The sequence below is a fragment of the Trifolium pratense genome, linkage group LG7 (assembly GCF_020283565.1).
Source record: "Trifolium pratense cultivar HEN17-A07 linkage group LG7, ARS_RC_1.1, whole genome shotgun sequence".
NCBI lineage: Eukaryota > Viridiplantae > Streptophyta > Magnoliopsida > Fabales > Fabaceae > Trifolium > Trifolium pratense.
This window is the reverse complement of record NC_060065.1, coordinates 52,139,418-52,264,270: the sequence shown is the minus strand read 5'-3', so window position 1 is coordinate 52,264,270 and position 124,853 is coordinate 52,139,418. Positions and strand designations below refer to the sequence as shown.

The following is a 124,853-nucleotide window of genomic DNA, read 5'->3' as shown; positions in this document are numbered from 1 at the left end:
GTTGCAATTGTAATATCAACATATTATAACACAAGTGGTAGATCTTAGATTTCTTAACCATTTGATCTAGGATTCAAACTCTGGCATGTGTGTATTGAAAATTATTTGTTAGGAGAGATCGAGCTTTTAAATAGATCAAATTCGCAATAAATAATCGTATTTTTCTTCGAAATGAATACTCCATCACAAACTTGTTCCTTTACCAAAGCGTATCTTATATAACTAGCACAAGTTTTTTTTTTTTTTAAATAGATTTATGTTTCAATTTTTTTATAAGTGAAAATTTTGAAATCCCCTATTTTTTTTATTGAAATTTCTGGAATATATATTTTTGTCAAAATAGTGAGCATCGAAATTAGGATATATGAATTATAAATTTTTTTTGTAAATAATCATTTTTTTAAAACAATGTAAATAATCATTTACCCCCTGCAAAATAAGCGAATTTTCGTTTACCCCTACACAGACTATTTTTTTTATTTACCCCTTGCAAAAGATAGATTCCCTTATTTATCCCCCTAAGTGTACAACATGACATTAGGACATTTGACTATGCAAATTTGCTGACGTGGCTTGTACACGTAGAAAAAAATCCTTTATATTTAATTTTAAAATTCCATGTCATCTATTAAAAAAAATTGAAAAAAATAATTAAACTTTTTTTTAATTAAAATTTCATAAAACCGATAATTTTGCTTCTTAAAAATTCATAATAAGCTTGCTGTATAATTTTGCTTATTGTGCACACCCAAAGCTATTGCATAATTTGCTGCATAATATAGTTCAAATTTTGCTGCATAATTTAATTTGCTTCTTAAAAAATTCCTAATTTTTTTTTTATTAAAACTTATTTTTAAAAAAAAAACTTGATTTTTTTTTATTCTACAAACTTTACTCCCAGAAGTTTATTAAACATTTATAAATCTTTATTAAATTTTTATTTTTTTAAATCTTAAACATTTATAAATCTTTATTAAATTTTTATTTTTTTTAAAACAAAACTTTTTTTTTATGGGTCTCAATAGTACATCATATGATTTTTGATTTCTTTTAAAAAATTATGGATGATCTATATGGTATAAACTTTCAACCCAACGATCGATTTTGCAAAATTGTTATTTGTTATAATAATATTCGCAACTTATACATGATACAAAACTTAAGTCACTTGTGCACGTTAAAATTGCCCTATATAAACACCAACTTGCTCAGATTCTTACAGTACCGTTGTGGCAATCCATTTCAAGCTAAACAAAATGAGAAATCAAAATATCATTTTTCTCTCTATTCTTTCTCTCTTCATAATGTTGTTATGGTACGTAAGCAATTTTCGCTTTCATTTTACTATAATATGTTGTCATTAATCTTATTTACAAGGTTTTTGTCTTTTGTTTATCTATGGATTTTACTTGATGCAGTGCAAATGGTGAGGTAATAACTGAGCATAAAGTTTTTAATTATGCGGAACAAACCGTGGTAAGTGATACTTCATCCGTCCCAACATATAAGCAAAAATGAGTTAAATAAATATGATGTATTTGGTTAAGGATTTGGACCAAATACATTTACTTTTATTGACCAACTTTTGTTTATATTTTGGGACGATACGAATGATTTATAATTTAAATAGAGAATGATTTTATTTTAAAAAAATTATTTTTATTTTTATTTTACTAATGATCATTTTTATATTCAAACAGGGCTTACAAAGGATTAGGATTGGCCCTGGATGCGACCTTCTTAAATGTGTTTATACATGTGATAGGGAATATCAGATGCCTGGAATTTGCATTAATGGAGATTGCTGGTGCGATGGAAATACTCCACCATAGTTTTATTTTTATGTAAAAATCCATGATGAAAAATAAATTTTAAAGGTGATCATCTTGAAAATAATAAATGTTTTCTTATGATAATTTCCATATGGTTTGTTTAATGATTCTTTTTTATATAATTTTTTTTATAAATATATAATTTTGACCAAAACAATTAATAAATAATTTTCATACTTCTGATTAAAATTTGTTTAATAAACAATTAATAAAAAAAAATTAATTCATTTTAGGTTTGGCCAAATGAATTAAAAAATTGAATTAATATTATACATAAGTTTTATACAAACATGATATGATTTGGTTTTCTAATTAACCATTTATTAATTCCATTAAAAAGTATAGAATGTGAGTTCGATTCCAAGCATTGTAGTTATGTGTGCAAGTTTCAGACGGTTTTTGTCACTTTATTTATCAACCAAAAAAATATTATTACAATATACTCTATCTATTTCACAATATATTCTTAGATGTATGACCGTGATCTAGGGAGAGTGAATTAAAATTTAAGAATTTTAATTACTGGTTTTTGTCAAAAAAAAAAAGAATTGGATTTAATTGATATGCACCGATGGTGTAAAATAGTTTTACACAATCGTCCAATAAACAACCATTATTTTGCCATGTCATGTCAAGAAAATCCAGAAAACTGTGTTTCAACGATTTATCAAATATCTAGTTTTATTAATAAAAAAAAAACCACAGTAATACAATAGAATGAATAAAAAAATTATTTTGAAAAGTAAGAATATGAAACACTGGGTCTTTTTATAAGTCGAAAAATACTAAACAAATTTTCACATATGCTAATCATCGAAAGATTTTTTGGAGCCTAATGGGATCATTATAACTAACTAAGAGGCTTCCGTCTGGATGTACTTTTACCTCAAGAAAGACTTTTTAATGTACCTTTTTTTTAATGTAATTTTGTTTTTTGTTGTAATGCAATCCATAAAAAATATCCTTATTGAAATTTAAAGTTGCAATGTAAATCTACTTTTTCTTTGTTTATATGTATCAGAGTCGCTTGCTACTTAAGTAGCGGATGACAAAAAAATTTCAAATTTATTATAAGGTGTTTTTGGGAGGCGCAAAATTTTAAAACGTTGAGTTTGAATATTTATTTCATCCACTACGAATTTAGCGGATTGAGTTCGGTGCCTAAGTAGCGGTCAGAAAACTTATAGGTGCTAAAAGAAAATCGCATTAAACAAAGAGCTAGGTTCTCAGTTTTGTTTGCATCTTAGCTTGTTTACCATTATCCATTACTCACTTTGAGTTTTCTGCCATAATTTGGTTTTACTTCAAAGTAAAATACTAGTACTATTTAGCTGTTACAAGACTAATCATACAAATTTTAAATTAACTCTTGGAAAAATTATTATACAAACAATTCAACCTCATAATCCATATCATTTGTACCAACCAGCAAGGAAATACCTCAGCAGGAAACAGAAACAGCATGCAATTGCAATAGCCTGTCCAACAACTTAGAAATTAGTCAAATTACAAACCAAAAAGGTTAAAAAAATAAACAAAAGAGAATCACCTGGAAAACAAGAAGATATATACATAGTAACTTTTCGGATTTCCGGCCTAAATTTCTTAGAAAGAAGTTAACGAGTGTTCCATCATTTGTTCCAGTTAATAGACCGGTTTGAGGGTCAAACCTGAAACATTAAATGACACACAAGGTTTCAACCAAACAAGTATACACTAGGTTAAATCCATGTGAAGCCTACCTTGGCAGACGATGTCGCGGACATGGAATGTAGCCAGAAAGCTGGAGAAAAATGCATTCTTTGTCAGAAAATGTAATCAGAAGAGTTTTAATTTGTAGATATAGTAAATGGAAAATGATAGATTCTGCTTAAGAGTCAAACCTGGGGTAGTGACAACAGAAAGTTCAAAACTTGAGGTAGGAAGAAAATCAAGAGTGTTTCACTGAAGCGAAAAATTCAAAGAGAAATTATTACAAGGCAACCAATAATCATAGGAATACAAGCTCATAAATCCCAGTGGAATGGTGTATCAATCTTTAGATCTCTTCCAGACCCTCTTAGATGGCTAATTAGCTATGAAACATGAACACAAACACGGACACGTTGGCACCGATAATAATTTAAGAAAATGACATGATTCAATGTAATCATAAGTGGTGGTGTCGGACACCGACGCATGTCCGACACCGAGACACGCCTAATCCGAGGAGTGTTTGTGCTTCATAGCTAATTATGTCATTTGTTAAAGACTTACATTGCAATGTTCAAAACAAAGCTCGGAAAGTCATATTATTCCAAAGAAGCATTCTTCGTTTTTATACATTATTCAATAACCATATTTATAAATATTTTAAGGAAGAAATTGAAATATTTATAAATTGTAAACTTTGAAGGTTATTATTACAAGTTCATGGTTGAGATGAAAAATCCAACCGTCCATTTTCTAAACAGTAAGGTATCTTTTCTATCATACATAGAGAAAAATCGCAAGTTTTCGCATAAAATGCTGCAAAATCACTTATCAAAGAAAAAATGGAAAAATTCATGTGAGACCAGAAATTAGAAAATTGATTCACAATTTTTAACTCGATAGGCACTGAAAACACACAAAATTGGTTAGCCAAATTAATATTTTTGTCAGATAAAGCAAGGGTATACCTAAAATGGCCTAAAATACCAACCACAGCCATAGTCATCCCTGCAAAGTATGTATATGTATCACCGACAAAAACTGAAGAAGGATACCTAGAACGATAACAACAGACTGTCAGTGAACTAATCTCGGTCATGTGAAAATAAGATTTCAAACAAAATGAGATAGATACACTATTAAATACCAATTGTATGAAAGTAAAGCCAAAGAGGTAGCTAGCAGTGGCTGCGCTAAGTAAATCGAGAACGTGTGTGCTAGCTTATATTCAGGATCTGTTGATGCTCCAATTTACATAATATTGTGTATCAGAATCTGCAAAAACGCAAAGCATGAATCAATGTCTATGATTAAAGTATATTGAACTTACTTTTACAAGCTTTTCAACTTACAGCATATGCGATAACCACCGTCTGTCCAACTTCAAGGCCATTTAATCCAGCATGTATATTGATCGAATTTGTGCAGAAAACGGCCAATAGCCCCATATATAGTTTATACATCCATCTTGCCTCATACCAAATAGTCAAGATAGTGAGATTTTATGATAATTAGTATCTCTTCCAAGTGTCATTTGCATAATGGAGTTGAACGCTCGCCAAGATCCAAAATCTCTATGCCAATATGTGGGACAAGTGGTTTTGGTATAAGTATAGTTGTGTGTCCAGCATATGCCATTAACAAAGGTAGTGCAGCAATTGATGGTAGTAGTAATTTTCTGTTTTTTTTTTTTACATTGGCATACAATCAAAAAAGAAACTATTCTAACATTAGTTGACATTAACAGTAATCATCGTGGAAGAAAATATTGTATACTCACACTCTCCAAGGGACATCAAGGACATCGTCGACAAATCCAAGCAATGCCATGAAAATGATGCAATGTAAAGCAGCACTGTACTCATCAAGCCACTGCAAAATCACGATTGCTGATATTTTTAAATGCTCCATTATTCTATTGATGTCATTCCCAAGATATTAGTACTGTACTGATCATGGTTTTGAATTGTGATGTGTAACTGCAATTGCGGTCGCAATATAAAGAATTTTGAGGTCTCTGAAACGACAACGCAACCGCAATTTCAATGGCATCAGCTGCATTTTGCCGCCATGTAAAAGTTCGCGGCATAATGGCAACCACAATTTAAAACCGTGGTGCTGAATAGTCAGATTACCATAGTTGTATCTTACAACACACACACACTTACACTGGAATCTGCTGTGAAATTGAAATACTGAAATAAGATTGCCACAACGTAGAAGACAACAGCAACAACTATACCCAATGACTCAGGCCTGCATAGGAAAATCTAGCTTAGTAAGAACTTAGTACTTATAGGTTTGTTCTCTAATTGAACATTTTACGTGTAATTTCGTAACTTTAACTAATGAGGATTAATAATATTACTCTTACACTCTATTAAAGTCAAAAATAGAAGAACTAGCAAATTACTTGTAAATGAAGTAACAGCTGGCTATAACTGTTTTCTACTTTCTGTTAGCAGTTGTAACTACCGCCTTTCCTTATTCTTCCTACATGTAACAATGGTTATATATAGCTTGTATCTAGAATGATCAATGCAACAAGAATTTATTTCACTCTTAGCATAAACTTGTTCTCTCTTTTCTCATGCATTTTTCACTTTCTTAACATGGTATCAGAGCCGTGGTCCGTGGATTGGGGGATTATGAACAATTCATGGGCGAGAAAAGCAACTACCAAAACTTACGTGAGTCTAAAGTCTAAACTAAACAAATATGCGAATATTAGAGTAGAGAAAATATGTATAAATATCAAACTGAAATTTTGATCCTAAAATGAACCTAACTCCAACCAAATGCTGAATTTTCAAATTTCAATACATTGGAATGAAAAGGAAAAACAAACCAGATAGCTTATAACCTCATTTGGATAAAAAAAGACCTATTTGGTAACATTTATTCAAAAAGAACTTATAGCTTATTTTACTAGTTTATAGTTTATTTTTCAACCGCTATTTCAAGTAGTTTATAGCTTATCATTTTTTTTCTTCCAACTTTACTCGTGCCATCTTACTTGTAAAAAATTAAATATGAATTAAATATATATTTTTTATGTCATTTCATACTATATAAGTTAATTTAACAACTAATTTTACCAAACACTCAATCAGCTAGCTTATTCACTATAAGCTAAAAGCTAGCTTATAAGTTATTCGCTATAAGATCATCTGCTATAAGCTAGCTTATCAACTTTATATTCACTTTAGAGGATACAAAAAAATTGAAGAAAACAAAATTAGAAATTGTAGAAAGACTTACACTTTAACATTTCCACTCGGAGTACCCTTCTTGTTAATATCATATCCAGAGATATCTCGTTTAAGAATGTATCTAGTGGCAACAGGGATCATTCTAACGGTAACAAAGAAACCTGCAAGACTCAATCCAGCATTGATGATGATCGATCTTCCAAGCTCTGAATCGATAGAGAAATGGAAGAAAATGAGGTAAAAGTAAGGAATGAAAAAGAGAGAAAGCTTCAAAAGAAAACCCCATTTGGGAGGTGCAATTGGTGTGTCTGAGGATTGTTCTTGAGGCTTATTGTGTTGTGTGGTTTGTTGAGAATCGGAAGAAGAAGAAGGTTCTGAGGTTGAAGAAGAAACGAGTCTCTTTCGTGTTCCCATTGTTGTGCTGTTGAAATGAAACGTTAATAGATTATTTGCGCACAAAAGCACGTTTTCACCATTTTCATCCATTTGAACATTGCCACAGTAAGGATTTTGCTATTCCTAATTTTTTTGCTTCTCTCTTTTTCTCTAGGTTAGAGATGAAGTTGGAATGGGCTCCAAAAGCCCATTAATGTTCCCTTCTTACACAAGCCCATATATGTTCAAACCCCCGACTTCTGCACATATAGTGCGATGTTCTGTCAACTGAGTTAAACTCATTGCAACATATTGATAGTTTTTCTATATTACCATTTTTTTACAAATCATTTAAAAAAACCGTTAAAGAGAATTTTTTTTTTTGCTGCAAGATGTAATGAAGAAAGGAAAAGACAACAAAAAAATTATTTAGAAAAAATAATTTCACTAACATCGGCTAGCTAGTATAGGAGGAGACACATTCTCACATAAGGAGAATTTTTTATTTATTTAATATATGTGCGTGACAAAAAAATTAATATATTTGATTCAAATTAATCCCCACAACTGTGATCGGGAGGGGACTGTAACCACTTGATGTCAGAACTGACCTCCGAACCAGATTAAACTGGTGGTGAAAAAATTACATAGTATAATTGTATGATTTCTTTTTCTGACCTAACGTAATTAGGATATTTGATCCCATTACGCACCCATTGACCCCTCAAGTCAGGGATTCGGATTGCATTCAGTCAAAATTGCATGCAATTATGCAGTTAAGGAAGATTTGACTGTCCAATTAAGATCAAACGGTCCAAATAAAAAGAAAATATAATCAAATTGTATGACTACTTTATATTTGGACCGTCTGATCTTAATCGGATTGTCATATATTCCCTAACTGCATGCAGTTTGTCAAAACTGCCTGCAATCCAAATCCTCGAGTTAGTAGCAAAACGTTTTTTTTTTATCATATCTAAGCTACCTTCTAAGAATCCTGAGTTTTTTTTTGTTTATGTTGTCAACTTTCCTGATACTATTTTGATATAAATTTTAATTTCTAATATGTGGTTCCCTCTTTTACCTCAAAAGTTTATATTATTATGATTGCATATTTTAATGTTGTTAGGTGTTTAAATTTATGTTTGGCTTTTCTCTATTGACTGTCCAGCAACGAACACAGATCTTATATTCAAAAAATTACTCATGTTAACAATCATCATGTTTTTTTAATTTCATAGTCGTTGAACATGTCAATTATGAGGAAATATCAATGAGCCTAGACATCATTTGGTCATAAAAAAAAAAGGGAAAAGATCAATTTGCTTGCTACATATGCTAACAATCTAATTACTTGTAAATTTTAGCGTATCGAGTTTGATTCCTCGTAATAAAAATATATTTATCCAGAATTTCTTGAATTTTAGATATCTATTTTCGAATGTTGCTAGCATTTTTGAATTTGGATCTTCTCGAACTTTTTATGTGTAACCCTTTCCTTTCTCTAATTCAATAGTTGATCATATGTTAATAAAAGGGAAGGATAAATAAGTGGTGCATCCATTCTGCATGAACACATTTATTGTTTCCTTAACTTCACTGACATTATCATTGGATTCCTTGTCTCAGTTGATGAAAAATTTCTGAACTGTAACAGGACTTTGTGGGTGAAGGACCATTCAATTTCAAGTAGTGAGGTCCTATAATTATTAGTCCAACTTTTCTAGATATACGATGTAATCATGCAGACCCCAACAGAGACAGGGTAATCTTGTAATTCTTGGTGCATTCTTTGTATATAAGCAAAAGTTAAATTTTAAGATTTATTCAATAAATAGTGTATTTAGATCAGGGACGGAGTTAGAAGTAGGGGTGTGCAAAAAATTTGGTTATCCTTAACCAAATTACTAACCAATCCATATCCAATTTTAGTTTGCAAAATCCATTTAAAAAAAAAACCACATCACTCCAATAAAAAAACACCAATTATAAACCATAACCACATTTTGTAATTTGGTTTGGAATTGGTTTGAAAATTTAGGCCCAATAGCTAATTCAGGCCAAATCTTCAATTTTTTAAAATTCTTTATTATATAATAAAATAATTAATTAAAAGAGGGGTGGAGGACCGGTGGTCAACGCCGAACCACCGGCGGCCGGTGCGGCGGCGCTCCGGCGGCGGACGACGGCGGACGGTGGTTTCCGGTGGACCTCCAGCAACTTTCATGGCGGCCGGCGGTGGTGCTCCGGCGGCCGGCCACCACCAACCACCCATACTATTTTAATATTATTTTATTTTAAAAATCAGATTTTTAATAATTATTTTAAAAATAATTAAAAAAATCAGTTTTTAATGTTTTTAATTTTTAAAAATAATTAAAAAATTCAGTTTTTTTTTAAAATAATTAAAAAATCAGTTTTTAATGTTTTTAGTTTTTCAAAAATTTAGTATTTTAATTTTTTTCCTATTTATTAGTTTTTTTTGTATTTAAAAATCAGATTTTTTAATTTTAAAAATTACTCTTTTTTTAAATAATAAAAAATATTTTTAAAACAATATAAAAAATAAGTTTTCGGCTAAGTAAAAAATAATTTGGGTTTAAAAAAAATATTTTGTGGGTTGATTATAAACCAATTCAATCATAAAATTAATGAAAAATTATGTTTTTAAAATAATTAATAAATCTATTTTTTTTAATCAACTAATAAAAAAAATTAGTTTAAGTAAAAAACCTATTTAAAATTGGATCATGTGAATAACTTAAATTTTATTACAAACCGGTTATAAATTGGTTCGATCCGGTTAATAACCAAATCCAAATTAGTTTTAAAAAATAACCGGTTTGTTATTGAAATGGTTTTGGTTTAGAACCAAAACCATCAATTAGGTGTGGTGTGGTGTGGTTTCCAAACCATGCACACCCCTAGTTAGAAGGGGTCTAGCAAAGCCCATGGTCTGTTTAAACATTTTAAAAAAAATTATATACTAATATGCTACTTATTCTTTTTAGTTTGTATAATTTATTTTTGTGAACTTTAAATGTTCTTAGAGGACGTGATGAATGAGTGAGATAAAAATTGAGGAAATTTTCTTCAAATAATAATGATTTTGGCTTTTTACAATAAGAAAGTAGACAAAGTAACCCACTTGGGGTTGGTCTAGTGGTGTTAGCTTGAGTTCTTGGAGTATTTCCCTCTCAAGGTCTCAGGTTCGAAATTTCGGTGGGCCAAGTCCATACAGAGGAAAAAAAACTCTGGCTTTAAATGGGACCTCCGCAAGTGAGCGGTGTGGTCCCCTTGGATTAGTCGGTCTTAAAGCCGGATATCATGTATTCAAAAAAAAATAAAAATAGACAAAGTATTCATGAAAAAATGTCTCTCAAAATGCAAAGTACATTTCTCCAACTATTCAAAAAGAAATTTTAAATGTATTTGCTATACAATATGTGGATGTATCTACGTATTCGAACTCCGATCTCGATATATTACATACAATATATGTGGACTGATAGTTCAAATTCTATGTTGGCCATTTCGTTGTTGTATTACTTGTTCGAAAAATTAGCATTTGTACTTGCACATAAAGAATATCCAAATAATAATATATAAGAAAAATCCAAATATTAATTTTGACCATAGTCAAAAGTCAAATGTTGGCCATTTCGTAGCCGAAAAATTTACCTTAAAGATGGATAAGTGGAGTGTTTGAAGTTCGAACCCCGGCTCCTACACATATAGTGTGATACCCCTACCAACTGAGTTAAGCTCAATGGAACATGTTGTTTAAGTATTTATTTATATATAAAAATAAATAAAAAAGTTGTTTAAATATTATGTTTATACGAGATTTTGCCACTCATTTGGGTCCCACAAGGCTCGATGAATTAGTCTCTGCAGTTGCGCGTAGAGGATACCCGATTTACACCAAAATGTGATGTTTATATATACGCTACATTTCTTAATTACATGATTTCATTTAGTTACTCAAGCATTTTTTTTTCTTACTAAATTGATTTTTTTTTCAAATATTCTAATGACTAGAAATTTCACATTTAAGGGCTTCGGCCCTCATTATCATAAAAAAAAAAAATCATCTTCAAGGTGAATAATTGTAGTGTTTGGGGATTTTACCAAAAAAAAAATTGTTGTGTCTGGGGGTTCGAACTCCATCTCTTGCATATATAATGTGATGTTTCGAACATCGACTTCTACATATATAATGCGATGTTTTTGTCGGCTGAATTAAATCCATCGAGACTTAAAAACATTTCTTTTAACAAACTTATAACATTTTATACTAATAGCCAATTATCTATACTATTTAAATAGAGGTCCACAACCGCGATATAAATTAGTATAAAATAACCTTTTTATATTGCCGAATCGGCAAACTGAATGTGATCGATCAAGATCACATAAGTCACATTTGACTACAATTCTTCACGATATCAAATATCTCGATGCAATCGCGATTGCGATTGCTAGAGCAATTTAAAACACTTTGTCAAAGGTACACAACATTAGGTAATTCTTATAATTTCGGTTGGTTAAAAATTAAAATGAATTAGTTGAAATAACTTACTCTATCCCTCTACTACCACCCTATATTGAGTAATGAGGTTCAGATTTCAAAGTAATTTAAAGACACTGCTTTTACTTTATAAAAAATAAATAAATATCGAACCACTTATTACATGTCTTTATTGTTGCTACTATTCAGAATTTGAAAATACTATATTGTGTTTCCGTTACATTTACATTACATATTCTGATTTCAGAAAAATTTCATCTAAAGTGCCTCTAACTCAAAGGGTGTGCCATCATCTCAAGCCTTCTTCACTAGACACCACCGGCACCGGAGGTATAGAGTTTTTTTTTTGTTTTTTTTTTCCAACTTTCTATCTATTTTATATTTTTCTTTATATTATTTAGGAGTATATACTTCACATGAAACATGAGAAAATCATTTTTATCTATTATCTATGTTAATCTAGTTTAACCAAGTTAAATTTGATCGAGAATTATTTCAATCGGTATTGATATACTTATTAGTACTTCTGAATGATTCGTCTTTAATTGAATTTTGTTAACTATATGTGATAATCAAATAGATGTTTTCCCTCACTAGTTGGGTAACCAAGTTTCTTCTAATTACATTTTAGAACTAATGAGGTAGAAAAATACTTGAATTATATGATTCATGGATTTGGATTGGAGTTAACTCAATCTTAAAAATAGATAGCTAGGAATGTCTCCCATTATTTTATTCATTTTCAAACTATATCCCATTTAATTTGGGATTCTTAACACACACTTATCTATATAACACAAGTGTTTATCATGATAAGGGCTTATCTATAAGCTTACATAAGTTGTTTCTATAGTAAAAGAGAAAATGAAGTTAAATTGTTTTTGTTTATGTTGTTTTCATAAGCTATATTAGAAAACTTATGAAAATAAGCTGAACAAAGCTTATGAAAATTTTCATAAGTTGTTCCAAACACTCTCACAAAACTTATGTCAATAGATAGGTTTAAATAAGTCAACACAAACAGGCCTTAAAATCTCATTAAGTGGACATTAGCAGTTAGATATCAAAAGGTTTTTGCAAAGGATTCTGTTATCAAATATTTTCATGTATAATCAATTATCAACATTGGTTCTACATTTTCATGTATAATCAATTTATCAACACTGGTTCTATATACTACCTCTAGCTTAATCGGCTTGTGAAATCTTAGGTTAATTGGCTTCTAAGCCTTTCTTGTAATCCAGATTGAAATTTGGAAACAATACATAATGTGGTGCATTGTTTTTTTACAATGCCCTATAACAATTATCGAAGACTTCTATTTTGTCATTCAGAAATGGTTAGCGGCGCAGCTTTTTGCCTGTTTGCCTTTCATTCGTGTGTAATCTTGAATATAATCTTGTATCTTGTGTTGCAGAATACATGAACTAGAAACTCAAAATTTTCAACTTAAAGAGGACTTGAAGAAGGTTCAGGACCAACTGAATGTGTCCGATTCATGCAAGAAACTATCTCAGCAAGAAGCCAAGGCTCAACTTGAATTGATAGCTAATTATGAAAAAGCACATTCCCGAATAGAAGAATCATCAGACGAAGAATTACAAAACTTGAAGCACAAGTTATTAGAATCACTTTCTCTAGTGAACAACATGAAAAATCAGCTTGAAGATCGCAAAGAGTCGGTTCAAGCTCAACCTTTAGTGAATGAGACTTTGCGACAACTCGAGGCAGCAAAAAGAGCTGTAGAGTTGTTAAGAGCCAATGCTGCAAAATCTGTGCATGTAAGCAAGCACGAGTCAAGCCTTGGACATGACGGAAATTTGGAAATGGAATCTAAAAGATTGGAAAAGAGCGATAGTACTAATAACATTGAAATCGAGGTTTGGTCTTTGAGGTCTGAGGTTGAACTACTGAGGTCTGCTATTGAGATTGCCGAGACTAAATTCCAGGAAGAACAGATTCAGAACACGGTGAAGATTAGGAGCGCCTACGAGTTTATCGAACAGATAAAGTTAGAATTGAGTCAAAGAGAATCTGAATTGGAAAGAAAGAAAGCTGAAGTTAAGAAATTGAAGGAGAAATTGATGGATAAGGAAAATGAGTTGCAAGGTGTTTTGGATGAGAATGAGAGATTGAATTTTACGCTTCAAAAGATCACGTCGTTGTCATCAAAAAAAGAACAAGAACTTCAGAAGGAACTTAACATGTTAGCAGAATGTGTCGCGGCATTGAAGGGTGAAATGATGGATAAGGAAACAACATTGCAAAGCATATCAGAAGAAAACGAAATACTAAAGATGGAAATCAACAAGAGGTTCACATTCACACATGTTGGCGTAGCGAGGGAGGATGTTGCGGTCGAAATAGGCGCAGCTAAGGCTGCAGAACGCGATGCTTTTGCAAAACTTAAGATAATGATGGAGGAGGCAGAAAGGAGTAATCGTAAGGCGATGATGGTAGCTGAGATGCTTGAAGCAGCACAAGCTGCCAATACTGAAAAAGAAACTGAATTGAAGAGAATCAAAGTGCAATGTGATCAGTGGAGGAAGGCAGCAGAGGCAGCTGCTGCTATATTTTCGACCAGGGACGAAGGACAGATCGCTGAGAGATCGATGTCAATGGACAACTACAATAACAATGTGATGAAGACTAAGTACTTGAGTTTTTGTGATGATATAGATGATGATTGGAGTGATTTGCAAAGAAAGAAAAATGGGAATGTGTTGAAGAAGATTGGTGTCTTATGGAAGAAGCCTCAGAAAACAGTGATTGATTCATGAAGTGGTTTGAATTAACAATCCAATAATTGTGTTGTTGCTGGAATTTTTCAGTTGTGCGCGCAATTCCTTTTTGCAATGTAAGTGGTGTTTGATAAGTTGGTATTAAACTTTCGAGCTTATAACAGATAACTTATAAGTTCATATGATCAAAATAAACATTCGTAACAATTTTTTCTCACGAGCTTATAGCATTTTTTTATTACTTTGAAATGTAAACTTTTATGCAATGTGGCTATTTCATGCTTTCTTATGGTCATCAATGGACATATAAGGCACAAATTACTCAACCTGTGACTAAAATGTGATATGAGCATGGTTTTTAGTAGATGAAAAGTGTGATCAGTGACAGTGATGATAGAATACATTTTACCAGAATATGGCTTCATCAATATGAACATAAGCAATCTTATCTTATAATATTATTAGTAGAGATAGAAGACTTGTTTTACTATATTGCTATCTGTGTAAGTTTCACAATTTAAAACTAATGTGATGTGATTAATTAGCAGAACTTATAAACCAAATCATTAGAACTATTTTTGTAATGTTGAATTGCTTTCTTTTTAGCCTAATGCGGACAAGGTACTGAGGTAGGTATATCCTATAATAAAAGAACATTGAATTCTGTAGACTAACTCAATATGGGTGCGTAATTATTACTCCATCCTCCAGACTTTAATATAAGAGAAAATTTATTTTAATCTATATATATTTATCATTCAATATATTCAAAACGTATTTTCTTTTATATTAAAGACTAAAAGTAATATAAAACTTTGTCCTAAACTGTTTAAGAATGCTAAAGTTTAGTTGGGGGATATAGTGTTATGGAAGTCAATATGAACTTGGATTTTTCATTTTTCACGGTACTATACTATACACATGATTAATTTAGAAGAAAATTTAAATTAAATTATTAATATTACATTAAAAAAATGTTATGTAAAACTAGAGATCTATTTGACAATGTTTTATAGAATCACGGACTAATTTTGTGATTTATTCAATTTCACGAGAATAAGGAAAAGTAAATCTTGAAAATGATAAAAGTTATTCGCTCCGTTACTTTTTTACACGTGTGTAAATGCACAACTTTGATCATTAACATCTTTAAAATTATGCTCAAAGTAAATTATGTGAGTAGTACACATGAGTAAATTACGACACTTAAAAATGAACTGAATGAGTAGTATTTTTTGCTTATAATTTAGGAAAAAAAATATAACTTCTTTTTGTTTATAAATTGGGACTATATATAACTTCATGAAAATTTCTTTTTACACACCATGTTTTTCCTGATGTCTTAAAATTCTCTTATTACCCTTTAAAAATAGAGCTGTCAAAATTGGGTCGGGTTAATAGACAGACTCATTAGTCCATGCACTTGGACTGATCGGGCCTAAAAAACCTAGTCCATATGCAACCGGAGCTTTTTGACCCGATCCAATTATTATTGAGCTACACATCAATGAGCTCAACTTGGCCCCATAAGGCCATGTGGGCTTAATGGGTCAACTAGGTCCATTTCATTTTATTTTTTCGTTTTTATGTCACTTTAATGTATTAGTTCCTCGTAACCATCAATTTTATTGAGATATAATTGTATGCAAGTGTAAATCATTTTTACATCAAGACTAAATATCAATTAAACTCTAGTTTGATTCTTATAAAAACAATTAAATCAAATTAATAAATTATAAACTTAATTTTTTTTAAAGTTTTAGGTAATTAAATATAACCCTTTTAATGATATATCATTTTTTTCTCCTAAATAGAATGTTACTTGTTAGTAGTATTTTTTTTTATTTAGAATTTTACTTCATCTGGTCTTATATATACGGAGTATAAGAAAAATTTTACTTTTTAAATTCATGGAATGATTGATGTATTTGGTTCATACTTTGATCCATAAATTTTTTTTTTTTGTTTTTCACCACCAGTTGAATCTGGTTCGGAGGTCAGTTCTGTCATCAAGTGGTTTCAATCCCTCCTGATCGCAGTTGCGGGGGATCGAACCGCGGTCCTCCCTACCAAATTCAACGTCAATCTCCACTAAACCAACTAACGATTAGAATTCATACCATAAATTTAAAAAGCAAAATTTTTCAATAATTTTGTTTGTAATTGTGACGAAAATAAGGAGAATGTTAACTTGTGCCCTTAAGGCACATGTTAAGAAAGCAAAAATAGAAATTATTAAATGCTAATTTGTGCATTTTGACTTTTGAAGCATTAAATTTCTTGTATCATTAAATGATAAATTTCTATTTTGGTATATCTTAACATGTGCCCTTAGGGCACATGTTAACAAGACCCCGAAAATAATTAGCCAGGTGTCGCTTGGGACAAGGTCTGACAATTTCCATAATTTTCAAAGTGATTACTGAGAAATTTGTCACGCTCGAATCTTCCGTTGGATTCTGGTCTGGCAAAAGCAGGGACAAATTCTTCCCCGAAGTTGGCGCTCACGCTTCACTGAAATTTCTAATTCATTGGGACTCCACAAATTCTCATATCACCTCCCTCCTCTGTCATATCATACTCACCAGTTACTTTACTTTCAAATATTACTAGTATTAAACAAACAAATAAATAAATAATCTTGATTCTTGACCATAAAAGATCACTACTAGTAATCTAGAACACCAAATAGTAGGAGGACAATTTTACTAGGACATAGTAGGATAAGGATTATCTAACTCTTTGGTGGGAAAGGTAGGGTAACTTTCGATAACTCTCGTTTATTTGATTAATCCGACGGAGAAAAATGCAGATATAAATAGACATTTACGATAGTTTATCAAAATCTTGTGTACGATTCATATTTTGAGCATATATAAGTGTTAAAACTCTTAAGAAGAGTTTGACATTCATTTGAATTCTATAAAATCTGAGATATTAGTCTCTGTAGTTGTGCACAGAGAATTACGCCAAAAAAGTGCACCAACTATTATTCATTCTCATATTTTAAGACTTGAGTCAATGGACACCAATTTGGAAGAAATAAAAAATAGACCAATGTTAATTCGCAAAATTTAACTTATATTTGTTTTTGTTTATTAGCTTTTTATTTAAGTTTTATTTGTTAGAGATAATTTTATTCGAAACACCATTTGATAATATATTTTATGGCACTCGAACTTTAGCTCATAACATTATTAGAGTATACATAGTCTTTTCATTAGACTCAATATTTGCAAGAGTTTGTTTTCGTTTATTTATTGTCAAATAAACACCAGTTAGTCACCTAAATGTTTTAGCTATAAGCTCAGTTTGAAAAAATTAAGCTATTAGCTAAATTATAAAAGATAAAAAATTATAAGCTTGAAAGAAAAATTTTTGTCGAATACATTTCATTTTATCAAACAAGTTTATAAGCTAACTTAATAAACTATAAACTAAATTTATTTTTGTTAGCAAAGAGACACTTAAGAACAAGAAAAATTTAAAACTTCTACTTATAAAAAATGACATTCTCAAACGAATTTGTTTAATTAGTAAGAGATTTAAATCCCTTAAACACAAATCCCTCAATTCTTGACTTTTGCGTATGAAAAAAACTTGTGAAAATTTAGTAGTAGATAATAGCTAAATAAAAAATGACATTGTTCAACATTTAAAACATTTTTAATAAACAATATAGTTTTATGGCAGTAGACAACCGACCATACAAAACATTTTGTCACTTAGCAATGGTCTTATGTAATGGCTGAACTGAATATATGTTGGAAAAACAACCACGAATATTATTTCAAAACTGAAAGTTCCTGAAATAGCGATTCCTTCTGTTCATTCAGACATGAGAAAACTCATAAGTCATGTTGCACAAAATAATCTATGATACGTCACTCTCATTCTCTCTATTGTCTATCATCAATCAAGGAAACCATGCTTTATGTACATAAATTAAATAGTTCATTCCATATTCATTGATTTTGGTAGCAATCAAACATATCTCAAATTTAATTATAATCTATTCATTAATATTACAATAAGACAGTCGTACAAAAAAATGTGACATCTTAGATAAACTAAAACAAAGGGAGAAAAAAAAATACAAGCAAACAAGGTAGAATAGAGATTTGATTCAATTTTCATAATCAAAATCTCTATTAACTTAAAACTACTCAAGAGGATTAATGAAAGTTTAATTAACCAAGACCAATATATTTTAGTTAAACATTAGACGAAATTAAATAAATAAATTCTAAATTGCTGTCAGAGTCGCAATTTCGGCTGCAATATTAAGATTTCGGTGCTTCCTCCAACATTGTAATCTCAATTTCAGCCGCATTAACGGCCTTTGTCATGATTTGCAGTGTAACCGCAACCGCAACCACAATCGCAAACACAATTTAGAACCATATGATATATTTTGATTCTACATTAGGGGACTATGAAGAAGTCCTTGCCAAGGAGATGTGAAACCATTATTCCAACTTGCTCTTGTTGATTCAAGTTCAACCATGTTTGTCCCTCCATTTAGTTGCCATGGAAACCCACCAAAAACCTTACTTTCACTTTGTTCTTGCTTCATGTTAGTTGTTGCAATGCAATTGTTCATTTCTTGATCATAAGGAAACATCATTTCTTCACTAACCCCACAAGCATTGTTGCTATTGTTGTTGCAACTATTCACTTCACCATTATCTCCTCCATTTCCATACCCACCATACATGTTTTGAACATTATTATTATAATGTAATCCATTTCCAAGAAATAATCCACTTCTAATTGCATCCATAAATCCATGATTTTGAGGATTACCCAAAATTGAAAGATCATTATCATCATAACCCATTTGTCCACATGATTGTTTTTGAAGCCTAGCAAATGCTAATGCAAAATCATTGGAATTATGATCATAAGATGAAAGAGGAAGATTATTAAAAGGGTTAAGATTAGGTGTGAATGTTTGGTTTTGATCTTGGACCCTCTTTGAAGACGAAGACGATGATGATCGTTTGTTTTTTCGACATCCACCACCAACCGGAACATTCCTTAATGTTCCACCTTTTGTCCAATATCTTCTACAAGATTTGCAAAAGTATCTTGGTTGAGTAAGACTATAATTGTTGTAGTAACAAAATTTGGTATTGGTTGAGTTACATCTTGGACAATTCAAAGCATGTTCTGGCTGAGGTTTTGGTTTTCTTTCTTGTTCTTCTTTTGAGCAACCTAACATGTTTTCCATTGATGATTGGCTTGACATTTGCTGCAAAATAATCAAATCCTCAACATTAGTACATATCAAATATGACACTAAATTCTATTATCTAAAGAAATTAAAACATAAAAAAATAAAATTGGATTCTAATTTTAGTACTTGAATACTTGCTTTAACATTTAGTAACATAATTAGAGACGAATAATTTTGCATAGATCGCCGATCCAATTTATAGGCGATCTATGCAACATTCATACACATATGCATTACACGTACAAAATATACAATTAAATATAGAGAATTAATGTTGGAAAGTGAGAAATAAAAAATAAAAATGAAGTAATAAAAAAAATTAACAACTTTACTAGTATTAAAAAATAAAAAAGAAATTTAATTCATCACTCTTAAAAACATGTATATACTACAAGCACTTAGCACATGTAAAATTAGCAATTTATGTAATTTGTCATAAGTAATCAAACAATTAATTAAAAGATGAAGATGGTAAAGTTAATTAACTTGCCCTAACTTCAAATTTCCAACTTGAAGAGAGAAGACATGAATAACATAACATGTATTTACATATATAAGAAAACAAAGAACAAAACTCTCAAAATTTGTAGAAAGCATATAGATTTGGTGTAAATCACTAATTTTCCCAATACTTAAAAACTACTCACATGAGAAGGAATTAAAACACAAAATTAGGAATACCCTCAAACATAATAATTAATCACATGAAATAAACATAATATTAACATTTATCATTTAACATAAAAACTACATGAAGCATAAAGGAAAAACCATGAAGAAAATGATGTTGAAATTAGGTAGGTAGCTAGCTATGCATAATGATGAATCCTACCTGAGTTTGTCCACAAGAAGGATCCATTATATCCATACACAATAAGAATGAGTTAGAATGTTTTTTTGTGTGTTTGGAGTGATACTGAATGAGGAAAAAGAAGAAGAAAAAGGAAAGGAAGAGAGAAGAAAGTAAGCAATGGAGCAATAAAGAGAGAGAATGAAAGAAAGATAGATAGATGTAAGTGAAAAATCCAAAATGAGGTTGGTAATGGAAGCACAGGTGTTGTGTAGGTAGGTATATATAATAGGTAATCCTAATCCCAAGAGAGAGAGAATGTTATTGCCGTACATAAGATCATGATAGATCTATCCAAGATTTTAAATTGCAGTTGCGGTCGCGGATGCGGTTGCGGTCGCGGATGTTGCGATTGCGTTTATTCCGGATGCTGCAGCGCGCAATGTGGCTGCTGTTGCGACGTGAAATCATTTTGAAAATTCACAAGCTATATATAATGAAACTACTATGTAACTACACTATTTATCCACCATTGTATAGTCTTAGTCTATTCGATAAACACTAATTTGAATGTTCTTAAAATACACTGTCGAGAGATCATTAAATTAAGATTTTTCATTAGATTTGACACAAATTATGATTTGAAGTTCATAAATTAAATTTTTTGGTGAGAAAATTTGAACGAACATCGTCGAAAACATCTGATGCGGCTTCTGATGTGGTCGTACACGTGAATTAAGATCACACTGCAATTGCGGTGCGATGCGATTGCAGAAGCTACCGCATCAATAATACTGCGGCCACAATTGCGGATGCGGACTGCAAATTTAAAATCTTGGATCTATGAGGTTGCCTTGCACAAGGAGATAAATTGCTAATTAATTAACAAAAATACTAACCGGCGTTTCTAAGATATTAGCTAAAGAAGCAAATATAATATTAACCGTTAATTAGTTTAGTGGTGATTGAAGCTGAATTTGGTGGGGGACCATGGTTCGATCCCCGCAAATGGGATTGGGATGAGGCTGGAACCACTTGATGATAGAACTAACCTCCGAACCATATTAAACTTGTGGTGAAAATTAAAATATAATAAAATAATTTTAAAACTTATATAACCTATCTTTTTAAAATATTGAGAATGTTTTTATTTTAGTTTTATTAATTAATGTTAATGAGGTATTAGTTAGCAAGACTCGTTAATTAAATAAGAAATTCAAATATGTTTATGTAAGATTTAACTGAACTTATAATATCGATATTGTTAGATTGAATATCTTTATTTGTGTTTGAACTCGTGATCTACAATTATGTATGACTTTCCTTGAAGTTTGTCATTTTTTTTATTTTTAAGTATTTAAAATTCTTTTGATGTCAATTTATGTAGATTGCATACCTCAAAGTATGTTTCTCTTCGAATCTCTATTTTAAATTCTTTCAATGTAAATTTTGTTCCGACATCATTAAACCATACTGTGAACTTGTATAGATTATTTGTCTTTGAGTCCGAAATAAAATTTCAAAAAAAAATAACCACTCTCTTCTTTTTAAAAATTGTGAATACTATTCTTATTTAAATATGTATCGGTACACTATTGATGAATAAAATTATGATACATTTATAAATAATATAGAAAAATTGAATTAGCTCTAGTTGTGAAGAACGGTTTCATACGAAGCAACTCTATAGTTGAAAGAAAAACCTCTGCTTTGTTAGTTGTCTTGTCTCCAATGGGTCAGTGGATGGAAGCAACTGTTAGTGGAGGGATGGGTCCTACACTTGCATGACTAGCCAGCCAGCTAGGTCCCCACACATCCACCACTTGCTGTCTCACCCTCATCTTATGGACCGCTGCCCCATTTTCTCACCCCCAAAAATTAGTACTACTGCATCGTAAACTCATTGCTTAATTCACATTTTTGTTACTACCTTGGGATGCAAATCTCCTATTCAGATCTAGATCAGCTGCTGTTAAATATGTGCACAGTTCCACGTTATTTTTAATCTCGACTAAGGCAACTCACTATTGCCACCGGGCGCTTTCACCAACTCAGGACAGGAGCTCAACATCGTGCGGTTCATCCAAAATGTGCATGTGCCTTATCTCTCTCCCCAAACGACTGTAACGGAGCCACCTTCTACTTACTCGGGGTTGGAATGGTATATTGATGAATATTCCGGTCATTTTGAATTTGTTACATTATCATTTTTATGTTAATAATACTCGAATTGTATGAGTTCGTTCGTAAATTTAACCTTAATAAAATGCTTTGGTTGGACACGAAGAAAAACAAAGATTTGGTCTAAGAAGGAGTGAGAATATTGTTTAGTTAAGGATAGGCATGATGATGGGTGGGGTCCAAGTAATGAACAATGACAATTTAATTAATCTCAGTCGTTTGTTGAATGTCTGGATGATGTGGATTGGTAATGATGGTTGGTGACAAGGAAAGTGACACCTACGACTGACGAATAACAGCAGATCTTAAATCTTAATCTTGGTCTTCTTCATATCTTTCATCTATTTTGGTGCATTCATTCATCTATTCACACACTCCCCTAAATGAATTCACATACTAAATTGCCAATGCTAATCTATTTATAATCTCTTTATATATTTTGTGACATGCTTCATTCTACGTAATATCCTAATAATATGATTAAGTTAAGGAATAGTTACCAGAAACATTATTAAATGCATTAAGATTTAAACACTAAATTTTTTACTTTTTCACACTTAAAATACGTGAGTTTTGTCACTATTAATTTATCAAAATTGTGTTACTTATACTGAATTGTGTTAACTCAATAAGCAAGAGTTTAGTATGACCTCAAAATAGTACCGACTATTAAGTCTAAATTTTCTCAAAAATAATTATAAAATTAATCTTCAATACACTATTTACTAAAATAGAATTTTTTTTTACAGTCACATGAGTTTACCTCACTTGCCAGAAATATTGAATTATTATATATGCAAGGAGAGCCGGATTCAAACCCAACATGAAACAGCATAATTCTTAAGAATTCCCTCTTAACACCAAACACACACTTAACTTATTACATGAAACACGTTGTGGCTCATGCACACACATGTACAATTATTCATTCATAGTGATACTAGCCACCTCACCAATTAATCAACCAATTATACTCACTCAATGACTCAAATTCATGATCAATTAATTTTGCTTTACTTGGGTTGGGGTTTTCTGGTCCTTCAATTTGGGTGACTGTGGTCCCTTTATACCCAAAACTGATCATGATCAATAATAATCTGTATACAGTACACTCATCAGTGACTTGTCTTAACTTCCACTTTATTCAATCCAACTCTTGTGCTTTTTTTTCATTCAACAGACATAATTTCCTACTGTAGTCAGTTCACACCAAAATCAATGTCATTCTAAAAAAACTCATAAATTAATGGATCATATTGTTTTAGTATTTCAAAGAATCTAGCAACGGCATTCATACACATACTAGGTAGTATAGAGAAGTAGTAGAAAATTGCATATCTTAATACAGTATGTGTATCAAATATCTCTATATTCTTTTACCTTTTAAATACTAGTAATTAAGAGACAAATTACATCATCTTAATACTATCTAAATATTCATGATGCGATCTACTCGTGAGTTTAACTCAGTTGTTAGGAATATCGCACTATATATACAAGAGCTGAAGTTCGAACTCTGAACACTCAATTTATTCACCTTTAAAGTGAAATTTCTAGTCACTAGTTAGGCTACTTGATCAAAAACAAAATATTCATGATGCGGTATGAATTGTGTGTAGCGAGATTGCGAACATCTTGTTCGTTTGATCAAAATTTAAAATATAAATCATGTGATTTTAATTTGAGATCCAAAATCTCATGTATAGATGACTATGTGCAGTGATACAATATAACCCAGATCATCAGATTGTTCAAAATATAATTTCAACATGATGAAAGATTAGAGAATACAAATTAGTCGTGAGTACCACATAAAAAAATACTTATATGACTTATTTTTATTGGTTGCTGGATGAATATTGCTAAATTATGAAGGGTATAGTAGACCTTACATTAAATTTGTCATGTATTCTCCTATTAAAAGGTGTGAGAGCACATTTTATTCTCTCCGATCATCTGCAACTTGCCTCAGAAACATTCTTCGTTTAATCTACATTGATTGGATGATTTTCTTTTGAAAAAATTAATTAATAAATTGATTAGATGATTATAATTCCTCATAGTACATGACGCTTCATTTGTCGTTTAGCTGTTTGAAAAAAGTACCATCTCTTCTTTTTTTTATACATAAACAATTACTAGTACTAGTACAATTGTATCCAGGACTCATTATTTAATCAAAATACTTAGAGAAAAGTTAATAGCCATCATTTCATTTAATTTTTTAAGCCAAATTTAAATGCATATGGCATTTTTTAAGTCCTTGTTACGAAGAATAGATGAACATGCAATCCACCCAAAATATGATCCCTGACCTAACATATCTTAGCTATGATTTTGTTCAAATCCCGTAAATTGGATTAAAAATGTATACTGCATGTGATCATAGATAAGTCACCAATTCAACAAAATAAGAAATCATAGGGACTTTTATAGGTTTTGTGTGTTTTTTTACCCCTCAAAAAAAGATAAAGTAATCTATAGTTTATGTATATATAAACAATAACATAGTACAATATACCTTTAATATTTTTTTTCCTAAATTAGGTGTAATGACTCCACTGGTATTTTCAGGGTAGGAATCTTGGAATGGATGGCGGGAAAAACTATGCTAACAAAAGTATTTTCATGTTTAATTAATTAATTTTACTATTTTTAATTTGGAGTACTTTGTGGAAATTAATTAGCAAACAATGATTGATTCCACTATATGATGTCCTTTGGATCCTATGAAAATTTAGCTTTTGGTCTAGATCACTCTTTGTTGTTTTATGCTGATTGAAAATAAAAGTGTTTGAAAATGCATGGATGAATGATTATGATTTAAATTTGAAGATAATTACACTAATAGAAAAGGTTAAAGTTAAAATAAAATAAAAGTGATCATCAAATTGAACGTTAAGCAATAAAATTATAAACATACTCCTGATTTATAATGAACCCTAATTCCTTAATGAGACCACTACTTTGGGTTTTAGTTGGAGCACAAACGCAAACACAATTGCATATAATTCGAATTAGAAGCTTATTCAAAATTGAATTTTGATATATTAGTGGATTTTAACCACTAACAAATTGGTGGACTCATCACAAATTAGGTCATAACAATTAATCCCATATTTTCGCTTCTAAATTTCTATAACTATTTTTTTTTAATTAGTATATTGGTTAAAATTTTTACCTTAAAGATGAATAAATAGAGTGTCTGGAACTTAAATTTCAACTACTGCATATATAATAGGATGTCCCTACCATCTGAGTTAAGGTTAAAATTTTTTTTTTTGCCACATTTTAATTTTGTATAATAATGTGTTAATTAAACCAAATGTTGAAGAACATATACTAAAGTAAGTTGTGACTTGTGGGGCATGGATATATTTTGGGTGGGGTAACATGTTGGAAATTGACTGGTCAAATTCAGATGAGTCAAAGAAAACAAAGAAAAAACAAAAAGCAAATAAGAACTTATCACAATGCAATATCAAACATCCTAAGGCAAAACAACATCCACAGTAGTATTTGTTGTTTGTATTGGCATTTATGTTAAGAAAAGAGCATGGCATTCCCACTTCTTACTTCCACATAATCTTTGTCTCTATATTATATGGCTCTAAATAATTTTAGTTACTTCCATGACACTTTTATATATTCTTTTGATGAAAATTCCATGACACTTTTTCTAACTAACAACACAATGAATTATATATGATGTAATGTAACACAAATAAAGTTTTAACGTTTTTATAATGTGTTTTGTTTGGTGGTGGTGAGTGTGAACGATGAATTAGAATAGTGTATGATATATTTGAAACCAAAATCGGGGGACGAGGAAAAACCGAAAAAGACGGTGGAAAACAATTGAAGCATGCTTCTGAAAATATATTTTATTTTATCCAACAACCACTACTACATGTTGATATTATGAAAATGAAATGGATTAATAGAAAAATATAAAATTAACTATGGGGTTAGGAAGAAGTAATTTGGAATTTAAATACTCTAAAAGAATTTTCCTAAACTTATTATATTTACGTAAAATTTTAGAGTATTTTTATTTTTATGGAGTAATATTTTTTTTCTTAATTAACTTTTGTTTAAATGTAACATAATTTTTTTTTTTGAAAAAAAATGTAAGAGAATTTAGAAATTATCTTGTTTTTCCGATAACATAGTGGACGTTGAGCAACTGATAGATATGATTCAATTTTTCTTTTGGAAATGGTTTTATGTTAAGAGTTCTGGTAACATTTGCTCTGATTATGAGTGGGTTGTGCAACCCATCTTCTGATGGTGCCGGTAGTGGAATGTGTGGTTGCCTCGCTTGTGGATGTTTGTTCGCCTGAGGCCCGGTTCAGTGGTGTGATGCATATCGTTTCTCTTTTTCTGGTTGGTTTCACTATCATTATGAAGCGGCCGTCTTGTCACTATTTCAAATTTTTCTTTATTGTTGTGTTTAACTGATTTTATATTTTTGTTTTTAGTTTGCTCTTTTTGTATATCTCTGGTGTTCTTTGTACTTTGATCGTTTTGATATTTTCTTTATATTATATTTGTCATTAAAAATAAAAAAACTACTTTCACGTCATCCAAACATGTCATCAATATTTCTTAAATGTAATTTTTTTTTAATAGGCAAATGTTAGTTGTTACTCCTTTCGGTACATATTGCTAGAAGGGTGGAGAAAATGTTAGTTAGTAGGCAGAAATCGAATCCTAGACTTTTTTTTTCTTAAACTCCTTCAACATTGTTATAATTAGTACATAATTTTTTAAATGTAATTAAATAATAGTTACACAGTCTTTTTAACTATTATTACATGGAATAGTCAAATATATACTCCCTCTGTCTCAAATTATAAGGGAAAATTTGTCAAAGAAAGTTGATGTATTTGGTTAAGAATTTGGGCTAATTAAATACATCATTTTTTGTTAATTAACCAATTTTCCCTTATATTTTTTTGGGACGGAGGGAATATATATAGTATGTTATTTAAAATACTCTCTCCAATCATTAATATAATAGAAGATGCTTTTTAGATTAATTGAGAATAGTCTGTATCTAGCATGTAATATAGACTAAACACATTAAATTTTCAATGAATCTAAAATATAATTTTTCTCTTATATTAAGGATCGAAACGTGTATAACGGAGGGATTAGATAACTATATAGCAATCCTTAGTTACCTATTGATTCGGTGGGACCCCTAACTTCTCCTCCCTTCTCAAGCAAAGTATCTTGTCACATTCATATTGCAATACTATAGTTCAATTGTTCAATTGGCATATTCGAATAGGTAATCGCACCGACTTAATTAACACTACGCTATTCGATCAATTTTATTTTTGGTATTGGACAATAATGTTTGTTATTTGAATCCAACTAGCACGAAAATTAATTTTGGAAGAATATCGTTTTGATGGGCCCCTAATCTCTCCTCCCTTCTCAAGCAAAGTATCTTACATGCATATTTCAGTCATTTTCTTCTAGATTTTTAGATTGATCAAATTCAATGTCATATTCACCGGTTAAATATCACAATATTAACTTATTTGTGCACAACACTTTAATTTCATACTTTAAAATGTATGTCTTAAATTTATACTGATTTTGGCATTAAAGTGTTTTATGTAAGTATATACTTTTTTTTCATTGTGAGTCATCTCTATTTCAAATTCTGTTTGTTAATTTAAAGCATTTTTTTCACCGATCTATCATTGTGAATTCTTTATCCTATCTTTTATCTGACAGATTCAGAACAAATATAGAGTTAAATTGCAATAACATTTTTTATATTTTAAATCTCACTTTAATTTTGTTAGGTAAATATTACTAGTAGGTTATTGGTTCTCAATGGCTAATTGTACTAGCTACTTCCCAAATAGTATATACTCCTTCTATATTGAGTTGTCTCCTTAATTAGAACAACTCATTTTTTCAAAGTATTTTCCGTCAAATATTCCTATGTGATAATTATCACGAATCAAGAGATTACACGTCATGGTTTAAGTTTGGTAGAGAAATAATGAGTGAACATTACATTATTCATCAAGATAGAGAAGAACAAAACAATTGTTTGTTACGTACTATGACCTTATCCGTTCGTTATTTCATTATGGCTAAGTTGTTAACTTAACTTCCAATTCCAAACTCCATTCTTTTGGGTACTCATCATGTTGCAAATGGAAGCCCATGGCCAAAATGAACATGCTCCATCACCATGCATGCATTCTTAAATTTCTATATTGAGTTATATATATTTTTATAAAATTTAATCTATAAAATAAAAATTATCTCTATTTAAAAATTCATATTATAAGATACTTCGCGCTTGTGACGTTACAAAATTATCTCTATAAACTTTTCGGTATAAAGCTAATATTTTTATTTAAAATTAAAATTTTACCTAGACTTTATAAATTTTCTAACACCGCCACTATGTGTATTTTTGTGGCATCTCGATCCGTCAGACTCAGAGTCGTATCCTATGTACATCGCATTATGCAAAGGAACAAATGTTAAGGAATGATTGAAAAAAGGTTCTATTCTTCATCAGTAAGGTTTCCCTTCCTTATCTACGTGGTCATACACAAATCTAACACATGGACCAATACACTTTATTGTTTATTGTTGAATTAAAAATATGCAATATGATCATAGAAAAATGGATATTGTATAGACCTGCACTGGTCCAAGTTGTTGTTCCCATCATTATTTTCTTATTGGGTTGGTTTGATGCGCCAGTTCAAATTTCGTGAGCCAATTATGCATGCTTATTGTTGTCCATTTCATAAATGTTTTATATATCTACTAGAGGAATTTTACAAGATTCATGGAATGTTAATTAAGTGCATGCAAAATATACACGCATTGTGTATTGTATTGTTTTCAAAATATTCATTCCAATATTTTAATGCTAAGCTTTGGTTGTTGTTGTGGCCTTTACTAATATAATATATAGTATGTACTCAAGCAGCCAACATATTAAAAAATGAGGAGCTATTGAAAATTCATACAAACGAATAATTGCACAAATATCACAATCAATTTTTTTTGAAATGGCCCAGGATAATCCTAATATAAATGGTTAGAAATATGGAATAATTGAGGATGCTATGGTTATATTTTGCTGCAAAATATATGCTATTGTTGAGAGGGCCAAATGCCGCTAGAAAAATTTCTCCTTAATAATATTTGGGATGGCATCCCAAAAAAATATAAAATTGACCCAATTTTTCTGATGTAGGAGGGTTTCTTCTGTATTTTATTATTTTAGTTAGATTTAGTTTTATTATATTTTAGGTTGATTCCTTATTTTTATATTTCACCTAGGTTAGTTATTTTTATATTTTAGGTAGATTTGTTATTTTTATTTAGTTAGGTTAGTTATTTTTATTTTTACAATCTTTTAGGAGATTTGTTATTTTTATTTTTCACTACTATTTAAGCTAAATTATTGTAGCCTTGAAGGCAACCTTTTGATTCAATAAAAATTCAGAGATTTTTGTCAAATTTGGTGGATTCCAAATTACTCTTTCGGTGGACTCCGAAACCCTATTTTGACAAGTTTGTGTTTGCGGCTTGTCTTTATCCATTAGGTTTAGCGTTTTGCTAACCAGGCTCTGATACCAACTGACGCAGTACGGAAGCGCTAGGTTAGCAAAACGCTAAACCTAATGGATAAAGACAAGCCGCAAACACAAACTTGTCAAAATAGGGTTTCGGAGTCCACCGAAAGAGTAATTTGGAATCCACCAAATTTGACAAAAATCTCTGAATTTTTATTGAATCAAAAGGTTGCCTTCAAGGCTACAATAATTTAGCTTAAATAGTAGTGAAAAATAAAAATAACAAATCTCCTAAAAGATTGTAAAAATAAAAATAACTAACCTAACTAAATAAAAATAACAAATCTACCTAAAATATAAAAATAACTAACCTAGGTGAAATATAAAAATAAGGAATCAACCTAAAATATAATAAAACTAAATGTAACTAAAATAATAAAATACAGAAGAAACCCTCCTACATCATTTTGTCTTCCCAACCTTGTGTTTCTTTTCTATCTTTCAATTTTTTATTTTGCCCTTTTTTTTTTACAAACATTTTTTTGCCCTTGGTTAAAAACTTCGGAATGTGTTTTTCGAAGTTTTTTTTGTTTAAATTCCAAAAAAATTCAGAAAATACATTCTGAAGTTTTTTCCATGGCAAAAAATAATTCGGAAACCGCGTTCCGAAGTTTTTAACCAATGGCAAAAATGGAAAAATAGGGGATAGAAAAGAAACACGGGGTGTAAGAAGAGAAAAATTCAAATTGACATAACATCTTCAAATATATAAAATAAAATAAATAAAAACTGTTCATCGTAAGCAGCCCATGTTCTTACTTAATTCCATTTAGGCCCATAGTATATATAGATTGACTTTAGGGCCTTTTCAATTTTAGACTCTTTTTGAAAATTTCTCTTTAGACCTACCAAGTTTCTTTCAAGCCCCCAAAAATTTTGTTTTTACCTTTAAAACTCCGTTTGAAATTTACGTTCCGAATTTGGTATTGATTCAAAATGTATTTTCCAAACTAATTTTACAGTGGCAAATTTTGGAAGTTAGATCCCGAACCACCTCCACTACCATTGCATCTTCATCAACCATTTTTTAGGTAACCTCTGGTAGGTCGCATTGTAGCGTTTAGATATGTACTTGATCTCAATGGTAGCTTCTTCAGATAGTTGAATTGATGGTGGTACACAATGATTTGAAACTTTTGGTTAGTTGCCTGGAAAAATGACATACATCAATGGAGAGGCGTTAATCAACCTTCCAATTTTCGACGACAACAGACATTACTCATATTCGTTCAGAATCCATGGTTGATGAAGATGAATGATGAAGAGGTGGTGGTGGTGGTCATTGTCCGGATTCTAGAATCCGAATTTAAAAAAAAAAAAAAGGGGTTCTAGAATTCAATTTTTTACTTGAATTTGGAAAATACTATCAAATCAAATTTGAACACCAACACATCTCCTCAAGTCCGAATCATTACTTGTTCGCAACAAGCTTTTCTATTTTTCTAGAGTTTGATCTTAGACTAGTGCACAAGAAAAATTATCTATTAAATTAATCTCGCTTACCCAAATAAATTAGTCTCCACAAAAAAAAAAAAACTTAAGGTACAAAAACATATCATGGTTTACATACTTATTTCAAATAATACACTAATCATTTATAAATTTTTCAAATAATGTGTATGCGTGCTTGACTATTTATGTGTTTAGTTATATATATTAGAGAAACACTTATATGAACACAATTTTAAATCATCAAAATAATTTGGACGTACACAAATGAAAAAAAAAATTAAAACATATGAGAGCTAACTACTGTATTGTTATATACACTGTTAAAAAGTTTTTCATCAAGCTAATTACCTTCTACGTATGAGATTTAATGGAGGGTTTTATCATTCTTTTGACAATCAAGATACATGGTTTTTGAGTCAAATAAAGTTAGGGGTTAAATACAATTATGTGAATGCATATTGCTCCTAGGTGCAAATTTACAATCACTCGTTATGTTTTATTTTGTGACTACTACAGTGGACCAGCATTTGAAAACTACATATACATGTATAATGGAGTTCATGGAGTACAATGCTAATAGCAACTTCTCTTTTTTAGGGGAAAAAAGAAGAGTCAATAAACCAATATCACTTGCTTAATTAAGTGGGGTGGTGAAGCATATCACTAAGTCACTAAAGAATGATGTCACCCATAAAGGAGTGGCATAGAAGCATTGAAGATAAATGCGACATTGACAAAATAAGGGTTATTGAATTGTCAAATACACTAGATTAAATTCTAGTGGTACTACTCCCTCTACTCATCTAGATTAAATTCTTTGTATTTTAGGAGGGATGAATTAAATATGAATTTTTAAGTGTTTAGGCTTTAGGGCTTAAAATTTTATTTAATTTGTCTTTTGTTAAAAAATTCTATTTTTTTTGTGAGAGATTATTACAATATTATAGACATAAGTATAAAACTCATTAAAAAATTATGAGAGTATACATCAATTAACTTAAAAGCATGGATTAAAAGTTGCGGCAAATAATATTTGAAGGACCAAAACTTACTAATTTTTTTTTACGGAAATGTTTTTAATCACGAATAAAAATGTTACCACCACCACTATTGATGGAAACATAAGCAGATGAATGTGACGAAAAAAATTTGTTTGCTGTAAAAAATTGTAATGAATCAAGAGTTTGTACAAAAGATGTAGAATTTGTTAAAATATTTTTTGCAAAAAAACATATTTGATAGGTAAATAAGAAGAAAATGATGATGAAAGTAAAAAGTCTTAGAGAGTTTGAAAAAGTCTCAAGGCTTTTGGTGAGATTGTTGAAAAATTGAACAAAGAAAAGAAGAAAAAAAAATCGGGTGCAATGATAATGAACTAATAAAGAAGAAGAAGAAATTTGATACAGTGATGATGAAAGTAAAAAGTCTTAGAGAGTTCAAAAATGTCTCAAGGCTTTTAGCGATATTGTTGAAAAAGTCTATCAAATATATTTTCAACTAAAAAGTCTTTCAAAATCTATTGCAAAGAAGAATACATCAAAATCGGTAGACTTTTGAATACTAATAGACATTTTAAAAGTAGTAACAAATCTCAATTGAATACTAACAAATTTTGTTGCCCTGAAAAGAAAAAAAAACATGTTTGTCTTAATTGAATACTACAAGATATATTTAACTTTTGTAAAAGTCTTAATTGAATACCTTAAGATTTTTTTGTCATAAAAAAAAAGTCTTTTAAAATCCCATGAAATCTCAATTCAACACACCCCCTAAATTTAAAAATTGCGATATTTATATGGATAAAAAACTTATTTAACTATATCTTTTGTTTAATTCTTTATTTAAATTTCATCCACCAAAGCTATTCAATTTCATTCATAATTTAATATTAAGAATTGATATTCGAACTCTAATATATTCACTTATTTATCTTAAAAAGTAAAATTATAGTCGTTAGATTACCTAACAAAATAAATAACGATTAATGTACGGAACAAAAGAAATTAGGTAATTATATGATATATTCTTTAGTCATAGTGAGTCATTGAAACTCGATTCTCTTTGAGTTATTAAGAAATATATATATTATCGTAATTATTTTATATAGCATCATCTCTATAATAAGTAGGGTTTTTTTGTTTTTTTTATTCAAATTAAGAAAGTTTTTTTTTTTAGAAACTAAAAATGTTAAAAATATACATGTGATGATAAAAGGACAAAGGTGTATTTCTTGTTTTTATTTTTTATGGAAAAGGCCAAATACTATAATTTCCAAATTTGTTATTATAATAATAAAAAGTGCATTTTAAGTATAAAAAATTAAGAATTAAACTTATATAAATCGAAGACTCTTTTATTCATGCATGCAATTAAACTACTATATGATTTGACTTTTTAGGCTAATCTTAAAATATTTGTACAAAAATACTATATTTGACATGTTTGGAAGCATGTGCAAAAAAGAAATGCATCACCGGCGCAAATTTCTATTTTATTTTTTATAGAACATAAAAAAAGTAACTGTGTTTTTGTAAGAAAAAAAATAAGTAACTGTGTTTGAGAGTGATTTTCAAATTTTAGTAGATTCTATTCATTCTCATTTAATAGGTGATTAGTTTAGCTGTATTATTTCTAATATTATTATTAGCTTATCTCAACATTCCAAATTTGAAGTAAATTTTGTTAAGTGGTAAACAAATATCCTTTTAAGGGCGGCTATTTCATAAACTAATCACCTATTTTTGAGACCTTAACTTTTTGTGTTGAACTTTTTTTTTTGTTTAATGATAAGTTAATTTTGTTTTGGTAAAAAATATACATATAGTAGTAAAATTGTGTTCTTAATGTTTTCGCGAGCTTAATTTAGTTGGTATAAATACTACATTATATCCTTGTAAGGTGACATTTTAGCTACCAAACAACTTAACCAAAAAAAATAAATTATGTTACCTGTTCATCGAAAGTAATTAAACTCATATAACGTTGCGAACCAATGTTCAATTATTGATATATATGCATTTATATTTAGTGTCTAACACATCTCAAATGTTATTTTGTATAATTTTTTTTATTAGTCTTTACAGTCTTGTGCGATTCAAATGAGCGACAAACTCTACCCAAAACAAACTCTACAAAAATTTTAACATAATTCACACTTCAAATCGAAGATCTATATTTAACTAGAAGAAACACGCTTTGTAAGATCCAAACAAGTGACATACCAAGTTGACAAACGTTTTAATGTTGCTCCAAATCTAAGATTTCGATTAAACTCAAAGAGATACTAGTATATGTTATACTCCTTCCGATCCTTAATATAAAAGAAGTTTTACTTTTTAGATTCATTACGAATATAATGTATGTGATCCATAACATAGACTAGATACATTAAATTCTCTATGAATCTAAAAAAAAAGTAAAAAAAATAAAATCGAAGTACTCCCTCCGTCCCAAAAAGAATGACCCAGTTGACCGAAACACGCATGCCAATGCATAACTTTGGCGACTAATATCTTTAATTGTATAATAGTAAAAATTATAAAAAATTGATATTTTGAAAATACTCATCGAGACGAATCTAACAACATCTTATATGTTAATATTTATTTTTATTTATTAGTAGAAAAATATGGTCAAAACAATATATATGAATAGTGCATATATTCAAAATGGGTCATTCTTTTTGGGACGGAGGGAGTATCATCATCTGAAGGGGGTCTTTGAATACACCTCAAATCCTTGGTATGATTACATTTACACACCTAACATGTCCCTATGAAAATTTTAGGAAACCAAAATAAAATCATGTGCAAAATGCAAAATAGATCGAACAGTTGACGGATAAAATTACAGGCTGTTAGAGTAAGAAATATGACCGCACCGTCACCATAACCATCATGTGTTAAAAGAATTTTCACTCAAACAAAAGCAACACCAATAGCGTGTTTTTGTATAGCGTCATTTCTAAAAAATACTCCCACTTTTTTCCTTTTCAATAAGACTCTACTACGCACACCGAATTTCTTCAATTCTATTTACAACTGTTAATGCCAAATTGAATACACAGAGAAAGAGTTTTCAACTTCTCTCGAAACACTCACACGCTCACTTTCAGATCTATCAACAGATCCATTTTCTCGATGTTTCCCGGGAAAATGGAACAGTTCATTGATAACTTACCGCCGATGGATCTGATGCGATCGGAGAAGATGACGTTTGTTCAACTAATTATTCCGGCTGAATCTGCTCACCGTGCAATTTCATATTTAGGTGAACTCGGTCTTCTTCAATTCCGAGACGTAAGTTTTATTCCAGATCCAAATTCACTTTTCAATGCTTTTATCTGATTCTCAGCTTAATTTCGATTCTCTTCGTGTTTTGAGGTGTTGTTCAAGTTCGTTATGCAGTTTTCGCGGTTCATGTATTGATAATTGTATAAGTTGCGTTAGACTGTTATTTATTTATTTATTTTTGGATTGAATGTTAGTTGAATTGAGTGCTTGAGTTAAGAAATGATGAAAATGTAGTACTGCATGATTCAATGCTGAATGTTAATTTGTTAGGATTTTAGTGATAAGTTAGTGTGATTGATTTGGATGTTGGATCTTTCTTGCTGAACAACTGATCCAAAGTTTGAGCATAGTTTTGTGAAAAATTTGTTGAATCTAGTTATAGTTCTAGACTTGTGAGGTGTGGATTTTGGTGCACGATTGCATTATGAGTCGTGGAGCAGTATTGAGTTGTTACTTTCATTTTCTAGTTGAAGGTGGTTAATAATATTTTCTCAATTGTTCACAGTTTGGGTTCCAACTTGCGGCAAACTCTAGATCACTGCACTCTGTTGAGATTTGTTTGATTGGTTTACTTTTGAAGTTAGACTGTATGGATGTGTAATTGTGTATTCAAATGCTGTTGATAATGGTCATTTCCACTTGTAACTTTGCACATTATGGTTGTGCTGACTATGTTCATCAGGCATGTGGTATCATGTTAGAGGACTATTTTGTGATTAGGATTGTTATTTATTTTTATTCTATCATTAGCTTCTGTTTTAGAATTTTAGAATGTTATAAGAGGACATACTCAGCAGTTGCTAAAAAACTGGCGGAGATCCATCTACATGTAAGAATTGCTATACCACTTGGGAGTGGTAGTTTTTGATCCCAGGATCCAGTCTGACCTTATCTGGATGTTTGATTTACAATCAAAGATACGTTAATTTTCTGATTATTGTCTATTTTGTCACACAATTGCGCTTGAAGGGACTTTAACACGTTAATGTTTTTTGACTTTCAACGTTGTATCTTTGTAATAATACACAATGCTGTCCAACTGTACCTATTTGTGGAAGGTAATTTGGGTGGCAGTTTTGCTGGTGCATTATGAAATATTCAAATTTTGTTCAGATTATTTTGAGTATTTTCTTTCCCTCCATATGCAGGAGAAGTACTTTTTGGCCTTCTAAATTTTATTTCATTGTTGCAACTTGCAATTCTTATAAGCAGTGTTTTCTTGTGCAGTTAAATGCTGACAAAAGCCCTTTCCAGAGAACGTTTGTTAATCAGGTACTCTTTTTCATGCACTAATGAGAAATCCTGTAACATTCTGAATTCCTAACTGTAGTGTTTGGATGGGGGGAATTTGGGAAGAAATAAATAGGGAGAACAGGGATTGGAGAGAAATACTCAATCTCTCTTGTCTGGATACTGTATGGAAAAAGGTAGAAATAAGTTTTTTATGTGTAGGTCCCACCAAAAAGATCTCTACTCCACTGGAAAGACCAAAAGACTTGTGTACGGAGCGGAGGAAGAGTGTGTATTTTCCACATATTATCCTTCATTAATCAATTACCATAATATTTTAGTCAATTGCCATATTTGTGTCGATAATAAAATGTTTCTAATCAATTAGTAATGTCAACTTACCGAACTCGTGTAAGGGTAAAAACATGTCTATGTTTATTCTTTTTATTCCTTCCTACTTACTCTTCTATTCATCCTAATTCCTAACAACTGGAGGGAAACTTTCCCATTTCTTTCTTTCTTATTTCTACCAACCAAACAATACATGTTTTTCACTTAACTTCTCTTCATTTTCTCTTCTCTCCAATTTCTTCCTCTTTATATCTTTCCTCCCTATATCTTTGGCTAGCCATACAATGCATAAATCTTGACACCTTTTTGACAAGGAACCTCATTTGTATAACCTGTGAATAGTCTACATTTGGGATTTTAGACCTCTCTATACGGCCAGTGGTCATGACACTGTTTCCTTCTATGCTAGCATTTACAACTTCATTTACTTTTGTAAAGAAACTTAAAATGGAATGATGTAAGTTGGAATTAGATTGTAGTTATCCTACTCCTAAAAATTGATTTCAAAATGCCGAAGAAGAAGGTTCAACCTTTGGGCAAGCGTTTTATTTTCTCTTAGAGTTAACCAGTTTGGTCTGACGGTCTTAAATATAAGTAAAAAAAGATTTATGTTTGGCAGTCTAATATATTAGTAAATATTAACTAATTACACCATTTTTAATGATATCATTTGTATAATACCCATCAATTAATTTGCATTTTATTTTCAGAAACAGCAAATGGAATAAATTCCTATGAAGGGAAGTTTGCAGGATGCAATTACTTTTTAGATTATATTAATAAAATTGAAGAGATTAACTAATATTCTTAGTTAGCGACTTAGAGAGTTTGAACTTTTTTTCATATTCAAGACCAGAGGGAGTATATTTTCTAGAATTTGTCTCCATTGAGTTTGTTGTCTTTTTTAGTTTATTTTTAGACTGAATACACTGTTATGGTTTATTCTCAGAAGTCATGATTGTGATAATGGTTTTTTTTCTTTTTATTTCTTGTTACTGATATGATATTAACTGCATTTCGATTTGGGCAGGTAAAGCGATGTGCGGAAATGTCAAGAAAGCTACGATTTTTCAAGGATCAAGTCAATAAAGCGGGTCTAATGTCGTCTTCTCGCACTCTATTGCAACCGGACATTGACTTGGAGGATTTAGAGGTCACTTTCTATTTTTTTTCCTTCTCCGGCATATATGATTGTTGCCTAAGGGTTAATATTCAAGTTACATGTTGTCTTGCTGTTATCAACTATGTGATGCCATAACTGAAGTTGGCAGTCATTACTTGGCAATTTTAGTTTGTTCGAGCATTTTCAGTTTTGGATCTGACTATACATCTTCTGTTGGGTTTGTCTTATAACAGGTACATCTTGCTGAGCATGAACATGAGCTAATTGAAATGAACTCCAATAGTGACAAACTTCGGCAATCATATAATGAACTTTTGGAATTCAAGATTGTACTACAAAAGGTATTTTTTTTAACGGAAATCTATATGTTCCCTTTGAATTTGGTAGTTGGTATTTATTTTTTCTGTTTTAATTTCACTTAACAATTAATGGTCTTTTCAATGATAATTTGGCATTAGTTATTGAATGTTTTATTTTTAAATTTTTTTAAATCACTAAACTACGGTTATGGTATTTTTCTGAACTCTGAATGCAATCCTGTTATTTTATTTATTTTATTTAATGAATAAAAATTTTCCTCTATGCTTTCCGCTTCTCACGTGGTATAATATTGTTGGTAAATTTCAGGCATCTGGTTTTCTTATTTCGAGTCATGGCCGTGCTGTTTCAGGTGAGATAGAACTACAAGATAATGGATACTCAAATGATGACTATGGCGATACAGCATCTTTGCTTGAACAGGTTCCTTGTAACATCCCATCCTTGATATTTTGTTTTTTTAGTGTCAGAAGTGAGAATACTGTTATTAGTGTTTTAAATTTATTTTATCCATTAAGTGGACTATACTAAATTGTTTATTTTACAGGAAATGAGACCCCAACCATCAAATACATCTGGTTTAAGATTTATCAGTGGGATAATTTGTAAATCCAAGGCTCTTAGATTTGAAAGGATGTTATTTCGTGCTACAAGAGGCAATATGTTTTTCAATCAGGCCCCAGCTGGAGAGCAAATCATGGATCCTGTTTCAACTGAGATGGTTTTCTTCTTTCTTACAACTTATGAAGATTGATAATTTGGTTCTTTTTCCGTCATGTCAATCTGTATTTATCATTTTGCCCTATTGCATTCACAGCTGGTGTATATTCCCATGCTGTACCCTGTCTACACAGTGATTCAGACTCCTGTAATTTTCTTTTCAGATCGAGAAAACAGTATTCGTTGTGTTTTTCTCCGGGGAACAGGCAAGAACGAAGATTCTGAAAATTTGTGAGGCATTTGGTGCAAATTGTTATCCTGTTCCTGAAGATATAAGTAAGCATGGGCAAATAACTAGGGAGGTAAGTGAGCTCAGCTTTGGAAAATGTTACTTTTCAACCTCTTCTATTGTATTATTATCACAACATAGGGGCAAAGTGTGCTCTAGATACAGTTTTGATATTTGTAGCTAAAGTTTGAGCGAGAGAATATTTATATAGTCTTTTGACCTAAATACTGGGGAACTTTACATACACTTACCAAGATATTCAGGTTTTGCAATCCAATAGGTTTTGTTTAGATGCTCTTTAGTTTATTAGCATGCATTGTCATAATTTTTGTGTGGTCTTTCATAGAAATACTACCATTCATAATTATAAGTAGTATGCATGGGGAAAATTAGTTTTTCACTGAATTGAAATCAACTATACCCGATGCCTTTTCTTTTATATGCCTTTGATGCTGATTTATATAGTTTATCTTTGGTAATTACACATTTGCAAAGTTCTGTGTGGTTTATGGTTGAAAACTTCATATCTGGGTACAGGTTACGTCACGTCTTACTGACTTAGAGGCAACTTTGGATGCTGGGATTAGGCACCGGAACAAGGCGCTAACTTCTATTGCAGACCATCTAGCAAAGTGGATGGACCTGGTAAGAGTTTGCTTCTGTACGCTTTATTGTCTGACATAATTATGTTCTTTATATTTTAAATGCAAATTAATCCTAATATCTGATAGATGTTTGCAATAAATGAGTATCTATCCTGAACCAATAGATTTTATCCTTGTTGCCTTGTCCTAGGTAAGAAGAGAGAAGGCCGTGTATGATACATTGAATATGTTAAATTTTGATGTCACAAAAAAATGTCTTGTTGCAGAGGGATGGTGCCCTATGATTGCAAAAGCACAGGTATTTTTTATGTCCTAAATTTTTGAGGAACTGAACATCATTGGTATATATTTTCTAAAAAAATAACTTACAATCAATAATTTTCCAGATGCAGGAGGTACTGCATCGCGCAACTTTTGATAGCAATTCTCAAGTTGGCATAATCTTCCATCAAATGGATGCAGTGGAAGCCCCACCTACATATTTTAAGACCAACACTTTCACAAATCCGTATCAGGAAATTGTTGATGCATATGGGTGAGCTTAATTTTATTGACTGTGTTTAGTAGCAGCAACATGAATATTTTAATGTAATGAAGTTAGTTTTTGTTTGGTGTTATAAAGTGCATTTGTTTCTTGAATTTAGAACATTGGACGGAAATATGCAATTCCTCTGCTAAAAGGTGGATAGATGTCTGAGTAGTGCATTAGATTTGAATAAATTGAATTTATGTTGTCACTTGCAACTTGCACACACAACTTTCTGATAAGTGTATATTCTACATCTATAACGTGCAGACCTTGAAGAAATATTTTTGAATGAGTGAAGGAGGATAAGAAACTTTGTATACTGGGGATGAAGAGGAAAAATTTTCAAATTTTAAAAGTGATCAGTACTTCACAAGTTTAAACCTTTGCAAACAGAAAAAGTGGGAGAGTTGTCTCTTTCCCACTCCTTTTCTATTTCTAAACTTGTTTGTTGATCTGGATGTATCAAGAGGTTGTAAAACTTCATTAGAAGTTAAACCATATGATATTACTAAAATATGACATGTTTAAGATTTGTCTTTCTGGATTGAGTTGAGGGATGTGTTGTTACATATACAAATTGTCTAGCTTACTAGCTATTATGTTCCAAGTTTATATTGCATGATCTAATTGGCCCTTTTTCTTGGCAGTGTTGCAAGATACCAAGAAGCAAATCCTGCAGTTTACACAACTGTTATATTCCCCTTCCTATTTGCTATGATGTTTGGGGACTGGGGTCATGGAATTTGCCTGTTGCTGGGAGCATTGGTTCTTATAGCACGTGAAAACAAGCTCAGTACACAGGTAAAAAAATCATCCCGTGTTATAAATAAGGAAACAATGGAAGTATCTGCCAAAATATGTACGGGTCATGTGACATATGTCATGCTCCATCCTTGAATAATAAAAACATTATTCGAGATCTGTCAACCTTGAACATTTTTCCTTTTTTTTTTTTGAACGGCAAATATATTATTAACCAGGTCTATGCACAAGACGAACAAAGACCGGTAAAAAGTACTCCCTCCAGTCCTATATATAAGGAAAATTTTGCTTCTTAGGTTCATTGTGAAATAGATGTATATAGACTATAATATAGTCTAAATACATTCATATTACAATGAACCTAAAAAGTCAAACTTTTCTTATATATAGGACCGGAGGGAGTAACTACATAACATGGCGCCGTATATATGCGGAACGCCAAAAATAAACACCAAAACAAACATCACCTAATAGAGGTCCACCTCCTAATCCCATATTCAGAAAGGCACCCCTCAGATTTCAGGCCACCAGAAGACACAACCCCAGCCCCAAAAGTTGCCACTAGATCGACACTAACTCCCGATCTCGAATCAAATGTGATCGGCCCATCAGAATCCAAAAAACAGCTCCCTCAGGCTAAAAGCTAATGGGACAATGGTAGAATGATAACATTTTTCCTTTTACTTATAGCTTTAAGTAGGGTCACCATGGAAAGAGGTGGCATTTTTAATTTTTCTTTTTTTTTGCAAGATTTATGTTTTTTGATGCCTAAATATCTTCAAAATTGAAATGTTTTAGTGAAATATATCTATTATAGTACGTTGAAGTGGTTCAGAGACTTAAAGTATCCTTTACTTTTGTTCTGCTGTTGGCATTGCAATTAAAACCTAACAGTTCTATTTGGTTTCTTCCAGAAACTTGGAAGCTTCATGGAGATGCTATTTGGTGGGCGCTATGTGATTCTTTTGATGTCACTGTTTTCAATCTATTGTGGGTTAATCTACAATGAGTTCTTTTCTGTTCCTTTTCACATATTTGGTCCATCAGCTTTTCGATGCCGTGATACTTCATGCAGGTATGTTCTATTTGTCTCTTGGAGCCTCTAACTTTGGTGCCAATAAATTTTTGTTTTCTTTTGTTGTCTAGATGTATGAGTATGATGCCTTTCTTGATGTAGTATGTTTCCCGTTTGCATTTCAATTTTATATAGTTTCCCTGTACAATTATTCAATGTTTTTCACATATTGGTCTCATTTTTTCTTCTTTTTAAAAGGTTATATCTGACTGCTCATCTGCCCCCTATAGTGTGAACATGGCCTCTGTATCTCCATTTGCAGCTTTGCATCTCAACCAACAGTGGGGTTTGGGTAACATCAATTAATTTGCTAAAATGCCATCTAGGCTATAAATCTTCTGGTTGAAGCAAGTGGGGGTTTTGGGTAGAGATCATAGGTTTATGTTGTTAGATTCCTTAATGACCAATGAAGCTAGTTTCCAAAATACAAATGTTAATTCAAATAATTGTGCTTCTCTTAGGCTGAGCGCTATGAACCACCATAATGAGACGGATTTATAATTGGAAACCATCAATTGAACTTGGTGATAGTTCTGGGAGAGAATTCCCAGTATGTATGTGTTACTGAATTGTATTTTCCTTAGTCCCTCGCCTAGGACTAATGATTCACATTTCACTCACATTTATTTGACTTCATATTTATGTCATTGGGAATTATTTTGCCATAATCTCTCACGATTGCACTATTTGTTTTGCTTTATGCATTTATATTTTTTTTTTCTTTGAATTGTTCCTTTGTTCTGATTTTGGCTGTTATATTGGCCAATAATGCAGCCAAGTTCCTTTTGTTTCTAAAGTAGCAAGCTTTTAACTTCGATGCATTTTGACTTTTCATAATTCTGCACCTTTTATCAGGGATGCATATACTACTGGCTTAGTCAAATACCGTGATCCATACCCATTTGGTGTGGATCCTAGCTGGCGTGGAAGTCGTTCAGAGTTGGCCTTTCTGAACTCTATGAAGATGAAAATGTCCATTCTGTTTGGTGTGGCACATATGAATTTGGGAATTATATTAAGTTATTTCAATGCTCGTTTCTTTGGAAGCTCACTGGATATAAGGTGTGTGTCTGTTCTGCCTGGCCTTTGCAATTATTTGTGTTATCCTTTCAATAGAATGTTTTAACTTACTCTAATGTCGCTCTCAGGTACCAATTTGTGCCACAGATGATTTTCCTTAACAGTCTGTTTGGATATCTTTCCCTTCTCATCATTGTTAAGTGGTGTTCTGGCTCTCAAGCAGACCTTTATCACGTGATGATATATATGTTTTTAAGCCCTACAGACGAACTTGGTGAGAATCAGTTGTTCTGGGGCCAAAGACCACTTCAAGTACGAGTCTCGTTCTTTTCTTCACTTTTGCTTAAAAATTTGCTGTTCTGTTTACTGGCTTTTCATCTGTCTTAATTAATGCTCTTGATATGCAGATTGTGTTATTGCTTTTGGCTTTAATTGCAGTTCCATGGATGCTCTTTCCAAAACCTTTTATACTAAAGAAGCTTCATACGGAGGTGCCACTTTTACTTGCATTTTGTATAATTTTTTGCTAGGAAGTTTATAATTTCATTTGGCCATACCTCTATTTTACATTTACATATATGTGTACATGTGCTTGTGGTTTGAGTTTCCACTTTTTGACTGAATTTCTGCAAGAGTTGATGTATGTCAATTCTCCGCGAGAACCACTGCAAGATCAATTTTCTTTCAAATGAAATATGTTTAAGTGCTAAGCTACTTATAACTCTGGTTGGAAAATGCAACCAGATTTTCTGGCTGTAGTTGCTTCAATATACTTCTGTTGCATCTTGTAATTAAAAAGCGATACAAATGAGTCTGCCAAAATTATTAATTTTTTATCCTCTGACATTTTGCAGAGATTTCAAGGGCGTAGTTATGGTATTTTGAATTCTTCTGAACTGGATCTTGAGGTGGAGCCAGATTCTGCCAGGGAACATCATCATGAAGAATTCAATTTTAGCGAGGTCTTTGTTCACCAAATGATCCACTCCATCGAGTTTATTTTAGGTTCAGTTTCAAATACGGCATCATATCTTCGACTTTGGGCATTAAGGTTTGCTCAGCCACGATCCTCCTCCATGTTCATGAATCTCTAGTTTATAGATTCTGCTTGTTGGTTAATTTTTCTTAACATTTGCAGTTTGGCTCACTCGGAACTTTCTACTGTTTTCTATGAGAAAGTGTTGCTTCTTGCTTGGGGGTGAGTTTGATTTATAACCACTTTTATACTTCAAACCTTTCAATCTTTCTGTTGATAGACGAAAGAGCAATTCATATTTGAACTTGGATGTAATGGGATTCCATTCAAGATTTATGTGGATAATAATCATGCGATACACGAAATCAAACAGTGCTAAAGAATTATTTTTATAATTTGGTAAGAAAAGGCTAGATTGGATTGGTGAATGATAATTTCCTGGATCTAGTTAATTACAAGAAGGGGCCTGATAAATCCCAAACATCCACTATTTTGGGATTATTTTGATTAATAAATGGGAGGGAACGTATTTTGTCGCTACCTCCCGCACTCGGCATCTTATACATTAGGAGTTATCTATCTCTGCATATATGTATTCATTTGTTGGAATTTATATATTTTTATCTTATTTTTTAATTATTAATGTCATTTCTGGTTGCAATTAAAACAGGTATGACAATCTCGTCATTCGGTTAGTGGGGCTAACTGTTTTTGCCTTTGCAACTGCCTTTATACTACTTATGATGGAGAGTCTCAGTGCTTTTCTTCATGCCCTGCGGCTTCACTGGGTAGAATTTCAAAATAAATTCTACCATGGTGATGGCTACAAGTTCAAGCCTTTTTCATTTGCTTCTTTAACAGAGGATGATGATTGATCCATCGTAACTAACTTGCGTTTTTGGCAAATAATATGAAGAGGATATTTTGCACAAGTGAATGGAGGCACAAGATGAGAATTTGTAGAAACCTAATTTAATGGTTACAGTTGTTAGGTTTGCCTCATGATATGCTCCTTGATATGGATGGACCTAGCAACAAAAAGAAAAAAATCATGCATATTTTCTTGTGGCTTAGACAGTATAACAAATTACACTGCCAATGTTCATGGAAGACATCTACATCTGTAACAGAATATCTAGTTTGTAGTTTTTTTTCAAAATTTAGAATAGGAAACAGGAAGAGATAAGGAATGGAATTTTCTGACTAATTTTTTGTAATTAGGAGCTGGGATTCATGATAGATTGTAGCTATTGGATTTTTGGGGTGTTACATACATACATGATGTAGTACAGGTTTTGTTGAGAAACAACCAATTTCTCTGAAATTTTCTTGTATTGATAAATAATAAGTTAGAGCCCCATTGTTTTTGTACGGATTTATTGTCAGAGTAAAATATAGAAATCTGAAGTTGAATAATGACATGTTCTCTGGAATTTGTCACTTCTATAATGATATAGTATATGTTTGTGTAAACTTATTGACTAAGTATTGTTTTGTTTTTGGATAAAATGAGAGCAAGTATTGTTAAACTTATGTTTGTAACTTCTGAAAAATATATCCCACTATCCCATGTCAAGCTAATCATTTATGTTTAAAAACATCAACAATGCAAAGTCCCTTATGCCGAATGATCGAATTGGTGTCATATTCTCTTGCTCTGAACTGAAGCCGCTGAGTTTGCATGAGTTGTGGATACTTGTGGTATGCTAGATATTAATTCCATTGGAGAGAGATTTACTAGGCATCATAAGAGGCAATGAGAAAGCTTGCCAGGTGCATTGCAAACATGAGTTTGAGGTTGGTGTATCCAAAACCTATTGTGGATGCTCTGTGCAGGTTGCATTCATATCACAACCTTTGTAGTATGAATGGTAAACCTTTGGGAGGACCTGTTTAGGTTAGAAGCAACAATTTCTCATGACTCTTGCCTAAAACTATGGAGGATTTTGAAAGTTTCAATCGAGTTGTCCTATTACAACTCCTAATCAGTTAATCTAAGTCAAAGAGAAAGGGGAAAGGGCAACCTATCTTACTAATAATAAGAAAGGGGGTGAGATAGGCGACAAGTAGCTTGCTTCCAAGCCAGACGCGAGGAATCAAGAGATCTTTAACCTTTGGAAATGGATTTCAGTTACTTCAAGGAATTGGTCATTGCAATTTCATATGGATGATACCTTTAGTTTATCAAAAAGAAAAAGTGTGCTATAAAGGGTGGATTCTTTTTTTATTGTGAAGCTAATAATATGAATTTAACCAAATCAAGAGGAATTGCTATGGTATCAGAAATTCGGAGAAAATTCGGTTAAGCTTGGTGATAAGAAGACTGCAATTTTTTCATAATTATAAGTTTTTTTTTTGACGTAAATTATAAGATGTGTTGACAAGTTGCAATTAGTTGTTATACATACAGATCCCAATTTTAAGAGGGGTGCAATTAGTAACTCCCTTGGATTTACGTTGACCTTTGGCTGATCAAAGTGAGTAGGGGTGGTGCAGATAGCAAACAATATCCTCTGTATACATAACCCAACCCACTCGCATCTCCATATCTAACGACGTCGTATGCACAAAACAAAAACCCCAAAGTAGCGTAGAATCTTTCACTCTTCATTCAAAGTAGCGTTAGAATCTTTCACTCTTCATTTCTAACTTCAAACCCCGCTCGTTTATTCCAGAAAAATTCAAGTCTCTGAAAATTCATCGAAAATGAAGAATTTCCATAAACATTACTTTTCAAATATTATCATAAACAGAGAATTAGGCTTCTCAAATCCAAACTCTTTTACTCATCACTTTTATGCTTCCCAGGTTTTCCCAATTCTTTTTCAAAAAAATTCAAAAAGAATGTCTATGATAATGTTATTATTAGCTCTAGTTTGTGTTAGATATAGCTAAGATACATATTAATTATAATTAGTTTAATATTTGTTTCGCCGTTCAGAAAGGGTTAGCAGCGCAACTTGATGTGGAGTTGCGCGGTCTGTCTTTCATTTATGTGTAATTATTTTGAATATATATTTGATTTTAGGTTAGTAATATTGGTTAAGGAAGTTAGAAGTTGGTTGTGATTAGTTAGAAGTTTGTTATATTAGTTACATTAGGATCACTATATAAGGTGAATCCTACACTCATTGTATCAACTTGGTTCAATCAAATTCAAAAATCAAATTTTTTTTCTTTCCTTTGTGTGATTTCATTGTAATTTATAAATTTAATTTCAGCTATTGAAACAGTTGTTATGAATATGTAGAACTGATTAGGTTTATTTGTTTATACTTGCAGGTTCTTGCGAAGAAGTTGAATTTATATGCGAAACTTGAGGGCCATGAAGGATGTGTGAATGCAGTGGAATTTAACTCAACTGGTGATGTTATTGTCTCAGGTTCTGATGACAAACAAGTTATGTTTTGGAATTGGGAATCCAAAACTAAACTATTTGATTACCATTCTGGCCATGAAGACAATATTTTTCAGACTAAAATCATGCCGTTCACCGATGATAGTCGAATAGTAACTTCTGCTGGTGATGGTCAGGTGAATCATCTGTTCATGTTAGCATCAATTGTTTTGTTATCCCTTTAAGCTTAAAATTACATTTTCATTACTTTCTTTTTGTATCAACGATTAAAAATAAAATTTAATTGGTATGCATGGTTAGTGTAAAGATCTTTTACACTATCAGTCAATTATAGTTACTGGATCATTAAAAACGGTTGTGATTGCTTGATAGTATACAAAGTTTTACGGTGTGTCGATATTAAACTCGATATCTTTAGTTTTCATTATGATTTATCGCTTGGAAGAATAGTCTGTTATGAAGCTTCGCTTTGTATCTAATGAGCTGAATGCAGCTCCATTTTCTTTCAAAGTAGTCAAAAATGCTCCAAGTTACAAAATGCTGTCAAATAATGTGTGTAGAGTCAAGGTTTTAAAAAATGGTTTGTTACTGTGAAAACGGCTGCGAAAAATCGGTATCGGTAGTGTCAAAACTCAAAATTGTTTATGAATTATGTCTTTCTGTTGATTAATTTTATCGCCCATCATATCATCCATACAATGTAAGCAATTGACATGCTGGTTTCTGAATGATCATATTTAAGGTATAAAGATTACTAATATTTTAAGGTGTTTGCTTAAGCATTGGAAACTAATATTTCCTTTGCAGGTAAGGCTTGGCCTTGTCCAGGAGGATGGTAGAGTTAACACTTCAATGCTGGGGAAGCACCATGGTTCTGTATACAAGCTTGCTGTGGAGCCAGGAAGCCCCCACATATTTTATAGCTGTGGTGTAGATGGATATATTCAACATGTTAGTCAAGTATTACACCATGTTGCATGTTGAAGCTCCCCTTTATACTACCCTCCCAACAGTTATAAGTTTTGTTTGTTGTGCAGTTTGATTTGCGAAGTAGTTCTGCTACGAAACTTTTCTGTTGTTTCTCGTCCATAGGGAACAAAAAACAGCCTTCAAGAAAAGTAGGGTTGAACTCCATTGTGATTGACTCTAGAATTCCATATTACTTTGCAGTAGGCGGATTGGATGAATATGCACGGGTTTATGACATAAGAAAATGCCAGTGGGCTGCTTCAAGAGATTCAGACCAACCTGTTAACACATTTTGCCCTAATCACCTAATTGGGTCAAATAATAATGTTCATATTACGGGATTGGCCTACTCAAAGTCAAGTGAACTCCTTGTCTCATATAGCGATGAGCTCATCTATTTGTTTGACAAGAATCCCCCTTCATCTGCTGCATCTGAAGATCTGAAAAATCTTAAAGAGACACAAGTTTACTCGGGCCATAGAAATGCAAAGACAGTTAAAGGAGTGAATTTTTTCGGGCCTAATGATGAATATGTGTTGAGTGGTTCAGATTGTGGCCATATATTCATCTGGAAGAAGAAAGATGCTAAGTTGGTGAGATTAATGGTAGGTGATCAACATGTTGTAAACCAACTTGAGACACATCCTCACATACCCTTTCTAGCTACTTGTGGCATAGAAAAAAATGTGAAAATATGGGCTCCTCTAGGGAGTGACACTCCTGCACTTCCTTCAAACGTTAAAGAGGTACCGTCTGTTGTCTCGATGCTTTTGAGCTTTTGTTTTGATCCATATGTTTAGTACTCAATATGCTATTTATATTTGTAAAATCTTGGTTTACTTTATTTTTTCCAACTTTCTGATTGTTACTTCACGTGAACAGATAATTGAGGCAAACAGACAGGGAAGAGAAGATCGAACACGGGTCACCCTTAGTCCCGATGTTATAATGCATGTTCTTCGCCTGCAGAGGCGGCAAACATTGGCGTACACTGAAAGAAGACACGATAGGGCGGATATTGTGAGTGACGATGAAGATGAAGAGGTGTATCTTTTAGGATTGGTAGATGGTGATATCTCTTCTGAAGAGGATTCTTCTGGAAATTCCAGGGATTGCAACATTAGCTAAAGCTTAAAAAATAAGTTTTGTTGCTGTTGGATGACTAATTCCTTAGAATATGCCGTTAACCTCGCTGTTTTTCACTGAGGGGTACCACATGCATTCATCTTTAAACCATGTGCTAACAAACATCACTAGGGAATAGATTGGTATGCAATATAAAGGCTAGATTGTTCCCGATGAAGTTTGAAGTTCTGATCAATTGTAGGCAAATTCAGATACTATGCTTACAGGTGTATATTTGGTATTTGGTATGTACAAATAATCTCTCTCACTCTAAATGTGATTAGTGATTTTTGTTTGTCTATCAATGATCTACTTACTGTAGGAGTAACTCTTGTATAGTTACTTCATTCATTACTCTGTATATTATTGTCAATCTAAGCTTGAAAGTTGCATATTATATTGATGATCATGCACACTAAATTTATGAAAAAATCGAAATTTTTAATTTAGTTATGTGATCTTATAGTTGACATTTATATTTTAAAAGTATATTATCCAAGAGCTTCAATGTTGAATATTTTAGAGAAGATCAATAAAAGTCTCGTAAGTGAAGTTCAGTTGGTAGCTACTAGAGACATTATTAGAAGGGTTGGGGTTCGAACTCCATATTCTCCACCTCTCCACACTTAAAGTTTGCGAGTCTAGCCACTAGGCTATTGGACCCAAAAAAAGAAAAAGAGAAGATTAATAGAAACATGTTTCTAGATAAGACAAAATTGTTGAACCTGTGAAATATTTTACTTGTAAAAAGCTATTGTCACATGAAATTATTCTTATATATGAGTAACTACTCCAGAAATATGACCGATACTAGTGATACTATTGGTGCAGATGCAATGTATGTCATGAATAATATTTTTCATAGAATGTAGGAGAGAAGAACTAATTATCATTATTACTTATTCCAACCATAACAGTGTCAGTGATAACATTTATCATATCATCACATTCCTCTTAAACATTATCATACTTGTAAAAAGCAGAACACAATAAGTAATACACAAAGTTGATACCCCCAAACAAGACTAACATCCAGTACACATTATCTACCTTCCCATGATTTATATCATCAGGTAGCCAATGCGTACTCCGACGAACTTGATCGATTAAAGCAGTGCTCAGGTAAAAAGCAATTCCTATAAGCATTGAGATCATTGCAGTTGATGTGCTCCTAAGTGATTGTGGAAATTGTTGGTAGTAGAATGTAACTTGTCCAGGAAAATGAAATGCTTCTCCAATACCAACCAACACTAACTGTGGAAACAACCATAACACAGACATGTCCACATGCCTATGTGCTAATTTGAGTCTCTTTGATTCAACAAGGGCAGAAACAACCATGCTAAGAACATTAAACACATGTCCTACTCCTATTCGTTGGAGCGGCATAGGCGATTTTCCAGTAACCTTATGCCAACCTGGCAATAACACCCTGTCAACAATGGTGAGGAAAATGGATGTTGATATTAAGACTATAACAAGAACAGAACCAGGTGGGATTTTGAAATGAGATCCTAAAGAACGATCCATGACTAAAGCTTGAAGTACTGTCAAGCTACTTTGGATTGCTATTGGAGTTGCTAGGAAGATACTTGAAGTCCATAGTGGTAAGATTCCAATTATTTTTTTTAAATCTTCCACTTGTTGAATTGTGCATAGCCTCCATGATGATTTCTTGATTGAACCATCCGATTGTAAGTCTGCATCAGTTATCAAAGCTGCACGGTTGAAGAACCTGCATTTGCATATAGATCAGCATAAAGTCTCTAGAAATACGGTTAAAATAAGATACGTGAATAGTACATTTGGTCAAACTGGACCACTTATAACGAGACGGAGACGGAGGTGAGTAGATTGCATGTAATGTAAAGACTTGTTGTGGTTGGCAGTTATGGAGTTTTTGTGTCTCTCTTAATTTAAATTTATTCATATGAAAAAAAAAGTAAAGCATTGTTTGGATAAGTAGCTTAATTAAACATTTATTTATAAGTTATTGTTATAGTAAAAGATAAAATAAAGTCAAGTTTATTTTTATATAAACTCTAAGTTGTTATGCATGATGTTTTTGATCTTTTCATCACCTAAGATATCATTATCTATTCTCTCATGCTCAAATTCTGTATTAATGAATGACCTTCGCTTGATTTCAAATGCACATAATCGTGATATTTTTTAAGTTATCTTAAAGAACTTGTGCATATATCATAAACTATTTTTATAAACTCTTCTAAACAATTATACAAGTATTTTTGTTGGTAGAATAGATTTAAATATATTCTAATTGAGAAAAAAAGTTATGCACTTTTATATGACTTGTCCACTAGCCTAACTACTACAACTATTGACAATTGTGGCCATTCCACTAACATAGTATTTAACTATTACAACTATAGACAAAATTATGACCACTACTATTACATATTTATTCCCCACTACCACCACACATATCACACTGTGATATACTATTAGCATAATCTTGTAGCACAATGTATATGTCATGCTTGCTTGGGTCTAACACCAAAAAGTAGCACTCCACTACTATGTGACTAAAATATACTCCCTACATTGCTGATTCCTATTGAAACATGAAAGAAAATCATCATGACAATGGAGTCACATGGTAGAAAGACACATTGAATATAATATGCATGGACAAAGATTCAAATAATGGTACTCTCACCCAACCATTTATTTTAATTGAGAGAAAGAAATAAAAATTATTGTGCTAAGTACCTGAATCTTTTTCCGAGTGTAGCCGGAGGCAACATTTGAACCATAACATCATGACTAGTAGTAGTATTAGTGTAGTAATCTTCTACTCTAGACGAGAGATTACACTTCCACTTACGAATAGATGCAACAAAAACACGGCCCAAATCCAAAACCGCACTTCCTCGCAACTCATCCACCCGATAAAAACGATAGCCTAACAAAAAAACAACCGTGCCAACAAAAGTAGCCAAAGCACATATACCAAATCCCAAAGCCCAACCCAAATTATCTTCAAGATAAACAACTCCAGTTAATGCAACTCCAGAAGCAACATAGAATGTGAAAAAAAACCAGTTAAAGAATGTTCCTTGATGTTCTGGTTTGTCAAATTGATTTGCTCCTAATGATGCTGCTGTGAAACGTGAACCACCAAAACCAATTGATATTAGCACTATGCTTATGTATAGAACTGTATATTGGATTCCTGTTGGTGGTTTACATATGATGGATGAATCATTGCTACATGGATTAGGCTTTAAGGAATTGATTGTTGATGTCAAAAATAAAATTATTGTTCCCTGCATTTGCAAAGATGAAAATTTTAAAAGAGAGATTCTATTTTAGCAATAAACAATTTAATTTAAAGTGTTTATAGCAAAAATATTTGTTTTGGTTTTAAATGTCACGTATAAGCTATTTTTATTATAAAAGATAAATTTATTAACTGGAAAAGCAAGTGATTGTATCACAATATTGTTAACGAGGATCGAACATAAAACCTCATACATACTACATAAACCTCTTATCATTAAACGAAATCTAGTGGCTTTAATTTATTTTTATAAAAGATAAAATAAATCAAATAATATCTATATATGTTACAATATGTTTTTATAAGTTATTATCCTAATTAAAAAGCTTATGAAAATAAGCTAAAAATAAATTATAAAATATCATAAGTTGTTTTATAATCACACGTAAATATTCTCACAAATGTTTGACATCAATTTTATAGTTTTTATTTGAAAAATAAGTCAAAATTAGATTTAAATCCAATTAGTAATTTTCCAAACAAAATAAACATAAAAGAGTTGTTTTAGTAAAAAAAAATTATAATGAAGGTGGAGATCGATCTCAAAATCTTATACATATTATTTAAATTTTTCATCACTAAACTAAACTTAACTCTCCATGTCACTAAACATTTTCCCTAGACCCTAAACAATACTATTCTCCTATGCATGTGAGTGACTACTAACTCGGCAAGACTATAACTATTCTTACGGTCAAATGTTGAATTTATTTTCTTATATATATTCTTAGCATGTGTTTGGTTGGTAAAAAAATTAATTTTAAATGAATTGGTTTTAGTTAAAAGCAAGTGGATTGAATATAAAGTAATTTATATTTAAATAAATGTTTTTCTTACTAAATATTTAGATAAATGTTAACTATAATTATAAATTTTAGCTTTAAATTAAAAATATTTTTAGATGGAGGTTCAAACGAAACCTTAATATATATTCTCTTTTTATTTGTTATAATGTTATTTATATAGACTTGTGTATCATGTACCATTTAATCTACTATTTCATGTTAGATGTGACCTATTTGATAGTATTTTTCATATTTTTATAATGTGTCATTTTTTTGAGGTATTTTATAATGTGTCATTATCCACCCAAAAAAAAAAGATAATTCAACTTAACCAAAAAAAAAAAATCAAAATGACACGGTTAATCATTGACGACTTTAAGATTGATTTAGTATTAATTAATGATAATTTACTCATGATAGTATTAATTAATGATAATTTACTCATGATTGAACTGGAGTACTATAAAAAATTAAAAGATTATTGGAGTTAGGTGTTAAAGTTTTGTTCTTTAATTTGGCTTTAATCATAGGATTAATTAATGAAATCTTTACTAAACTTTCTTGTATCAAAATTAATGATTAAACCAACCATTAGTTGGTTCAGTGGTGATTAACACTAAACTTAGTAGAGAAAACTACGGTTCGATCTTCCGCAACTGCAATCGAAAGAAGGCTGAAACAACTTGAGGTCAAAATTGACTCCCGAATCAGATTAAACTAGCTTTAGTATGCGGAAGTCACACAGGATGCAAAATTAAACTAGTTTATTTTTCAATGTTACCCGTATTAATTTATTTGTTTATATTTTTCTTTGATCGGGACTCTAAAACTAGTTTATTTTGAGCTAGAAAGTATAAAATAAAAAATAAAAAATAAAAGTAGTTTGTAAAAAGAATTACAAAATGGATATGTAAGCGAACTATGAAAGAGTGGAGAAAGTGGTGCATGGTGCATAAGTTCCGATACGAATTTTACAAAATTCATCGTTCGATTGAAAGATTATATCATATAGATTATCCATATAATTTTTTTAGAGAAATTAAAAATCATTTGATATGTTATTGAGACTCATCAAAATTAACGGTATTCAATAAAAACTCATAAACCGTTAATCTTGACAGGTCTCAATAACATATCAAGTGATTTTCACTTTTTCTAAAAAAAATAATGGATGATCTATATCATATAATCTTTCAATCCAACGGTGAATTTTATAAAATTCGTATTCGTTATAATGTTATTGGGAATTTGTGCACCATGCACAAGTTCCTTCACTCTTTCATGTTAGAATTGCCTTCATTTAAAGTTGTGCAGTGCTGTACATTTTTTTGTTGGTTGAAACTTAAATGAATGTGTTTCATGTCTCATAAATTTGGCTAGACTCATAATCAACGTGATAAAATATGTTTAAAATTCCTCATTTACTCAATAAAGATTTCTTGTCCCTACACTATATAACTCAATTGGTAGCGGCAAGAACTTAAGATTTTTATTTCTTCACATTTAAAATGTATGAATTTAATCACTGCATTATTTAACAATTTTTTTTATTAATACTGAATACTTAGTTGAATGAGTTTGGAGATAATAAATAAAAGTATATTAGTGGAAAATGTATTTAATATTTCATGGATATATAAAACCTAATAACAAATAATATGCAACAATTAAGTATTTCAAAGGTGATAAAACAAAATGCTTGCAAATATGTAATATTGTTAGGAAATAACACAACTAAGAAGTAAAAATAAATAGGAGCACAAATATAACATGTAGTAGATGTAGTTTAATTACCAGCAAAGCAACACAAGAAGAAGCAAAGGCAACAGAGAAAGAACCAAAGAAAGAATCAGCAACAATTGCAGCAACTAGTGGAATTAAATTGGTGCTTCCTGAAACAACGTTTACAATCTGAGCAGCATTGATGCTTTTTATATTGAATTCTCTTATAAGATATACTATCAAATTTCCCACAATTCCTGCATTTGCCAGTGAAAATCCACCTACCATACCTATAATTAATCAACAACGTAAAAAAATTAATTATATAATATGATTATGCTTTTAACATACGTGTGTATACCACGTGGTTGGACTTAAGTGATTAATAAACTCAGGAAGAAGAAAAAAACAAATTATTTATCCCGTAAATGTAGTTCATATGATAAAAGGCTCTATGAAAAATTTATATGATGGGGCGAATTTAATATTAATATAAAGTGATTAATGAACTCAAATAAATGACAACCTAATTATTCGAGAATCTGGGTTAGACTTCATTTACCATTCGATTGGATTTCATATTACTGTAATTTTCTTCCCATAAGAATCGGAGGGTTAGTGGTGCAAAAAATATTTAGATGTGTAAAAGTGAGTGAATATGTTGATGAGTTAAAAGATGAGGAAAAAGAGAGAGACCAATGAAGAAGGGGAAACTTATCCAACCACCATGCTTTCTTCCACTACTCAAGCTTTGTTCTTCTTTTGAGGATGCTGATGATAGCTTACTATCCATTGTTTGCACTTCAACTATTGTGCTGTTTGGTGTTTCTTTTTATAGGAAGTATTGATCTACACTTTATAGTTAAAAATAGCCTTTGTTGAAAACGTGGAGAATAAATAATTCTTTTGTTGGAAAAGAATAAATAATTTGTTCTATACAAAAACTGCAAAAGAGACCAAACTCACCTAAGTGTGGTTGTATGGATGAGATTGTTTGGGAACAAATCAGTTTTTTTGGGGAATGGATAGTCTCCGGTGTGATATTCGATCTTTTGGAAATGGATACTCTCTGGGGTGTGATTTTTAGGGAGAATTTTGTTGGATCACGGGGCTTCCAAGGAATCATCCACATTGAGTTTAAGAACAATTGTAAGTTGGACACTACACTTTAACCCGGAACCTTAAGGTGTTAGGTTGGTTTATGGTTCCTCTCACTTATAAATTGTTCAACCTCCACCTTTTCTAGAACTCTTCGTTGAATCATCGGCTTTGATACCACTGTTGGGTTACGAAAGACAGTCGAAGATCATCCACATTGGACTTAAGAGCAATCTCACAAGTGAGTTGGACACTATACCTTAATCCAAAACCTTAAGGCGTCAAATTTACAGGTTATCTCACTTATAAAATATTCAATCCATTTTTGTGAGCAATGTAGGACTTATCACCTGACAATTGACACAAGATTAATGTCTAAATCTTGGTCTTTCATTTTTTTTAATACCATGATCATCTTGAAAAAAAAAACTTGTAGTTAGATTTAATTATACCCACTTTACAATGGATGATATCTCCTGGTCTTTAGATTTATAATTCAATCTTGTATATCTTGTATAAATAATGCAATAGTGGCATCCATGGTATATTTAATAATATAAGATATAATAATTTATTTCTTATGTCATAAATATATGAATATATGATAATAAAGGTAGATTTGAAGGAAAACAAAATGAAGGTAACAATAAGTCATTGAAAGTTATTCTTAACATTTATTATAATATTGAATTATTAGTATTATGACTAAGTTAAATAGTTTAGAGGAAAAGAGAAGAATAACTGACTTTTTCACAAATTTTAATTATAATGTGCTAGTTTAATCGTCTTCGTGAGCATGGTTGGTATGAATATCGTATTTTATATATCGATGTCGGAGTTCAAACTTCAAACATTCCACTTATCTATTTAAGTTTGAAATTCCTAACTACTAGAGTACCTGATAAAAAAAATGTTAGCTTAATCCACTAGTGGATTTGCATATGATTTACTAACTTGTACTCACTAATATTTTCGTTGGTCTAAATTAACAAGATACTTAGGTTATATTTAACAAATTTATAATAACTTGTTAATCTACGCCACTAAAAAATTAGTGGGTTGTAAAATTAGCAAACCACGTATATATGATTTTATGATCTCCTTCTTTTATGTTAGATTATTCTAAAATTAATCATGTAAGAATAATATTTTAATTTTTTTGGATCTATTCTTGTTATTTTATTGTTAACATATTTATTGTTAACATAAAAACCATTTTGTTATTTTTAATAAGATAATTTTGGAAAAAGTAAAAAACATTGATACAAATCTAACAAAAACATTAAGAATATATTTTGTTTTTTTAAGCAAACAGACTCTTGATGTGTCGGTGTAGTGAGTTAATAGTTGGCTGGTGGGTGGGGGGGTGTGGATTGGATTGGGGGAGTAGGGGACTCAATTTATTTGCTTCTGTGTGGGCCGTTGGGTTTGACATATGATTCCTTCTTACACCTCACCACTGTGTCAGTGGTTGTGTTTTGTTTCATTGTAGTAAGTGGAGGATACACTTCTCTGAAGAATAAAAAGGTAATCAGATTACTTGATAGAGTGATAAAGTGGGTGCCGGTCTGTTCCGATTCGACTCGCTTAAATTCGTCTAAAAGTAGAATAGATTAACTTAAGTATCCGAGCTCAAACATTTTTTTTTTATTATAGGATGAGCCGATTATATTGATTATGAGTCAACATCTTTAAATAACTACTCAAGCGCTATGAAATTTCAACACTTAGAACCTAATTCGTGGTCTAACAAATATTTCATGATGTTTTTTTTTAAGAAACAAATATTTCATGATGTATCTTTTTCTTTCTCTCCCTATCTTTCTCTTATCCTCAAAAATTCTGTTTTGGCCTTTGGATATAATTTTGATATATTTTTTTAAAAAAAAATCCATTTGTGTTTTATTTGTGACTTAATGAAAATGCATAAAAAAATTAATATTCCATTAAAACACAGTAAAAAAAACCTTAACGTGTCCTGTTAAAATAACAACTTCAAACAATACAAGTCAATAATGACATACACCAAAAATAACATAAAAACATAAGATCTAGATGAAAAAACATAAATAAAACGCAAACGAAAATTTACAAAAATTAAAATTTATAAAAGTCTGAATTCTAGAATCCAATTTTTTTTAATTCGAAACGTAGATTCCGAACTTTATTTCCAAGGGCAAAATCGAGACTTGGGTGGGGGGTTTCTATAAATACTTGAATGTTCAAGTCAGTATAACAATTGAGGTGATAGTTTTTTTTTTTTTGACAAAATTGAGGTGATAGTTTTAAAATGCAGCATACATATATTTTTATCATAATTAATTATTGTTAACGACGGCAGACACACACAATAACAAATATATAGCATTTGAAAAAAAAAAAAAAAACATCATGTAACAATTTTTTACACTACTTTAACAAAAAAAAATTGTCAACAAAATAAAGTATGTGTTTGGTTTTGCGGTGGACAGAATTGATTTTGACAGAATTGAGTTTGACATAATTGATTTTAATAGAATTGAGTTTGATAGAATTGATTTATGTTTGGATATATTCATACAAAAGTGAGTTGAACAAAGAATTTGAGTGTAAAAATCAATTCTAAAATGAGAAGCTACAATTTCTAGCTTCAAGTAGAATCCATTCTGGAGGCAGAATCAATTCTACTTTTGAGTAACCAAACAAGTCAGAATCCATTCTACATGTCCAGAATCAATTCTGGCTACTCCAGAATTGAAACCAAACATACACAAAAACAACTATTTTGTGTGTGTGTGTAGAATATCGTGATTGCAATTAAAGCAATGGTGAAGCATCACGTCAAATTTCAATAGTAATAATGGTTAGTAGTTAAGTTCAGGTCTTTTTCATTTATTTGCATCAATCCTTTTGATGCTTTGCTTCCTGTACGAGGTGCTTGATATGACAAGAAAAAAATGTTACTCATTTTTCCTATGGTTATGGTGGATTAACATGTCTCCCTCATTGTTCTATATGATATGAAGGCATCTACACATTACAACAATATTACCTTTTGGATGCGTTTGATCTGCTAAAAAATAAGGGACTGAACAGGACAATTCCTGCTGTACTGTGTTTGATTTTAAAACTGTTCCTGGTACTGGACAAACTGGGGGCCAAGGGACAGGACAAAACTTGAAATTCTTGTCCCCCACAGAACCACGAGACAACTTTTTGTCCTCAGCACAAGTTGTCTAAAATACCAAAATAACCTTTTGTCTACCAAACATCGTACAACACAAAGTTTGTTCAATACCTTAAACATTTGTCTTGTGATGTTCTGTCTTATACTGTCATGTACTGTTCTGTCCAGTATTTATATTTTGCAGATCAAACGGACCATTTAGATTCCATTTTTGATCATCAATATCAATATATATGATAGATACAGAAAAATTACTGGTTCTTACAATTTTTATTTTTTTTTAAAAAAAAAAATCATCAAGATTTTTTTTTACGAAAATTGTCTCGTAAAATTTCAATCCAGTACACCCGGCCCTTAGAAATAAAGATCCCTATAAAATATGAAAATTTTCTCAAATAATTGTAGTCACAATTTGATTAATTAATGTCCTGATCCCTAAGCCTCATTGTGGTGCCAAATCTCAAAGTCATTATCCTTCAAATGATCATAGTAACTTACAACAACAGAGTAAAACAAAATTAATATCTCTTTTTGGAATATAAAACAAAATTTATACTCTAAGCAATAAAAAAAAAAGTATTTCTTCACCCATACAATTAATTTTTTATACTTTAAATTTAAAGACTAACCTTTGTTGCACCAGATCCCCCAGTGACCTCAACAGCAACAACTCAACCAACTGATACCATAAGTCCATAACAATACAACCAAGTAACCAATAAAACACTTTAGAATATAAAATTTATTCAGATGCGAATAATGGAATTTTTTGCCCACAAATCTTAATTTAATTGACAAAAATATTGAAATTACTAGATCGAACGTCATAACAGGATTTCAAACTCCAACCCTTCCACTTTGTGTGAGTTTTCATCCTTACAATTTCGTCTATCTACTTTTGGGTAAAAAAATGGAACCTTTTATATATATAATAAAAGAAGATAAGCAACGATAATTAAAAAAATGTGAGAGAAAACAAAAACAAGAATATTTTGGACATAGTAAAAATCAGCATAGGACAATACAGGGAATTGTTGTTGGAATTTTTCTCTTCTCACCCACGTGTTTCTTTTCTACCCCCAAGTTTCCATTTTTACCGTTGGATAAATATTTCGAAACGCGTTTTCTGAATTTTTTTTTTGCCTTGAAATTTTTTTTCGGAATGTATTTTCCGAATTTTTTAGAAATTTGAACTAGAAAAACTTTGGAAAACGCGTTCCAAATTTTTTATACAGGGCAAAAATGGAAAAATGGAGTAGAAAATAAACACGGGGATGGGAGAGAAAAATTCTTGTTGTTGTTTGAGTGGCTTCAATAGCCCAATAACAATATCAAGCCCATTATTAGCTGAGTGGGCTTGTTAAGCAGTGTGTTAAGGCTATTTCTTCTCACGCCTCCTAGTTTTTTTTACCTCCTGAAATTCTAAAAAATTTGATACAGTCGTAGAACTCGAATGTTTGTTTGAGATTTCAAGTTATTGAACCCGAACACCCTCAATACACATATGAAAATTCTAAATTTTACACATTCAAATTATAGAATTCGACCATATAATTTGCATGCATATTCAAATTATAGAATAGTTCTTATTGAATGAATCTTCTTGTAAGGCAGCAGCCACTACTTCAACTTTTTTATTTTATTTTTATTTGAATTTCTAATGATGGATCATAGGTATCAAATGAAAATGATGAAGGGGGTTGACTGGGGTCAACTTGACATTCTAGTGATAGATAAGCCTCCTGGCACTTGAGATATCTATGTCGAAAAATCTGCAATTATCAAGTAGTTAACAATTTATGAGTTATAAAGTTCTAGCTGGAGGCTTTTTGGGAGGATCACATGTTGATGTCAATCAAGTGACTAGTGATTGATTATTATTCAGTTGGAGTATCGCCTCACGGGGATTCATCCAAATTGTTTTTATATGGGAAACTATCTTGCATAGTGTCATGCTAAAAATACATTCAGCCATTACTACATTTGGCATGGATTTTTAGCTAACAACGTAAAAAATGCAGTAAACAACGTTCCATTTTTAACTAAGTCCAAGCTAGCTGGCTTCCCTTGTGCTGTTTGTAGTATGAGATGCAGCCCTGACATGATTTAGATTTGTTGATTCAAGTGTCTTCAATTTTGTTTGATAAGTAGTTACTGGCTCTTTGACTTCACACAGGTGCTGTCAATTTAGTGGTTTAATTTAATTTCAACATTGATGTTACATAGAATTGTTGCTTCACACAGGTTCTTTTATGTGGTTAATTTTAATTTACATTTCTTTTTTTTGTCAAGTATTCTGGTGGCTAGAAAATTCACCTTAAAGGTGAATACGTGGAGTGTCCCAGATTCGAACCCAGACTCCTGCATATATAGTGCGATGTCCCTACCAACTGAGTTAAACTCACGAGGACAATTTTAATTTACATTTCTACAAAACAAAATATAATATATTTTTTTCATCGCAATATCCGGTCCACTGAACCACCTAATCTGATTCAAAAATCAGTTCTGGCATCAAGTGGTTTCAGTCTCTTTCCGAAATATAATAATTTTTGTAGATAAAACATAACGGTTAAATAAAAAAAATTATACAAAGGGTTAAATAAATTTTTTATCTTTATAAATATCTCAAATTTTGTTTTTAGTCTCTAAAACATTTTTAACAAATTTTGATCTCTTTAAATATTTCAAATTTCATTTTTGGACACAAATTTGAAGTCCACTCATGTGTACTCTCACATTTTACAATGAGTTTTTGTGTTTATGTTTATAATATTATACGTATTTTTTTACCAAAATTTAGAATATTTTAATAAAAGATTAATTAAATATAAAATTTGTAGTGTCAAAAGTTTAAAAATGCATATTTAATTCATCACTTGTTAAAAAAATTAAATTGCAAGAAAGATTTATATAATGTATTAAACATGAGTGCGGAAAAAAATTAAAAACGATACATGAGTTGATTTCAAAGTAGGAATAAAAAGTTGTTACGAAAGATATTTGAGAGACTGAAACTTGCTGAAATTTTTTATATTTTTTGTACCATAAAAAAATCAAAGAGTATGTGGCAGATTCATACTTTTTGTTTTTAGAAATTCTGAATTTGTATTGTCGTACTATAACAATTTGAATGAATACTATTTATTTTTAGTAAAAAAAAACTTATCTAATTCTTAAAATAATAATATAAATACTCCTTCTATCCATGATTATGAGGTCTTTTTTAGATTATTTTTTTCAAATTAATTGAATAAAGTTTTTTTTTTGGTCAAAAGAATAAAGTCTTTAATATAGACTAAATACATTATATTCATTGACTAATGTGTTAAATCTAAATCCTTAATTATAAAAGGAGAGATTTTTTGTTGTTGTGATAAACATGAGGGCCTAAGTGTGAAAGGAAAGAATTTTATAATTTTATAAAAATTGGCACATTTTTTTTTATTAATGGAAAAACACTTAATAAGGAAAAAAAACTAAACGTGTTTTTTTTTACCAAAAAACAACAATATTCATTTATTCAAATTCATAGGAATACATCAATCAAAATTATTACATATTCAATTTTGCTGAAAATAATATGGATGGATCTGTAAACAGACTCCCAACATCCGAGTTAAAAACATAAAACGGGTTAATTTCTTTGGCAAAGCCTACAATTGATTTGACAACCTTCAAATAATCATGTATCCGGATCTGCAACGTTGATGATGCTAATGTCATTGAATCTGTACTGAATTTGGATCGAAACAAACCTGCAAATTTGAACAAAAAACAAACACCGTACCAAGACGAGACAAACAAACGTGTTTTTTTTTTCTTTTAAAAGTAAAAAAATTTTAAAATACTATTAATTAAAATAATTTCTTTTGACCAGAATGTATATCTATTAATTAAAATAATTTATTTGATTTGTACCAATTTTTTTAATTAATTTAATAAAGTCAAAGAAATAAAGTAAAAAAAATAAAAATAGAAGGTCATAATAAAAAAAAAAAGCTGTCAAAAAAAAAATTTCAAAGGAAAGAAAAAGTAAAAAAGGAAAAAAAAAAGTAAGAATAGAAGGTCATAATTAAAAAACGAAATAAAAGTTGTCAAAAATAAAATAAAATTAAATAGAGTCAAAGGGAGAAGAATAAAAAGGGTAGTGGCAGTAATAATTAAATAAAAACGTAAGGCCATTAAGCGAAATTAGATTGAAAACGACGTTTAGAGAGGGAGAAGCAGCAGCCAAAAAAGTTGCATCCAAACAAAGCCTTCTCTCTTCTCTTCTCTTCTCTCTCTCTCTTTTAAAAAGCCACCTCCTTCATTTCATTGCCTCTTCTTACCCTTTGCTCGTGTTTTCGTAATCGCGCTTTCTCGAACAATCTCATCCTCACAGTTTCGTATTCTTCCCGATCTCACCACTGTAAGTCTTTCACTTCCAATCCATAACCCTAATTTTCAGATTCAATTTTAATCTTATAGATCTCTAATTCATTCGTCGATTTTTTATTTTATCGATTTTGATTTCATCGATTATTGTTATTGTTCGTAATTCAGTTTCTTTTACTGTTAATTTAATTCTTCAATTCACAATCATGCGTTTTCTATTGGATTCTTTTGGATTTCGATTTTGTTTGTCTTGATTCTTGAACAATTAGGATTAGGTATTCGAAGCTTCTTTTACTGTTAATTTAATTGTTCAATTCACAATCATGTGTTTTTTATTGGATTCTGTTGGATTTCAATTTTGTTAGTCTTGATTCTTGAACAATTAGGATTAGGTATTCGAAGCTTCTTTTACTGTTAATTTAATTGTTCAATTCACAATCATGCGTTTTCTGTTGGATTCTGTTGGATTTCGATTTTGTTAGTCTTCGATAGTTTAAATTTGATTCCCAATTTTTTTTTTGTGGAATTTTATGCTCTGATTAGTGTTATGTTGATCTATTTACGTGGCTTACTGTAATCTATTTATTAATTTTAATATAATTTCTTAGTGTAAGTGTAATTGTATGGAATTAAGCTGTAATTTACTTAGCTGAGGCCGTTGTTTTGCATCTAATCTATGATTTTTATTAAGTGACATAGTGTGATTTTTAAAGGCCGTTGTTGTTGAGTTCCTTGGCAAAACTTTATTGTCGGTTCATCGATTGTTGGAATTTTATGTTTACTTTTGTTTTTAATCCAAAACATAGAAGCAATAACATCAGGATAAAGTTTGTGGTTTATATTGTTTATAATGTCCCCTTGCCCACAATATTTTCTCAACAATGATGGTGTGTGTTTTTGTTCTACTGAATTTTTATCCAGAGCAATCATGAGTGATGAAGGAGAAAGGACTTGTCCTCTCTGTGCAGAAGAGATGGATCTGACAGATCAGCAATTGAGACCATGCAAATGTGGCTACCAGGTTTGTTTCATTTATTGGGCAATAATCTAAAGGTTTTTATATGATCTGTTTGATGATGTGTGTTTTTGAAGGTTAATTAAATTTCTTTAGCAATTGGGCCACTTGGTTTTTTGGTCTATGATTTTTTTAATCTGATCTTTTAACATTCGGTAATCTTCAATGCCTACTATTCATCCATTGATAGTTGGCCCTGCTGAACCCTTGAAGTTGGCTAAAGCGCAAGCCGCAAAGTTGGCCCGATTCTCATATACCCATTGTTGTTCAATAATCCCATAGGATCTTTGGGAGTTACTTGGTTGTGAAATAAGTAAAAGATATTGTTGTCTGTCGAACTTGTTGGTCATAGGATCCTAGAGGTGGCCCTGCTGAAACCTTGAAGTTGGCTAAAGCGCAAGCCGCAAAGTTGGCCCGATTCTCATATACCCATTGTTGTTCAATAATCCCATAGGATCTTTGGGAGTTACTTGGTTGTGAAATAAGTAAAAGATATTGTTGTCTGTCGAACTGGTTGGTCATAGGATCCTAGAGGTGGCCCTGCTGAAACCTTGAAGTTGGCTAAAGCGCAAGCCGCAAAGTTGGCCCGATTCTCATATACCCATTGTTGTTCAATAATCCCATAGGATGTTTGGGAGTTACTTGGTTGTGAAATAAGTAGTGGTGGGACGGGATCTATCATGTGTCCTGCAAGCCGCAAAATTGCCTGGATTCATATACCCAGGTTCATTGTGGTTCAATAATCCCATAGGATGTTTCGGGGTTACTTGGTTGTGAAATAATTAGTGGTGGAATGGGATCTATCATGTGTCCTGGGTTGTAGTTTCTGGCTTTGCTGTTTTTTAAGTTGGCTGAGTGTGACGTTTTTCATTTTCTCGCTGTTTCAGGCAGTGCGATTTTCTCTGTTGTTGTCTGTTATTGATGAGGCACTCATTGTGCAAATATTTTGGTGATCTAATAAAATATTTAGCATATAAAAAAAACTATTCATCCCACCCTGTCAATTTTTATTCTTAGTCTATTTTATGCAGCATGTGATCGTGCAAGGTGGGGTTTATTATTGAATAAAATATAGTGTCTTATTGATTATTACTTCTGAAGTGAATACTGTGGTTACTCTATAAACTATTTGGTATAAGTTAGATCTTTTACTGATTAGAATAAAGGGCTACTTGCTATATTTTGTTGTAAATCAATATGTATTTAAGATACAGGGGCAGTTTTTTGTGTTTTTTATTTACCCGAGACATGCTTGTTTTCTATAATCACGAACACAAACAATGATGAATGCCAATTGTATCTTTAATTGTCTGTAGATTTGTGTCTGGTGTTGGCATCACATAATGGACATGGCTGAGAAGGACGCCACAGAGGGACGGTGCCCTGCATGTCGTTCTGCTTACGATAAGGAAAAGATTGTCGGGATGGCTGCAAACTGTGAGAGGTTATTCTTTTAACAGTACATTTCTGTAGACTTGAAATGTTTATTGTTTCCACATCCCCTTCCCCCCCCTTTTTAACTATGCATGCATGCATGCATATGTATAAGTATCTCTTATTCTCGTATCATATCAACTTTTTAAGTAAGTTATGTGTGTATTATGATTTGGAACTCTTAAGTTGTTCTTTTGATGTTGCAGATAGAACAAGGTAGATCTCAGTTATTATGGGCCTGTTTGGTTTTATAAGACATTTTGTTTTAATTTATTTCCTTTCATTTTTAATTGCATAAATGTCATCTTGTTTTTTATTTGTTTTATGTTTTCAAAGATGGTTTAGACTATTATCTGTTCAAAACTTTGATAGCCGGAAACAAAGGGAAAACATGGTGTTATTTTTGTGATTAAAATTGAAAGTATAAAATGACAGCTAAACAGTTCCCCACACTATCAGTTTCTCATATCTTGCTAATTAGAAGCTTTTTTTTAAATGCTTCTATGCTTGGGCTTTTTTGTAATTTTCATTTGCTGATAATATCTTTGCTTAGATTGGTGGCTGAAGTTCACATGGAAAGAAAGATGAAGAGCCAGAAAGCGAAGTCTAAAACATCTGAAGGACGAAAGCAGCTCAGCAATGTGCGAGTTATTCGGCGGAATCTTGTTTACATAGTGGGATTGCCTCTCGATCTGTCTGATGAAGATGTAACATTTTGACTGCATATTCTTCCAATAGTTGTCATCTTGTGCATTTGTTTAGTTAAAAAACAACAGAAAATTTTATCCTCCCATGCATGCCTTTCAATTTCTTTCCCTTGTTCTCCGTGGAAGATTTTAAATTTTTATTGACATTCATGCAGCTTCTCCAGCAGCGAGAGTATTTTGGTCAGTATGGGAAGGTCTTAAAAGTGTCAATGTCTCGGACGGCAGCTGGTGTTGTTCAGCAGTTTCCAAACAATACATGTAGTGTGTAAGTTTGTGTTCTATTCAAATTTGTGGCTTAGCTTTTCTTTGTTAGTGGTATAGCTTTTCTTCGTTAGTGGTATACTGGTGGTATACTGGTATTTGCATGATTGTCATAACAGCCATGGCAGCCACTGTAGTGTGCATAGCAGAGTGGCTCTGTGCCATTCCTGAAAGTTTGTGGCGCTACTCTATTGGTTGTCAAATTCATTGTTTAAACCTCTCTAAAACCCACCATAATCTAGTAGATAATGTTAGCAGACTCGGACCTAGCGACTCAATCAGTATACCAAGTCAGTGGATCACTTACAAACTAGTTCTCCAGATCGTAGTTGTGCTTAGGACGGTCTTGTGCTGATTAGATCATACATCAGTGCATAACATAAACCTAAGCTATATCAACTGTTGCCACCATGATCTTTTTGTTTGTTCCAATCATGTATATTTGAACAAAGCATCTGCATGTTGGCAGATATTGTAAGAAAGAAAAAAGAAAATCCAGATCGTAGTACCAACAATTAGCAAAAGATGTCGTAAGGGAGAGAAGAATTAATGAATACTACATATGATAAATTAAAGAAAGATAATGACGACTTTACTATATACTATCCTTAATTGATGTATTTTCATTATCAAGTATTCAAAGTGAAAAATAATAACTTAAGAGTGATGCATATAGTATTAATTAGATTAGATGATACAATTGAACCTTTTTAATTAAAATTGCATTGAAAATTGAAAGTGACAATCTTTTTAGAAAATTGCTTCTGTAAATGTAGCAATAGGAGACAGGGGAGTATAATATACTTAGTCTATTAATCAAATTATTTGAAAATTATTTAATTGTTTTGTTAAAATAAATGACTTCTCATTAGTGATTACTAAACTTACTACTTCAGAAGGATTACACTAAATCTATTAAATTGTTTGGAAGGAATATACTAAATCTATTTAGAGTGCCCATATCTAAACTTACTGCAGGTTTCAATATTGAAGGATTTGCATCCATTAACCTTCAAAAAGTCAAAAACTAATTTAAGGATTAGAAATTACTGACGGTGAATCTACATGGATTTACATCATAATTCCCTGTCACGATTTAAATTCATGAATTGATTGCTCAACTCTAAATCTCTCTTAATAGTTTCACCTATAGTTTTTCTTGTTCTCGCTCTATTAGACTATCCTCCATACAAGTGCTTGTATGGGTCTTCTCCACACACATTTGAACCACAATTCGGACATGATTTTCACTGTGGGAGCTACCCAATTGTCTCTCTGAAAACTGTTTTTGTAATTATATCTGGTCTTGGTGACCATTAACATATCATAGCATTTTCATCCATCATAACTTTATTAAAAGTTGCAGCTCCTAAAGGAAGGATATTTTTGTTTCAGATATATTACTTATTCAAAGGAAGAAGAAGCAATTCGATGTATTAAAAATGTACATGGATTTGTTTTGGAGGGTAAACCATTAAGGTATCGATGTTTGCATTTGCTGAGGCCTTTTACTACATATGGGATGATTGATATCTGGTTCTTGCGTATCAGTTCCTTATGTTATTGGTTTATACATTTCAGGGCTTGTTTCGGAACAACTAAATATTGCCATGCATGGCTCAGAAACATGGTTTGAAAACTACTGAATCCTATATAGATTTTTATCTTTTCCTTGTCTAGTTTAGCTTTTAATTTTGGATAAATCTTGGACAGCCTTGCAGCAATCCAGATTGTGTATATCTTCATGAGGTTGGCTCTCAAGAAGACAGTTTCACAAAAGATGAAGTAGTTTCAGCATACACTAGGTAAATTAAATGAATTTCGATGCGAAGTATATTATGATTTGGTTTGAAAATAAATTCATGTTGCAATTGGTTCATGGCCCTTGTCATGTAATCATTTCACATCAGCATTTAGTAGTTTTTAGCCAACAATCATGGATCTACCTTACCTTTTTGTGATGCTAAACTATTTGAGGATAGCTGAATTTTTCACTTTGTGAATATCATGTTGACTATAGTTAATTGTTTGGAATCTGAACCTGATGACTGGTCATAAAAGGGATGGTTTTTTAAGGGCAACTTGCAAACATGAGCTATTTTTCAATAGCTAATTAATGACATCATCTATTTTTTAAATGAATTAAGATGGGTTCACATTGTATAAATCGTGTTACTGTTACCCTAATTTGTGCTTATAATGGTTTCGTCACTTGTTTTTTTTTTGTTTTTGTTTTTAAGAAGTCATGTTCAGCAAATTACTGGTGCTGCAACCAACATGGAACGGCGGGCAGGGAATGTATTGCCTCCTCCGTTGGATGATTGCACAAGTAACACTTCAGGGAGACCCATTGTGAAAAACTATTCAACTGTATGTGTTTCTTTTCGTTCTACCTTTAACTCTTTAGTTTTTTTTGCATAATGAAGGGGCAAATCCCAAAAAAAATGATTACAAAGTTATAACACTTCAGGGAAACCCATTGTGAAAAATTATTCAACTGTATATGTTTCTTTTCGTTCTACCTTTAACTCTTTAGTTTTTTTTGCATAATGAAGGGGCAAAGCCCAAAAGAAAATGATTACAAGGTCATAACATCATCTAAACACAAACGTTCTAAACTCGCCGGAGGCGTTTGAAAATAAGAGAAACCTTGTATTGCGCGTCTCAATGAAGCTATTGCATCAGCTACGTTGTTTGCTTCACGGTAAACATGAGAGATGCCAACATTCCAATCCATATTCATCAGCTGTCGAATTATATTTAGGAGAATACGTCCACGAGCACTTCCAACTTGCTCACCCTTTATACCTAGAACCACCACCAGGGAATCAACTTGTAATTGAATATTATTAAAGCCTTGCCGTCGAGCTAAGCACAGTCCTTCATACACACCCACAGCTCCACCACATAAGCACTGGCAGTCCCAATATTTTTAGCAAAACCTCCTTTCCAAGCTCCATTAGAATCTCGAAAAGCACCTCCACAACCAGCCACACCACCCAGCAAAGCAACATACATGTACTGCAGACACTATTCGTTGGTAGCCTTCCATACATCAGCTGCCAGGCAAACATCCAATACCCTCCGGTGCATCCAGTTTCCAAATACATTTCCATATTGAATCAAACAGCAAATTGTGGTGCCCTTGAAACATTGAATATGCACTTGACACTGTAAATCTTCCATGTTTGTCTCCAGGCCACACTCGAACATCATCACCATCTTCTATCATCGGCGGGGAATAGCCATAATCTTCTGCACTATGTCATGGCCAACTAATTCGCTGAAACTGTCCATCTTCCATTGTCCCGCTTCGTCAACTAAGTCTGTCAAGGACCAATTGTTAATCGACTCGGGATTGCTTCCCATATCAGTAGCTAGGACTAATTGATCTCCCAACCATTTGTCATGTCACACATTTATAGATTTCCAGCTCCCAGTGACTACTCCTCAAAGCGAGTAATGTTATTCCAGGCAGAGACCACACCTTTCCAAATAAACGAATCTGAAACCTTGGCTATGGCATTACCTTCTTCAAGCTGTCCTCTTCCATATTTTCCACGTAGAACCTTGCACCATAGATTGTCATTGTGTTGTTTGGGCTCCCAGCCCATCTTAATTAGACACACATTGTCCGTTTTGGATAAATTTCTGAGAGACAAACCTCCACCAATTCTAATAAGAGTAAGAATATACCACTTAATCATGTGAAACTTCTTGCTGCCTTCTTCATGACCCCAAATAAAATTTCGTTGAGTTCTTTGAATATCATGTAAAATACTCTTTGTAATTGGAATTGTCATCATAGTATAGATGGGAATAGCGGATTACTGATTTTGCAAGGGTAACTCTTCCTGCAAAGGAAAGCTTAGTCACTTTCCAACTAGATAATTCCACTTTGACTTTCTCTACCAACTGCTCAAAGTCACCGCGATGAGGTGCTCTTACCAATCAAAGGTATTCCTAGATACTTGCCTAAAGACATTGTTTCATTGAAACCGGATTGATGCAAGAGGCTAGTACACGTGGTATGAGGAACGTTTCTAGAAAAGAGCACTGAAGTTTTCTCCAAGCTTACCATCTAACCTGCCAAGGAACAAAATTTATAGAGAGTATCCGTGATTGCTTTCATATTGTCTGTTGTAGATTTGCCAAACAATAAAAGGTCCTCCACGAACATTAGATGGGACACTGCTAGACCAGTTCTCCCTGCTCTAAGAGGACACCAAACTCCATCATTCACTACTTCTTTGATGAGATGGGTGAGTTTGTCCATTCAAAGAACAAAAAGATATGGCGACATAGCGTCACCCTGTCGAATACCTCTACTAGGAGCGAACAATTCTGATATACAACCACGCCACATAACGTTTGTGTTTACACTAGTGACACTGCTCATTATAATCATTCTGAGCTCTTTCGGGACTCCTACCTCTTCTAAAACAGCTGCAATAAAAGACCATCGGAGTCTATCATAAGCCTTCGCCAAATCAACCTTAATAACAACAAAGCCTGTCCTCCTACGCATTTTGTGCATGATATGCCCCATTTCCTGTGCAACAACAATGTTTTCATGAATGTTTTGTGTCGGGTAATGATGTTTGGGATGAAAGGCTCGAGTCTTTAGTTTTATTGCCTCCATTTTTGGGTGTCGGTCTTTACTCTATCATTTCCATGTGCTGTTTCCATATTTAGTTGCTCTCTGTCCTGATTGACTATGCTGCTAAAGGCACTTTGCATCTGAACATGTAATTACTAACTTTTTATTTTGGTTATGGAGCAGAACTCTGTTAGCACCGTAAGAGGTTTGCCTTCTAATGGAAGTCACGCAAAGCCTGTTGCTCCCTCTGCTGCATGGTAATCTATAGTGTTGGATTGAATTGGAATGTTGAAACTTGAGATTATTTGAATTTAATTAACATTTGAGTCTGTGTTATTAGGGGTTTGCGGGCTACAAATTCTCAGCCAGCTGCTGGCGGTCTATCATGTCCAGCCGGACTGTCCAAGTCCAAGCCTGATTCAATCAGCATCACGCTACCCTTTTCCTCGGCTGTTGCTGGCACAATTCCAGTTTCATTGCATAGTGATACAATAAAGAGGCCACTGTCAAGTGATGGGACTCATCATAGTATAATGCCTGGAGTAAAAAATAATTGTAAGGATGCCCTGGCGAGTGCAGGCGAACAAACTTTGGCTTCTGATGTTTCTCCTGCACCTGTGAATTTGAGCACCCAGTTGTCTTCTATACCATTAGATAAAGATTATTGTAGTGGGTGTTGTACAACATCAAACACAACAAAGTCTATTGACATCACTACAAATTCAAACGGCAACTTTAGTCCTGGGAAAGCAATTACTGCTACCAATGAAGAGATTCAAAATTTGTCCGATGAGTTGTCCTCTGTTGACCTTGATAGAAATGCCCAAAATGAACATTACACCGTAACCAAACCTAGCAGCCAACCTCCTGATTATGAATCGGTTAAGTCTAAGTCTCTGCAGTCTCAAGGATTAGAATATAATGTGGACAAATTTAGAGATGAAATATTTACAAATGCAGCCAGTAAAGCTTCTATATCAGATAATGGAGTCTGTAATTCAAAGGAACAACATGATTTGAAATTGGATTGTAAATCTGAGGTAGCATCAGGCTATGTTGAAGTTGAAGATGATGTGATATCTTTCGATAGTCAGAGGCTTAAGGATCCAGAAGTTGTTTGTCATTCTTATTTGCCTAGGTCGTGTTTCTCTCCTGTTGCAAATCATAATAATCCTCATCCTCTGCAGCATGGCGAACCTTGTACTGTTGTAAATTCTGGTTCTTTAGCCACAGATAATCAAGTTGGGTATGAACCACTCTTACCTGGATCTAAAGCATTATGCAATGGCTATTCTGAGAAATTGGACAGCGACAGTTCTTACAGGTTGCTTCACGATGAAAGGAATGATCACATTGGAAGAATAATTAGTGAAGCAGTTAATATTGGAAGTGACGCTGATACAGATAAGGGTGAGAGTAGTATAATTTCAAATATATTGTCCATGGAGTTTGATACTTGGGATGACTCACTATTATCACCCCACAATTTGGCGAAGTTGTTAAGTGACAGCACCGAAAATCAGAATGGTTCACTAAAGAAATCTAGTTCTTGGAATGTTCAAACCAATCAATCAAGATTTTCTTTTGCAAGACAAGAGGAACCCAGAATCCAAACCTTTGATGTGAATCCATCTCATGGTGCCAACCAACAATATGTGAAAAGCCGCTCACTCATTCAAGATTTTGTGGACACAACAAACATGTCTTTGGACAACATTGGTTTTGCAAATGGCTTTCCCGCTAATAACATTGAGGAATCTGAAAATATAGGCGGTAGTCAATTTTTTGCTTCTTCCAATAAGTTTTCTGGTGAGTATTAACAACCAACATAAACTAGCCACTGTAGCCTTTAATGTTGTATTTCTTATCATTGGTTTCTTTGTTCGAAGACATAAATTATTTTCCTCTATTTTTCAGCTGTTCCTAAACCACAAATTTCGGCGCCCCCAGGATTTTCAGTTCCAAGCAGGCCACCACCTCCTGGTTTTTCTTCTCATGAGAGAATGGGGCAGGCTTTTGACTCAACTTCTGGTTAGTTATTGTTTTGTGCGGCTTGTACCTACTTCTTGCAATATTGTTGAATGTAATTGTTTTCCTTTTGACAGGGAATTCATTGCTAGACCCATCTTTCTTATGGAGAAATTCATATCAGACACCTTCAACTGGGAATTTTTATGGGGCAGGAGACATTGAGTTTATGGATCCTGCTATTTTGGCAGTTGGTAAGGGGAGGCTTCAAGGTGCGCTAAATAGCCCAACTCCAGGCTTGCAATCCAATTACTCCTCACAATTAAATTACCTTGAGAATGAAGCCAGGCTTCAGTTATTGATGCAGAGATCTCTCTCACCACAACAAAATCATCGATTTTCGGAAATTGGGAACACTTTCTCTCAGCTTGGTGATTCTTATGGCATTTCTTCACGGATTGATCAATCACATGTCAATAATCTGGCATCATATCCTCAATTGTCTCTCCAGCAGTCCAGAAATGCTGTCATGTCAAATGGCAATTGGGATGGGTGGAATGAAATGCAGAATGGAAATAGTATGGGTATGGCCGAGCTTTTGCGAAACGAAAGACTTGGGTATAATAAGTTTCATAGAGGATATGATGATTCAAGATACCAGATGCCAAATTCTGGGGATCTATACAACAACAGGACATTTGGGATTTGAATTTGTTGGCTATACTATTTTTCTCAATTTTGGCCATGGCAAAGCCAAGGCAGAAATGGAAAAGCACAATTTTTCCAGCATTGCTGAACGTGATCGCGCTGGCTCTCGACATAAGTTGTCTAATGGGCTACCTGTGGCTATGATGATACTCGAAGCAGTACAGTTTATAACTGCAACTGGTAAATTTTCAAGCTTCCTCTCTAGTTGGCTTTTAATAGCATGGTCCATAATGTATAGTTGAAAAGGTCATCAACTACTTGTCAGCCACTATTATATTTATTTAAAACACCGCAATGATGACTTTGCTGTTAGGCTGTTGTTAAGAAACAATCACTCAACTTTCCTCCCTTTTCTATGTCCAGGTCTGGAATTGCGGAAGCAAGCTGTGTGAGATTTATGAAATCAATGATGGATGGAAGCATGGCCATTAGATCTTAGTCGAGTGTTCTCTTTATAAGCGCGGACAATGGAAACTTGTTGGACAGTCAGCAAATCAACTCTATAATTTTTTGGTATTGTAATTTTCTTTACTGAACTTGTGGATATAAATTGAAGTTTGGTGGGATTGATTCAAGAGAAATGTTATGTTGACATACATTTTGATGTGCAACACCATATTTATATACAGTTTGGATACAGTTTTTTTTTTCCGTCTGTTCACATCAGCAGTTACAAATGGTATATTATTATACGGTGTCGGATAGGTGTAATAATTTTCACAGCAGCTTTGCATCTAAATATTTGATTTTGAATGACTGTTTGACTATGAAAATAAGGAAAATTTATTCTGGATGTGTAACCCTGTTGTCACTTAGGAAAGGTCCAGTGTCCTCTTTTAGGGGGATATTTTCCCTCCGACATTTCTTTTTCTGGGCATGATTATTTTTATGCATAGCAGAGCGGGTTTAGAATTGCTCCATATATCATATATCATATATCATAGTTAGTTTGAAATTTACATTAGTTAGAACTTAATCCGTATAAAATAGTTTTTTTAATTTTTTTTAAAAATATTATTAGTAATAACTTGTGTCACATATGATAAGTACTTTGAATTTTTTATCAGTGATAATTTATTTCGTCTAAAATAGTTAAATTTATATATCAGTTAAAACTTATCCCGTGTCAATTAGTTTTTTTGAAATTTTTATTAGTTATAATTTGTCTCAATTAATATTTAGTTTGAATTTTTTTATCAGTGATAATTTATCCCGTATACGATAGTTAAAATTTATATATTAGTTAAAATTTAGGGAGATTCTATGGTGTAGTCCTGTTTTATTTCTCGCTGTTCTTTCTTCAAAACACATCAGTTTTTTCAACTTTATTCTTGTATGCATTCTGAAAAATAAAATAAACACATAAGATAAGATTGATAGTATGATCCCCCATTTAGTAGCATAGGAAAAAAAAAAACAGAATAATAAGAAGAAAGTAGTAGCATAGGAAAAAAAAACCAGAAAATGAGAGAGAAAAAATTGTGAAGAGAATGGGTAGAAAGAAAAGAAATGTAAGATTTAAGGGAGAATGTGAGTTTGAGAGGGAAAGTAGAAATTTGAATAAAAGATATTTCAAATTTGATTTGAGACATTGAGAACTCAAAAAAGTTTGAAAGTGCTTTACAGTAAAGGTAAGTCATCCTATTCTTATAATTAGCCTGAAGGGTAGCTAAGACACTCCCCTCCCATTCATTTTCCCTTGATGGTCAAATTCATCTTTCTCCTATTTTAAAGCACTTTTATCTTCTTTACATGTAACTTCTTCACGTGGCTTAGATGACTTAGTTCCACAAACTGTATTTTCACTCAAAAAGTGCAAAATGGCTCAAGTGACTTAGTTACAATGTAAAAATTGGTTTGATAAAACATGTTTTCACTCACAAACTAAGAAAATGGCTCATATGACTTGGTTCCATTAGAAATTGTGTGTACTTTTAGTCCAGTTATCAAATTTCGGGACATCAATTACCCTTATTTGGAACACATAGCAGCAACTTAAGCAATGATAGTTTAAACTTATCCAGAACAACTAGCTTTTTTACATGTATGACCTAAAAATGAGTTTGAGTGGGGATTTGTCTCTCACTTTACGTCAAGTTGTATCCAAATTCTATACAAATGAAATTAAAGGAATGGACATGCCTTAACATTATGAATGAGAAAGCTGGAGTATTAAGAAGTTAGATATTGCACTACATGATAGATGGTAAATTATGCTGCAAATAAACATAAATTAAAACAAAGTAAAAAAAAAAAAAGACATATATAGTGGAAATTGTTGAAAATCGATCAATCAATGTCAATAGTGTATATTCTAAGTACAAACATCTACAGTCACCACCACACAACTTCTTCTCGTAACCCCCCAATCCCCAACTACACATTTAAGTATCAAAAGTCAGCGTCATCAAAAGGAAATAAACAAATGCTTCAAATGTGGCACTCATGGTATCGGGAAAACAATATCAATAACAACGCATTTGTGGTTGCCATGGTGTTGTAAAAGTTGCCTTAGATAGTTGCAAGTCCACTTTATTGTGTCATGTCTTCACCAAGTAGGAAGCAGTGGAAAGGAAATCCTAATAAGATATATAGTATGTGGCGTACATTTAAAGGAATTTATATATATAAATATAATTTCATGGAGATGTTTTTTTGTCACCCTATCAGTTTCTCACGTGCCCTATGTCTTTCTTATTTTATCTTTTTGCTCCTTAAGTAACAGACGTTATAAAAATGAGAAATTCTTGATGTTTGACTCATAATAGAAGTGTGTTTCTAGAGCATTTTCAATGAAATTGCTCTTCTAGCCCCATGCATTGTTCCCAGGCCTCCCAAAATTCAATTTTACTCTCGGAAATGCTTCGAAAGATATCTTTCAAAATCACAGAGTTTCGAATTGTATATTCCGAAATGGACTCATATAGACCAGGGCTAAAAAGCAGTATTCCGAAAAAGTATGAAAAAAATATTAGACTATATCAGTTAACCGGTCATACTTGTAAAAATTGGCTAAGAGAAAGTGTTCCCAATTTCCGAAAATTTACAATATTTACTTTTTGACACAAATTTTGTTTTGATGTTATTGAGTCACGTTGAATAACTCAACTAGTTTGAACAAAAAAAATTGGTGATCCGGAATCAAATTAGAATGAAAGAGAAAAATACCATTTGACATAACAACTAGTAATATTTTTTTTAGAAAAATATTTGAGGTAATAATTGAATTAGATTATAGTTAACAACTAATTACTAATATTATAAAGTCAAAAATAACTGAAATAGAATTCATATTAGTAGAAACCAATTTTTTTAATAGTAATAGTAATATTCCATCTTTTTCTTTTTGAGGTAATATTTGTTTTTACATAACTTCAATGTGATGGGTCACTCACTCCTTGCTACTCGGTAGTAATTAGAAAGAAATAATGCTAAAATGTGAAGATAAACAAAATATACTCCAGCTTTATCCTTGATACACAATGTTCGTGCGTGAGTGATTAATGGTTTAACCAAGATAAGCAATTAAAATGTCATATCTCAGTATACATCAAATTCCTAACCAAATTATACAATTGAGTTTTAACGCAAACGCTTGTTGCGTACGTATTAATTGCCACTCATATATCTGTATTATTATTATTACAAAATATATTAGGCTATGGTGGTGGTGCCTGAGAGGACTTCACCTGGTAATAGTATGGAGATGCATTGGTACCAGGTGCCATGGATGGAGAGAAACAGAGTGTCTGTGGAATTGAGTTCATAGATTGTGTTTGAAAGATGGCATTTGGTGGAAAGGTAGCTGAAATTGAGAATCCTGATGATGCTGCAGTAGAGAATTGTGGTACTGGGGAAGCAGTGCCCTGACTATTATGCCCTTGCCATGCCCAGTTTGGGAGTCCTTTTAAAGGGTCAATGCCAATTCTCTCTGCTCTTTCCTGCTAAATATTTCAGTAAGTTCTGTTACTAATGCACAACATTGTACACCCCAAGTATTTTCATTTGTATTTGTATAAGACATAAGACAAATTCAAAAGCAATGCAGCATGGAATGTTGGTGGAAATATTAATCCAAATTCATCTCATTTTATTACTAGAACTAGAATGGTCATAATATTTACAATATGTAGCATTACTTGTGTCGGTCGGTCGATAGTGGGTGGCTCAATTGATAAAATCTTATACCCATTTTTTGAATTTATCTCTATTCTACAAAATCGACTTGTGTGAAGAATGCTTGTCACTTTTAAACTAATTTTCAAGTTATATCATGCATTGCAGGGTATTCTATTTCTATGTGCTTTTTCAACTTCCATTGTTTGTTTGTATCAAAATGGTCAAAACTTTCCACCTTATTCTAAGGCAGAAACCTGACAAATAGGTAATCTTAAATATTTACTGTACTATATTTTATATGGAAAATGTTAACATGTGCACCAAGGGCACATGTTAAGGAAACAAAAGTAGAAATAATATATTGGAATTTGTGCATTTAACTTCTTAAACATTAAATTTTTTTCGAATATTAAATGCAATTTTTTATATTTAGAAGATTAACATGTGTCATTTATGCACATGTTAACATGACCCATTTTATATTTATACGTACTATAAAACACTTGGCAAAGAAAAACAATTCACTCCAGTCAAAAGTCAAATTAACAAAAGAATAGGCAGTGAACAGATTATCAGAGATAGAGAGGAAGTGAAGTCTCACCTCATTGGGAAAGAAACTAGAAAACGTGGCATTCCACATGGAAGGACGCTGTTCAGTTACAACCAACTTTTTCAAAGACGGGTCACCAATAACTGAATTCACATTGGTCTCCATCTGCAAGTTAAAGTGAACCCACCTTTATTACCATGAACATTTTATGAAGAATCTGAACCAAATGTTTCACAAAGATAAGGTAAGGGTAAACCCACAAAGGCCAAATTAACACTGATCCCATAATTTTCTTTTACTCTACATAGCTATAGTGTCCTCTACAAAGAGTGTTATTGAATTGAAAAATGATGTTTGGACATTAATTTTTATTTTATTTTTGTAAATACACTCTCAAATATTTTTTGTATGTATTTTGAAATATTTGTAAAATATAATAAAAAATAAAGAGTAAAAGAGAAATAGATATTTGGTTAGTATTTTAATGTTCAAATATTGAACCCCAAAAATCACAGTAAATTATGATGTACATGCACCACTCTAGATTTTTTTTTGTTGACCAACTATACTACTTATTTAGACTAAATACATTTTTTGTTTGTTTATATTTAAAATCGCACTAGAGTTCAATTATACAGTATTGTGAGCCTAACTCAGTTGGTTGGGACATTGCATATAATACGCAGGATTGGAGTTCGAACACTAGTAATTCCATTTATTTACCTTAAAAGTTAAAAAAAGAGAGTTCAGTTATACCTTTAAATTCCTTCCAGGATGCAGGTTGCAAGGGACTGCCTGAAATTGACGATACCCTCTGTTTTCTTTAGGTTCATGTCCTGGAGTTGCCATGCCTAAATTAAGGTCAAGATTGTGACTGCCACCTGCGTTTAATTAGGAAAATATATAAATCAATTTTTACACTGAACAATAATTAATAGTTTGTTTAATGAAATTATGAAATAACGGTCATGGTAAAATGTGTCAAAAAAAAATATATAGTATTGCTATGAAGACTACCTTCATTAATAGCTACTGGTTTCAGCTCGTTTTCATATGTACTTGGCTCAAAGTTAGTCACTGCCTCTCTTCCATTGCATTTTAGAGCTGCTTTGTCATAAGCCCTGATTTCCAGAAAATCAAAAGGGACATACATGTTGGTAATTGAAACCCCAATGAGCTTTGATAATTAAGTTTAGTAAACTCAATGTATTATGTAATTAAGAATATAATTTATGTATCATAAGACCTTGCAGCTTCTACTTCGCTGTCGAATAGCCCAAGATATATATACCTGCATGAAAGCATTTCAATATCTATAATAACAAAAACACCTTTCCCAATTGTTTCTTTGAAACAGGCATCTTAGACATGTTTCTCCATTTGAGAACTAAGCTGAAAGTGAAACCAATTCCCTTTTCTTTTATAGGCCAACATACAAGAACTTGAATTCATACTCATATCATCTAATAATCCTATGATATAACAAATCAATATTGATCAATTTCAGATTAAGTAAAAGTAGGTCCTCACTTTTTGCCAAGAAGTTGTCCCATTCGAGCTTCCCAACGACCACATTTGTGAAGTGTTACTCCTCTGTATTTTGAACTCCCCCTTGAGAAACCATTACTGTGGCGACGTAGTATATGCACAAATTCCTCCTTTGAAAGATTCTTCATCTGTTCATCATCATTAGGAGGAAATAAAATGGTGAAAAACTAATCACACAATCCATCTATATACGGACCAAGATTGTCCGTTGTTCTGCTTTCACGCAATAAACAATCTCAATCGTAGAAATATAATCTAATAATTCTGATTAATTCAATTGTCACACTTTTAATTTCAACCATTTACTTTTTTATCGGACGGTTGATAGCAATTACCGCGTTAACGTGGATTTGCAAAACCACATTATGAGTACATGGTGGGTTTTGCAAAATCAGAACAACTCGCCATAAGTTTGACAAATTCACCATAATACCAAAATGCACTATCCGTTACGACCCGTGTGAATGCACAGGTCTCTTACTAGTTTAATAAAAAAAAATGTTTACAAACCTGATTCATATCTTCCTCATACTCAACTAGATTGAAATTAATGTCAGCATCAAGTCCCCTAAACTTTATAGCAGCTCGATCATAAGCTCTGAATTTGAAAAATTCACCAAGTCAATGAACATTGACAACAATCAAATCATAATCTTATAAAATCATAATAATCTTATTAAATACAGTATGTGCAGAAATGTTACCTAGCAGCAGCATGTGCAGTGTCAAATCCACCTACAATCCCAAATACCAATTTCAGAAAATTTTCCAAAAATAGCAAAAAGGCATATAATAAATACTTCAACATAAATGAAATTAATTACTCAAAATACAAATTCATACCCAAATAAACTTGCTTCCCACAATCCCTACATCAAATACAAAACCACCAAAAACAAAGTTAGATAATACTATTATTATTATTCAACTAAACTCAAAATTAATCACACTGAATTATACTAGTAATTACTTTCCATTTCAACTAATCATCAATCAAGCAATAACTAACAGATAAGAAGAAATGTACGAAAAGGCTAAAATAGTAAAATGAACACCATGAATTTCACGAACCAGATATGCGATTCCCATCTTCCAGTTCTTCTGTAGAACGTAACTCCTCTGTACTGAGAGCTTCGAGACCTTGGTCCTCTTCTACTCTTCTTCACCTGAGGTCGTTGTTGAACTTGAACCTGAACAACTCCATTTTGAACTCCACGGTTATGATCCATCGAGAGATCCATCATACTCTTCTTCGCCGGAATCATCATCGTCGAACACTCCCCCGACCAATTCCCCGAACTCACCGGAAACAACTCCTTCGTTGCAACAACTTCGTTTCCTCCTTCAACCTTCAATATACCGAAGTTAAAAGTAAAACCATCACCGGCGCGTGTTGAACACGAGTCTTCATCTCCGGTAACGTTACTTGACCCCTCCGCATTCACGATTGATGAATTCGAAGTTCCTGAAGAAGCTTCTGGAAGTTTTTCCATCATCATGATCGAGTCATCGTTCTGAGTTGAATCGAGATTAAGATCTAACATGATGCTTCTTAATCTTCTGAGATATTATTAATCTACTATTATTAGTTAGAAGATTCTTCAATCTCTGAAGTTCGCCGGAGAAATTTTCCGGTGACCGGAAAAGTGAAATAACGGAATCTGAAACGGTTAAGAGTAAAGAATTATTGGTAGTTACATTTATAGTTTGAATCGGCGATTATCGCCGGAAACCATGTCACCGGAGAGAGTGAGAGAGATGAAAAATGTTAACGGAATTTAATGAAAGAGAAGATGGAATATATAAACATTTTCTCTCTCATGATATTAACCGGTTGGTTCGGTAACCGGTCAGTAACTAAACAACCGTAGTACCGGCCGAGTTTCTTGTTATGGGGGGCAATAAAGGGTTTTTCTAATTATTACTATTACACAACAAAAATAATAAGGGATTTTTGTTATATGGTGATGGTGATAAAGAGAAAATGTGATATGATAATATGGTAGGAATAGGATATATAGATCAAATTTTGTATTAGGTCAAGCATTGGATTTATTGTTTATGAGTTTTTATTGAATATCGAATTTCAATAACATATTAATAATTTTTTATTTTTCATATTAGACGAATCTTACTACACTATAAGGAACACAGTAAGAAAACACAGATATCAATGAGATATATTTTTTTTATTAAAATTTTTAAAATGTTATGTATTATTCTAAAATTAAATTAAAAATGTGTTTGTCTAATTAATGCATGACATTGTAATAAATTATTTAAATAATTGGAAAATATGAAATAATACAAAGAATGAAACGAGACCCACATAAATAACTCATATGAGTGCAATTGATAACGATGCTTTTAGGAACTATATAAGCTAAAATGATGTTTAAATTAGTAGCATATGAAAAATGCTACTCCCTAGGCCTCCGTCCTCTTAGGAACTCTTTTAAAATTTTGTATATGGATTAAAAAATAATAAATATTGACAAGTTGAATTCTTTTTACCATTGTTTTATTAGAAACAGAAAATTTATTTAATAAATGTTTTAGTTTTTCTTTTGGTCTTAGATGAAGTGGTAATCCACTGAAATTAAACTCACATATAATTGCGAGATTCCGGGTTCGAATCTGGGTCACGATGTTCGGACTAACAATTTCGACATTTTTGTCAGTTGAGCTAGGATTTATAGGACTAAATATTTTAGTAAATGTTTTAGTTGAAAAATGTTTTAGCTTTAGTTTTTGTAAGAGTACAAATGATAAAATATCATTAATTATTTCTTGTGATTTCTTAAAAGAACCAAGATTATGAGACAAAAATAAAAATACTAAAAAGATCAAAGATTAGAGACGGAGGAAGTATACATCAGTTGAAAAATATTATGATCCATATTAGAAGAATCATTACAAAATTTTTGTACTTTAATTAGGAGCTTGGACATTTTTTTTTCTTTTTTTTTTTTACAAAATTATTTTAGACTTATCCACTATAATTTAGCAATTTGACAATGAAATGAAATTTGAAACAAAATATCTAACAAAACTTATTAACTTCACACCCTTTTTATGGTGTTTTTTTTTTACATTAACCTTTTTATCATATTTTGCTATTTACACTTTCTTCCGATAACCTAACACATATAGGACTATCAACCATACTCTCACTCGTGGAATCATCGAAGAAGGCTCCAATTTTATCTAGTAAATTTGCACATTAACTTTTTTTTTTGTCAAATAGTATTGTGTCATTTTCTGCATATATAATGTGATGTCTCAATCAACTGAATTAAGCACACGAAGATAAAAATGGAGAAATAGTTAATAATTAAGATTAAATACTCCCCCTGTCCCTTATTATAATCATCTCTTGGTATTTTTCACGCATATTAAGAAAAATTGGTAGTGTAATTAATGTGTACTTTTTAGATGTTACAATTACTAAATTGTCCTTGGTGAAAAGATGTATTTGTAGTTGTCTTTACGGATTTCAATGCAAAGTAGGGTTATGTTTGGAAAAGTAATAATAAATATATTTAGGGAATTGAAAAAGAACTTATATTTGTCCATAAATTTTATGTTTGAAAAAATACTTATAATTAGGGACGGAGGAAGTATTTTTTTTTTTTTTTGACTAATTAAGATTAAATAGTTGAGAAAGTATTATTAGAGAGAAAATGATTGAAGGATCCTTTTCCATATATAGACTATTTATCGTTTACTTTTGTTAGACATGACCTTAAACATGATAGCTTTAGTAATGTGGTATTGGCCGGAACAGGATTTGGATCCGTATTGGCCCGCATATCTTGTTCGATGATCTCTCAGTCAAATCACATTTGGACTCGTTGCATAGACTTACTGTTTAACACAAAACTGAAAGTCCCTCTTCTTCCAATTCCAACCATCCAGTACTATTACATTACTACTATCTTTATATAGTAGTGGTCCCTAAAATCATGGATAAAATATCACATGCTTGGGAATTATTAACATTTTGCCCAAATGCAAAAAAAAAAAAATTGAAATCAAGAGTATGGTCTCATAAATATAATTAAGATCATAGAGAGCATTAGTGTATAAATGTAGTTTAGTTTTTTTTTTTTTTTTTTGTTAAATGACAAAATAATATTATATATAAAATGCAGTAATAACAAGATAATATTTTTGTACCGAAAAATAACCAAGAGAACGTTTAAAATATAAAATAATAATAAATGTAGTTCAATTGATAGTTATTAATAAATATTATTGAAAGAGTCAAGACATTATGTTTTGTCTAGTGGTGAGAGATTTAAATAATATGCTAGAGGTTCTAGGTTCGATCATCGGCTATGTTGTAATAAAAAGTAATTATTGAAGAAGTCAGGGTTTAAAGCTTATATTCTCTACACTTATAGTGTGTGAGTCTAGCAGCTAAGTTATACGATCAAAATAAATAGTAGTAATATAGATAACTTACAACAAGGAGCTTGAGAGAGGCAAATAGGTCGTCCAAGATGGGAAAGTGAGCTTATCCTAGATTTGTATGTAACTTGTAGCACATTCCTTCCACAAATTTTCTCTCTCGCAGTTGCAATCAATCTTTTTTCCATATCCACCACGGCGACCACGACGGCCAACCATGCCCCATGGATTTTCCATCATCCACACTCATCGCTGCTTCCGACGTTCTTCCTGGTCGTCATTCTACGTTTCTCTCATCTCTCTTTTCCTAAGAAAAATAACATAAAACATTTGATAATGTAAAACGATTTATAATTAATACATTTTTTTTAAAGCAACTTATAATTTGGTAAGAAGGAAATAGTATATTGAATTTTGCTATTTGCAAGATATCAAAAGTGCTTAATTGAATTTTAAGATACGACAAGAATTTTTTTGAACATTTACTTAGGGACAAAAACAGTGCTTTTAATTACATCTAGTGAACAAATTCCACAATTCATACCTAGTAGTATCTCACAATTTTATTCAATTCATTTATCTTATATTCTTATGCACATAATTATAATTAATAAAGACTCACATATATATATGTACCATAAAAAGTTACACATTCCCGACAAGTTTTACATCTGTAGGTGTGTGGACAGCTAGTACAAATATTTTTCTGTTTGTTACTTTTTCTTGTCATTATCTTTCTATAACAATGAGATTAAAGTTTGGAATTAAATTTCATTAATTAAATTTTCGAGTATTTTTTGTCACCATATTATAGGTATAAGTTTTTATTGTTGTTTATATTGACTATTCTGGGTCGAAAAATTTGTGAGCCATTTAATGTGGAACCTTCACGTCTAACGAAATTTTTTTCATATACAAGAGCAGTCGATAATCGAATCTCTATCCACATGCTTAAAAAACTCAAGATCTTTACTACTTGAATCAAATCATCGTTGGTTCTCGAGTATTCTAATGTTTAAACATACATATTCTTTAGGGGATTGATTATGGTGCATAACCTTTTTTCTTTTGCACCATGCATAAATAATGAAAATTGCTTAACGCTCCCTCCAGATTGTTTAGCGCGCCCCCCATATATTTAGCGCGCCCCCAGATTTTCTCGCGCACCCCCGGTTTTTTTTTTCGTCCCAATTTTTTTACCTAGCGCTCACCCCAGTTTTTTTTCCCTCCCCATATTTCTAGCGCGTCCCCCCAGTTCTTTTTCCTCCCCTAGATTTCTAGCGCGCCCCATATTTTCAATTAAATAATTACTTTTGTTCCTTTGAAGTACATACTATAAGAACCCATTTTAAATTAATTGTGTTGGATAATTATTGTTCTGGTAAAAACTCAAACGGGTTTGTATTATTGATTAAATGATGCGGTTGCACTTTGCTCAATCCCAACAACCCTGTGAGTTTTATAGGTCAGAATTCGGTCCCCTCTACAAATGAAAGTATGGAGCTATTTATAGAGCATCTAGTCTTCTTCTCCAAGCAAGGATTCCTAGAAATCCGGTCCACAGCGCCTTCTTTGGTAACACAGCGTGAAAGTAGGGATGAGAACCTTGGTCTCCAAGCTATGGCGGTTATGGGAAGTTGGTTTCTTCCTTCTCAGGTCGGCCATTCACACAAGGAAGAAGGAGATATTTACAATAATACTAAATCTATTTTCTGGATATTGACACGTGATTATTGATCACGCCTTGGCCTCGTATCGCCTAATGGGGCGTTTTAGATCTTTCTGGATTTGGGCTTAATATTCTTTCTTATATTAATTGGGCTAGTTGGATTTGCCTCTAAGCCCATTGCCCAGTCCACAGCCCCCCCAAGCATGAAATCCGTAGGAATGAAATGCTTGAATATGATTCAAATTTTCCCTCTAGAATTTTTTGGCGCGAGATAAATCTCGTCACGTCCTTACCCATTTTCTGATACACGTTCGTCTATTTACGCTCCATATCTAATAACCGTCTCTCCACTTCCTGCAGCCACGATGGGATTTTTCCTCTATAAATGAAGCATTCGATGAGAGGATCAAGCCATCACTTCTCATCTGCTTGCTTAAAAATATTGTTTCCGCAGTATGTCTCCTAAAAATCCTCCGTTCGAATGTGGTCAATCTCCTGCTTCCCCCGTCATTAAGCGGCTCCGACGTATGTTGACCCTAAGTACGGAGGACTTAATGGACGATTTTGGTGAGTTCTCAGAATTCGTCAAAGAGCTGAATGATTATTGCTGGAGGTTGACCAAGGAGGAGAAACGTTTCCTTGATAGTGTAATGCGTCTGGAGAGGGAGTTGAAGGATAGCGCATCCTTTGTGATTGCTGTGGAAAACATCAAGGATTGTCATACCGAAGTCACTGAAGCTGTTGATAGCCAGATAGAGATTACGAAAGAGACCATGGGTGTGCAGGAGGAGATCTTAGGAATATGCTTTAATGAGGAACGGAGAGTGGACGACCGTTTGGCGATGCTGAACAAGGAAATGAAGCCTCTTGTGAAGAGAAAGAGGGCTCTTCAGGGCGAGATTAGGGATGATGTTGCTAAGCTAATTTCAAGGCGTCACTCTCTGGTGGACCTTTTGGATAAACAGGGCGAGCTGAGAGAGGATTTGAAGCCTATTGAAGAAAACATGGTGAAGGCGAAGAGGGTGAAACGGGCATTGGAGGAAATGCACCGTGTCGTCGTTGCCGATGCTGGTGAATTGGGGAGTTCTACCATGCCATGAAGTCTTTGTTTGCTCATCTTTCCATTTGTGCTTTTCTTTCTAGTGTTTGTAATTTGCTTCCGCATTTTGGGACCTTTGTTGTTTTCATTTCGCACTTTTGCTTCCGTTGTATTTCCTTCACCAAAATTTGAATTTTAAGCAGTTTCTTTTCCTTATGCGTTGTTCTTTTATTTCTGCTAGTATCGCCTCCTTTTTTGCAATTTTTCGATAACTTAAGTGGGTCAAATCTTGACTTCTTGGACATATAAAAATGACGCTTTTCGAGACAGTCAAACCAAAGTGGTTATGAGCGTCCAAGCATTAATTATGACCGTTAATAACGATGCTAGGGTTAAGCATAATCGGCTATAAATATCAAACGCTAAACTCACATTTTCATCAACTTGTTCTGAATCCTTACGATGGAAAGGGGAAATGCTAAAACACCCATTGCTGAGAAGCCTCAATCTCAGCGAAGGAAGAAAAAGGTGGAGATAACCACTTCGAACTCCACTCGTTCCCGAAGGGCTAAAGAGGTCAAAAAGGTGGAGGTTATCATTCTTTCCTCTGATACCTCTGATTCTGATAGCGCTGATGGGGATTACGTTTCGTTTCTGGAGACGTATGTTCCTCCCGAGCTTTCTTCTCGTGCTTCTTCGTCGGGTGAAGAAGATGGATCCCGGATTACCGTGGAATCCAAGATGACGCTTCCTGAGCCTGTGCAGAAGGATTCGGAATCCGAGTGATAGGACTTTTTAGGACTAGTTTTTTTTTTTGTAACTTGGTTTCCCCTCGTTGTACCTTTATTTTCCGCCATTAATAAAGATTCCTTTTCCTGTTTTGACCTGAATGTGTTGTCTTTATATCTTGCTTTTTCCTTGTCTTTGGCTTCTTCTCTTTGGGCGCTATTCCGACTATTTTTGTTGCGCCCTGGAAGGCGAATCAAACTTGATGGGCGGATCCGTATCGAGATCCCGGGGAAAGCAGATTCTGGAGCCGTGGGAACCGAGGGTGTTGAACCTCCTCCTTCCAAAAAACAAAAGGTAGAGAAGACTACTCAAAAGGCTGGGAGTGCTGACAAGGGCAAAGGCGCGGCTTCCAGTTCTTCTCAGCCTCCTGCTCAAGACGTTGAAGCCGCTGCGCCCCTTTCCTGGAGCTCCTTCGATCCTCTGGAGTTTATTGAGAGAGGAGTAACCATGGTGGGTGACATGGCTCGCTTTACCAACACTTCGACGGAAGACCTGAGGAAGAAGGCCTTAGAGTATGAAGTCAAGGGTACTCTTCTTAATTATCTGCTGACAAACCGCCAGGAGCAAGAGGTTCTAGAGGCGAGGCAAAAAGTGAAGATGGTTGATGATAATCTCGCTGATATTGAGAAGAAGTATTCTGAAACCAAGGCGAAGCTGGAGGATGATATCAAAAGGCTGAAGGAAGAAAGGGAGGGCGAGGCAGAAAGGTTGAGGAAAGATTACGAAGAAAAACTGGCGAAGGTCAAAGAAAGCTACGCCGCCTCTGAGGCAAAGCTCAAGGAGAATGCTGCTGCCCAGGTTGAGAAGCTTTCCAAGCTTTCCAAGAAGAAAGATGAGGCGGTGCTCTCTGTTGGGACCTTGGCTGATGAGAAGGCTAGGTTGGAAAATGACATCAACGAGCTTCAACTTTGTGCAGCCAACCAATATGATGAAGGCTTCGCCTTTGCGATCGAGCAGGTTAAGTTGCTCTTTCCTGATTTGGATGCTGAGCGCCTAGGCGAGGCCGATGCAATGAAGCAGATAGTTGATGGAAAGCTCGTCCCTTATGTTCCTCCTGAATGAACGCCTTCTTTCCTTTTATTGTAATGAACTTGTTCTTGCCCTTTTATGGCTCCTTGTAACTACTTTGTATGCCCTTTCGTGGCTTTGAACAACTTGCCCTTTATTGGGTCTTTATTTAATGTCTTTATTTGCCTGATTTCTTTATAATTTTGCGGATCATTTTGATAGTATGCTATTAGATGACGCCTCCTATCCTTCTTGCTTTGGAAACTTTTATCCTTACACCTGTGATGTCTTTAACATAATTATGAGTCGTTCGAGAATAAGTTTATACCTGTTGTCTTTTGGCGATTGTAGCTGGTGTGGCGATATGTCGCCTTGTTTTGAGTGCGTGCAAGCTTTTCCTCTTGGTGATGTTGATAATCTTGCCTTTCTTCGCTGTATATTTTCTGTTTTTGGCGCCCCCTACGGGTGACGCCAGGGCCTTTCAACCTTGATTTATTTTCTGTTTTTGACGTCCCCTACGGTTGATTTAATTTCTGTTTTTGACGCCCCCTACGGGTGACACCAGGGCCTCTCAACCCTGATTTAATTTCTGTTTCTGACGCCCCCTACGGGTGACGCCAAGGCCTCTCAACCCTGATTTAATTTCTGTTTCTGACGCCCCCTACGGGTGACGCCAAGGCCTCTCAACCCTGATTTAATTTCTGTTTCTGACGCCCCCTACGCGTGACGCCAAGGCCTCTCAACCCTGATTTAATTTCTGTTTCTAACGCCCCCTACGGGTGACGCCAAGGCCTTTCAACCTTGATTTAATTTCTGTTTTTGACGCCCCCTACGGGTGACGCCAGGGCCTTTCAACCTTGATTTAATTTCTGTTTTTGACGCCCCCTACGGGTGACGTCAGGGCCTCTCAACCCTATATTTTCTACAAACAAGCTTTGATACATTAGAAGTTCAACAATAATAATATATGAAAAATAAAACAAACGAAAATGATACCGCCGTGGGCGGTTTGTTGCGGCACTCCTCGCCTAGCAAGAAAACCAATTATGTTTTGGCGTGGCGAGACTGAGTTCCTTTGCGGTAGTCATTGCGGAATATGCTTCAACCTGAAATATTAGTTGGCGGCTTCTATCTCGCCGAGTGATAATTACCGAATTTTCATGTTAATTTTCCACATTTGTTCGTTGCCCTGCGCATGCGATGACGTTTGTCTAAGTTGTTGAGATCTTTATAATATTTTGTTTTCACAAATTCTTCCACAGCTTCACCTCCTTTGTAAACCAATTCGGAATATTGCTTGCTGACTTCATCTCAGCTCTTAGGCCCCGGCGGAATTGGTTTTCGCATCTTCTTGTATTTACATAAAGATCATCGGTTCGAATCTTCTTGTATTGTGGCCTTCTCGGTCAGTGCTTCAATGTCTGGATCGACCACTACCGTAAGAAAGTTTGACAGCGGTGTCAGATAAAGCTGCAGCAACAACGGTCGATGGCGATGTTGGACAGCCAGTTGGCGACAACAACAACGCTTAGTGTGCTTCTGGTTCTGACTTTAATCCTGCCTTATTTGCTATCACAATCAACTCATTGAAGAAATACAATGAAGCGGATATTAGTAGTAGTAGTGAATCTTGTATAGAATCAAATTTGGACTAGTAAAGGCATTTTTTCCAAAGACAAGTTCATGTTTTCTAACTCTTGCCTGATACAAACTAAAACATCACCAAATGTTATCACAAACAAATTAAAACAGCATAAGACATAAAGTAAATATGCAGAATGCATAGAAAATATGCTAACAGATTCCTTGCATTGTTATAATTACAAATATACGGCTAAGAGTGCTTCTTGAAGGTTTTCCCATAATTTTTATAGTATAAAGGTGCACCATGCTGCTCTATGTACTTTTGTATGAATGATTTTTTATCAGGTTGTTGACGCTATATTATTATTTCGGATTGCATTCTATGTTCCACTAAAATATGAGATTGAGTATAAACCAAATCTTTGTTCAAAGAATATTTGAATGCTCATCTTATTTGGTAACTGGTACTCTCCTTTTTTATTATTAATTGACCATCCATTTTCATGTTTTAACCGCAAATATACCATGGGATACTATTATTATCACTATGATTATCGCATAGCATGAATTGAATCGGATATGTTATTTGACAGAGCCATAAACTGACAATAAAGCATGAATTAGGAATTGATAAAATAAAAGAAAGCTATCACCTGATTAAGAAATTATGAATACTCGCAGGCAAATCCATGTCCAATTAATTCAATCGGTGCTCAAATTCGTTTCGGTTTAGATGTGGTTCCGTGATAATTCTGGCGACGCCACAACGGCTCTTACACGAGTCTGATGATGACACGACGGTTCCTTCTCAAGTCTGACTGCGGCGATGCCATTTTCTCCACAACTGACGGCGGCGACGGCTTCGTTGTTGCCACATGAAGCTTGGCCAGCGGCGACCATACTATGCTGGGGGAGAAAACAACACACTCCCAGATGATAACTTAATTTGAAGCAACAAAACACGCAGTGGGTGTTTTTCTTTGTTTCTATAAATGGCTTCCAGAGAGTATCATGAGAACAAGGATTTCGTGAATCAACCATGACTTCCCAAATTGATTGACAACGACGGTGACATCATCAGAATTCAAATGGAAAAATTGGTATGACGGCAAAGCAGTATCACCGTGTGTTTGTGGAGATGTTTGATTTTTGTCTAGTTCGATGTGGTAGGCTGGGATCAAATGTTTTTACCGCAGCCCCACGGTGGGCGCCAAAATGTTCTGGTAAAAACTCAAAGGGGTTTGTATTATTGATTAAATGATGCGGTTGCACTTTGCTCAATCCCAACAACCCTGGGAGTTTTATAGGTCAGAATTCGGTCTCCTCTACAAATGAAAGTATGGAGCTATTTATAGAGCATCTAGTCTTCTTCTCCAAGCAAGGATTCCTAGAAATCCGGTCCACAGCGCCTTCTTTGGTAACACAGCGTGAAAGTAGGGATGAGAACCTTGGTCTCCAAGCTATGGCGGTTATGGGAAGTTGGTTTCTTCCTTCTCAGGTCGGCCATTCACACAAGGAAGAAGGAGATATTTACAATAATACTAAATCTATTTTCTGGATATTGACACGTGATTATTGATCACGCCTTGGCCTCGTATCGCCTAATGGGGCGTTTTAGATCTTTCTGGATTTGGGCTTAATATTCTTTCTTATATTAATTAGGCTAGTTGGATTTGCCTCTAAGCCCATTGCCCAGTCCAATTATATAGCCATATTTTAATTTAAAATTACATACTAAAACATATACTGTAATTATGGTTTAATTTATCACAATTAACATGAAAACTATTAAGTACATTTAATGGTTTTGGAGTACAACCCTTTGAAACCATTCCACGACAAAATGATTTTGGCATGATTAAGTACATCTAATGGTTTTGGAGTACATATCTCTGAAACCATTCCACAGCAAAATGGTTTTGACATGATTTTAGTTTAAAACTAACTACTAAAACATTTAACCATACATAATACTCTGAAAATTATCCCTAATCAATAAACTAAAATTCAATTAATCAAAATTAATAATAATAAAAAAAATCTGGGGGTGCGCAAAGCAATGTGGGGGCACTAGAAATCTGGGGGGCGCGCTAAGCATCTTGGGCGTGCAAGCAATCTGGAGGTGCGCTAAGCAAACTGGGGGGCGCACTAAGCAATTTAGGGTATTTATGCATGGTGCATAAGCAAGACTTATGCACCATAACTTTTGCCATTCTTTAGGGTGGAATAAGTAGTTAAACTGGTTCAGCTAGTTGAGCTAAGAGTTAAGAAATTGAAGGTTCGCAATTCAAGTTATGGCAATGAGAAAAACTAACATAACAATTAACAATTAACTTACAAATAATTTGTCATTGAAAAGCTGACTAAGATCATGACTTTGTCATCTTAGACATGTATGAAGATGTCGAAATTCCTCTTTTTTTGGAAGACCGTTCTTGACAACTGGCCGGACTTTGATTGATGTTGAATACCCCCTTCCCAAAACTTTAATCGTTTTAGATTTTTGCAAATGTGAAGCAAACCAAACTTCTTATTATTAAAAATTTAAATTACATATGAAGACTCTACTTTATATTATTGCGGTTTTCACTTTTTATTTATATTAACAAAAAATTTGATGTACAACAAAAAGTGAGTCTAACTACGAAAATTACTTTGATAAAAAATTTAAGTTTTACGATAATAATAAAATTAATTTGGTAATACCGATTTAACTTTACAAATACAATTTTTAGTTACTATTAAAATGAGATTTTTTTTTTGACACATTATAATGAGATTTTTAAATGTAAAAAAAATGTGAGATTTTCTTAAGAAAATATCAAGGATGGGGCGTGACCTATCTTATGATACGATATAATGTGTCTTATCTAATAGTAATTTTTTTGTTGAAGTTAGGTGTCTTATCTAATCTAATCATTAAAACAAAATAATGTTGAAAGCTGCGTGTAGGTCCATAATTGTCCCCACTTTTCATTTCATAAAATTTCATTTATAAATAAAAAAGACCTAACGTAATATAGCCAAACAAATACTATAAAATATAAAATGGACACCTAACAACAGCTACTTGGCACTTAACCTTTGGCAATGGCAATAAAAATAATGGCAAGAATAAGACAGGTGGACCCGTGTGAGAATACAAGGTTAATAATAATAATTTTTTTTTATTAATTACATAATTAGTATTTTGTTTTTATTATATGATATTAATACAAAATTTACACTGTCATTAGCTATCATTAATCTTTATCGGTGAATTTGTGTGGCACATAAAGTGAATTCTCTCTTCCCAATTAAAATTTCTCTATACGCATAAGCTAGTAGTCGAACTTCTACCACATATGTTTAAAGAGACTGAGACTTTTACTACTTGGATCAATTATTATTGATACATAATTAGTAATTTAGGATTACTTCTTAGGGTAAATCCTACAACCTTAAAAATCTTTTTGATGAACATTGGTTTCTAATTTGGGCAACTTGACTATATTATTGTATTTGGAAAGCAAGCCGCAATGTCAACCCCACCAATATGATTTAACATTTAACACCGGCTATAGCCAGTTTAGGGAAAAATAATATTTGTGAATTTTTCTATTATTTTTTTCAGCCAATTATCAAGAGTAACGTGTTCTCATTTCATACATATATTCCTCACCAATATCATTAGTATCTCCACTTTATAGTTTTAGGTCAAAATTGGAAATCTAACGGTTCTTATAGCTCCGGGTTTCCCATATACAATTACTAGTCCCACACCCGTGCGATGCACAGGTGTTATGTAATATTTTATATTATAATGTTGAAAAATTATTCGTATAAATTGTAACAATAAGTATTATAAAATGAAAATTATAATAATAATAATAATAATAATATAAAAGTGATGTACTTATCACTTCCTCCAACCAATATATATACCTATATGTATAGAGAATGAGTACAGACCATCAAAATTGAATGAAATATTTTTTTTTTTGTGGGGTGCGCCAGCCAATGCAATAGTGCAACGCATAGGACACACTAAAATTGAATGAAATATGATAATGATAATGATTATTATATATTTCAATTCCATAACCTAACTTTTTGCATAACTTTCACTCTTCTCTAAAATTATAATGTAATTAAGTCAATAATGTATACACTCTTCGTATTTTTTTGTGTGACTAAATTATAAGCTCTTTGTTGTTTCTATGAAAACGGTTGACATTTAAATGAGATAAATGTTGAAAGAGAATCCAACTATGTTCATCTTCATTGTCACTAAGAAATATTATAATAATGTAGAAAAGTGTAACATCTTGTGACATCAATTTTTGGATAATTAGAGAGGTATAATTCAATAATAATGTAGAAAATTGTAACATCTTGTGACATCAATTTTTGGATAATTGGAGAATCATAATTCTTTATTATTTATTATGAGATTGATATAATATAAAAACAAAAAAAAATAGAGATGAGAATGATATAATATAAGGAAGTGATGTGGAAAAAAAAATAGTGATGAAAATGATATAATATAAGGAAGTGATGTGGCATTATTGTGTGATTTAATTGGATGTAAATGAGTGATGTGGATTAGGGTTAAGATGGATAGTAGGAGAACTATCTAGGAATTATATATATAGATGTGAGTTATGAAAACGTTGGATGTTTATGTTTGTACCACAAAAAGTTGTCAACGGCAGAGAAGCAAATGATAAAATGATTGTTAGGTATTTTCCCCTCCACACAAGACATAAAATAAATGCAATTGTATATTATATAGTAAGATAATTAATGTTAGATTTTTATTTTTTTTTTACTATATATCAATAAGTATCATCATATTTTACATATTCAATGGTGACACTTTCACATCTTGAATTCTTGCAATTTTTAAAAATGTGTAGTAACAAGCTAGTCAATAATAAAGTCTATGTAAGTTTAGTTCAGTTGGATGAAACATTAATATTAAATTATATATAGAGATTGAAGTTCGAACATTATATACCCCACTAATTTTTCTTAAAAGTGAAATTTCTAGTCAATAGATTATTTGACAAAATCTACAAATTTCAATATTAATAATTAGGCTTAACTACACATTTGGTCCCTTATGTTTATTTTATGTTTCAATTTGGTCCCTTACGTTTAAAAAGTATCAATTTGGTCCCTTACGTTTATTTTAGGTTTCAAGTTAGTCTTTTCCGTTAGTTTTGTCACTAACACCGTTTGAACAGTACACGTGTCAGCGTGTCAAAGTGCCACGTGTCAGTCCACATATGCAAATTGACTGCCACACGTGACAAAATTGACGGAAATGACTAACTTGAAACCTAAAATAAACGTAAGGGACCAAATTGATACTTTTTAAACGTAAGGAACCAAATTGAAACCTAAAATAAACGTAAGGGACCAAATATATAGTTAAGCCTAATAATTATGAATCGAGTTACATTTTGTAGTTTAAGTTGAATTCTTCTTTAAGGCTAATTATGTTTTTTTCTTAGGTTAAGGCTAATTATGTTGAAACTTGAAAGATTGGTTGATGAATCAATGTTATAAGGCTTTTGATGTCGGTAGAAATTAACATAGCTTGTAGTAAGATCCATCCAACATATATTAATATTATTATCATATATAGTCATTGTTGGAGTTGATTGTAATTATGTAAGTTTCACATGACAATAAAACTTATACTCACGGGTATCCGTCCAAATCATACCCGTTTTGACGGAGAAAATCCGAGTTGACTTGGCTTGGGTTCGGGTTTAGGTTTTCCCCGTCCCCGAACCCGCCCTGCTTATATTAATAATTAGATTTCACCATTAGAAACGCTTAAACAATCTCTTAAATTACATTCATATATTTATTTTTTATTTTAAATTTGAGTATTAAACAAACTATTTTCTCTATTTTTTTTCTTTATTTTAAAAAATATTGTTGAGAGAAAATAATTTTGGACATTTAACTTTTTTTTAATAAAAAAATACTAAAATAAAATATAAATTCATGTGGAAAGAGGTGTAATGGGGATACCCGAAACCCGATGGGGATACCCGGTCCCCGTTGGGTATGGGTTTGAGATTAACATTTTTATACCCGCTCGAATTTGGGATGAGTTTGGGGAAACCTGGACTTTATGGGTTTGGGGAGGGCAAAATCCGTCCCCGCCCCGCCCCATTGCCATGCCTATAGTCATGAGATAGTTAAGAGTGAAGTCTATGTGTTGTAACAATTTTCACACATAGTACGTGTTTATTCTTTCGTTATCGATTTTGACAATAGTTATAGTTTTTTCTCCAATTTTAGAATTTTCATATTATATTTTTATGTTATTGATTGTACTTCTACTTATTTTTCTTCTTAGTTTAAGTTGAATTCTTCTTTAAGGCTAATTAAGTTTTTTTTTTTTGAGAGGTTAAGGCTAAGAGTAATGCTATATCCAGCGAAGGAATGTATCACGAAAATTTCACGATGAGCCTGTATCCAATCAAAATACTTACTTTTGCGATAAATACGGAAGATTGAAAATAACAGTAACACGCGTATGTTGCTTTTTCATTTCACTCAAATTAAATTTATTGATTAATATTCTCTTTCTACTTATCTGCTACACCCACTTGATGTGTATATTGGTCGTTTTTCATAACTTCTTTCATCATCCTCATTCAACACTACTGCTCTATACTTCCCCTTCATTACTACAAAGTTCTCATTGTTTCAGAAAAATTAAAATTAAAAGCTGATATCAGTGGGATATAAGAATCTTGAAATAAAAAGAAAAAAACAGAGATGGAGAGAGTTTGTTTCTTCAGTACTATTGTGATTTACAAAATTGATATGTTACAACCATGGATCATACATGCCATTTATAGGCTTGGATTCTTAACAATTAAGTTTACTAACAAAAGGCAAACGGTGGAGGCAAAGAGGTGGGCGGTGCCTCTTGCTTTCTCATGGGGTCCAATCAAATCTTTGATTAATGACTAAGAGTATAACACAACATGCTTCTATGATCTTCTGGGTTTTATGCTTGATTTAATTTCTAACAAAAGCTCTGCAGAACCGATTTGTTGCATAACACTCACTAGTTTGATGGAGGCACGGTGGAAATGATAAATGGGAGGAAACAAAAGATGAGATGGTGAATTGGTGATGAAGCCATGTTGAGAATTTTTGACAATAGAGTGAATTGATTTGACTGCCTCTGTTTTTTATTTAATTATTTTTGTTAAACAAGAAGAGGTGAAGAAAAAATGCGTCAGAGTTAGCCAATTCACGTTGTTCGCATTTTTTCACGAAATGAACTTTCGCGATATTAAGCAATTTCCTAAGGCTAATTATGTTGAAACTTAAAAGAGTGGTTGAAGAATCTTTCAGGTGTACAATGTTACGGCTTTTGATGTCGGTAGAAATAGCTTGTAGTAAGATCCATCCAACAAATATTAATATTAGGCTTAACTACACATTTGATCCCTTATGTTTATTTTAGGTTTTAATTTGATCTCTTACGTTTAAAACGAATCAATTTGATCTCTTATGTTTCCACCGTTTTCATTAATTCGTCCTTTCTGTCAACTTTAACACTAACACTGTTTAACTTTTACACGTGGCTAACGGTTTGCACATGTGGAACGTAACTGGACACTTGGAATGCCATGTAAAACAAACTATTAAAGTTAAAAAAAATAAAAAATTACAATAAGTAAAAAATAAAATAAAATAAAAAAAACTTAGTTGTTCATGTTCTTCTTCGTATGAACAACAACATGAAAATTATGCTTTTCCAGATCCACAAAGAAAAATAAAAAATAAAAAATAAAAAATAAAAATTCACACACACAACCCATACAATAACTAAGAATTGTCCACAATTAGAAAATTAGGGGTTTTTACTTCTTCTTCTCCCCAATTCGATTTGAAAACCAGACAGGCAACAAATTTGGAGCTTTCAATCCATCAATGGCGGCAACAACTCATCAAACAGGGTTGGAACAAGATCTCGTCGTCGTCCTTCTTCAAATTCACACCAGTTCTGTGTTCGATCCATGAAACTACAATTTGATTTTGTCTTTATCAATGAAATTAGAAAATTTGATGTGTTTCTTGTTTTCTGGAAAATTTTGAAGCGTTTCTGGAAAATTTGACAATTCTTAATTCTTGTATGGGTTGTGTGTGTGAGTTTGTTTTTTCTTTCTTTGTTTCTGTCGGATATGAAAAAGCATAATTTTTATGTTGTTGTTCATACTAAGGAAGAAGAAGAACATGAATAACTAAAAGTTTTAATTTTTTATATTGTAGTTTTTTTTAATTATTTTGTTTTACATGGCATTCCACGTGTCCACTTTCATTCCACATGTGCAAACCGTTAGCCACATGTAAAAGTCAAACGGTGTTATTGTTAAAGTTGACAGAAAGGACGAACTAATGAAAATGGAGGAAACGTAAGGGACCAAATTAATACGTTTTAAACGTAAGGGACCAAATTGAAACCTAAAATAAACGTAAGGGACCAAATGTGTAGTTAAGCCTTAATATTATTATCATATATAGCCACCAATTATAAAATGTGTAATATATAATGATGATGAAGATGATAATGGAGTTGAACGTGAAAGGAAAAGTGGGTGTGGTTAATAATTATTAAATTCTTGACTCCTTTTGTGAGATATGAAAATTGTTTTTTATCCCAAGTTTTCAGTTTTTTAAGAAAATGATATTACCCCATAATTCGTAGTTGGGTTGAAATGTAAGTTAAGTTCAGTCAAATAGTACTATTTAAGTTGGAATAGGTACATGTATCAAAAATGATCAGGGCAGTTTCGCCCTCACCAAAATGAAGTGGTTTTCTCCTGCTTGTGACGTGGAAATGGGTGAAGCACAAGGGTTGTTGCACGCTTTTAAATGGGTTCACGACTTACAATTGGAAGATGTTGATTTTGAGCTTGATGCAAAAACTGTTGTTATAAAGTTTTATAGGAGAAGTCATCAGAGAGTGACAACAGTTACACTTACATAACACCTTTTTCAAAAATTCAACGGTCGAGTTTATTAGGAGACAAATCAATGTGGCCGCTCATGTTTTAGCACGGGTAGCTCATCCCTAGCTAGTTTTCACATTTTTACCGATACATCTCCTTGTATTTATAACATTATTGTTTAAGTTGAAATTTAAACTCAAATATTTTAGAACAATTTATTTATAATTAAAGTTTGTAAATTCAACAATTTGGTTATTATTGAGGTGTTAATTTAGTTGAAATGAATTAATTATCAACTTTGTCCTAACTACCCCTCGTCTTAAATATAAAAAAAGAACTTTTTTTTTGGCTTTCAGCGCCAGTTGAATCTGGTTCGGGGGTCAGTTCTGGCATCAAGTGGTTCCAGTTCCCTTCTGATCGCAGTTGCGGAGGATCGAATCTTGGTCCTCCCTACCAAGTTTAGTGTCAATCACCACTAAACCAACTTTTATCTTTTCAATTTTCTCTTATGTTGAAACTGGCAAAATTAATTTATAGCGTTATTTCATCCATTATTTTTTAAGCGTCGTTTTTACCGCTGTGCACTATTCACATAATCTATTTTGACTATAAATTTTTATTAATATATAAAATCAAATGTTAGTAAATAAGATATTGTTTAATTTTTCTCAACAAATATTTACAAAATATAAAATGTTCATAATTTTTTATAATTTTTTTTTACGGAAACAAGCTTAATGCATTTCATTCATGATGATAGTCTCAATACAAGGTGGCAACAATTAAAAAGATGATGACTAGCGTATAAATGAGCGACCTGAGCTAATTCATGAACTACTCGATTAGCTTATCTCCGAACATAACTGACCTTACAGTTATTAAAATAATTCAATAATTGCTTACATTTATCCATAGCAACTCCAAACTCCAAATTGATTTTACTTTTTCCTGCAATGCCTTGAACAACTTCAAGACAATCTATTTCAATTTGAAATTATGACTGCAACCGTATAATTTTTTATAATAGATAATTAAAAATATTAATAATTAAAGTTATAATATGTGTGCGGTGGTAAAAAAACGAAGATGAAGTAAAAAAAATTTCTTCACAAAAATTTAAAACCGTAATTCTTTACACCTTAACCTTATGCCTCTTAGCTCTAAGTTAGTTAAAGTATCTAACCTCGAAAGGAGTAACTATAAATGGAAAAATGCACATGAAGACTAAGAATAGTACATTACCATAAAAAATAGGCAGATTTGAGCAATTTGGTCAAGTTGTTATTGAAAGGGCCTAGACTATAGACTAGACTAGTATATAAAAGAAAAGAACACGAGTTGGTATTGGTTTTGGAAATGGTGGTCCCTCCCTGTTCTTTATAGACATGAAACCTCGGTGTCTCCCTTCATATATTCTTTCTTCAAGTATGTATAATAGTAAGTAGTAACCGTAAAATATGTCTCACGCGCCATGGTTATGGTTGGTTTAGTCACTGCCAATTTCCTGTTTTACATTATGCCAAGCCAAGGCCCTACTGTGTGTGCCTTCACTCTTTTTTATCATACGGAATCACGGATCACCTACAAAATTAAGGACTACCCTACATTAATTAGTTCATGATATTTAGTTATTTATTTATTTTAAGGCAAATTGATTCTTACTTATTAGGTATATATATATAGCTCATATATTATTAGGTTTCTGAATTTCAAGATTTATAATATACGTTTTTATAATGACAAATTAAGTATAGATAAATTCGTTAGGTTTTATCTAATTGTGAAGGGTCTAGGTAGTATGATAGAGGTCGTACGTTCGACCCTCAGTTTCAATGTAAAACAAAAATATAGACAAATCAACAAAAAGAATAAAAGAGATAACAAATGACGAACACCCCCACAATATCAGAAGGAAAAACAACCCAAAACATATGGGTAAATTACACAAAGTAAATTAGAAAAATTTGCAGACTAAACAAACCAACAATATATGAAATAACCAAAAATAATTAGGGGATAAGGCAGATATCTCTCTCAATGGGCAAATGGACGGTTCAATAACCTATTCGTAGAAAGTATAAAGAGACACCGAAAATACAAGGAGTTCCCGAATGATCCCAAAATAGAATTATTCTGCAATTTCTAGATCATCCACACCACAATTTCAAAGTTAAGCAATGTTTTAGGTGAGAGACACCTCCGAAGAAGCAAAACACTGAGAATAAATGTAACATGTGACATTTCAAACTTTAGCCCAAACTAGCTAATTATTGAATACCACATTGAATGAGAAATCGTGATGGCACGTTGTCTCTTGATACAACCATCCTCAGAAGGAGGATTATAGACCATTTCCAACCACATTCTATACCTCTTCCGAAAACTAGTTTGAGGTCGATTCAATAGAAAAACCTAACAGAGATATTCACCAAGTTGAGAAACATACATTCTATACATCATGGTGTACCATTTTTATCGTGAAGCTAGCTAACAAATGCGCAAATACACTAGCAAATTTTGGTTGCACGTTGGATTTTGAAAATTTATTTTGTGAGATGTCTTTCTTTCGTTAGCCTGTGTTCCTTGCTGATGTTTTAGGATCACATCCCCTAAGTTAATTCCATTGTATTCTTTTTTTCCAGACTTTGGCCCTCTTTATTATTTTTTAAAAAAGTGTTATTAATAGAATCTAATTCCTTTTTTTTTTTATCAACAAATCTAACTCCTTTATTGCTACCAAGCTCATTCAAATGGGTTGTTGGTCCACCAATATTTTCCATTTAACACACTACGAAGAAAAATCACTTTAGGCAACAATGGAAACCCGTGATCAAAAAAAGAGGGAAAATCTCACCTAAACAATAGTTCATACTAACAATAGGGTGTACACTAATTTAGATTATTGAGAGATTTATTTTTTAAAAAACTCATTTATTTTTGCAATTTATACTTGTACATGTGAAACTCATTCCACCCAACATTTTGTCGTATAGTTTGTTTGTGGGTCTTCTTCATGTTATGCAATCATACATATCCGAAAAAACGAACTAAAAGAGGTATGGTACATGTGTAATTCAACATATACCCGGTATAAATAAGTAATTATTTATTATTATTTGAAAAATTATAATAACTAAATACTATTGCTTATCCAAAATAATTGTACTAAAAAATTTCAATTTTAACAATTTACCATAGAATCTCTTAAACTAAAATGTTTTTTTGACCCTTTCTTTTATATACGAAGATCCCTAAGTATCATTTGCATATATATTCAAACCATTACAAGACAACTAGCGGGACACCCGTGCGTCCGCACGGGAGTCGCGGCGTTGCCGCTCCTCACTTGGTAAGATGAAAGGATATAATATTTGGTAAAAAAAATAGAAAAAGAACAATGGTAAAACCATCACAAAAAAACTTTAGGTCTCCGTATTAATTTAGGAATATAAATGTAGATAATGAAGAAATTATGAAGAAAAAAAATAGGCTACCTTATTAATATATTAGTAAAAACATAGGTGTTGAAAAATCACAAAAAAAACTTATGTCCATGTATTAATATATGAGTATAAATATAGTCCCGTAAAAATTATTAAAAAATAGGCAATCATATTAAAATGTTAGTGAAAATATAGGATAGGTCTCGCAACAGTCATCAAAATAATTAGGTCATCGTATTAAATATGAGTATAACCAGAAAAATTGTAAAAAAAAATAGACAACTTAATTTTTATTTTATTTTTGTTTCAAACAACTTAAGTAATATATAATTAAAAGTATAAGTCCCGTAGAAACCACACAAACAAAAAAGTTTCCATATTAATATATGAGTTTAAATATAGGTCCCGCAGATGTTATAAAAGAATGGGCAAACTTATTAATATGAGTAAAACACATAGGTCCCCATGTACAAAAAAAAAACAACACATAGGTCCTCAGAAATCACACAAAAGATTAGGATCTCGTATTAATATATAATTATAAATATAGGTCTAAAAAAAATAGTAAAAAATTGAAAACTTCACTTGATAACATAAAATAGTAATTTATTGAGAAGTAGATTAAAAGATTAAAAAAATAGAAAGATATAATATTTGGTAAAAAATAGAAAAAGAACAATGGTAAAACTATCACAAAAAAACCTTATGTCTCCGTATTAATATTTGAATATAAATGATAATGTAGAAATTATGAAAAAATAGGTTACCTTATTAATATATTAGTAAAAACATAGGTCTTGTAAAAACCACCAAAAAATTGGGTCCATGTATTAAATATATGAGTATAAATATATCCTTTTAAAATTATTAAAAAATAGGTAACCTTGTTAATATGTTAGTGAAAATATAGGTCTCACAGAAATCATCAAAATAATTAGGTCACCGTATTAAATATGAGTATAACTCGTAAAATTGTAAAACAAAATAGGCAACTTAATTAATATATAAATAAAAGTATAAGCTCCGTAGAAATCACAAAAAAAAAGTTTCCATATTAATATATGAGTATTTTATAGGTTCCGTATATGTTATAAAAGAACAGACAAATGTATTAATCGTATTAATATGAGTAAAAAACATAGGTCCCGCATAAACCACACAGAAGATCAGGTTATCGTATATTAATATATGAGATAAATATAAGTTCACAAAAAATAGTTAAAAACTGTAAATTTTATTAATAAGAGTAAAAACATAGGCCCTGCGTACGTGTATGATATAAACTGTTGTTGTTTTGTTTGGCACACTTTGTGCCAATCAGGACTCATTATTAATAATAAAATTCATTTTAGTTTGTTCAAAAAAGAAAAAAAACACAGACACCGCAGAAATCACACAAAAGATTATATCCTTCTATTAATGCGTGAGTATAAATATATGTCAAGAATGAGCAACCTTATTAATATATTAATAAAAAAATACATATGGCTCGTAAAAATGAACAAAATAATTAGGTCCTTGTATTAATATTTGATCTAGTATAACCCGTAAAATTATAAAAAAATAAACAACTTTATTAATATATGATTAAAATTATAAGTCTCGTACAAATAAAAAAAAAGGTTATCTTATTAATTGATGAGTATAAATATATATAGTCCTACATAAATTATTAAAGAACATGAAATCTTATTATATACGAAGATCCCTAAGTATCATTTGCATATATATTCAAACCATTACAAGACAAAGCTATAACAAAGGTATACCATTCCTTATATATCCTCCGTAAACAAAATAAAGGATTATTACACCAATTAGCAAAAACAAAACCACTCTATTGCATCCTGTACGAATATTGAACTATAACCATAACATGAATTTTTTTTGGTCATGTAATATAATGACTAGAAAATTTTCTGCCCATTAAACTAAACTCACGAGACAAACCACATGAATTTAATCTAATCTAATATTGAACTATAACCACAACATGAATTTAATCTAATCTATCAAGCGAACAAAATCAGCCAGCTCTCTCCTAAATATAATATTATTCATCATCCTCGATCTAAATTCACCACGTAAATTGTATATTTTGCATGTAAATTTCATAAGTTTCGCCTCAAAAGGATATCCATTTACAATTTTTTTACATGTAACATAAAAATGACGGTCTCTTAATGAATATCATCGTAAAACTAACAATAAATACTTGATGGTGTACTATCGTAAGCTTCTTTTGTGACAAAGAATACAGTCTTATATATTTTAGGCAAAAGTAAAGTCTTTGTTAGGTGTGTATAAACGTTAAAACGTGCACGGATACTACTATTAAGGTAATGAATAATACAATAATCAACGAGTTTAAGAATTGAATAATCCTAAATAAGGTATAGTAATAGGTTATCTTTAATTTGCTTTTGGATGGATGGGTACGTTGTCGGCAAGATGTACGAGGTTTAATCTTAGGAGACGTGGTTGCTTCTTCTCCATTCGTGGAAATGCTTTCTTTAATAACCTATCTCGTCGGTTTCTCAAACTTTTTTATTTTTTTATTATTTTAATACAAATCATTGCTATTATTTTATCCTCATTTATTTCCACTTTGAGATAGCAAGTAGGGTACATCCTTATTATTTGAACAATTTTTTAACTTTCCTTGATATCAATTATTGGTTTAAGAATCATTTTGTTTATGTGTTTGTACGATTCTTTCATATAATAATATTAAGAAAAATTATATTATTGATCGATTTTTTTTTTCCATTAAGACGTGCCTTTTGTCGTGCAGTGAGGTGAAGATAAAAGCGCAGTCAGGTCTCAACCTATCAATTAAAGGGAAAGGACACCTGACTTTGTTTTCCAAAAATATAGGATTTATTATTTTTGGCTAAAAAAATATAGGATTTTTTACCTAATTTTTTTTGCATCTAGAGATGATATGAAGATATATTTATAAATAAGTATGTATTTTTTACCTATCTATCCATGTCGGGTTTTCCTTAAAAAAAAAAACTATCAGTGTCAGGTACGTTACATTTTTGTTTAAAGTCTTATAAACGTTTCCTAGGAGTATGACACTGTTATTTTAGCCCAAGAGTTGCCTCGTAGTCGAACATTGGCTCAGACATTTTCTCTGTCCCTTATTTATTCACTTGTTGTCAATCGACTATGCCTTTCGGCATACTCTGTGGGCGAACCTAGCGGAAGAACCCTTAGCTTGCGTTACTTAAGCCGTTGGTTTTATAAAGTTAAATTAAAAATTACCTAAAATTATAAGATTTAGGACGCACATAATAAAGTAAAGTAAAGTAAAATAAACCCTTAAAAATATTATCCTCTGCATTTTTTTTTCAATGACCTCTATTTTATTTGAGCGTCAACTATCAAAATTCACAAACAGATTACAATTTATGCAAAAAAAAAAAAAAAAAACAGGTCTAATTGCTAAAAATAGATTAATATATTTCACTTAAATTCAAATTTGATTATTAATGTGATGACTTTGTTGATCATATCATACCCACAGAATATCACGATGCCACTAGCTAGAAATATTAAATTAAGTACAACGTTACCTTGCCCTATATACTATTAAATTAAGTAGCATTTTGGGGAGATTAAGATGCCACGTTAATAATCAATAAATAATAAGATGATCAGCCATCAGAACAGAACCATATCACCCACAGCACTTCTTATATCAGTATTTATATATTAATCAATTATAGTATGTTGATTATTGTACGTACCTTAAGTTTTGAGTTAAACAAGATTCAAAGGTATATATAGTCAAGGTTTTGGAAATCATTCACCTCTTTTTTTAATTATGTATAAGTCAGTCAGATCAATTTGCGTGGTATATCATTCATATCTGGTAGCAGCAATAGGAACTAATAAACTATAGACGCCAATTTGTCTATAACTGAAATCATGTGACATAATATTATATGAAGTTATAACAAGAGAGAGAATAGTACTTTATTTCAATTATTATTATTAAGAAACCAAAGCTAGAAACAGATTAATTAATTTATGTCCTTTGGCTGTGACAAACAACCAACTCCAAGTTCCTAGTATTTCTTTCGTTTGTTAAGATTTAATCATAAAAGCTGTCTTTCCACGATTCTTTAGGCAAAGAAAAATGAATTATCAACTGAATCTAGATGGAGTACAATGTACTTGTCAATATACTATTGTTAAAAAATCATGAATGAAACTATATGCTTGAAAAATTGTCATCCGCATGAAGAATATGCAATTTTGAAGATATTTTAAGATCAATATGTGGTGGATATGGGACTTGATCTAATCGAGAAGTGCTTGAAGCACATGCAGCACCTTTTAGCATAAAATTGTAAAATAATGTCATTCTATTTTCTTTCTTTTTTTGAATCAATAATGTCATTCTCTTATATGTTTAGGTATTTGAAATACATCTCTAACAGCCTAAAATCAGATGGCATTAGTCTTTATAACAAATTATGCACATGTTAATACTAATAATGAACCAAATGGTTTATTAAAATTGAATTAAGGTAAGAGTCGTGAATCATATCACATGGAAGATTATCTCGTACCCTTATTCTTTTCAAGAGTACTACCCGTATCTAAACCAATTATGCTTTGTTTATAGACATACATAAACAAATCACTTTAGTATAGTTAACTAATCACAAAATCAAAATATTTTTCCAGTAACTTCATTTTTTTTTTAAAAAAAAATTCCATAAAAAATCAAATGTGTATGTATTTTGTTATTACAAAAAAAATCTAAAAATCAAACTAATCTTTTTTAATGTTTTTTTTTTTTGCCTAGTAGTTTGGTGGCTAGAAATTCTACCCTAAAGTAAATTAGTGGAATGTTTGGGATTCGAACTGAATCCTGCATATATGTTATGTCTCTTTCTACCGATTGATCTAAGCTCACGGGATTATTACTATCCACCAGCGGATTCTTTGTAAGAGTCAATATCATATGTTGGAGTTCTAAGACTGTACACGGGTTGGGCTCAAGAAAAAATAAATTCAAAAGGAGGTTTGAGATGGGTTAATTTAGCAGATTTTCTATGTGAGGGGAAATCCTAGCTACACCTCCCTTATCATTCCATTTGCTCCTTTTTTTTTTTTTTTCTTTCCAGAGATAATCCTCCTCAGCTCAACTCTCCTTTCTTAGGGATATCAACCGGATCAGGCAGAAATGATTCCCTTGTCCCCTTCCCCGTATATCTCCACCTCCGTACTCATTTTCCACCGCAGACATTTTTTCCCTAACGACAATTAGACCTATTTATTGAGTACCAACAAAATATGCAAACAAAGGATAGGGAAAACATTCACTAAGAATACGACAAGTAATTATCCACAAGTCTTATCGGTCATGAGTGCAAGTACTCTAGTTTCCTACACACACTAATGTAAAACTCCTTTACACCGTCATCAAATAGATTATATTTTTTTTGTCACATATCTTAAAATAGAAACCTAAAAATCCTAACATCCTATTTTTTTCCACCATTGTTTTCTTCTGGGATGCACTCAACTTTTTCTTCTCTTTTTGTCGATTTCTATCTGTTGTGAACCTACGATCTACATTTTTCTTCAGCAATGAGAGTCAGGGATGCAACATACAAAATTTACGTAACACTAGTTTAAAAAAAATCCCACATGCACACTAGTTTAAAAATTTACGTAACACTAGTAATTAAGATTATGGTTTGGGTTTAAAGATATTTGAATAGTTGCTTAATTGAGTCACAATCGAAACAATTATATTTTATTATTAATCTATTTACTACTGTATTTATTTTAGTTAAATGGCAGGTAACAACTATGTGTGCTTGGGTATTGAAGTCTACCTATGAGCTCACAATGCTTTAAGATAATAGTATTTCACTTATTTTAGTAGTTTAATAATTTCCAGAAATTCAGGCACCAAACACACAAAGAATAACCCTTGCACCACTCCTACATGAAGTTGTATAACTTGTATCAACTGACAATCTTGAGTCAAAACATCTAGGCCGTTTCATGTAGTTAAGATTTGTATCAAGGCAGATGTTAGATTATTGTCAATGTCTCCAAACTATATACTATTCCATACATCCCTAGCAAAAGTTTCTACGAAGATATCGGTTGCATAATTTTCATAATTCAAAGCATCCAAACAATCCACACATCCAACTAGGTTACACAGATGGTGATTGAAAGTAGAAGCCAAATAGTGAGTTAGATGTATCATGTATCACATACCATACATAGATGAGAAACGTAGTTGTTAGTGGCGACAAATGTACAAGATACCTGCAATGCAACAGTCCAAAACTAATTATAAGAATCTAAATCATCCGATAAATTCTAATCACAGTTCATCTTCATATAACTGTAGGCTTTAGCTGCAACACTCGGGAAAGACTTCAGATTCAACTACGATAATCTAATGAGTCGTGAATAATCTCATGATATCTCATGATAACAATAAAGAAAATAATATGGACATTTTTTTCCAAAACTTATCAACATACTAGCCTATTTTATAATTTATATGACTGGAAAAAAACAAATATAGAAGCTCCTGCTTAAATATAAAAGCCTAGAAGAATAATATATACATCCCACTGACAATAACTAAACTAACCTCAGAATATCTGAAAGAAAACAGATTGCTGAAGTGAACTGGTAATCCTGTGTCTCCTTTCACTAGGTGAGCATAAATATATGGATAGTGTGTTATGTCATATCCCATATGATTGGAAAAAGCATACTATGAACTCACAATTGGTGCCTTACCCTTTCATAATTTGACAAAGCATTTTGGCCTGCATGTTTTTAATAAAATTTTCAAAATTGGTAAGTCAGGATATGAGCTTTAATATATTAGACAATCAAAGGAAACCCTAGAAAAAATGCAACTTAAAATTGCATATTTTTCGGTAATGCTTTGAACGGTGACTGTTACAGGAGAAGGATGCACTTAACAATAGGTGTAAGTATTCACTTATACCATCTAATATTTTTTTTATAAAACACACAATTAGCTAGTCCAGCTATCGAATCGTGTGATATTAACTTAATCATGCATACCCAGATTTAGATAATTTAGGACATTCGTATCGTATGTATGCAGTATAATAATACATACTATTTATTTTTTGACGGATAATAATTGACATTTACTTATACTTTTTTTTTTTGACTAATTTACTTATCCTTTAAATGGTAGTATATTACACATTAAATTTAAATGGTTCAATTATGTAACAAATAAATTCTGAACTTATGAAATTTTGCAGACTAGATCTATTTCTCGGAACTTTCAATCTTACGGTTGATTTGATAAAACTTAGTACTCATAGAAAGTTATTAAAGTGTGTCCATACTTACAGTTGATGTAAATAAATCCCTCCCCGTAATTTGTTTACTCATGCAAGAAGAAAATCTAAACCCCATATTTGTCACATTTAACACATAGTTTCAACCAGAATAGGAACTTTTACTCCGCGAATTCATGCTTACAACAGATAGAGAACAACTAGTTGTTAATGTAACTCTCTACATATGCTATGGTTTTATCTTTCCAAAAAAATTCTTGTGCTCACTTAAAATACATTCAACAGACCTAATAACCAAAAATCTCAGGGACAAACCTTGGCAGTGTATATTGTTTATTTCTGGCCCTTTCATCTCTATTCCATTATCATCAAGCAGAACAATCCCTGATGCAGTAATGTTAAAAGGGAAAGCCAGAGGGGGTGAAATTGGAGATTTCGCCAACTTAATAAACCTTTGACCTGCAAGAAGTTGAGCATCTGAATTCAAATTTGTAATACATACACATTTATAGCAATAATTATATGGTGATAGACACATTGGAATTTGTCAGAATACTAAGAATTCCATGTTAAATAAATAGTACTATTGAGCTAAGTTATATACTTATCTGTGTTAGTTAGACCCGAGTGCTTTTAGGTTGGCTTTTTTCTTATTATACTATATATACCTATTTGGTTGACATTTAGGAAAATTTGCTTTTTCCTCCCCGAGTTTGGTAAGATTGAAATTACAAGTCTGGAACCCAAAATAAGCCAATCCAAACGTTCAGAAAAAAAAATTAACAATGAAGTTTTTTGGGCTAATTGATCAAATGATGTCATACAAATTTGGGTATAAAGTCGGAGTCATGTATAACAATTATTCATACATTCATGTATATCATGTGCTCCATCCCTGCCTCTCTTTTACCCTTTCCATCGAGTTGCGTAATTTTCAATCTCAACACTTGCCACTTCTTAACCAAAACTGTGAAGGGTTTTAACTAAGAATGGAGACATTTGTTAAAACTTGTCCCCCTAAATTCTTATTTTAACATAATGTTGGATAATAACAATTGATATTAATTTCTGGTTTCACTCTTTTTATGGGTACAAACAAATTGGTATAAACAAATAACAAGATGGGCGACTCCAACCATCCTAGAACTTGTTATTAAGTAATCTATAACAGGTATGTAGGAAGTTGATATCACAAGTTCACCTGACGACCTAAACCCAAATCGCGACCTACTCCAACCATTTGACTAAAGTGGCATGTACACCAAATTATGTTATAGAAGAATACATTTAAAATCAATAGGGGACATATCACTGCAAATTAATCAACCTGATTTGGATTCAAGTACAAGACGGATGGTCACGGCATGAGCCCAGTTAATTCCCAAAGCAGCAACAAGATGAGAATCAAATGTAACAGGTGTGTCTTCTTTAGTGGAGTGGCTTCGTGCTGCTTAACATGTCCAATGATATGTTAACCTCTAGTTAAAGCTATCCAAAAATAAATTGTTCATCATACCTTGAAAGGAATACATGAGAGATTCATCCCCAATTTGAGACCTTACTTGATTTGTCAATACAATTGGAATTCGTGAAAATTCAGCAAGTGACCTGAACATGTTCAAAATCAGATCCGCTTTTAGGAAGAAACGTGTAATTCACTTCTCTAAAATCTCACAAGTGGTTCTTACTTGATGAAAGAGACGTGCCAACCCAATGCTTGTTGCCTAGAAGCCCCAGAATCATGTTCACTGAACAAAAATGGTGACCAATTCTATGCATCATGAGACATTCATGAATAGGAGTGTATGATAAGAATAATAAGCAGAAACATCCAATTAGGAGGGAGTGTCCCAGTTTTTGAATTAGTCAAGACAGTAACGGTGTAACCAAACAACTAACCAACTATTAGTTCAGATAATTAGTAGAGTGGGGAAAAGAAGGCACGAGACCAATTGAGTAAATAGTTGGGAACCTGCAGCCAGCATTATTGGTTAGTTGTTCTGTTACACTGTGTAACTGTTTTATTTAATTCAGAAGCCGGGATCCTCTGTTTTCCTTCTATTTCTCATCAAATATACCATCCTAATTAGACATTGCTCCTTTTCAGAGAATATATATAACTTTGAAGAGAGCATCTTTGCCAAAAAGCATTGCCAAAAAGTTTAACTCACCCTAAAACAAGAGCAGCCATGCTATCAATGATGAGCAACTTCACTTGTTGCTGGAGAAGTGATACTTTGATCCGGTGTAAACTGGTAGTGTTAACACAATATGCCATACAGTTATCTTATATAAACTTAGAATGATGAGGCAGAATAAAATAAGAGCTGTGACAGATTCTATCTGCATAATCGGAAGCATGTTACATGCAGGAAGTATGACACCAAAAATTAGCAGCTCACTTTAGACTCTTAAGAGTGTCATGAATCAGAAACAGACTTCAAGACTAAAAGAAACTCAATTGGCATATCCAGTCTAAGGTTTTAAACAAATGTTTGTGACCACAATTTAGACCACGACGTCAAGATTTTTTATGTCTCTGTGCAACGACGATTGAGGGTGCATCAGCCGCATAATTTAAATTTTGGTCAAGTCTACTTCTAAACTATGATCAAATTTGCCATCAGAATTCCTGACCACTGATAGAGTTCTTTGAAGAGATTCTAAATTAAATATAAAAACAGTAATTAAATTTTTGTGAACATGCATTTCTTCAGACCAGTGTCAACATAGCAGGTGTGAATGTGGTGTATCGTTAATCTGTTTCAACTGAGGAAGAGAACAAAACAAATGTTGGAACAAAGTAAAAAAGATACTGACTATACCTAAGTAGTAAGAATTGGCAAAGACTTATAAGGACTAATTTGGCATATCTCTAGTTGATGTTGAAATCTCACACGCACACCCATACCCAGAACCGGGTATCTAGAGCATTAGCGGATCACAATACACCCACTTACACCTAGAACTCAACGTCTGGGCGTAGATAAATTATGAGCGGTTCAATAGAATATCACAAGACATACCTACAATAACTAATACCCTTTGAATCATGTATAATATGAAAACAGCTTATTTCTCTTTTTTCTTTATTTTCTAGAGAGCAGAACTATTAATTTATCACATGTTGTTTTGCATAACTTTTGTTCTGTCCTTCTGAAATAAATCTGATATTTTTTACGACCATCTTCTAGTGCTTGTAGTTTCCTCTACGATTATACATCATCTCTTTGAGACTGCATAATTTCATTGTACATGAACAAAAATCAGAACATTCTTATATTTTAACCCACTAATATGGTACCTAATTCTCATGTAGTTCTAATATATTGTTAGCTTGATTTTGTTTACCGTAGTTTATGTTGCTGAGAATAGCTACAATCAAGTCATATGAAGATTCTCACCTCTCAGCAAATTCAGAAAGTGATGTAGGACGTAAGATCATGATTCTACCAGCCATCTGTGACATATCAAGTAAAAACAATCTACAAAACTCTTTTCAGGACAAAAGAAAATAAAAGGTGAAGCAATCTACAAACCTCCTGTGCCATTCCTTTCTTGTGAAATATTTCAGGAAAACTCTTTGTTCCAATCTCTATCAATCTAGGCAAAAAGCATATTCACTAGTGAAAGATAGTACAATTTCTTTTAAAAGAAATCAAAACTTTAGACAGTAGTGTCATTATAATTGAAAGCGCTCAAAGCAACAACACAATACCCGTGTGTTTCAAATACCTTTTTGAACTAAATTTAGATTCAACATCAATATATATCACTCGGCCTTCTAAGCCTCCACAATTTACCGGCAACGAAGCAAGCAATGAGAGCTTCAAGCAAAACTGCAATATAAAATTCAACATCATGATAAATGGTTAATGAAAAACATTCTCAAACATTACCATAATCCAACTCTGAAACACATCAAAATAAGAATTTTAAAGTGTTAAATGCTACAAAACCAATAACACACCTGTGTTTTGCCAATTCCTGGTGGACCGACCAATTCTGTCAAAACACCAAACGGTATACCACCGCATAAGGCTTCATCCAACCCTTTCAAACGAGTTGGAAGATGACCGGCTAAGCTCTCATTTCGTACTCGCTGCTCCATCAAAAGTAACGCCTATCACAATATTATCACACGATTCAGTAATTCCTCAAAAGCAAAATTGAAAAAAGAAAATAAAAACCTAAAATGAAAGAAAAAAGAACATGTATCCTGTTTGGATAAACAACTTATGTGCAGTGCAGCTTATAGCACTAGCTCTTATCATGATAAGCACTTATGTATAAGTTAAATTGTTTTCATATAAGCTTTAAGCTATTTTCATAAGATGTCTATGAAAACTTATGACAATAAGCTGAAAACTACTCATGAACATGCCATAACCTGTTTTCATAAGTTCTCCCAAATAGTCTTACAAAACTTACGTAACTAGATAAACTCAAATAAGTTAATCCAAACAAACCCTATATATATATTACATACAGTTTGACAAGGCGGACACACAACTTCGCTAATGTGCGCCATTGCAAATGTTACTTCTGTCATTCCAACATCCAACAATTCCATCAATTCAAATTCAGTTAGAGATAATGCAGCCTGCGAATTTTTTTAAAAATAATAAATAAATAAAAAATTGAAAAAAATGCAATGTTACTCCAAAGTTAATAACTATAGTGAAAGAAATAAATCGAATTAAAATTTAAATTAACAACTTCTAAGTAGCGATTCAAGTGAGAAATTAAAACGTTACTATTTAGGTCATGAAAATTTGAACGAATGATAAAATTGACGAAATCGGGATCTTAATGGTGATTAACAATCAGGATTATGTATAATAGGTGAATGATTTGAGTTTAAGAATGAATTGCAAAAGTTGTGAGAAAAAAGGAAATAGAGACGGTTGGTATATACCTTTGCGGTGATAATGTTGCGAGCGGCGAAGATATTAGCGATGGATTTAGGCAAACCCAATTGGTTGATGAGTTTGTTCGCCATTTTTGCGTTTCTGAACTCGTTGTTTCCCGCCAAATCCAGAAGCTTTCGTTTTGGGGCAAAAATGATAAGCGTTGATTACTTAGGAGGGATAGCTGATAAGCTAGTAATTTACTGCCAACGGGCTTAGACGTGAATAAGCTAACCGTTTGAATTTATAGTATCTAGTAAAATTAGCGGTTGAATTAGTTAAGTATGAAATGACCTAAAAAAAGTTTAATGAATACTTAATTTTTTTTAAGTAAGATGGTAGAGGTAAAATTGAAAGAAAAAATGATAATCTATAAGCTCGTAGTCATAAGCTACTTGAAATAGCGTTTGAAAAATAAGTATAAACTTTTTTTCAAAAGTTGTTACCAAAGAGAGTTTTTAGCTATAAGTTATAAGCTAGTTTATTGGTCTTCCCAAACAGAGCCATAAATTTTGTTTGATAACAGTTTTTAAAAAATAGCTTATAGCTTATTTTACTAGCTTAAAGCTTATTGGGTCACTAGACTACTAGATAAAAAAAATATTATTCAAATTAGATATTAAACTTAGATACTTTTGATTGCGGTGTTAATTTTAAATTTTTTCTAAAATTGAAATTTTTACTTTTACTTTTACTTTTAATGTAAAAATCTAAGTGTTATAAATTTTAATTAAAGATGGTAAAAACACACTTTTAACATATCATTAAATTTAGACATGCATTTTTGGTCCCCAAGTTTGTAGGGATGGCAATCTGACCCATACCCAGAGGGTACCCGCAAAAATTACCCACAACGGGTAGGGTAAAAACCCGCATTTTGGGTACGGGCACGGGTATGGGTAATTACCCGCAAAAATGAACGGGTATGGGTGCGGGTACGGGTACCTTAGTACCCACCCCGCCCCATACGCGCATAATATATATTTATTTATTTTATTTATATTATTATATTATAATATATATATAAATCAATTTAAAACAATACAACTCTACTAAACTATTACATATTTTTAATAAAAATGTTTATTTGTAACATAATATAAAAATAATATGAATATTTAACATAAATATGAACTTTAACATAAGGTTAGTAATAATTTTGTTTATAATTTTTATTAGTCAATATTAAAATCTATGAATTTTTTTTAATTCTATTAAAATTATATGATATTTTATAATTGATCAATTTATTTTTAGTAAAAATGCGGGTAACGGGTACGGGTATGGGTACCTAGGTACCCATAGGGTATGGGGACGGGGGTAAAAGTTGTTACCCACGTGGGTATGGGGATGGGTACGGGTATTTTTTCAATCTGCGGGTATGGGGATGGGTACTATAGTACCCTACCCATACCCTACCCATTGCCATCCCTACAAGTTTGTTAATTGTGCGATTTTAACCCCCTATTTTTATCCCGTTTTGCACATTGTAGTCCCTTATTTTATTTTTGACTTATTTTGACCAAAAAGTCCCGATGTGTCAATATTTTTACACACGAATCATTGTAATTGGGGGACCAAAAGTACATTTAAGCCTTAAATTTAAATTAAAAAATCAACTTAATTAGGTAAATCATATACAAAGGATTCTCCTTCATTCTCATACATTATTATATTAAATATAATTTTTAGAGTCATACATATCAATTAATAAGAAAATCACCAATGCAAGTCACCAATATATCATCTAAAAAGAATACATTATCCTTCGTTCTTCCTATATTAAGTAGACTATCGGAGTCATACATGTCATATAATAATTAATATTATATATGTTAAAAATACAAAGTGGTGGTAAATTTTAACTTACATTACATTGATGTATTATACATCTCTATATTATTTATCAAATAACTATTTTTTTTTTAAACAATCGCATAAAATTTTATAAGATTTTATTATTTTGTCGAAAAATTATATATTTCATCAATTATTACTTTAAACTTAGATGAATAATATCATCAACATGAATTTATTTATTTGGTCTCTCGTTGATCTTTTATCTATTCTCTTGTATTTTTCTCTTCTGTATTTCTTCTTTACCTTCTTCTAACTATTAATACGCACTATTAAAATAAATCTCTCTAAACATTATACATACTATTAAAAAAGGATTTACCTTCTTCTAACTATTAATACACACTATTAAAATAAATCTCTCTAAACATTATATATACTATTAAAAAGGCTAAATTAAGCCAGTCCCCGTGAGTTTAACTCAGTTGGTATGGATATCACACTATATGTGTAGGAGCTCAGAATTTGTAGTATTTTTGAAAAAAAACTGAAGAAAACTTTCTTATACACTCCCCCTGTTTCTTTATAAGTGTCTTTTGACATCGAATTTAACATTCCTATTTAACTGTCGTTTTGATATTTTAAGAGTATTATTTGTCAATTATATCATTTGTCAAGTACTCTTATCTTTTCCAATCAAACTAATTAATTTTATATATTTGAAAACTTTTTTTTTTTTTAACTTTTTTGGTACATAACATATTAAATTTATCCAACATCATAAGACACTTAAAAAAACGGAGGGAGTATTAAATTTATCCAACATAAAAAAAAACTTAAAATTAAATTTATTGAAAAGAGAAAGTGTGTGAAATAAAATTATTGATGGATTAAAACGGAGGTATAACCGAAAGATAATGTACAAAAATACAAGAAGAAGTACTTTTTATGGATTCTTAACTTAAAACTGATAGCATATTAATAGGGAAAATGTTAAATAATCCATTTGAAGGGGTAAATTAGAAAAAACCTAAATATAAATTGGAAATGTTAAACAATGACATGAAGTTTTATTTTAAAACTTGTGCATTCAATAACTTAAAAATCTAAAAAGTTATATTTTTAAGATTAACTTTATCTTTAATTTTCTTTTTTAGTATGCTTAATAAATGTCTCGATGTTTAACATGACACATATAAATTATATGAATCACTTGTAGTGTATGAAACTCAAAATGGATTCTTTACAAAATCATCATCAAATATTCTAAGAAATTCCGACACACATCATCTTATTAATTAAAGGTTTTTCTAAACTACCCTTACATAATTTGGAGTATTTATCCATCAACCAATGAAAACAAGTCATATGCATATGAAATAAAAGTTAGTTACAAGTTAGTTGCCTGTGTGTATCATATTCAAATATACTTATGTGACTTGTTCTCATTAACCGATTGATAAATGCTTTCAAATTATCGAGGAATAAAGTATTTCTTACCTTAATTAAAAAAAAGGTTATTTTAGTTAAAAAAACATCCATAAGAGCAAACTAAAAAGAGTCACAATCATTCATAAAAATCCTTAAATCAAACTTTAAAAAAGAAAATGAGAGAAAAAAAAAATACAAAACTTGGGGTACACGCCTACTACAGTTGTCAAGTTCCCACACTCTCTTCCTTTATAGCAACCTCACTCGTATCCCAGCTTCACTACAATTCAAAACTTTCTCTCTGTCTCTGTTCAATTAACCAATTCTCCTTTGTTTCCAACCATTTTCAGTGCTAATTACTGCATTAATTACTTTAATACTGTTTTCTAAGCATGGAATTTGATATCCCAATTTGCTCTTCAGTTTTAGCTGAGTATAGAGATGGCAAGAGGATGGTCCCACCAAGGAGAGGGCAAATCAAGATAAAGATAATCAAGATGATCGCGGCGGCGTTTTCGTGTTCGAGTCGTGGGAAAGGGGTATAGTTTCAGCTTCTATGAGCTTAACACCGGGTTGAGTTCTTCTATGGTTTTTCTTTGTTTTTATTTTCTACTGGAATTTTGTAGAGTCTGTGAATGAATAAGTTGTGTGTGTATATATGACTTTGTTGAATGTTGTAAAATGTAAAATCAATTTTTGCAGCTGATCTTGTAAGTTGTAGATTTATTAATTTTTCTTTATAGATGATTTAAAATGTTAAATGACATTAGTTAATGTGGTTAATCAAGTTAACTGCGTAGTTTTTATCGGTTTAATTGAGTTAATATTACTAACGTGTAATGTTACGTGTCTCGTTAGCATACACATCACTACAAAGTAAAGTTGATGTAATATTAGATCTCTGAGACTCATGTTTGGTATTATGTTCACCGACGTTGTGACTTTGATAAATCCACCGTGATACTAAAATGTCAAGTTATTTTGTCTGTAACTGAGCCTAGACGAGCTTTTAAAGATGGACAAGTCGAAGATTTGGCATAATATGAAATTGAAGTTTTGTTCCTCCTAATAATAAAACATGCCTCGTGATTGTGAGAGGCAATAAAATCAAAAGAGCGCTTAAGCTTTGACAACATCATTAATGATACAAATTGGTCTAATGACCACCATGTACTGAACCACGAGTTGATTTGCTATAGTAAACAATTCAACACGCGTTTAATATGTTGTGGTCATTGGATCGAGACTAAAAACTTGATGTTTGATAAGAATCAAACTATGAGAGTGGAAAATGTACAAAAGCATACCATGAATACTAAACTTTTACGGCCCGTTTGGTGCGCAGGATAGCATAGTGACATGATAGGATATAAAACAGGATAAGGATATGATAGGATAACAACAGGATAACAATTATACTCAGTTATCATATCCTATGTTTGGTGCACACAGGATAACAAACATGATAACTATTATATTTTGTTTTTAATACATACTTTCTCATAATAATATGATAAGATATATAACATATTTAATTGACAAAATTACTCTTGTAAAACAATTATTATTTTTTAAAAATTATTTTGTTATACTTTGAATTTTATAAATAAAAAATATAAATAAGTAATCAAATAACTTTATATAATTTAAAATAAAAATCATGAGAAAATAATCAAGTTTAATTTTTTATATGAATCATGATCAAATAAATAACTCAATAATATATACATGTTAGATAAGCCAAATAAATATATGATATATCTCATACGTAAATAATAAAACTACTATTGCAAAAGAATTATATTTAATTTTTTATAAAATTTAAGTTAATATCCCTATTTGTCAATTTTTTAATAATCATTTTACTTTAAAATATTGTAATTTTAGTAAAATTTTGATTTTTTAGAATATATAAATTACAAAATTATCCCTGTGAGAAAATCACATATATATTTAAAAATTAATTATTTTATTATTTATATTTTATTAATTTTATTTTATGTATTTTAAAATATATTTTATAAAATAAATCAGTAATTTTTTTTTTCTTTTCCTATCCTGCTGGTAACCCAGCTCAAATTCAGGATAAGAATTATAACTAGAGAGACATGATAGGATAAGCTTCAGGATTAACTTATCGTATCCTGCTGTATCACCAAACACTGAATTGCGGCAGGATATGATACAATTATCATATTCTGTCTCTTATCCTGTGCACCAAACGGGCCCTTAGTGACATAAGAGTGGAAAAGATCAAAGAGGGTAATTAAGTTTTTCTTGATCTCTTCACAAAAGGAGAACAAAATAACACTCCTTCAAACTTTCATGGGTTTTTATTGAACAGTTTTTGGTGAAATTTTTATTGTACATTTGATATAGACAAAACATATTTCACTCATATCTATCTGGGCTTCTCATCCCAAATAGCATTTCTACATTAAATTAATTGCAATAGAAACACAAATTTCTACACATAAAAGTAAATCTAAAACATAAAATAAAAATGAAATTAAGAATGCTTTCTCTTGAATTTTGAATAGAAATTACTTCAACCCATAAAGGAGATAAAAGAAAAACTAGCAACATGTCAAGAATTTTAATCACCTAAGAAATAAAGAAACTCTAGGAACTAATTTTAGTAATTTAATTTTCATTTATACATTTCATACCAATAGTGTACAAAAAACTAATCAAGAATAAACTCTCTTCATACCGCATCATCACTTCCTTAATAACAAGACATATGGATCTAGCCACCTGGGCCACCACCGCCACCACCACAACCAGCTCCACCTCCCGTGCTTCCACCGCCACCGTCACCACCAATTCCACTTATGCCATTACGTCCACCTCTTCTGTTTCGATGCTTATGATGATCATTGTCATCGCCACAAGAAAATATGATGATGGATAAAACCGAAAGAGATAGAAAGATAATTCCTAATAAATATAAAATTCCTGAATTATAATAATCTTCTTGGCCACCATGAATTATAGCATGAAATTCTCTAGCCATCACTAAAAATAACGTGAGCTTATCTTTCTGAAACTTTGCTATATGTAAGAGGTGTATGTGTAATTAATGTCTATGTGTGTATAATCAAATTTCAGATCATTCACTCCTTGATTATCTCAAAGTTATATGCTACTATTAACTTGGTCAAAACTTTATAAGGATTTATTATATAATAATATAAAATATAAGTAAATAAGGAAAATTAGTAAAATAAAAGGAGTAAAAAATTGATATGTTATGTCCGTTATAAATATAAGGAATAATGTCAAGCAATAAAATAAGGATTGTGGTCCTAAGATTTGGTGGAGAATGCAGCATAGTTTGTAACGTGTCCAATTAGTTATTAGTTTTTTTTTTTTGGAATAAGATTCGGTTGAATATTTTACAACTTATAGAAACGGTGATTGATCAAACTGACACAAATTTGGAAGCTATTAGATCAGAATCACAAGTTAACTTAAATAAATAAAGAAGTTGATCCATATTGTGAAAGGACAAAAAAATTGCTCCATTCAAATTGGAAGTTTTAGATTTGGGTCAAGTATGGTGATTGGAAGTTGGTCCATTTTATAAACAACTGTGTGGCTTTGAGTTTGAATTCGGATAAAGATGGTCAATTTAACAATATCGATAATTCGACATTATCAGTTAAATTAGACCTTAATAAAGTTGCTCGCTTTTAAATTTAAAGAATAGAGAGGCTGCAATAAAGTGTACTATTTTGGTATAATAAAGATAAAGATATATTCTTAATAAAAAGATATATTCAAATCTGAAAAAGGTATAGTCTCGAGAATAAATGGAGATGGAGGGGAGTAGGGGACTAATCATTCAAATCTGACAATACTAAGCGTGACAAAACTTTCCAAAATTTTAAAGTTATTGCATTTTTTTTTTCTTAAATGAAGTGGTAATTCACTGAAATTAAACTCACATATAATTGTGAGATCCCGGAATCGAATTCGGGTCACGACATCAGACCTAACAATTTCGACATTTTGCCAGTTGAGCTAGGACTTATGGGACACGTTATTGCATTTTCAATTTTCATGATATGGAGAGAAGCTCAACAAAGAATAGCTAGGTTAAGAGCTAAAGAACATTGAAAGAGTTTTAAGAAGGTAAACAACCTTGACAAACTTATAACAATATATAAAAATTGCATAAGCTCTAAAAAAAGCTGGGTCAAACGAGCCATTAGATGAGTTGGCGCGAGTCTCTTCTAGCCAGTGGCGGATCCAGGACCCTGGTTCAGTGGGTGCAAAATATTAAACTTTAATAAATAAGTATAATCATATATATAAAAGTCATATACTCAAAAAATTACATTGTACTCAATTTATAATGGTGTTAGTATTTCATTTTAGCATGATTAGTTATTATCTTCCTCTGTACAATCTTGTTTCTCATCTACAATGGTAGTATTTCATACACCAATCCTGTTTCTCATCTGCAAAAATTCAAGTTGCTACTTTTCACTCAAATTAAATAGAATGTAAATGGAAAATTGATGGAATTGTTGCTTTTCTTCTTCTGCACCTTCAACCTTCCACCAAGAGTCTCCCACTATTGATTTTAGGTCGTTCCGGGAAACCACAATTCAACTTGTAAAACATTTTACAACAACAACCCAAAACAAAAAATTGTTGGAAAGTGAAAACATGGTCAGGACAAATCATTTTGGCTAAAATTACAAAGTCATAGAAGAAAGAAAAATTTAAAATCTGA

General features: G+C 32.1%; 9 protein-coding genes, 1 long non-coding RNA gene and 1 pseudogene across 17 annotated transcripts in view; 5 read left to right on the top strand and 6 right to left on the bottom strand.

Annotated features, from left to right (window-relative positions):
* Positions 1-3,058: 3,058 nt before the first annotated feature.
* Positions 3,059-7,275, bottom strand: LOC123893985 (annotated as a pseudogene).
* Positions 7,276-11,834: 4,559 nt separating this feature from the next.
* Positions 11,835-14,765, top strand: LOC123893984 (interactor of constitutive active ROPs 3-like). The gene is made up of 2 exons (XM_045943840.1): positions 11,835-11,972; positions 13,060-14,765. The coding sequence occupies exon 2, from the start codon at positions 13,292-13,294 to the stop codon at positions 14,420-14,422; it is 1,131 nt and encodes a 376-aa protein (XP_045799796.1). The 5' UTR covers positions 11,835-11,972; positions 13,060-13,291; the 3' UTR covers positions 14,423-14,765.
* A 3,590-nt stretch (positions 14,766-18,355) lies between these two features.
* On the bottom strand, positions 18,356-20,745 carry LOC123893983 (dof zinc finger protein DOF2.1-like). The gene is made up of 2 exons (XM_045943839.1): positions 20,455-20,745; positions 18,356-19,637 (listed from the first exon to the last, which is right to left on the bottom strand). The coding sequence occupies exons 1-2, from the start codon at positions 20,488-20,490 to the stop codon at positions 18,804-18,806; spliced, it is 870 nt and encodes a 289-aa protein (XP_045799795.1). The 5' UTR covers positions 20,491-20,745; the 3' UTR covers positions 18,356-18,803.
* A 14,721-nt stretch (positions 20,746-35,466) lies between these two features.
* Positions 35,467-46,322, top strand: LOC123893982 (V-type proton ATPase subunit a1). The gene is made up of 18 exons (XM_045943838.1): positions 35,467-35,971; positions 37,193-37,237; positions 38,577-38,699; positions 38,903-39,010; positions 39,297-39,410; positions 39,535-39,708; positions 39,872-40,009; positions 40,474-40,581; positions 40,732-40,839; positions 40,928-41,076; positions 41,718-41,871; positions 42,747-42,907; positions 43,763-43,969; positions 44,056-44,239; positions 44,335-44,418; positions 44,782-44,978; positions 45,066-45,125; positions 45,574-46,322. Exons 1-18 carry the CDS (start codon positions 35,813-35,815, stop codon positions 45,776-45,778), a joined length of 2,478 nt encoding a protein of 825 aa, XP_045799794.1. The 5' UTR covers positions 35,467-35,812; the 3' UTR covers positions 45,779-46,322.
* Positions 46,323-47,386: 1,064 nt separating this feature from the next.
* LOC123893981 (DDB1- and CUL4-associated factor 8) lies at positions 47,387-50,706 on the top strand. Its single transcript, XM_045943836.1, has 5 exons — positions 47,387-47,711; positions 48,186-48,437; positions 49,069-49,212; positions 49,299-49,976; positions 50,113-50,706. The coding sequence occupies exons 1-5, from the start codon at positions 47,610-47,612 to the stop codon at positions 50,356-50,358; spliced, it is 1,422 nt and encodes a 473-aa protein (XP_045799792.1). The 5' UTR covers positions 47,387-47,609; the 3' UTR covers positions 50,359-50,706.
* A 368-nt stretch (positions 50,707-51,074) lies between these two features.
* LOC123893980 (protein NRT1/ PTR FAMILY 2.6-like) lies at positions 51,075-57,155 on the bottom strand. Its single transcript, XM_045943835.1, has 4 exons — positions 56,863-57,155; positions 56,239-56,456; positions 53,089-53,645; positions 51,075-52,090 (listed from the first exon to the last, which is right to left on the bottom strand). Exons 1-4 carry the CDS (start codon positions 56,957-56,959, stop codon positions 51,310-51,312), a joined length of 1,653 nt encoding a protein of 550 aa, XP_045799791.1. The 5' UTR covers positions 56,960-57,155; the 3' UTR covers positions 51,075-51,309.
* A 7,444-nt stretch (positions 57,156-64,599) lies between these two features.
* Positions 64,600-75,682, top strand: LOC123893979. Of its 2 annotated transcripts, none has more exons than XM_045943834.1 (13): positions 64,600-64,841; positions 65,729-65,828; positions 67,139-67,266; positions 67,810-67,963; positions 68,119-68,228; positions 69,620-69,703; positions 69,806-69,854; positions 69,938-70,029; positions 70,468-70,594; positions 73,008-73,081; positions 73,165-74,633; positions 74,742-74,855; positions 74,930-75,680. In XM_045943834.1, exons 2-13 carry the CDS (start codon positions 65,736-65,738, stop codon positions 75,499-75,501), a joined length of 3,066 nt encoding a protein of 1,021 aa, XP_045799790.1. In that variant the 5' UTR covers positions 64,600-64,841; positions 65,729-65,735; the 3' UTR covers positions 75,502-75,680. The 2 variants fall into 2 exon arrangements, with proteins under 2 accessions (XP_045799790.1, XP_045799789.1); XM_045943833.1 differs by having other exon boundaries at positions 64,626-64,841; positions 70,465-70,594; positions 74,930-75,682.
* Positions 75,683-78,939: 3,257 nt separating this feature from the next.
* On the bottom strand, positions 78,940-83,495 carry LOC123893977 (ethylene-responsive transcription factor RAP2-7-like). 4 transcript variants are annotated; one of them, XM_045943829.1, is made up of 10 exons: positions 82,789-83,495; positions 82,561-82,586; positions 82,422-82,452; positions 82,228-82,315; positions 81,700-81,845; positions 81,416-81,460; positions 81,187-81,290; positions 80,926-81,050; positions 80,221-80,334; positions 78,940-79,444 (listed from the first exon to the last, which is right to left on the bottom strand). In XM_045943829.1, the coding sequence occupies exons 1-10, from the start codon at positions 83,259-83,261 to the stop codon at positions 79,160-79,162; spliced, it is 1,437 nt and encodes a 478-aa protein (XP_045799785.1). In that variant the 5' UTR covers positions 83,262-83,495; the 3' UTR covers positions 78,940-79,159. The 4 variants fall into 4 exon arrangements, with proteins under 4 accessions (XP_045799785.1, XP_045799786.1, XP_045799787.1 ...); XM_045943830.1 differs by having other exon boundaries at positions 78,940-79,441; XM_045943831.1 differs by lacking the exon at positions 81,416-81,460 and having other exon boundaries at positions 82,789-83,494.
* A 5,805-nt stretch (positions 83,496-89,300) lies between these two features.
* On the top strand, positions 89,301-90,689 carry LOC123896613 (intracellular protein transport protein USO1-like). The gene is made up of 2 exons (XM_045946984.1): positions 89,301-89,620; positions 89,816-90,689. Exons 1-2 carry the CDS (start codon positions 89,301-89,303, stop codon positions 90,687-90,689), a joined length of 1,194 nt encoding a protein of 397 aa, XP_045802940.1.
* A 19,970-nt stretch (positions 90,690-110,659) lies between these two features.
* LOC123893976 (DNA repair protein RAD51 homolog 2) lies at positions 110,660-117,136 on the bottom strand. Of its 4 annotated transcripts, XM_045943827.1 has the most exons (14): positions 116,890-117,136; positions 116,461-116,574; positions 115,942-116,094; positions 115,707-115,810; positions 115,511-115,574; positions 115,376-115,431; positions 114,143-114,223; positions 113,660-113,719; positions 113,488-113,579; positions 113,299-113,418; positions 112,287-112,430; positions 111,430-111,458; positions 111,278-111,339; positions 110,660-110,943 (listed from the first exon to the last, which is right to left on the bottom strand). In XM_045943827.1, the coding sequence occupies exons 1-13, from the start codon at positions 116,971-116,973 to the stop codon at positions 111,337-111,339; spliced, it is 1,104 nt and encodes a 367-aa protein (XP_045799783.1). In that variant the 5' UTR covers positions 116,974-117,136; the 3' UTR covers positions 110,660-110,943; positions 111,278-111,336. The 4 variants fall into 4 exon arrangements, with proteins under 4 accessions (XP_045799783.1, XP_045799782.1, XP_045799781.1 ...); XM_045943826.1 differs by having other exon boundaries at positions 111,278-111,458; XM_045943825.1 differs by having other exon boundaries at positions 111,278-112,430; positions 116,890-117,093.
* Positions 117,137-124,380: 7,244 nt separating this feature from the next.
* Positions 124,381-124,853, bottom strand: part of LOC123893975 — a 1,222-nt gene continuing 749 nt past the window's right edge. The window contains exon 2 of the long non-coding RNA XR_006803608.1: positions 124,381-124,575. This is a non-coding gene — a long non-coding RNA (uncharacterized LOC123893975). The remainder of the gene's footprint in view (positions 124,576-124,853) is intronic.

Bases quoted from the DNA above. Each gene is read 5' to 3' on its own strand.
- LOC123893984 (XM_045943840.1), top strand. From the start codon at position 13,292: ATGAAAAATCAGCTTGAAGATCGCAAAGAGTCGGTTCAAGCTCAACCT.
- LOC123893983 (XM_045943839.1), bottom strand. From the start codon at position 20,490: ATGGATATAATGGATCCTTCTTGTGGACAAACTCAG. The intron at 19,638-20,454 runs GTAGGATTCATC...ATTATTTTGCAG, and splicing joins CTTCTTGTGGACAAACTCAG to CAAATGTCAAGCCAATCATC.
- LOC123893982 (XM_045943838.1), top strand. From the start codon at position 35,813: ATGTTTCCCGGGAAAATGGAACAGTTCATTGATAACTTACCGCCGATG. The intron at 37,238-38,576 runs GTACTCTTTTTC...CGATTTGGGCAG, and splicing joins AGAGAACGTTTGTTAATCAG to GTAAAGCGATGTGCGGAAAT. The intron at 39,709-39,871 runs GTTTTCTTCTTT...TTTTCTTTTCAG, and splicing joins ATCCTGTTTCAACTGAGATG to ATCGAGAAAACAGTATTCGT.
- LOC123893981 (XM_045943836.1), top strand. From the start codon at position 47,610: ATGAAGAATTTCCATAAACATTACTTTTCAAATATTATCATAAACAGA. The intron at 47,712-48,185 runs GTTTTCCCAATT...TTATACTTGCAG, and splicing joins ATCACTTTTATGCTTCCCAG to GTTCTTGCGAAGAAGTTGAA. The intron at 49,977-50,112 runs GTACCGTCTGTT...TCACGTGAACAG, and splicing joins TTCCTTCAAACGTTAAAGAG to ATAATTGAGGCAAACAGACA.
- LOC123893980 (XM_045943835.1), bottom strand. From the start codon at position 56,959: ATGGATAGTAAGCTATCATCAGCATCCTCAAAAGAAGAACAAAGCTTG. The intron at 56,457-56,862 runs GTCTCTCTCTTT...GATTAATTATAG, and splicing joins AAGTTTCCCCTTCTTCATTG to GTATGGTAGGTGGATTTTCA. The intron at 52,091-53,088 runs GTACTTAGCACA...ATGCAAATGCAG, and splicing joins ACACTCGGAAAAAGATTCAG to GTTCTTCAACCGTGCAGCTT.
- LOC123893979 (XM_045943833.1), top strand. From the start codon at position 65,736: ATGAGTGATGAAGGAGAAAGGACTTGTCCTCTCTGTGCAGAAGAGATG. The intron at 65,829-67,138 runs GTTTGTTTCATT...AATTGTCTGTAG, and splicing joins CATGCAAATGTGGCTACCAG to ATTTGTGTCTGGTGTTGGCA. The intron at 74,634-74,741 runs GTGAGTATTAAC...TCTATTTTTCAG, and splicing joins TTCTTCCAATAAGTTTTCTG to CTGTTCCTAAACCACAAATT.
- LOC123893977 (XM_045943829.1), bottom strand. From the start codon at position 83,261: ATGTTAGATCTTAATCTCGATTCAACTCAGAACGATGACTCGATCATG. The intron at 81,461-81,699 runs GTGAGGACCTAC...GCTTTCATGCAG, and splicing joins GGACAACTTCTTGGCAAAAA to GTATATATATCTTGGGCTAT. The intron at 80,335-80,925 runs GTATAACTGAAC...TTTAACTTGCAG, and splicing joins ATCCTGGAAGGAATTTAAAG to ATGGAGACCAATGTGAATTC.
- LOC123896613 (XM_045946984.1), top strand. From the start codon at position 89,301: ATGGAAAGGGGAAATGCTAAAACACCCATTGCTGAGAAGCCTCAATCT. The intron at 89,621-89,815 runs GTGATAGGACTT...GCGCCCTGGAAG, and splicing joins CAGAAGGATTCGGAATCCGA to GCGAATCAAACTTGATGGGC.
- LOC123893976 (XM_045943825.1), bottom strand. From the start codon at position 116,973: ATGGCGAACAAACTCATCAACCAATTGGGTTTGCCTAAATCCATCGCT. The intron at 115,811-115,941 runs GTGTGTTATTGG...TTTATATTGCAG, and splicing joins CAGGAATTGGCAAAACACAG to TTTTGCTTGAAGCTCTCATT. The intron at 113,419-113,487 runs GTATGATGAACA...CATGTTAAGCAG, and splicing joins TCTCATGTATTCCTTTCAAG to CACGAAGCCACTCCACTAAA.